At 40.7% G+C, this 144179-nt stretch overlaps 1 non-coding gene across 1 annotated transcript; it reads left to right on the top strand.

Annotated features, from left to right (window-relative positions):
• The first annotated feature begins 124312 nt into the window (after positions 1 to 124312).
• On the top strand, positions 124313 to 124384 carry TRNAA-UGC (transfer RNA alanine (anticodon UGC)). The gene has a single exon. It is a non-coding gene; the product is annotated as a tRNA-Ala (tRNA).
• The last annotated feature ends 19795 nt before the right edge of the window (positions 124385 to 144179 follow it).

Raw genomic sequence — 144179 nt, 5'->3', positions numbered from 1 at the left:
TGACTCAGCGGTAAAGAATCTGACTGCAATGCAGGAGACCCAGGAGACACAGGTTCGATCCCTGGATGAGGAAGATCCCCTGGAGGAGGACACGGCAACCTACTCCATAGTCTTCTCTGCAGAATCCCATGGACAGGGGAGCCTAGTGAGCTACAGTCCACAGGGCTGCATAGTCAGACATGACTGAAGTGTTTGAGCATGCTTGCACACACAATAAATTGCACATATTGAAGTGTATAATTTATTTAGTTCACATATGTGCATGAATTGCTCACCACGATCATAATAATGAAGTATTTATGCCTTCCAGCTTCCTTTTGCTCCTCTGTAATTCTTTTTTCCAATACCTTCCCTACTATGCTTTCTGTCCCATAGTTAGGTAGCCATTAATCTGCTTTCTTTCCCTATATACTAATTTGTATTCCCTAGAATTATATATAAATATAATTATTTGGTATGTATTATTTTGCTGTGTACTTTCTACTTTCACACAATGTATTTATTTTGAAATGTATCCCTATTTTAGAGTATAGCAATAGTTCATCACTTTTTATTATTGTGTATAATTCCATTGTATAAATATACTAGTCTCTTGATGGACTTCTGGGCTGTTTCTAGTTTTTAACTATTACAAATATAGCTGCCTTGGACATTCTTGTACACGTGTTTATGCAGACATATAGTTTCATTTCTTTTGCCTAAATATCTAGTAGGAGAGTGACTACATCAAATGATAATGCAAATTTAACTGTTTAAGAAACTGGCAAACTATTTCCAAAGTGGTTGCACAGTTTTTTGCATTTCTATCAGTTCTATGTGAGAGTTCCAAGTCAACACAGGATTATCAGTCTTTCAATTTTTTAAATTGTGAAATGTAAATAGTGATATATACCTAATAGCAGCTTTATGGGCTTTGCTCTAGGGGCTACTCATACTGAGCATCTCTTTATATGTTTATGTGCTCTGCCTATATCTTCTTTGGTAATATATCTGTCAAATCTTTTGTCAATTTTTAAAACTTGTTTTATTTGTTTTAATATTACTGAGTATTAAAAGTTCTTTGTGTACACAAGACACAAGTTTTTATCAGAAATTTGCTTTGCAAATATTTTTCCCAGTCTGTGGCTTGCCTTATTCCCTTACCAGCATCTTTTAAAGAGAAGATGATACTTTTGGTTAATTCCAGTTAATCAAATTGTTGTTTTTTGGAATTCGGTCATTCTTCTGATCAGCAGGAGATTGATTCCAGGGCTTACAGCTGATATAAAAAAATCGATGGTCCTTTCTCCTAGTCTGCTCTCCTGGTCTGAGGATTCTGCAACTTGAGATACTGAAAGCTGACTGTGTATTTATTGAAAAACATCGGTGTATTAGCGGACCCATGCAGTTTGAACCTGTGTTGTTCAAAGGCAGGTGGTGTAATTTTAACAAAGTATATGAGGAAGTGGAGAAGGTAATGGCACCCCACTACAGTACTCTTTCCTAGAAAATCCCATGAATGGAGGAGCCTGGTAGGCTGCAGTCCATGGGGTCCTTAAGAGTCGGACACGACTGAGCGACTTCACTTTCACTTTTCACTTTCATGCATTGGAGAAGGAAATGGCAACCCACTCCAGTGTTCTTGCCTGGAGAATCCCAGGGATGGGGGAGCCTGGTGGGCTGCCGTCTATGGGGTCACACAGAGTTGGACACGACTGAAGTGACTTAGCAGCAGCATATGAGGAAGTCTCTGCATAACCTAAAGTTATAAAGAATTTATTGCATCCTTTCTTTTAGAAATTTTATGGGCATGAGTTTTATGTTTAGATAAACCTGATTTAATTTTGCATATGTTATAAGTACTGATTGAAGATCTTTTTTGTTTGTTTACATGTATTTAAATTTTCCAGTACTATTTGTTGAAAACTCTCTCTCCATTGAACTGCTTTGGCAACTTTATATATATATATATATATATATAGAGAGAGAGAGAGAGAGAGAGAAGTTAATTGCACCCTACTCCAGTACTCTTGCCTGGAAAATCCCATGGATGGAGGAGCCTGGTAGGCTGCAGTCCATGAGGTTGCTGGGAGTCGGACACGACTGAGCGACTTCACTTTCACTTTTCACTTTCATGCATTGGAGAAGGAAATGGCAACGCACTCCAGTGTTCTTGCCTGGAGAATCCCAGGGACAGAGGAGCCTGGTGGGCTGCCGTCTATGGGGTTGCACAGAGTCGGACACGACTGAAGCAACTTAGCAGCATATATATATATATATATATATATATATATATATATATATATAAAATGTATGTGTAGATCTATTTCTGAATGATTTACTCTGTTCTACCCATATATTTGTCAAACTTGATACCACATCCACACTTGTTTAATACTTTAGCTTTACATTAGGAATGAATAAATTCTGAAATAAAATATTGCCTGTCTTCCAACTTTGTTCTTGTTTTTCAAAACTATTTTGCTACTTTAGTTTGTTTTCATTTCTGTATAAATTTTGGAATCTGTCAATTTCTACAAAAAATAAAGCCAGTTGGGATGTTGATTAGGATTGCAATAAATCCATGGGACAATTTATAATAATATGAATTTCCTTACATATAAACATGGCTTATCTCATCATTTAGTTAGCTCTTTAATTTTGTACAGCCATATTTTGTAGCTTTCAGTGTACACATCTGCATTATTCTTTGCAAGAATAAAAAAATACAATTAATTTATATAAGCTGGTCTTGTGTCCTGAAACATTGCAAAACTCATTTATTAATTTTGGTAGATTTTCAAAATAGATACATTGGAATTTCTACATATATAATCATCTCATCAGCAAATTAAAGACATTACCTTTTTCTCAATGTAAATCCTTTATTTCTTTATGTAGTAGCAAGGGTTAAAACATTTATTTAGTACAATGTTGAATAGAAATGATAATATTGGGCAAGAGAATGAGATCCCCCAACTGTAGGGAGAAAAAGACATTCAGGCTTTCACCATTAAGCATGATGCGAGGTAAAGGGTTTTTGAAGATGCTTTTTTTTTTTTTTTTAATCAGGTTAAGGTCAATTCCTTCACATAGATGCAGATTTTCATCATCTTTCTACATAAAAAATTTTACCATTTCTTGTAGACTAGATCTCTTGGTGAGAAATTCTTTCAGATTTTGTATATCTGTAAAAGTGTTTCTTTTACCTTCTTTTTGAAAGGTATTTTGGCTTTTACATAGAATTCTAGGTTGAGAGTTTTATTTATTTGCTTCCTTTGTCAATATTTCAAAAACATTACTTAACTCCTTCCCACACACGTTGTTTTCAATGAGAAATCTGCTGTCACCCTTAACTTCATTCCTCTATATATAATGTGTCTTTTTTCTCTGTCTGCTCTTAAATAATTTTCCTTTATCACTGATTTTGAGCAATTTAGATATGTACCTTGGTATAGTTTTTCTCCTGTAATTGAGATCTAATCTTACTGCATTGTGGTCAGAAAAGATGCTTGGAATGATTTCAATTTTTTTGAATTTACCAAGGCTAGCTTTATGGCCCAGGATGTGATCTATCCTGGAGAAGGTTCCATGTGCGCTTGAGAAGAAGGTGAAATTCATTGTTTTGGGATGAAATGTCCTATAGATATCAATTAGGTCTAACTGGTCTATTGTATCGTTTAAAGTTTGTGTTTCCTTGTTAATTTTCTGTTTAGTTGATCTATCCATAGGTGTGAGTGGGGTATTAAAGTCTCCCACTATTATTGTGTTATTGTTAATTTCTCCTTTCCTACTTGTTAGCATTTGTCTTACATACTGCGGTGCTCCCGTGTTGGGTGCATATATATATATAATTGTTATATCTTCTTCTTGGATTGATCCTTTGATCATTATGTAGTGACCATCTTTGTCTCTTTTCACAGTCTTTGTTTTAAAGTCTATTTTATCTGATATGAGTATTGCTACTCCTGCTTTCTTTTGGTCCCTATTCGCATGGAAAATCTTTTTCCAGCCCTTCACTTTCAGTCTGTATGTGTCCCCTGTTTTGAGGTGGGTCTCTTGTAGACAACATATGCAGGGGTCTTGTTTTTGTATCCATTCAGCCAGTCTTTGTCTTTTGGTTGGGGCATTCAACCCATTTACGTTTAAGGTAATTACTGATAAGTATGACCCCGTTGCCATTTACTTTATTGTTTTGGGTTCGACTTTATACACCATTTTTGTGTTTCCTGTCTAGAGAATATCCTTTAGTATTTGCTGGAGAGCTGGTTTGGTGGTGCAGAATTCTCTCAGCTTTTGCTTGTCTGAAAAGCTTTTGATTTCTCCTTCATACTTGAATGAGATCCTTGCTGGGTACAATAATCTGGGCTGTAGGTTATTTTCTTTCATCATTTTAAGTATGTCTTGCCATTCCCTCCTGGCTTGAAGAGTTTCTATTGAAAGATCAGCTGTTATCCTTATGGGAATTCCCTTGTGTGTTATTTGTTGTTTTTCCCTTGCTGCTTTTAATATTTGTTCTTTGTGTTTGATCTTTGTTAATTTGATTACTATGTGTCTTGGGGTGTTTCGCCTTGGGTTTATCCTGTTTGGGACTCTCTGGGTTTCTTGGACTTGGGTGATTATTTCCTTCCCCATTTTAGGGAAGTTTTCAACTATTATCTCCTCAAGTATTTTCTCATGGTCTTTCTTTTTGTCTTCTTCTTCTGGGATCCCTATGATTCGAATGTTGTAGCGTTTAATATTGTCCTGGAGGTCTCTGAGATTGTCCTCATTTCTTTTAATTCGTTTTTCTTTTATCCTCTCTGATTCATTTATTTCTACCATTCTATCTTCTAATTCACTAATCCTATCTTCTGCCTCTGTTATTCTACTATTTGTTGCCTCCAGAGTGTTTTTAATTTCACTTATTGCATTATTCATTATATATTGACTCTTTTTTATTTCTTCTAAGTCCTTGTTAAACCTTTCTTGCATCTTCTCAATCCTTGCCTCCAGGCTATTTATCTGTGATTCCATTTTAATTTCAAGATTTTGGATCAATTTCACTATCATTATTCGGAATTCTTTATCAGGTAGATTCCCTATCTCTTCCTCTTTTGTTTGGTTTGGTGGGCATTTATCCTGTTCCTTTATCTGCTGGGTATTCCTCTGTCTCTTCATCTTGTTTAAGTTGCTGAGTTTGGGGTGTCCTTTCTGTATTCTGGCAGTTTGTGGAGTTCTCTTTATTGTGGCGTTTCCTCGCTGTGTGTGGGTTTGTACAGGTGGCTTGTCAAGGTTTCCTGGTTAGGGAAGCTTGTGTCGATGTTCTGGTGGATGGAGCTGTATTTCTTCTCTCTGGAGTGTAATGAAATGTCCAGTAATGAGTTATGAGATGTCTATGGTTTTGGGGTGACTTTGGGCAGCCTGTATCTTGAAGCTCAGGGCTGTGTTCCTTTGTTGCTGGAGAATTTGCTTGTTATGTCTTTCCCTGGAACTTGTTGGCCCTTGTGTGGTGCTTGGTTTCAGTGTCGGTATGGAGGCGTTTGATGAGCTCCTGTCAATTAATGTTCCTTGGAATCAGGAGTTCCCTGGAGTCAGGGTTTGGACTTAAGCCTCCTACTTCCAGTTATCGGTCTTAATTTTACAGTAGTTTCAAAACTTCTCCTTCTATACAGCACCACTGATAAAACATCTACGTTAAAGATGAAAAGTTTCTCTACTGTGAGGGTCACTCAGAGAGGTTCACAGCGTTACATGGAGAAGAGAAGACGGAGGAGGGAGTTAGAGGTGACCCAAATGAGATGAGGTGGAATCAACAGTGGAGAGAGTGGGCTAGCCAGTAGTCACTTCCTTATGTGCACTCCACAACTGGACCGCTCAGAGATGTTCACGGAGTTATACAGGGAAGAGAAGAAGGAGGAAGGAGACAGAGGTGGCCAGAAGGATAAAAGGGGGAAATGAAAAGGAGGGAGACAGATCCAGCCAGTAATCAGTTCCTTAAGTGTTCTCCACCGTCTGGAACACACAGAAATTCACAGAGTTGGGTAGAGTAGAGAGGGGTTAGGGAGGAGATACAGGTGACCTGGTGGAGAAAATGGAGAGTCCAAAGGGAGAGAGAGCAGTCAAGCCAGTAATCTCGTACACTAGTGAAAAATGGGTCCTGAAGATTGGGTTCTTAAAGGTATAAAATTGGTAACAAATACATAAAAACAAAAATTAGAAATCTAGAGTAGAGTTTGGAATTTCAAAAATGCGATGTTAATGAAAAGAAGAAGGAAAAGAAAGAGAGAAAAAACGAACAAAGAAAAACAAACAAGGTCGTGAAAGTAATAAAGAAACTACAGGTACAAAATTGATAACTAATACCAAAAAGCAAAAATTAAAAATCTAGAGTAGAGTTTGGAATTTCAAAAATACAACGTTAAAAAAAAAAAAAAAAAAGAAGAAGAAGAAGAAGAAAAATAAAGAGATAGCTTTCCTTATGTTACTCATGTTTCAAATTCATTGCATTTCTTGAATCCATGTGTTTATAGCATTCATCAAAATAGGAAAAAAATGGCTATTCTCTCAAATACACACACACACATATAAACACACACTCTTTGAAGACTCTAATGTGACACACATGAGGCCAGTAAATGCTCTCAACAGCTCACTCACTGAAGTTTTGATCATTGTTTTTAATTCTATTTTTCTCTCTACGCTTTATTTTGGTAGCATTTACTTCTATATCTTCAATTATACTCCTTTTTAAATGTAGTAATTAATTTTCTTTTATTCTTATTCATTGAATTTTTATATCTAGGAATTGATTTGCCTCTTTTATATGGCTTCTATGTCTCCAAGTTATCTTTCTGTGCAGTTATCTCCCATCTTGTCAACTCTTAATTCTTTGGTCTCCCTCAACTGTCATCTCTGTCTCTTCCACTCATGAAGTCCATTGGGTTCTGCCTCAATTTCTACTCCCTACACCATGTCTTGGAAATTTTCTCCAGGAAGTAAGTTGGGACAATATCAGAGCTGTCTTTGTTTGCTTTTTGTCATTCAGTGACATTCTTTTTTGTTGCTTTTCAAAATCTTGTAAAGAATTATTTCATACATTCTGTCCATTTTATTGACTGTTTCAAGTATTGTGCTGTGCTTAGTTGCTCAGACTTTTTACAACCTCATGGACTGTAGCCCACCAGGCTCCTCTGACCACAGGGATTCTCCAGGCAAGAATACTGGAGTGGGGTGCCATGCTCTCCTCCAGGGGATCTTTCCAACCAAGGGATTGAGCCCAGGTCTCCCACATTGCACACTAATTCTACACCATCTGAACAAGAAGGGAAGCCCCTTAGTCCACTCTTTTTTTTTTTTTTTGGCTGTTTCAAGCAGGACCTAGCTTATTTCCATTTATAATCATATTCACTAAGTTACCCATTCTTTCTATCCTTTGCCCATACCATGCTCCTTCACATGTCAAGTCTCTAAAACTTGCTGACCTCTTTTTTTTCTCTGCTTGGAATTCTTTCCCCAAGATCTCTACAAGTTGACAGATTCTAATTATTTAGGTATTAGCTCTAATGCCAACTCCTTATGGAAACTTTTTTTGGTCATACTAATGAAGTAGACCATTCCCATCTCTAAGTTATCTCTATTTAAAGTCATGCTTTATTTGTTCATAGCAATAGTCATCATCTACATGTATCAAATTGGCTTATTTATAATAAATATATGTTGAATGAAGTCATGTCAAATATTAAAAGAATAATTGAAAGTAGGTTTATAATACATGCATGTAGAAGATTAGACCATCTAGAAATGACTTAGAAGGAAACTTGTTTATTTCACATAAAAAAATGATCCAAGGTAGGACAGTTTCAGGGCTTCCCAGATGGCTCAGTGGTAAAAAAAAAAATTCACCTGTCAATGCAGGAGACTCAGGAGACATGGGTCCAATCCCTGGGTCTGGAAGATCTCTTGGAGAAGGAAATGGAAACCCACTCCAGTATTCTTGCCTGGAAAATTCCTTGGACCAAGGAGCCTGGTGGTATATAGTCCATGGGGTCGTAAAGAGTAAGACAAATGAATGCGAACGCGAGGGTAGTTCCCAGAGAAGTTAATTCAGTGGCAAAAATCTGTGACATCATCAAGGGTCTGATTTCTTTCTGCTTGTCACCTGTAATGTATTAGATTGTCATCTTTGCCCAGCTTCACCTTATTTTCCCAAGATGGCTACCACAGTTTCAAGTAGTACTTGAAATTAGATTTTAGATTGTAGAGGAAAAGTATTTTTCTTCATCTTGTTCTATAGGTAGGAAAAAATTTCCCAGAATCTTTCCAACAACCTCTGTTTACATCTCCTTGGCCGGATGGTAGTGCCATTCCCAAATTGGTTGATGACAATGGGAAAGAAAATTATCAATACTGGCTCAAACTAATCAAGGAACATTTTCATCCCAGGCCTCTCCTACTCAGTCTTGGGTTTATGGAAATTTCTTTCCCCACCTCTGCCAGAAACTTGATGTTTGAATCTGTTAAGAATGGAGTTCTAGTAGAAAGAAAGATGGAAAATATTTACTTATGGAGGCTTCCAGAAATTATTTTATTAGGATAAGTGTATGCCATACAAGGGGGCTTCCCAGGGGCACTAATGGTAAAGAACCCATCTACCAAGGTAGGAGACGTGAGAAACACAAGTTCAATACCTGGGTCTGGAAGATTCCCTGGAGAAGGGCATGGCTACCCACTCCACTATTCATGCCTGGAGAATCCCATGGACAGAGGAGCCTGGAGGGCTACAGTTCATGGGGGGGACATGACTGAAGCAAATTTGTATGCACGCACATGCAATTCAAACATTTAAATTCTTTTCGTTCCCCTAGAGTATCTTTCAACAGATTCAAATATTTGTCAGAGTGTGAGACAAACCTTCTGATATCAACTGAGTTAAGCATAAGGTTTTAAGCTTGCATTTCTAATTTTTCGCTTTGTATAGCATCTCCAGTTCTCGGCCTTCCTTCCTGGTATCTTGCCCACTACACTGATGCACATCGTCAACTGAAAATACTGTTTCCACAAATTTCCAACAAGCTGGCAGTGGGATTTCTGCAGTAGAAACATATTTCATTTTTTTTCTGTTTAAAAATGGAAATTTAATCACAGTGCATTTCTTGTCATGATACACCCATTCAAAAATATTTACTGCTGATACTATTTACAGTGAATCCACAAGTCTCACCATACATTTTGATCAAAAGGATGGTGTTGTGCTTAATTCCTCTTTGGCACAACCTTCTACTCTCAGATAAAATTTTATTATTTTATTCTGGGAGTGAAACAAGGAGATTGCCTATTCATTCCTGGTATTGAAGGTATAGAAACTGAATGGGAGGAAATTGAGCTGTTACATCAGAGTAATACGTAGAATTGTGCTGGTGTCCACCTGTATGTGCTTGTATCAGCTTATGAGGCCTAAATATAAGACTGGATACTATAAAACTCATAGAGGAAGACCTAAGCAGGACACTCTGCCATAAATTGCATCACTGTCTTTTTCGATCTGTCTCCATAAGGGAAACAAAAACAAAAATAAACAAATGGGACCTAATTAAACTCAAGAGCTTTGGCATAGCAAAGGAAACTATAAAGAAAATGGAAATACAACTCACAGATGGGAGACAATATTTGCAAATGATGCAACTAACAAGGAGTTAGTCTCCAAAATTTATAAACTGCTCAATATCTAAAATACAAACAACCCAATCAAAAAATGAGCAGACCTAAACAGACATTTCTCCAAAGAAGATATATAGATGGCCAAGAGTCACATAGAAAAAGATGGTCAACATTGCTAATTATTAGAAAAAGACAAATCAAAACTAGAATGAGATATCGCCTCACAACAGAATGGCCATCATCAAAAGATCTGCAAACAATAATTGCTGGAGAGGGAATAATTACCTTCCCTCCTACCCTGTTAGAGGGAATGTAAATTGGTTCAGCCACTATGGAGAATAGTATAGAGGTTCCTTAAAAAGCTAAAAATAGAGCTACCATATGATCCAGAAGTCCCTCTCCTGGGCCTATATCCAGAGAAAAACATGGTTTGAAAGTATGCTTGCACCCTTACATTCATTGCAGAGCTATTTGCAATAGTGAAGACATGAAAGGAACATAAATTCTCATTGACAGATGAATGAATAAAGGAGATATGGTACATATATACAATGAAATATTACCCAGCCATCAAAAAGAATAAAATAATGTCATTTGCAGCAACAAGGATAGTAGTAAATCAGGCAGAGAAAGACAAATACCATGGTATAACTTATATTCTGAATCTAAAACAATGATACAAATGAAATTATTTACAATACAAAAATAGATTCACAGACTCAGAGGATTTACGTATGATAACTAGATAGGGGAGGGATAGATTGGGAGTTTGGGATTGACATGTACACACTGCTATATTTAAACTAGATAACCAACAAGGATACACTGTAATAAATAAAAAGTCAATAGAACCATCTTCTTGGTCAAGACTGAATCCTGCTGCTGTGGGTATGTTACAGGGATCTTACTTTGTCTCAACTTCCATAGTAAGAGAAGGGAAATTACCTCCCACAAATATAATTCCCAGTGACAAACTCATCCCAAAATATGAATGGAATTTGGTAGCCTGGTGACACAACTGAAAGGAAATGCAAACAAATGTTCCTTGACATTGTCATTGTTAAAAACTGGGGTGGATAGAGACAAACCATGGTGCCCTTACTATGTGCTGATATGAGAATGGAAGAAAGTCATAGAGCATAGAGAAATGTAAATGAGAAGTGTGGTCACCATGGAGCCTCTCGAGATGGCATGGTGAATTTACTGTGGCTTGGAGATGTAGTTTTAATCCTAAAAAGGCAGACTCAGAAAGTGAAATTTCTCAAATTTATGTGGAGAGGGACATTGCCTAGCTATAAAATTAAAATGGTGAGTGTGGGAAGGAGGTCTGAGAGAGAGGGAATATATGTATACTTATAATTGATTTTACAGCAGAAACTAACCCAACATTGTAAGCCAATTATACTCCAATAATTTTTTAAAGTGAATTTCTGAATAATGAAAAATGGTTTGACTAGTTGATAGAAGTCAGGAAGGAGAAAAATTTATTTATTTATTTATTTTTTTGTAATCTAGAACTATCTTCTTTTTTTTTTTTTCTTTTTCTTTTTTTTAAATTTTATTTTATTTTTAAACTTTACATAGCTGTATTAGTTTTGCCAAATATCAAAATGAATCCGCCACAAGTATACATGTGTTCCCCATCCTGAACCCTCCTCCCTCCTCCCTCCCCATTCCATCCCTCTGGGTCGTCCCAGTGCACCAGCCCCAAGCATCCAGTATCGTGCATCGAACCTGGACTGGCAACTCGTTTCATACATGATATTTTACATGTTTCAATGCCATTCTCCCAAATCTTCCCACCCTCTCCCTCTCTCACAGAGTCCATAAGACTGTTCTATACATCAGTGTCTCTTTTGCTGTCTTGTACACAGGGTTATTGTTACCATCTTTCTAAATTCTATATATATGCGTTAGTATACTGTATTGGTGTTTTTCTTTCTGGCTTACTTCACTCTGTATAATAGGCTCCAGTTTCATCCACCTCATTAGAACTGATTCAAATGTATTCTTTTTAATGGCTGAATAATACTCCATTGTGTCAGGAAGGAGAAAAATTTAGAATCATAACAAGGGATTCTAGAGAAGACCCATGTAGATGGGCACATGGAAGTGGGAACATAGGGTATGGATGTTTGTGTCTCATGATAATGCCCACCAGAAAAAATCCACATCAGAAGAACCACTGAATAACCAGTTAAGTATAAGGATTCATCCACTGCATTGCAACCATCCCCTGTGTCCTCAGATATCCAGTGTTTGGATAATGGACCCATGATTAGAATAGTCATGATGGTAGGGGTTCAGGCTACTATTGGTGAGCCTAATAGTATAGATTCTTATCCAAACTTAACATAGTCTCTTCTGCTACTATATACCCAAACTTTTAGCAGTACAGATGAACTCCAAACCAAATCCTCAATATGACTCTATCCCTGGAGGAGAATAGCCTGCTACTTGGTTATATTGGGGCAGTCATTGATAGGACCGCAATTTGCAATAAATGGAACAGCAAATGGCTATGTATTTGCCTTTCCCAACTTCTGTATCTCTGCCAGAAGCAGTTTTCAAAGATGTGACTTGATTAATAAACATGCAATCCTGCATTACTTTGTCTCACATCATGGGATTCATTTTACTGAAAACAAGTACAACAATAGATTGATGCTGAAGTGGAAGCTCCAATACTTTGGCCACCTGATACGAAGAGCAGACTCATTGGAAAAGACCCTAAGGCTGGGAAAGATGGAAGGAGAAGGGGAGAAGAACGAGGAGAAGGGGATGACAGAGAATGAGATGGTTGGATGACATCACTTTCTCAATGGACATGAGTTTAAGCAAACTCTGAGAGATGGTGAAGGGCAGGGAAGCCCGGTGTGGTGCAGTCCATGGGGTCCAAAGAGTTGGACACAACTGAGTGACTGAACAACAACAACAATTGACACACATAAAAGGCATCTACTGGCCCCACCACAGTCTTCATCACCTAGAAGCAACAGCCTGATGGAATGTTGAAATGGTCTTAAAAACCTAAGCTAAAGCTTTGCTGCTGCTGCTAAGTCACTTCAGTCGTGTCCGACTCTGTGCGACCCCATAGGCGGCAGCCCACCAGGCTCTGCCGTCCCTGGGATTCTCCAGGCAAGAACACTGGAGTGGTTTGCCATTTCCTTCTCCAATGCATTAAAGTAAAAAGTAAAAGTGAAGTCACTCAGTCGTGTCCGACTCGCACTATTTGAGAACAAATGCCTTGCATGTCAGAGTGCCTTCCTTCAGGATGTGATGCATGCTTGGAAGCAATGATTGATATATGGTTGTTTATTCTTAACAAACAGAATTCACAGGTTCATGTTGTAAGGGAAAAATAGGACTGACTGCTCCCATTATCCCTAATGACATTGTGCTTCCTCTCACAACCAGGAACCCATTAAGAATGCTCCCAAACCTGCAGTTGAGACTGCTATACCCTCACTTTGGAATCCTCATGCTGCTGGATCATCAATAAAAAATGTTATCATACAGATTGCTCAACCATATCTTTCATGGGGAAGTTATACAATGAATGTAGAGAGGTTAACTCAGAATTCACAGAATCATATTTTGGTGCTTCTGTGCCTGGTGATCACAGAGATGATTGGGTTGCAGCAAACTTGCCCAATAATGGAAGGTCTGATAATGTCCTGGATCACACCAACATGAAAATATTATAGATTATCTGAAGTACTGCTGGTTGAGGGTGAGGAAAATATCAGTTGAACAATGGAAGAGAGCGATGATGAATCTCAATTGCAGCCTCAGGAGTCCCTGCAGTGATGGGTACCATGGGTTATCCCACTGACCCTCATGACAGTTTTTAGAGATTATTCTTCAGAGACTATTTCTAGCCACCAGCTTGCAGAGTCAGGGACAAAATGAACTTCCTGAAGGCATGATTAGAAATGAGCATGTAAGAGGTAGCAGACAATTGTGATGCTCTATGTCCTATGGGACCCTAGGATGTTCCAAGTACAATGACTATGTCTCACGTATGCAGAAGCTTCAGCCTCTCTTGCTTTTCTGCCCTCGGGTTTTTCTGATGCCATTTTAGCCCTCATGAAGGAAAATCTGAAAGTATGAAAATACATTGCTCTCATGGAATCTTTTAACCATTGGAGCTTGAGAGTTGATAGATAAATTGTGCAGACTCCTATCCTAGAAGGGACAATTCTGAGAGGGTTCTATGTTACCTACAGTACAACTGAAGATCAGTTCTGATTCTGGTAGCCAATTCAATCATACACACTCTATTCACTTTAATAATTTCACTCTCAGCATTTCCTCACTTGTAAATCCTAGAATCACTTCTCCAAAGAAACACTTTGCACCAAATCCTTGTCTCAGGCTCTGTTTCAAGGGAAACTCAAACTAAGAGAGTATAAAGGCTGAGATAATTATTTTATTGCTGTTTGGTGAGTACAAAGCAAGATCACATGCCTATTTACAGCCCAGATTATCTCCCTGCTGTATGAATTCATGAGAATCCCACATTTCAACTCTTCCTCTCAGACTATACTTAGGTACAACTTCGTATAATCAACATATCCCAAATTTAAGTTGTAGGACTTCCTGATGGCTCAGTGGTAAAGAATCTGCCTTCCAATGCAGGAGGTACAGGAGATGCAGGATCGACCCCTGGTTTGGGAGAATCCCTTGGAGATGGAAATGGCAACCCATTCCAGTATTCTTGCCAGGGAAATCCCATGGAGAGAGGAGCCTGGTGGGTTACAGTACATGAGGTCCCAAAAGAGTTGGACATGACCGCGAACTAAAATAGCAACAACAACCTTAAGTTTTAAGTAGCTGCTGCTTGTACTTGTAAGTCACTTCAGTCGTGTCCGACTCTGTGCGACCCCATAGACGGCAGCCCACCAGGCTCCCCCATCCCTGGGATTCCCCAGGCAAGAACACTGGAGTGGGTTGCCATTTCCTTCTCCAATGCATGAAAGGGAAAAGTGAAAGTGAAGTTGCTCAGTCGTGTCTGACTCTTAGCGACCCCATGCACTGCAGCTGACCAGGCTCCGCCATCCATGGGATCTTCCAGGCAAGAGTACTGGAGTGGGGTGCCATTGCCTTCTCTCTCTTTAAGTAGCTCAATTTATGTAAATCATGTAACTCTGTGCCTGTACTAAGTCACTTCAGTCGTGTCCGACTCTTCACAATCCTATGGACTGTAGCCCTCCAGGCTCCTCTGTCCATGGGATTCTCCAAGCAACAATATTGCCTAGTACAATTTAAACATTCATTGCATGCTACATGCAATGATGGTTACTATCATCATTATTATTTCATTAACTTATCTATTGTTTATTCTGTTTAGTTTAAAATTACTGTTCTCTTCCATTGTTTCCAGTTAGTTTATTTCTCTCTTATTTCAAAGAGCTTTTGAGAAAAAAGAAATTGCTATCAATTAATGCTTAAAATTCTCACTTTCAAGGTTATTTTGAAATTAATATAAGAATGATTAAAACAGGGTCTAACATATAGTATATTTCCTGTAATGCTTATTTTACCTTCTATTGCTGTCATCTATTATGGTTACTATTACCAATAATATGATTGCTGAGGAAGCATTGCTATGAACAAAGCTAGTGGAGGTGATGGAATTCCAGTTGAGCTATTTCAAATCCTAAAATATGATGCTGTGAAAGGGCTGCACTCAGTATGCTAGGAAAATTGAAAACTCAGCAGTGGCCACAGGACTGGAAAATGTCAGTTTTCACTCCAATTCCAAAGAAAGGCAATGCAAAGAATGTTCAAACTACAAACACAATTGCACTCATCTCACACTCTAGCAAAGTAAGGCTCAAATTTCTCCAAGCCAGGCTTCAACAGTATATGAATCATGAACTTCCAGATGTTAAAGCTGGCTTTAGAAAAGGCAGAGGAACCTGAGATCAAATTGCCAACATCTGTTGGATCATCAAAAAAGCAAGAGAGTTCCAAACAAACATTTACTTCTGCTTTGTTGACTACAACAAAGCCTTGACTGTGTGGATCACAACAAGCTGTGGAAAATTCTTCAAGAGATAGGAATACCAGACCTCCTTACTTGTCTCCTGAGAAATCTGTATGCAGGTCAAGATGCAACAGTTAGAATTGGACATGGAACAATAGACTGGTTCCAAATTGGGAAAGGAGTATGTCAAGGCTATATATTGTCATCCTGCTTATTTGACTTCTATGAAGAGTACATCATGGGAAATGCTGGAATGGATGAAGCATAAGCTGGAATCGAGATTGCTGGGAGAAATATCAGTAACCTCAGATATGCAGATGACAGCACCCTTATGGCAGAAAGCGAAGAAGAACTAAAGAGCCTCTTGATGAAATTGAAACAGGAGAGTAAAAATGTTGGCTTAAAGATCAACATTCAAAAAACAAAGATCGTGGCTGCTGGTCCCATCACTTCACAGCAAATAGATGGGAAAACAATGGAAAAAGTGACAGACTTTATTTTTGGGGGCCCCAAAATCACTGCAGATGGTGACTGCAGCCATGAAATTAAAAGACGCTTACTCCTTAGAAGAAAACCTATGACCAACTAGACAGCATATTAAAAAGCAGAGACATTACTTTGCCAACAAAGTTCTATCTAATCAAAGTTATGGTTTTTCCTGTAGTCATGTATGGATATGAGAGTTGGACTATAAAGAAAACTGAGAGCAAAAGAATTGATGCTTTTGAACTGTGGGGCTGGAAAAGACCCTTGAGAGTCCCTTGGACTGCAAGGAGATCAAACCAGTTAATCCTAAAGGAAATCAGTACTGAATATTTATTGGAAGGACTGATGCTGAAACTGAAAGTCCAATACTTTGGCCACCTGATGTGAAGAACTGACTCATTTGAAAAGACCCTGATACTGAGAAAGATTGAAGGCAGGTGGAGAAGGGGATGACAGAGGATAAGATGGTTGGATAGCATCACTGACTCCATGGACATGAGTTTGAGCAGCATCTGGGAGGGTGGGAAGCCTGGTGTGCTGCAGTCCATGAGGTCCCAAAGAGTTAGATACGACTGAGTGACTGAACTGAACTGATCAGTACTGTGTCCATGGAATCTGAAATACTAATTCAAGGACAGAGAGCTCACTTTTCTTTATGTTAAATATCATGACCCAATTAAATTTGGGAGTTTCATTTTCATTAACTTTGGCCAGCTTAATAATTCATTTTTACCAAACATGGCAAACCTGACCCAACTGACAAAGGGAAGATGGCATTTTCAATTTGTGTGTTCTTTGATGAGGGTCACCAGTAAAAAGTGCTTTCTAGGATTTATCAGCTCTACAGTTGGGACTCATCCATAATATAATACAGCACACAGAGGAAAGTCACTGACTGAGCGCCGGCTCTGCACCATGTGCTGTGCTGGCATTATCTCATTACTGCCCAGAACCACCCCTCTGACTTCTCATCATTGATCCTAATTCACAGGTGAGGCCCTAAGGCACACAGAGCTTGAATCACTTGCACAAGGTCATGCCTTCAGTACATGACAGAAAGATTATCTCCCTCAAATCAAATTGATAGATGCTATTTACTATGTTTTATTCTTAACAAAGGGACCATATGCAAGTCTTAGAACAAGAAAGACATCTGCACTCTGAACTCTGATCAAGAATAGGGACACCTGAAAGTAACATTCAGACCTGGAGTCTTATCAGAATTTCACTGTCTGCCATATATCCCAGTTAGTCACTGCTCTCACTGTGTCTTTCAGAATAGCCTATTTTGGTCCCTAAGCCATCACATAACTTGAAATAACTGAACCATGTAGCAAGAGCTTATAAAAAAGAAAAAAAAAAAAAAAAAGAAAGAAACACTTTCAGAGACAGGTACCCTCCTTGTGATTGTAGGACTTACAAAACCCGGAATTCCAAAGGGGGAAATTCCACAGGGGTCCCTCAGCATCTGAGACTGGTGGAGGGGACATCGGGAACTCAGGTCAGTTTCTCTTCCTGCTTCTGCCTTGATCTTTTGTGACTCATCCTGGAATATGAGTCAAATAAACTCACCAAGGGTTTATTTTTACAGTTTGTTTTTGGCTTGGTTACAGTAGATCCTTTTAGCTCAGATACACACATTAATAAAAGGCCAAATTTAAGGTCCATTTTGGAAAAAAACATGATGTCTTGCAAAATATGAATTTGGGAGTCAAATTTGTTGTTCAGTCACTCAATTGTGTCTGACTCTTGTCACCCCATGGACTGCAGCACGCCAGGCTTCCCTGTCCTTCACCATCTCCCAGAGTTTCCTCAAATTCATGTCCATTGAGTCAGTGGTGCCATCCACCATCTCCCAATTCCCACACTGCCACTTAGTGTCTGTGTGACCTGAAACCCATTCCCTAACCTCTTTGAACCTCAACTTTGGCCTAGGTTAAAGGGGATAAAGTCCATTTTGCATGGTTTTCATGACAGCTTAATGAAAATAAAAAATCTCATTGGAGTTCCTGAATCTCAGTGTGAGAGAAAATGAATATTGATTCGCCTTATTTATTCCCTGCCCTTTCTCAGTTTAACCATAACTTGATGGGCTTTATTTTGGAAAAGGTGATGAACTTAGAGGCAGAAAATCTGAGCTCCCTATCCAAGTTTCTGGCCACATGTTATTAGCATGATACAACATGGTACAAGGCACTTAAAAGAACAAAGGAAAATTATTTCAATCTCTTAGAATTTTGGCCCCCCCTCTTCATCTACTCATGTCCCACTTGTGTGGAGAATAAGGAATCATCATGCCATCTGGTATGCAACAAGAAAGCTTAGGTCTGGCTTCCAAAGTCAACTCAGACACTCAATTTTCTTGTGACCTTGGACAAAAGTGTGACATCGCTGAGTATTGCATAATTACTTATAAAATGGGGTTCATAATAGTACCTATGTCAGAGACAATGGTGAGTACTAAGTGACATAGGATTAAAAGAGCAGAGTTTGGTAGATAAGTTCATTTGTGTCATATTTTAGAGTCCACACATCAGTTCAGTTCAGTTCAGTCCCTCAGTCGTATCCGACTCTTTGCAACCCCATGAATCACAGCACACCAGGCCTCCCTCTCCATCACCAACTCCTAGTGTTCACTCAAACTCATGTCCATCGAGTCGGTGATGCCATCTAGCCATCTCATCTTCTGTTGTCCCTTTCTCCTCCTGCCCCCAATCCCTCCCAGCATCAGAGCCTTTTCCAATGAGTCAACTCTTCACATGCCAAAGTATTGGAGTTTCAGCTTTAGCATCATCCTTCCAATGAACACCCAGGACTGATCTCCTTTAGAATAGACTGGTTGGCTCTCCTTGCAGTCCAAGGGACTCTCAAGAGTCTTCTCCAACACCACAGTTCAAAAGCATCAATTCTTTGGCGCACGGCTTTCTTCACAGTCCAACTCTCGCATCCATACATGACCACTGGAAAAACCATAGCCTTGACCAGACAGACCTTTGTTGTCAAAGTAATGTCTCTGCTTTTTAATATGCTATCTAGGTTGGTCATGTAAGTGCTATCATATGATATTTGTGGGGGAGGGACGGATTGGGAGTTTTGAATTAGCAGATGCAAACTATAGAATAGATAAACAAGGTCTTACTATATAGCATGAGGAATCACATTCAATATCCTGTGATAAAACATAACTTTAAAGAATATGAAAAAGGATATATATATATATATGAATGACTTTGATGTACAGGAGAAATTAACACAATATTGTAAATCAACTGTATTTCATTAAAATACATTTTAAAAATAGTGTCTGAAATATGCACTCTGTATGCTAATGACTGCAGTGAAAAATTTGCTTTATTTAAGGAAAATTTCAGATCTAAATTTCAGGCTTCACCAACTCGATGGACATAAGTATGAGTAAGCTCTGGGAGTTGATGATGGACAGGGAAGCCTGGCGTGCTGCAGTCCCTGGGGTTGCAAAGAGTCAGATACAGCTGAGTGACTGAACTTTCTCTTTCAGTTCTAAGCTGCTATTTACCTGTTAATTCACATGTCGGTAAATTTACTGTTGACTTGAGCATTTATTAAAGAAGTATTTCTGGAGTGACTGCTGCATGTCAGAGAGTTTAGAGAATACATGACTTCTGTCCTTAAGGAGCTCACATCGTGCTAAAGTGTGGGACAGACACACCATCAGTTGCAAGCCAATGGTAGATCCTGAAGATAGGAATGCATACAAAGTGCAAGGAAAGCACCTGACTTCAGAGGGAGGATAAAAAGAAACACGAGCCTCCATTTCTCACTGATACCCAGTTACCACACTGAGTGATATTTTAGAAGAGGCTGAAGATGAGCTCAAGTGTCAGGTCTTTTCATGATGAAAATGGCTACAATTTATATTTCATGGTAGTTTCCAGTAAGACAATGTGCCAGTTCAACTAACTGTTAATTATTGGATGTTTCACTTTTCTTATTTTCCATCGTTTCAGTGAAATTCTTATACTATGAAGGCTCTTTCGCATTTTGTCTGCGTGGGAACACTCCTAGGGTCACTTCTCTGGAAGAAATGTCACATCTGCAGTCAGGACGAAGCACTTGGGTGTCATCAAATATCATTTTGGAAGGAATCAAAAGGAAGAATAAGATCATTAACAGAGACATTTTCTTTGGGAAAATTTAGGGGGAAAATGGATAAGATTATTTTTAGAAAGGGTAAAATAATTAGAAGTGAGTTTATAATGTTTTAATCATGTGTGAAGGTGTTTATTCTTTCCTTTTGCTAACCCTGGAACAAAAGGAGCACCAGGCAGAGAGTCAGGTTTGAATCTGAACTTAATCTTTAATAAATGATGTGCTCTTGAGCAAGTCAGAATCATTCTCAGTCTCCTCACTTGTAAAAAAAAAAGATAATTATGGAATAATTATTGCTTAGAAAAAAAAACTGCAGTGTCAATGACCAATAAAGAAACTTTAGTAAATAATATCCATAATGATAATGATGATGATGATAAGTAATAATTTTAAAAATATAATCTGCTCATTTTAAATGAAGCTTGTCAAGAAATCTCATTGCAAGCTACACTGGCATGTGATTATGAATTGGATTAAGAGATGAGGAATCTAGAATAAGTGTATGAGATAATGGCCCAAGAGAAAACCACAGAGTGAGCCTTTAATACTTTCATTAGGAACAGTAGTAACTAGAGCATGTAAATACATCCATGGACCTTAGGAAGCCCTTGTGGAACTGAGAAGAGTTACAGAAAAGTGTGGAACTTTACAAGCCGACTTGTGTCTTCCTAGAGTTTGTGAACAGGTTCCATCTACAACTGTTTTGAGCAGTGGTATCTTGGGATTCCTCAGACAGCCAAGGACATTTCATGGATAGCCTCTACTGAATTAGTGCGGGCAACTGGGCTTCCCTGGTGGCTCAGATGATAGAGAATATGCTTGCAATTCAGGAGACCCAGGTTGGATCCCTGGATTGGGAAGATCCCCTGGAGAAGGAAAGAACTACCCACTCCAGTATTCTTGCCTAGAGAATTCCATAGACAGAGGGGTCTGGTGGGCTACAGTCCATGGGATCACAAAGAGTTGGACACAACTGAGTGACTTTCACTTTTCTGGGACAGTAACTCTCATCTGACATAATATAAACCTTACCCAAGAGATTTCACTCAATATGCATCTGTGTGCAAAAATTAAATGTAGTTAAAGTAGTGCATAGTAATTTTAGGATGATACCCACCAGGCAGAACATAGAGCTGAGCTGGTTAAATAATATAAAGAAGTATGGGTTCAACATGCTTCAAGTAAGAGGTGGAAAGTAAAGCATGATGAATAGCTAGCACTGGGCAGTGCAAGGGCTTCACTGAACAAGTAAATGAGGATGAAGTCAGAACAGTGTGAAGATTTCATTTCTGACAGCACTCAGTGGTTGCATAAACTAAACAAGAGTCAGGTGCTCACCACTAGAGGTGGTTCTCCAACGATTGATAATTTTTGAGTGTTTTCATATCTTCACATTCAGCAACAAAAAGTCTAGCAGCTGATAGCACTCCACTTTCCTCACAAAGGTTGAGAACTATTGAAGTTGGGAGCACAGAGAGAGCCCTCCATCATGGCTTGCTCCTGGACATCTTTGAACTATTAGCTACCTATTATGCATAACAAATGGCTCTAATATGTACTAGCTTCAAATGGCACACATTTATTATCTCACAGTTTCTATGGGACAGGAATCTAAGCATGGTTTAGCTACGTCCTTTACTTCTGGGTCTTATAGGCTGCAATCAAGGTGTTGCCTGAGGGTGTAACCCTGTCCGAAGGCTCACCTGAGAATGAAGCTTCCAAGCTCACTCCAGGGTGGCCGGCAACATCCAATTCCTCACCAGCAGTTGGTCAACAATATCCCTCAATTCCTTGCCTCATGGCCCCATCCATACAGCATTTTGAGACATGGTGACTCGTTTCATTAAAATCAGTAAGTGAGAGGGTAAGAGAGAGATTTAGCAAAGGAGAGAGAATATCAGTAAAATAGAAGTCCTTAGGACCTAATCATTGCAGCACCATTTATCACTTTTGTCAGATTCTACTTGTCAGAAAAAAAAGTCAATAGATCCATCCCACACTCAGCTGAAGAAGGATGTATTTGAGATTGAATTCCAGGGGATGAGTCACTGGGAATCATCTGAGTAGGGTTCCTGTGGCAGTTGATATGGGAAAGCTCAAATGTTAAAGATCTCAGTCTCCTCTCTTATCTTCTACTTCCTGCTTTTTTCTGTCCACGTCATGATTCTGATTCTGACAATTTTCCTGGCCAATATCTTTCCCCCTATGCCTCCTTCCCTTTTTTTCATTTTTAAAACATTTTGTTTTTTTGTTTTATGGTTTTGAAAGACTCTCATATAGTGAAAAAACAATGTCAATTGGAGTTCCCAAAGTTAGTCCTAACTCTAACTATTCACACTGTGGATGAACTAAGGAAAAAGCATTTCACTTGTTAATCCTTAGTGTTTTATAGTGCTAAATGGAGCTAAAAGGTAATGTAATGTTGTGATTATTATAATTGGATTTGGAGTCAGACATTTTGCAGTCAAATGCTCTACCCCTGAGTTATACCCCCTCCCTTTGGAGTCAGACATTCTGAATTGGATATTGAGTCTCTGATTTTTTAGTATTATTTCATGGTGCCAAAAAAAATCTGTATTATTTGTTTCTTTTAGTACTATAATACTGTGAGTTAGAATCTATCTCCACTTTATACACAAGGAAAATGAGACTTAAAGAAGTTAAAATCTTAGCGAAATCTTTCATTATGAAGTGTTAATGAAAATGTGAAACAGCAAGAGGTCTTACATACCCCACGCTTGGAGGGAACAGGCTTTTTTTTTTTTTTTTCCTTTTTCTGGTCTTTGGTACACAATTGGGCATTGACTTAAATTTCCAATTACACCACAGTCTACAAGCCAGAAGCTTAACTAGTAGGAGTATTTCCCAGAGAACACCTGCATCCTGATATATAGAGACACCATTCATAGCAATATTAATGCCAATACTGATACTAATATTAATAACTGCAGCTAACCTTCATGGTGGGGCTTTCATGGTGGCCTGGTGGTAAAAAATCCACCTGCCAATGTGGGAGATGCAGTTTTGGTTTCTGGGTGTGGAAGGTCCCCTGGAGAAGGAAATGGCAATCCACTCTGGTATTCTTGCCTAGGAAATCCTTTGGCTAGAGGAGACTGGCAGGCTACAATCCATGGGCTCACAAAGAGTCAGACACGACTTAGTGACTAAACAACAAAAATAACTTGTGTGATTCAGTGGTTTTAAAATTTTAGATGCAGGCAGAGTCACTTGGAGAACTTGTTAAAATAGCCTCTGGGCCCCATTCCCATGGTTTCTGATTTTGTAGGTCTGGGGTGGGGCCAAAGAATATGCTTTTCTAATGAGTTCTCAAGGGATATGATGCTGCTGATCCTGGGACCCTCCTCTGAGCACCATTGATGTACTGTCTATCTCTTAAGTGATTTGGGCAGATTTAGTCTATAACTTGGAGAAGGCAATGGCACCCCACTCCAGTGTTCTTGCCTGGAAAATCCCATGGATGGAGGAGCCTAGTAAGCTGCAGTCCATGGGGTCGCTAAGAGTCAGACATGACTGAGCGACTTCACTTTCACTTTTCACTTTCATGCATTGGAGAAGGAAATGGCAACCCACTCCAGTGTTCTTGCCTGGAGAATCCCAGGGACGGGGGAGCCTGGTGGGCTGCCGTCTATGGGGTCGCACAGGGTCGGACACGACTGAAGTGACTTAGCAGAAGCAATCTATAACTCCTCACAAGGATCCTAGAGAAAAAGCACATTATTATTTCCTGTTGACTGATAGAAGGAAAAACTGAAGCATGAAAAGTAACATGAGCTGTCCAAGCTGGGAAACAGGCTGACTGGCCCTCGGTCTGCAGGATTAACCAAAACGTTTAGTGCACTCCTGACAGGCAGGTGCAGAAAAGCATTTCAAGCTCAGAAAAAGATTGGCATTTTGGGCTATTCTGATACAGTTGGGGACTAGAAGGGAGTCCAAGTGGCTCTAATATTTGACACATGTGAGGCAGGGATAAAGCCTGGAAGGCACCAGAAGGAGGAAGCAGGGGTTATAGTATCAAGACTTTGCTTTCCAGGTGAGACTGCACTTTGTCCTGGGGAATACAGAGCCCAGAAGGGCTCAGACAGGGAGGGACAGGGTGAGATTTGTGCTTTTAAACACGGGGCTTCCCTCGTGGCTCAGTGGTAAAGAATCCACCTGCCAATGCAGGAGACATGTGTTTGATCGCTGGGTCAGGAAGATCCCCTGGAGAAGGAAATGGAAACCCACTCCAGTATTCTTGCCTGGGAAATCCCATGGACAGAGGAGCCTGGCAGGCTACAGACCATAGGGTCGCAAAGAGTAGTGCATGACTTAGTGACTAAACAACAAGAAATAATACACAGGGCTTGTGGGATAGCTTGGAGAGAGAGAGAGAGATTAGAAAGGCAGAAAATGGTTTGGAAGTTATTTTGGTGGTCCTGATAAGAAGTGATGGCAGTGGGCCACATTAAGTGGGAACAGGACAGGGAGATGAAGTATGAGAGATGTTCAGGTCCTGAGTCATCAGGACCTGAAGTTAAGGGGAGACCAAGGAGGTTAACCATATGGGCTTAAGGGGATACCATATGGGCTTCCCTGATAGCTCAGTTGATAAAGAATCCACCTGCAATGCAGGAGACCTCAGTTCAATTCCTGGGTTGGGAAGATGCCCTGGAGAAGGGGAAGGCTACCCACTCCAGTATTTTGGCATGGAGAATTCCATGGACTGTATCAGATCAGATCAGTCGCTCAGTCGTGTCCGACTCTTTGCGACCCCATGAATCGCAGCACACCAGGTCTCCCTGTCCATTACCAACTCCCGGAGTTCACTCAGACTCAGATCCATCGAGTCAGTGATGCCATCCAGACATCTCATCCTCTGTCGTCCCCTTCTCCTCCTGCCCCCAATCCCTCCCAGCATCAGGGTCTTTTCCATTGAGTCAACTCTTCGCATGAGGTAGCCAAAGTACTGGAGTTTCAGCTTTAGCATCATTCCTTCCAAAGAAATCCCAGGGCTGATCTCCTTCAGAATGGACTGGTTGGATCTCCTTGCAGTCCAAGGGACTCTCAAGAGTCTTCTCCAACACCACAGTTCAAAAGCATCAATTCTTCGGCGCTCAGCCTTCTTCACAGTCCAACTCTCACATCCATACATGACCACTGGGAAAACCATAGCCTTGACTAGACGAACCTTTGTCAGCAAAGTAATGTCTCTGCTTTTGCATATGCTGTCTAGATTGGTCATAACTTTCCTTCCAAGGAGTAAGCGTCTTTTAATTTCATGGCTGCAGTCACCATCTGCAGTGATTTTGGAGCCCCAAAAAATAAAGTCTGACACTGTTTCCACTGTTTCCCCATCTATTTCCCATGAAGTGATGGGACCAGATGCCATGATCTTCGTTTTCTGAATGTTGAGCTTTAAGCCAACTTTTTCACTCTCCACTTTCACTTTCATCAAGAGGCTTTTTAGTTCCTCTTCACTTTCTGCCATAAGGGTGATGTCATCTGCATATCTGAGGTGATTGATATTTCTCCTGGCAATCTTGATTCCAGCTTGTGTTTCTTCCAGTCCAGCGTTTCTCAAGATGTATTCTGCATATAAGTTAAATAAACAGGGTGACAATATACAGCCTTGATAAACTGTATAGTCCATGGGATTGCAAAGAGTTGGACATGACTGAGCAGCTTTCACTTTCAAGGGGGTTAAGGCTAATTCCCAGCTTCCTGGCTGGTAATGGTGATATCATTCTCTTGAGGGAAGGAGGTTATTGGAGCAAACATGCTCTGTTCATGGCTGTCTGAAGTCTCTGTTGAGAGTTTTGACAACGTTGCCCTTAAAAGCAAGGACATTTTGCAACAGTGTCTGACACAAGGAGTCTAGTAAACCTGGTTTGAATCCCCGTTTCAACATGTATCACCTGTATAATCTTTGACATTTGTCCTTTCTAAGGCTCAGAACCACCCCCAACATCTTAATATTGTTAAAAGAAGTCTATATTGGGGTTGGCACAGAAGTGCATCAAACAGATACTGAGTCACCTCCAATGGGATGCTATTCCAGGTGGCACTAGTGCTAAAGAACCTGCCTGCATTTATGCAGGAGACACAAATGATGTGTTTGATCCCTGCATCAGGAAGATTTGGAGAAGAAAATGGTTACCCACTCCAGTATTCTTGCCTGGAGAATCCTATGGACAGGGGAGCCTGGTGGGTTAAGGTCCACAATGCAGCAAAGAGTCAGACACAACTGAAGCGAATTAGCACACCCATAAGTGGGATGCTGATGGAAGCATACAAAATCCTTGTTCTCATGGAAGCTTCTACTCTAGAGAGCTCCTGCTGCTGCTGCTAAGTCGCTTTGGTCGTGTCCGACTCTGTGAGACCCCATAGATGGCAGCCCACCAGGCTCCCCCATCCCTGGGATTCTTCAGGCAAGAACACTAGAGTGGGTTGCCATTTCCTTCTCCAATGCAGGAAAGTGAAAAGTGAAAGTGAAGCCGCTCAGTTGTGTCTGACTCTTGGCAACCCCATGGACTGCAGCCTACCAGGCTCCTCCATCCATGGGATTTTCCAGGCAAGAGTACTGGAGTGGGGTGCCATTGCCTTCTCCAACTCTAGAGAGCAAACACTTACAAAAGAAAATTAGGGTGTGCCTTGTAGCCACCTGCTCAGCCATGAGTCCCTGAAAAAAAAAAAAACAAAAAAAAAAAACAAAAAAAAAACATGGAGTTCAAGCAATCAGAAGAGCTGTTAATTGAAAGGATCTGCTCTCCAGACCTCCGACTCCAGCAGTTACAATCCTCATTGGCAGTGCTGTGCTGTGCTTTATCACTCAGTCATGGCTGACTCTGCAACCCCATGGACTGTAGCCAACAGGCTCCTCTGTCCATGGAATTCTCCAGGCAAGAATACTGGAGTGGGTTGTCATGCCCTCCTCCAGCGGATCTTCGCAACCCAGGGATCAAACCCAGGTCTCCCACATTGCAGAGGGCTTCTTTACCATCTGAGCCATCAGGGAAGACCAAGAATACTGGAGTGGGTAGCCTATCCCTTCTCCAGGGGATCTTCCCAACCTAGGGGTTGAACTGGGGTCTCCTGCATTGCAGGTGAATTCTTTACCAGCTGAGCTACAAGGGAAGCCTGTAGACAGAGAAAAGCTTTATTAACACCTGTATCCTCCTGGACCACAATACCGCCTGGTGCATCACCAGTGTTCAATGAAGGTGTGTTGAATGAAGGAAAAAAAAGTGTGTTCAGCGGTTTTCACCAGTGAAAAATGCTGAATCTGGAAAGAGGTCTGTGCTGGTGGCAGGAACAGCTCATAGGATCTTATCATAGAGCTGGGATGAGTTTGTGCTGCTCTCATGCTCATTGACAAAATTGCAATGACCTACTTAGCTTCCCAGGTTAGAACAAAGAAGTTGTTCTGTAAACAGCAACATTCTGTGCTTAAAATAGGAAATTTCCCCTTTAATCTATTAGCCACAGCACCTGAAAAATCACAACATCCCTGCAATTTGTGGAGCAAATGATTCTTTGGAGCTGAATAATTTATTCACACATTTGCTGACAGTGCACATTTCTGACATCCCATTATTTTCAATCCTGCATCACTTCCTGATGCAATGTGGTCAGTATTCTGCCATATCACATCAGAAATCTGCTTAATTTTACACTCCCTAAAATTACAAGACAGGCCACCCAAGGATGCCGCTTTTCCTTCCTGCAGTAACTAAATTTTGAATAGTGGTAAAGGTTTATTTTTTTTAGTCTTTACTAAAAGGGGCAATAGATGTGTCTTAGCAACCAACGGGTGGGCTTTCTAAGGGTGTAGAAGTCTTATCTGTGTGTCAAACCTTGGTGGACAGTGAGGACATTGCAAAAACCAGAAGCTCCCTCTCTGTCTTGAACTTGGACATTTTATTTTTGCAACCAGCCCAGCACGCAGGAACTATTATTATCTACACAGAGGAGGAAACAGAGGTGTGTGTGGGGTTAAGAATGAAAGAAGAAGGACCTAGATCGTGAGAATACAGCTTTAAACACTTGGTTTTGATTTTACTGCAGTAGGAGAATTTTTACCTTCATAGCTTCATTTGGCATTTACTCAGACTGAAGTAGTTTCCTGCTTATTTTTAGACTGTTATTTTATATTTTTTAGTGACTAGAAGAGTTGAGTATATGTACAATAAAGAGAGATCTGTACTGGATAACTGTTAACTGTCTTGCGTGTGAAGCTGCTTCAGTCGTGTCCAACTTTTGTGACTCTATGGACTATATAGCCCACCAGGCTCCTCTCTCCATGGGATTCTTCAGGCAAGAACTCTGGAGTGAGTTGCCATGCCCTTCTTCAGGGGATCTTCCCCACCCAGGGATCTAACTCGTGTCTCTTACATCTCCTGCATTGGCAGGCTGGTTCTTTACCACTAGTGCCACTTGAGAAGCCCAAGTAACCATCTTACACTTTTAAATTGTTTTGATTCTATACACAAGTCCTAGAAGGGAAATGACATGATGATATTTGCCCTTCCAGTTTGAGGATGAAGAAATAGAAGCTCAAAATGACCAATGATTATTCAGTGACTGGATCCAGTCTTAAAACCCTTAAGTGGCTGATACAGGACTTTGAACTCTTGTGTTTGATTCTAAGCATCACTTTCTTCATATTAGGAAAAGGTGCCCAGTGGGTGAAGAACCTCACAGCTCCTCAAGATACTGTAACTTAGGCTGAGGCAAACCAGCAAACTAATAGCCGTGTTCTTAGACAGCACTATTGTGCTGCTCCTGCTGCTGCTAAGTTGCATCAGTTGTGTCCGACTCTGTGAGACCCCATAGTTGGCAGCCCACCAGGCTCCTCCATCCCTGGGATTCTCCAGGCAAGAATAGTGGAGTGGGCTGCCATTTCCTTCTCCAGCACTATCATGGCCCCTCTCTAATTACACGTATGCTTGGATTCTGCTGTGCTTTACCCAATATGCCATTAAAAAATGTGGCATTGTATGTATTATTGAGTGGTTGTCCTCATTGTTACAGTGCATGAGAGAAATTCCCTTCAGATCCCACTCCTCGAAAAAATACATTCACACCACTTCTAGGTTTTTTTAATATAATTCTATATATATTACTTTATTATTTTATTCATTAACTGTGCTGAGTGTTTATTGCCACGAGGGCTTTTCTCTAGTTGTGGTGAGGGGGGCTACTCTTTGCCTCTTTGCTGTGGTGTGCGGGCTTCTCATTGCGGTGGTTTCTCTTGTTGTGGAGCATGGGCTCTAGGGCACAGGGGCTCAGTCACTGGGCTCTGGGCTCTAGAGCACAGGCTTAGTGGTTGCAGTGCCTGGGCTTGTTGCATCAAGGCGTGTGGGATCTTCACAGCTCATGGATTGAACATGTGTCTCCTATATTGATAAACGGATTCTTAACCACTGAGCGACCAGGGAAGCCCCCAGGTTTTTAACTTTATTGCCTTTCCCACTTTCCTCAATCTACTTAGAAATCCAAAACCAAGGGTGCAGCCTGCCACTAGCAACTGTACAGAACGTGAAGAAGAACAACCATTTGCTAATTGTGGGAACTATCTTGGTCATCAGCTATTCTCCTATCTTAATTTGTCTTTTACTACCATTTTCTCATTAACAATACTACTAAGTGAAATTCTATATGAAGAACTATGGATGGAGGATCCTGGCATTGTACAGGAGGCAGTGATCAAGACCATCCCCAAGAAAAATAAATTCAAAAAGGCAAAATGATTGTCTGAGGAGGGCTTACAAATAGCTGTAAAAAGAAGAGAGGCCAAAGGCAAAGGAGAAAAGGAAAGATATACATATTTGAATGCCGAGTTCCAAAGAATAGCAAGGAGAAATAAGAAAGCCTTCCTCCGTGATCAGTGCAAAGAAATAGAGGAAAACAATAGAATGGGAAAGTCTAGAGATCTCTTCAAGAAAATTAGAGATACCAAAGGAACATTTCATGCAAAGATGGGCACAATAAAGGACAGAAATGGTATGGATCTAACAGAAGCAGAAGATATTAAGAAGAGGTGGCAAGAATAAACAAAAGAACAATACAAAAAACATCTTCATGACCCAGATGGCCATGATGCTGTGATCACTCACCTAGAGCCAGATATCCTGGAATGTGCAGTCAAGTGTATCTTAGGAATCATCACTACGAACAAAGCTAGTGGAGGTGACAGAATTCTAGTTGAGCTATTTCAAATCCTAAAAGATAATGCTGTGAAAGTGCTGCACTCAATATGTCACCAAATTTGGAAAACTCAGCAGTGGCCACAGGACTGAAAAAGGTCAGTTTTCATTCCTATCCCAAAGAAAGACTATGCCAAAGAATGCTAAAAGTAATGCACAATTGTACTCATCTCACAGGCTAGCAAATTCTCCAAGCAAAGCTTCAACAGTATATGGACTTTGAACTTCCAGATGTTCAAGCTGGTTTTGGAAAAGGCAGAGGAACCAGAGATCAAATTGCCGACATCCGTTGCATCATCAAAACAGCAAGAGAGTTCCAGAAAAACACCTACTTCTGTTTTATTGACTATGCCAAAGCCTTTGTGTGGATCACAACAAACTCTGGAAAATACTTAAAGAGATGGGAATAGCGGACCACCTGACCTGCCTCCTGAGAAATCTGTATGCAGGTCAAGAAGCAACAGTTAGGACTGCACATGGAACAATGGACTGGTTTCAAATTAGGAAAGGAGTATGCCAAGGCTGTATATTTTCACCCTGCTTATTTAACTTATATGCAGAGTACATCATGAGAAGCGCTGGAATGGATGAAGATAAGCTGGAATCAAGACTGTAGGGAGAAATATGAATAACCTCAGATATGCAGATGACACCATCCTTATGGCAGAAAGCAAAGAAGAACTAAAGAGCCTCTTGATGAAAGTGAAAGAGGAGAGTGAAAAAGTTGGCTTAAAGCTCAACATTCAGACAACTAAGATCATGGCATCTGGTCCCATCATTCATAGCAAATGGATAGGGAAACAATGGAAACTGTGAGAGACTTTATTTTAGGGGGCTCCAAAATCACTGCAGATGGTGACTGCAGCCATGAAATTAAAAGACGCTTACTCCTTGGGAGAAAAGCTATGACCAGCCTAGACAGCATATTAAAAAGCAGAGACATTACTTTGCCAACAAATGTCCATCTAGTCAAAGCTTTGGTTTTTCCAGTAGTTATGCATGGATATGAGACTTGGACTATAAAGAAAGCTGAAGAATTGATGCTTTTGAACTGTAATGTTGGAGAAGACTCTTCAGAGTCCCTGGACAGCCAGGAAATCCAACCAGTCCATCCTAGAGGAAATCAGTCCTGAATATTCATTAGAAGGACTGAAACTCCAATACTTTGGCCACCTGATGCAAAGAACTGACTAATTTGAAAAGACCGTAATGCTGGGAAAGATTGAAGGCAGGAGGAGAAGGGGATGACAGAGGATGATGGTTGGATGGCATCACCAACTCAGTGGACATGAGTTTGAGTAAACGCTGGGAGTTGGTGATAGACAGGGAAGCCTGGCATGTTGCTGTCCATTGGGTTGCAAAGAGTTGGACACAACTGAGCAACCGAATTGAACTGAACTGAACTGATTTGAAATTCTATAAACTACTGCAATATCCTTTTGGCATTTGGCCAAGTTACATTCGTAAATGAGCAATGTTTTCCAATGAAACAAGCCTCCCCAAGAAGCAAATGAGAAAGGGGGAGATTATTCCTAGGAAGTAACCCAAGAGATAACCTATAAGACCTGATGAAAATAATAAACTTGATTAATAATTAATAAGTGCTGATATCCTGTGTGCTTATGATGTTCCCTCTGTGTCAAATGCTTCCTCCCTGTTTAATCCTCATAATAAACTTGGAGGTAGAGATCATCATCCCTTTTACCAGATGAAGTTGCACATTAGTGAAATCCATGCTTCCCAGGTGGCGCAGTGGTAAAGAATCCACCTGCCAGTGCTATGCGAAAACCTAGAGGGACTGGGTGGGGAGGGAAGCGAGAGGGGGATTCAGGATGGAAGAGTACATGTATTCCCATGGCTAATTCATACTGATGAATGGCAAAAAAAAAAAAAAAAAAAAATCACAATATTGTAAAGTAATTATCCTTCAATTAAAACAAGTAAACAAATAATAATAATAATAAAAGAATCCACTTGCCAATGCAGGAGGCACGGGAGATGTGGGTTCGATTCTTGGGTCAGGATGATCCCCTGGAGGAGGAAATTGGCAACCCACTCCCAGTATTCTTGCCTGGAGAATTCCATGGGCAGAGGAACCTTGTGGACTACAGCCCATAGAGTAGCAGAGTCAGGCATGACTGAGAGACTGAGCATGCACGAGATCCAAGAATACCCAACTGGGGAAGGGACACCGACTGGAGAGGGTTGGAGTCAGGGATCCAGCTCCAGTCTGCCTGCCCCCAGATTCTACACACTTCTGCACTAGAGGAAATTGCCTTCTGGGAGAAATAGTTTCAATTCCTAAAAGCAGCTGAGTGAGGCAAGTGACTGGTAATGAAACAGGGAGTTAGTTCACTGCCATGGAGAAAGTTCCATTCACTTTCTTGCTTTCAGTTCTGTTGCTTTCAACCCCCTGAGATGAATGACATGACCTGGTGATGTGTATTGTATTCTCCATCCTGCAAGACTGTTAATTTCAAAAGGCAAGGAATTTATGAGTTTTGCATGGCCCTGTTTCTTGCTACTATGTGGAGGTCTCCCTGGGGAGGCAGCCCCGGGAGCTCTGCCTTTTCTAGGGGTCAGCACTCTTTTAACTGAATTGGCCCTACAGAGGAATGAATAAAGCCTGGCTGAAATGGCATTGAAGGCAATTGTCACCAGTACCCAGGAGACAAGGGAAAAATTGGTAACAGCGAGAAATGGAGCTCAAGTGGGGTTTCTCAAGCATTTCCACTGTCTGCCCTGCCAGATGGGGGCAATTCACTTCCTCTTTCTCTATTTAACTTGTCCTGCAGCTTCAAAACAATGTACATTTCATTGCAAAGAAATTTAGAATATACAGAGACACAAACATGCATTGAAGTTTTCATTATCTCATCCTCCAAGATGATCTGTTATCAGATCACATCCTTCTCGATCTTTTTCTATGTAAATAAAATTACAAAAAGAAAAAAAAAGGCTTACTGTCTCTGCTATTTTAAGAGCAGCTATTTTTCTGTAAAAATGCATTATTAAGCATTCACTCATGCCAATAAGTTTTCCTCTGCAGCAGAGGTTAGAGACTGGTGACTCAGATTTCCCACCTCCCTTCCACATATATCTTAGCAGGCTCAATAACTAGACAGTAGGCAGTAGATTTGATATTTTTCCATTTACTGTTCTACCTTAGAGCTAGCAACTTACACGCAACTGCCCAGATGCTGTCAGCATCTGAGCCTCAGTTTCCTGCTCTAGCGTGGGAAACATTTGACTGCTGTATGCATTTCCAATTGCTGCTGCAACAAAAGACCACAAACAGCGGCTTGAGCCAAGATTCATTTATGATCTTACAGTCCTGAGTCAGGTGCCTGATATGGGTCTCACTGGCCCCAAATTAAGGTGTCAGCAAGACTGCACTGCTTCCAGAGGCCCTAGAGGAGAGGAGAATCTGTCTCCTTGCATTTTTCAGCTCCAAATGGTGGCTATATTCTTTGGCTCAAGGTCTTTTCCTCCATCTTCAGGGTCAGCAAGGTAGCATCTCTCTGATCTTTCCTCCATCACCTCCTTTCTCTGATCACAGACCAGATCTCTTCATTTAAAGATTTATGTAACCCAGTTGGTTCTACCTAAATGAAAATTGTTAGTGGCTCAGTTGTGTCCAACTCTTTTTGACTCGTGGACTATAGTCCACCAGGCTCCTTTGTACATGGAATTCTCCAGGCAAGAATGTGAGAGTGGGTTGCTATTCCCTTCTCCAGAGGATCTTACCAACCCAGGGACTGAATCTGGGTCTCCTGGATTGCAGGCAGATTCTTGACCATCTGAGCCACGAGGGAATCCCAAAAGTTACATATATCACCTAGGACTTCATCTTTGGGTGCATTCTAGGTCACTTCAATCATGTCCAACTCTACATAACCATATGGACTGTAGTCTCCCAGGTTCCTCTGTCTATGGGATTCTCCAGGCAAAAATACTGGCGTGGGTTGCCATGCCCTCCTCCAGGGGATCTTCCCAACCCAGGGATTGAACCTATGGTTTCTGGGCTTCTGTGTTGCAAGCAAATTCTTTATTGCTAAGCTACTGGGGAAGGCCATCTACCTGAATAACAGGATAATTTTTCCATGTAAGGCCTTTAACTGTAGTCACACCTGTAAGTCACAGATTCTAGAGATCTGAACATGGACAACTTTGCAGCCCTTTAGTCTCTCTTCCTCAAGTGGTGTACCATCTGATAGTTGGAGGGTCAGCGTGCATTTAACCAGTCCCTGTTAACTTATATTTAAGTTGCTGCCAATTTTTTTGCTTTCTAAACAATTATTCAATAAGAAATTATGTAGCTATATCTTTTCTTAGCTTTAATAGGTTTCTTAAAGGAAATTACTAAAAGCAGGATTTCTAGATTAAAACATAAGCCCATTCAGAAGGATTTCACGCATTCAACACTCGATAAATTCTTGAGCACCTACTTTGTACCAGACATTGTTCTGAGCTGTAGGGATTCATTAGTGAAAATGAAACAGATCAAATATCCCTATCTAAGTAGAGTTTCCATTCTGCAGAATACTGATGGCTAATCACCTTTTGGCAATAGTTAAACTGATTTTTTTAATTGCCTTTTAAAATTGCTTTTCTTCAATTCTCCTCTCTTTCATAGGAATCCAGTTTGATTCCTTTTTTTTGAAATCAGTCTTTTAAATACAGAAATATATATATATGTATATAAACATAAACATTTATTTTTTGGCTGTGCTGGGTCTTCGTGTGGCAGTTGGGATCTTTGCTGCATTGTGGGACCTTTCACTGCAGTGCGTGGACTCTCTAGTTACGGTTCTTCTAGCCGGTTCAGTAGTTGCAGCATGAGGTCTTAGTTGTTCTGAATCATGTGGGATCATAGTTCCTGACCAGGGATAGAACCCACATCCTCTGCATTACAAGGCGAATTTCACTGGACCATCAGGGAAGTACCCAGACACTTAACATACAGTAGCCAATCAATTAAATCGGTATGTAGAGAAAAACACATTTCTCTTACATTCAGAAATCCAAGGCTCAAGATCCAGTTTTGCTATTTACTATGTAAACTTGGACTGGCCTCTCATTATTATAGACCCGTGTGATAAAAATAGAACATTTGTTAGTCAACTTTTAAGTCATTTTACCTACCTTATCTAAGTTAGTTCTCCTAAAACCTCTGTGAGTTAAATACTCTCAAAAATGCCATGTTATGGATATGGAAATTGAAGCACAGAGAGGTTAAATAATCTGCCAAAGGTCACACAGCTAACAAGCATTGGAATCAGGATTTGAACAAGCTGGACTGATTCAACAGCCTATATTTATAGCTATCTTGATTCTTGTTATGGGCTTCTCTGGTGGCTCAGACAGTAAAGAATCTGTCTGCTGTAATTCTTGTTATGGGTAGAATTCTGTATACCGAGCATATGTGTGAAGCTCTAACCCCTGGTACCTTAGAACGTGACTTATTTGGATGTAAAGCTGTTGCAAATCTAATTAGTTAAGAAGAGCTCATACCGAAATTGGGTGGGCTCTTCATCTAATATGGGGCTTCCTTGGTGGCTCAGACAGTAAAGAATATGCCTGCAACATAAGAGATCTGGGTTCTATCCCTGGGTCAGGAAGACTCGCTAGAGCAGGGAATGGCCATCCACTCTAGTATTCTTGCCTGGAGAATTCCATGGACAAAGAAGCCTAGTGGGCTACAGTCTATGGGCTTGCAAAGAGTTGGACATGACTGAGCCTCTAACATATAGTAGGTGTCTTCATAAAGAGGAGAAGTTTGGACACAGAGAGAGACACACGGATAGGGAGAATGCCTTGTGAACACGGAAACAGAGATGAGGGTCATGTTTCCACAAGACAAGGAAAGCCAAAGCTTGCAAAACTGCCAGAAGCTATAAAGAGACAAAGCAGGATTCCCTTCTCCAGGTTTCAGAAGGAGCATGGCTCTGACAATGCCTTTATTTCACATTTTACCTTCCAGGATTTCTGTCGTGTTAAGCCACTCAGTTTCTGGCATTTATTAATGTCAGCTCTAAAAGACTAACGTGGTCCTCCTCTACATTGTGGAGATACATTAATTTGCTTTTAGCTTATAGATAATGTGACTCGCGTCACTGACCATGTGTGTTTCTTTCTTTGATTGACAGGACATTCAGAGCAGGGGAATAACTGCAGAACCAAAGCTACTTCACCTCTGTCATCTGAATATTCCCATCTGGATCCCATCAGTTGCATTTTACCTTGACTCCAATATCCTTATTTGTAGGAAATCTTACTGTATTGCATGGAGTTCTATAACCTACATTCAAACCATATCCCATCTGATTGTTAAAATGTATAAAAACACAGTTTGAGAAGAAATTCTAGAGAAAGGTATGACTTGTTTAAAGTACAAGTCATTTGCAGCAGGTGCAAGCCTAGAACCTGATCAGGTTGTACACCTGCTGCTGCTGCTGTACAAGTCTGTGCGACTCTGTGCCGACTCTGTGCGACCCCGGAGACGGCAGCCCACCAGGCTCCCCCGTCCCTGGGATTCTCCAGGCAAGAACACTGGAGTGGGTTGCCATTTCCTTCTCCAATGCATGAAAGTGAAAAGTGAAAGTGAAGTCGCTCAGTTGTGTCTGACCCTCAGCGACCCCATGGACTGCAGCCTTCCAGGCTCCTCCGCCTATGGGATTTTCCAGGCAAGAGTACTGGAGTGGAGTGCCATTGCCTTCTCCAGGTTGTACACCTAGTTCAGTTTAACTCCTTGACCAGGGTACCTTCAAACAGTGGAGGACTCATCTGAACACTTACGTCTCCTTTCCTCTGTCCCCTTCCCTGGGTCCCACAACTTACCGATCCCAACCCAACCTTGACTCTAGTTCTTAATCTAACCTTGCCTGAGGCAGCTTCTATCGCTTCCATAGTATAGAGACCTGAAACTCTCTCCCTTCATAACCCAGGATCCTTTCATTCTGTCCAAACTGGTTTCTAATAACAACTGGTCCCCTCAAGGAATTTCCCATTTGGCAAAGTTATGAGGGTGATGGGAAGAAAAAGTCGAATAATGAAGAGACAATATGTAGGATTCAGTCCTCTTTCTCCACCCAGCTGGGTGATCTTGGTCACAATACTTGGCCTCTCGGCACTTACTTGGACCTTTGTTTGTGAAATGGGTAGAGTTTCCATGGCTGGGAGATTGGGTCTCACCAGTTTTGGCTCACAGTAAATGATCCCCTCTTCTTAATGCCCTCACTTCTATTGTCCAGTTAATTACACAGCCTCTACTGCTACTGTGGACCCACAAGAAGAGCTCTGTGCACACAGTGAATTCAAGTTTAGCTTTTCTCACTCTCTATCACTTTCCATCCTGGCGGCATGAATGACAGCTTCAGGAACAAGAAGACAAAGGCTGCCCTTGGGTAAGAGAGAGCAGAGCAGGAAGAAGAGATGATTCCTCCGCTCTCAAATCAGCTCTGTCATCATCCCAGCCTGTCTTCTTTGATGGAAGAGACTTGGGGAGTCCTGGAAGCACAAGCCATCCACCTGGCTGGTGTAATGAGTTCGTCTCTTCCTAACTTGTTCTGTCTTTGCTGCTGTGAGGACAGGATGTGTAAAATCTGAATAGCCTCCACTATCGGGGCTCAGCAGTTTATCAAACAAATGCTGACATTTCATTCAGAGCATTTTATTTCTCTCCAGAGCACTGTTACAAAAAAAGCTCAGACAGATTGTTGCAGTGGTCCGTGTTGAGACGAGTCTTTAGGCTTTGCTATCAGAGAAGTGATGCTGGGAGCTGGAGTATCCCTAGCCTGAGAGAGAAGATGAGGCAGCTGACATCTCCTGAGGACCTGTGTGTGTCATAGCTGGGCACGCCTGCATCTTCCATCCTCACCATGCTTCTGTGTGCCGGATATGGTGATCTTCACTGCACAGGGGAGGAGACTGAGCCTCCTACATGTCATTCATATAGATTCAGCATGCTCACTACTGGGCTGAGAGTGTACCCCGTATGACCCCTCATTGGGTAGGGAGAGGCCACATGGATTCCTGCACTCTGCCTGTCTTAATTTCCCTTATGCTCCAGCTGTGTATCCTTACTATGTCACTGTAATCAACTGAAGCTGTGAGTTTAACTGTATGCTTACTCCCAGTGAATTCCCAAAGGTAGATGTGTCCCAAAGGTTGATGTTTACAGGAACAGGGTTTGATACCCAAGGCATTGGTTTCCTCTACAAGAAGCTCTCCTGGCATGCAAACAAAAGAGCATGGGTTCTAATGAGTCTGGGCAAGTCATGTAAGACTCTGTCTGTTCAGTTTCTTAACTTTAAATATTTATCTTAGCCCTGATGGCTTCTGGAGTTTCTGTGCAACTCAGTCAAGTTATATAGTGAATAGAACAACTGTATCATCTATCACAATGCCCTTGCATGCCAGGAATCCCCAAGTTACACCTACCTTTGGAAATTCACCGGGATTAAGCTTATAGTTAAACTTACAGCTTCAGCTGATCCATGTGGTCTCTCCCTACCTGATGAGGGGGTCATACAGAGGACAATCTCAGCCCAGCAGTGAACATGCAGAATCTATGGGCCATGGCCCTGCCCAGAGAAATCCACTAAACGGTTGGCACTCAAGGTTGTATCATGGACTGGTCACATAGGCACCCTCAGCCTAGCACACCTCAAATTTCAGACTTCTAGAAAGAAGGCAACACAAACCACACTGTCTCCATGGTGCACATGTAGTGAGCCACATTCATTATTAGGGGAAGTTTTACATTAGCTTAAGGAGCCATATACCAGCCCAGTGACCAGAAACAGCCAAGGGCCAACCTTGCAAGAAGGGCTTTCTAAGGATAGCAGGCTCTGATCTGCTATATTAACTCTTTTCTGGACTCTAATACATCAATGAGAGTGAAAAAAGAGCTTACAGGATGGCACTCCAGGACAACAGGCATGAACCAGGAAAGTCCCAGCTAAATCAAGGCACAGGCATCCAGAGTTCTGACTACAAAGCTGTGCAGTGCAACATGGCCTTGCCTGACCAGATCAATGCTAATGGTCCAATCTAACTGATACTCTCTCAGTTCAGTTCAGTTCAGTTCAGTAGAGTCGCTCAGTCTTGTCTGACTCTTTGTGACCCCATGAATCACAGCACACCAGGCCTCCCTGTCCATCATCAACTCCCGGAGTTTACTCAAACTAGTGTCCATCGAGTCAGTGATGCCATCCAGCCATCTCATCCTCTGTTATCCCCTTCTCCTTCTGCCCCCAATCCCTACCAGCATCAGGGTCTTTTCCAATGAGTCAACTCTTCCCATGAGGTGGCCAAAGTATTGGAGTTTCAGCTTCAGCATCAGTCCTTCCAATGAATATTCAGGACTTATCTTTAGGATGGACTGGTTGGATCTCCTTGCAGTCCAAGGACTCTCAAGAGTCCTCTCCAACACCACAGTTTAAAAGCATCAATTCTTTGGCGCTCAGCTTTCTTCACAGTCCAATTCTCACATCCATACATGACCACTGGAAAAACCATAGCTTTGACTAGATGGATCTTTGGTGGCAAAGTAATGTCTCTGCTTTTTAATATGCTATCAAGATTTGTCATGACTTTCCTTCCAAGGAGTAAGCGTCTTTTAATTTCATGGCTGCAGTCACCATCTGCCATGATTTTGGAGCCCCAAAAATAAAGTCTGCCCCTGTTTCTACTGTTTCCCCATCTATTTCCCATGAAGTGATGGGACCAAATGCCATGATCTTCACTTCCTGAATGTTGAGCTTTAAGCCCACTTTTTTTTCGATGATCCAGCGGATGTTGGAAATTTGATCCCTGGTTCCTCTGCCTTTTCTAAAACCAGCTTGAACATCTGGAAGTTCACGGTTCATGCACTGCTGAAGCCTGGCTTGGAGAATTTTGAGCATTACTTTACTAGTGTGTGAGATGAGTGCAATCGTGCAGTAGTTTGAGCATCCTTTGTCATCGCCTTTCTTTGGGATTGGAATGAAAACTGACCTTTTCCAGTCCTGTGGCCACTGCTGAGCTTTCCAAATTTGCTGGCATACTGAGTGCAGCACTTTCACAGCATTATCTTTCAGGATTTGAAATAACTCAACTGGAATTCCATCACTTCCACTAACTTTGTTCGTAGTGATGCTTTCTAAGGCCCACTTGACTTCACATTCCAGGATGTCTGGCTCTAGGCGAGTGATCACACCATTGTGATTATCTGGATCTTGAAGATCTTTTTTGTACAGTTCTTCTGTGTATTCTTGCCACCTCTTCTTAATATATTCTGCTTCTGTTAGGTCCATACCATTTCTGTCCTTTATCAAACCCATCTTTGCATGAAATATTCCCGTGGTATCTATAATTTTCTTGAAGAGATCTCTAGTCTTTCCCATTCTGTTGTTTTCCTCTATTTCCTTGTATTGATCGCTGAGGAAGGTGTTCTTATCTCTCCTTTCTCTTCTTTGAACTCTGCATTCAGATGCTTATATCTTTCCTTTTCTCCTTTGGTGTTCGCTTCTCTTCTTTTCACAGCTATTTGTAAGGCCTCCCCAGACAGCCATTTTCCTTTTTTGCATTTCTTTTTCTTGGGTATGATCTTGATTCCTGTCTCCTGTACAATGTCACAAACCTCCGTCCATAGTTCATCAGGCCCTCTACCAGATCTAGTTCCTTAAATCTATTTCTCACTTTCACTGTATAATCATAAAGGATTTGATTTAGGTTATACCTGAATGGTCTAGTGGTTTTCCATACTTTCTTCAATTTAAGTCTGAATTTGGCAATAAGGAGTTCATGATCTGAGCCACAGTCAGCCCCCGGTCTTTTTGCTGACTGTATAGAGCTTCTCCATCTTTGGCTGCAAAGAATATAATCAATCTGATTTTGGTGTTGACCATCTGGTGATGTCCATGTGTAGAGTCTTCTCTTGTGTTGTTGGAAGAGGGTGTTTGCTATGACCAGTGCGTTCTCTTGGCAAAACTCTATTAGCCTTTGCCCTGCCTCATTCCATTTTCCAAGGCCAAATTTGCCTGGTACCCCAGGTGTTTCTTGACTTCCTACTTTTGCATTCCAGTCCCCTAAAATGAAAAGGACATCTTTAGGGGGTGTTAGTTCTAAAAGGTCTTGTAGGTCTTCATAGAACCGTTCAACTTCGGCTTCTTCAGCGTTACTAGTTGGGGCCTAGGCTTGGATTACCATGATCTTGAATGGTTTGCCTTGAATAGATACCCCACATCCAAGGTAAGAGAAACCCAAGTAAGACGGTAGGTGTTGCAAGAGGGCATCAGAGGGCAGACACACTGAAACCATAATCATAGAAAATTAGCCAATCTGATCACACAGACCACAGCCTTGTCTAACTCAATGAAACCAAGCCATGCCGTGTGGGGCCACCCAATATGGACAGGTCATGGTGGAGAGGTCTGACAGAATGTGGTCCACTGGAAAAGGGAATGGCGAACCACTTCAGTATTCTTGCTTTGAGAACCCCATGAACAGTATGAAAAGGCAAAATGATAGGATACTGAAAGAGGAACTCCCCAGGTCAGTAGGTGCCCAATATGCTACTGGAGATCAGTGGAGAAATAACCTCAGAAAGAATGAAGGGATGGATCCAAAGCAAAAACAATACCCAGTTGTGGATGTGATTGGTGATAGAAGCAAGGTCCGATGCTGTAAAGAACAATATTGCATAGGAACCTGGAATGTCAGGTCCATGAATCAAGGCAAATTGGAAGTGGTCAAACAGGAGATGGTAAGAGTGAACAGTGACATTCTAGGAATCAGCAAACTAAAATGAATTGGAATGGGTGAATTTAACTCAGTTGTGTCTGACTCTTTGCGACCCTGTGGACTGTATCCCCCCAGGCTCCTCTGCCCATGGGATTCTCCAGGCAAGAATACTGGAGTGGGTTACCATCTCCTTCTCCAGGGGATCTTCCCAACCCAGGGATCTAACCCGGGTCTCCTGTATTTCAGGCAGACGCTTTATCCTCTGAGCCACCAGGGAAGCCCCTGAATTTAACTCAGATGACCATTATATCTACTACTGTGGGCAGGAATCCCTTAGAAGAAATGATATGGTCAACAAAAGAGTCTGAAATGCAGTACTTGGATGCAATCTCAAAAACTGATACTCTCTAGAAAGGCAATTTTCAAAATTACATTCTGATTCCACATGTGTGATGTGTGTGCCTTAGTCCCTAAGTTGTGTCCAACTCTTGGTCATTTCATGATTGCAGCATGCCAGGCTCCTCTTCCCAAGGAATTCTCAAGGCAAGAATACTGGAGTGGGTTGTCATTCCCTTCTCCAGGGGATTTCCTGATGCAGGGATCGAACCCAGGGTCTCCTACATTATAGGCAGGCTGTTTACCATCTGAGACACCAGGGAAACCTGGTGATATCCAAAAAGAATGTGTGTGTGTGTGTGTGTGAGATATCCAAAAGGAAATTCCTGTATCTGGAGTTAGGCAGAAGTGAGGCATTGATTTTAGGAAAATAATGAATGAATTAGTGAAAAATAGATTCACATTGTTCTATGCTTTGTATTGGGTTGCATCCCTTTGACTCTATGTATGCACATCATCACAGCTGAGCTTTAATACTGCAAACAGCCCAGCAAAGAGAGTATTAATTAGGATGTCTAGCTATCTGCAACCCATTAAATCTGTTGCCTATTAAAGGCAATATAGTTTCAAGTTCAAATGGCTTAAAATACTGAGCAGAATTCCTTTGCCATTCATTAACACAGTTGTCAGTATCCCTGGACAGGTGGCAATACAGCGAGTTTTACCAACCACAGATGCAGCTGCCAAGATCAGGGAAGAACCTTTCCGGGTCTCTCCTCCACCTTATACATTCTTGTCACACTTCTCAGCAATGTGTTCTGTGATTCTCTGATCTTTTGACATTGTCATTCCCTGGTAAAAGAAATTTAATCAAAATATGTACGCTGGGATTTTACTTAAGCAGAAATAATGACACTCATAAGTTCAGGTTTCCATGTGAGCATTTTTATTAGAAATGTGCATCATCTCAAGCCCAGCCTCTCTGTGGAGGCAAGTCATCTCCAGGGGAGCCAGGCGGGCAAGTCTCTGTCTTCTTCCCCATGCAGGGCAGCCCTGCAGGTCTGCACCTGGAACCTGGGGAGGGGAAGCAGCAGTGAGAGGATCCATCTGAATGCACACTCCATTTCTGCTGAAGCATTTTTGCCTCATGTGTCTCTGCCAGCTCATCAGTATTTATTTTTGTGATGATTAAATAAAATTATATATGTACACACACACGCACACACACACACATGTGTGCTGTCTCTTCAGTCCTGTCTGACTCTTTGTGACCTGTGGACTGTACCCCCCCAGGCTCCTCTGTCCATGGGATTCTCCAGGCAAAAATATTGGGGTGGGTTGCCATGCCCTCCTCCTGGGGATCTTCCTGACCCAGGGATTGAACCCATGTATGGCTCCTGCACACTCACATATACCATACAAATACTTAGGAGATGATTATGAGCTTTTGTAAGGATTAAATACATTTAAATATATATATATATATATATATATATATATATATATATATGTAGCCCAAGGAAAATATATATACAAATGTGGATGTGTATCTTTACAGATATATATACACACACACATATATACATATATATACATATATATATATATACACACACACATCTCAAGACCATGGAGCTTGAAATGATGCACAGTTCTAATAAAAATGCTCACATGGAAACCTGAACTTATGAGTGTCTTATTTCTGCCTAAGTAAAATTCCTGTGTACATATTTTGATTACATTTCTTTCCCGGTGTCACTAATGGTAAAGAACCCACTTGCCCATGCAGGTAGATTAAGAGATGCGGGTTCAGTCCCTGGGCCAGGAAGATCCCCTGGAGGAGAGCATGGCAACCCACTCCTGTATTCCTCCTGGAGAATCCCATGGGCAGAGGAGCCTAGAGGACTGCAGTCCATTGCATTGCAAAGAGTTGAGCATGACTGAAGCAACTTAGTACACATATGTGTGTGTGCATACACACATACACACACACGCACACACACACACACACATATACATACCTAGGAGATGACTGTGGATTCAGTTCCAGACCGCTGTAATAAAGCAAATACTGCAATAAGGTGAACATGTGAGCTTTTTGTTTCCAAATGCAGATAAAAGTTGTGTTTACATTATACTGTATTCTATTAAAGTGTGGATAGCATTATGTATAAAAAAATGTACATACCTTAATTAAAAAATCCTTTATTGCTAAAAAAAAATGTTACCCGGCATCTGAGCCTTCAGGGAGTTATAATCTCCTTGTAGTAGTAAACATCAACTATCACTGATCACAGATAAAAACCATAGAATAACAATGAAAAAGCATGAAATATTGTGAGAATTAGCAAAATGTGACACAGAAACATGAAGTGAGCGAATGTTGATGGAAAAATGACACTGACCAACTTGCTCAACAGAGCTGCCACCAGCCTTCAGTTTGTAAACAACACAATATCAGTTAAGCACAATGAAGTGAAGCACAATAAAATTGTGTAATGCACAATAAAACGATGTGTGCCTGTACCCACACACACCAAGAGAGAAACTACATATACAAGGAGTGAATTGAATTGTACACCCATCTCTGTCTTCAAGCTCACCCCAGAATCTATGAAAATGTGCACCTATTTAGAAAAACAAAAACAAAAAAGGTCTGTCTTTGCAGATATAATTACATTAAGAATCTCAAGATGTGATCACCCTGGATTATCCAATTGTGCCACAAACCCAACAATAAGTGTCATAAGAGAAAGACAGAGGGAGATCCGAGACAGAGAAGAAGAGCCATGTGAAGACAGAGGCACGACCTGAGTGAGATCTGAGTGATGCAGCCACAAGCCAAGTAATTCCAGGAGCCACCAGAAGCTGCAAGATGCAGGAAGGAATTTCCCCAGAGCCTTTTGAGGGAACTTGTTTCTTGATTCTAACTTTTGGGCTCCACAGCCACAAGAGAATAAATTCCTATTGTTTTAAGCCACAAGTTTGAGGCAATACTTTTTTTTATAGCCCAAGGAAGATACAGATACAAATGTGGATGTGGATACAGATGTAGATGTACATGTAGATATAAATACAGATATAACCTGTAACTAGTTCAGGCTTGGCACTCATTTTATATTTAGTTAATGTTCTTAACTATTCTGCACTCTGTCCTGACCTGTGTCCATTCCCTGGAGGGACAGTGACTCTGAAAAGTAAGCACCCTCCTATACCAATATCCCTTATCTAACTTCTGATTTGCACCAAAAAACTTCCCTTCAAAATTCTCTTCTCCTTGACCTCATCTATTAAGAGCTGAATCATGTCCCCCCGCATCCCAAAATTCATATACTGAACCTATAACTCCCAGCATCTCAGGATGTGACTATATTTGAAGATGGGCCTTTAAATACATAATTAAGATACAATGAGGTCATATTGGTGGGGACCCTAATACATTGGGGCTGATGCCCTTGTAGGAAGAAGGGATTTGAACACAGACACACATGGGGGTCTTCCCTGGTGGCTCAGGTGGTAAAGAATCTGCCTGCAGTGCAGGAGATCTGGGTTTGATCCCTGGGTTGGGAGATCCCTAGAGAAGGAAATGGCAACCCACACCATTATTCTTGCCTGGAGAATCCCATGAACAGAGGAACCTGGCAGGCTACAGTTCATTGGGTCACAAAGAGTACAACAGAGTGACTAACACACACACACACACACGGGAGGCGAGGGGAGAATAAGTAAAGACACACCAAGAAGATGACCATCTACAAGTCGAGGAGAAAGGTCTCAGAATGAACCCAGTCTGCTGACACCTTAATTTTGGACTTCCAGCCTCCACAACTGCTGCTACTGCTAAGTCACTTCAGTCGTGTCCGACTCTGTGCGACCCCATAGACGGCAGCCTCCACAACTAAGAGATAGTAAATGTTGTTTAAGCACCTAGTCTGTGATACTTCGTTATGCAGTCCAGCAGAGTCATGTGTCATCTTTGCACAATCAATACACTTGTAACTTTCTGAATCAGGATTTGGGGAGTGTCACTCAGGCCCCCCACCAAAGTCCCACACTGGCTATCACTATGCAGAAAGTGCTCTGAAATTTTCATCAATGGTCCATAATGACCAAAAGATGAAGAACCTAGTGAGAAAAAAATAGTCCTCAGGGAGTTCATTGCCTTGGTTTCCTGGAATGGGATATGCTGTTACAATAATGGCCTTTGGGTCAAGCCCTTTTCATATGAAAACTCATTGAATGCTCACACGATGTCTTCAAATGAGTTGCCATTGTTTTCTCATCCTATGAGATAACCAAGAGGTCACCGAGTTTGTGTGTAGAGTTGCCGGGGATGTAAACCCAGGCCGCCTACCTCCCTAGTCTGCTATGCAAACCTGCAGGATTCTGTGAATAAGAGAAGCCTCAGTGTCTTCCACCTCTTTCTTTCTCCTAAACGTTTCCTGATGACTTATTTGTTGTTATTTCTTCTCCTTTTAATCACCCAGGATCTGCTACTTGGAAACTGGTTTAAAAACAACAGACTTTTTTTTGGCATCAACTGCTGAAAAGACATCAAATGGAAGAGAATATATTGGTAATAATGTACCCTGTGGGGAACTCTAAAGATTTGTGAAATATAATGCAATCTTTTACAATGACCTTTTCCAAAGCCCTGCAAAAAAAAAAAAAAAAAAAATTAAAGAGGAGAAAACGGGGACAGAACTCTTTTAGCATATTAGATTTTTATTGACTTGGTGTCAGGGGGGTTATTGAGGGCCTCCTGTCTGGTGGGCTTGGTAAAGAATCACTGTCAAAGATTTATCATGCATCTTATGTATGTCTTTATTCCTTCCAACAGGCACCAGGATCATAGGCGCACAGGCCGGATACCCTGTTTCATTTGTGGTTCCATGAAGAGGGACACTTCACCTACGCATTTTCGGCTCTTTCTCTGCCCATTTTACTTTCTCTTCCCTGAGGAGGTGGTGTAACTTACCAGGCTGATAAATTTGGGAAAAATCAACTGGGCTCACCCACTGCAGCCCAGTCTCTCTTTTGTGCGGTCCTGGCTGCCCGCAAAAGGTAATCCTGGCTCCTCCAAGCTCTAGCCTCATCTACCAATAGCCTGTATAAAGGTGCCTGGTGTGGCAGGAGTTTTCTGTGCTCTCTATCACATCTTTTTGGTCCATCTTTGGTTGCAGCCACATCTGCAGAAATTCAAGTTTATACTCAGGTAGCAGAGACATCTCCTGCCCCGCCCCTGCTCCCCCCACCTCCATCCAGGGCATGTCACAAGTCTTTCCACTTCCTGACTTCTCTGGGGCTGTGAGAAGCTGCTTGACCCTCAAAATCTGCCAGTGGAAGTATCAGGGAGCTACATCCCTGGAGACACCACTAGACCAATCAGGAGAGAAGCCAAGGATGCTTACTCCCGACTCCCATCCTTTGAACTCTCATTTCCACTTCCTGGAATCACCTTCCAAATAATCTACCTATACCCAAGCCCTCATCAGGAAACAACCCAAATGAAGACACTGCTCGATGCTGTATTCTGTGAACTGAGCTGTTTTCTTTGGCATAAAGTGAAGTCCTAAAGCCTCTATCCCCAATAAAGTTTCTGTTTTACCTCTATATTAACCAAGCTTTATTTCTGAAATTGCTCAGACCTGGCAGGAGATTTATGCTGTTTGTTCAGGGGTTACACAGAGACCCCAGCCTGCAGAAATGTTGAATGCATGCAAATTATTTTGTAGTTTTCAAAATATCTTGCCTCTGTACTTTCAATAATGTTAGGGAAACACACCACAAAATGATTTCACAAGTTCATTTTTATCTATGCATCCTCTGGCATATCACAAATACATCTGAGCAAACATTAAGTAAGTAAAGTGTATCTCAGAAACAATGTTGCCTCAAAATGCACACTTTAAACTAGAAGGCAGGAATAGGAGGGTGTAAAATATTAGAGTTTGGCAGGATAAGTTGTATGCCCTTTAAGCTCCCAATACGAGATACCAGTTGAGCACTGGAGGGGATGTACCATGCTCTGGGCCTTGCTTGGAGCCACTGTGGATCCTGACTCTAACACTTAGTAGCTGTGTAATCTTGGCTAGGTGGCTTAACACCTCTAGGTCTTGGTATCCACATCTGGAAAATGGGTCTAAATAAAGAGAAATTATTTTCTGGAGTAAAGATGGATACAGTGAAGTAGGCAGGGCAGTCAGCAAAGCCTTTGACACGTAATCAACACTAGACCATTGTATCCATTATCTAGTGCTGTGTACACATCACCACAACACGAAGGGTGTCAAAGCATGATACACATTTATTACATCATATAGCTTCCGATGGTCAGGAACCTAGAGATACTTAGCTGGGTGGTTCTGGCTCAGCGTGCCCCATGAAGATCCAGTTGGATGTCAGCTAGAGCTGCAGTCATCCAAATTCTTGGCTGGGCTTGGAGGATATGATTCTAAAATGGCTGCGAAGTTTCATGCTAGCAAAGTTAACAAAGGACCCAGCTCCTCCCTGCAGGGAACTCTTTAGAGGGTGACCGAGTGTCTGAACGACATGATAGCTGGCTTCCTATTTGCATATGTGCATGTAGACATAGAATCTATGTCCATATCTATCTATTTTTATACCAATAGAGTTTAAGGTAAATTTTAAAGTGACTTGTCCTAAATGTAAGAGCAGGAGGAGAGAAGATCCCATGATCTTTCAAAAGGAATATATTGTATTTGGATCAGAGGAGAGACAGCAGCAACACACACAAAGGCATGGAGCAAAGAGTGACATGTATTTGAAAGACAGATGGAAAGACCAGTTGCATAAAAGCAGTAGGTAGCAAAAGACTCAGGCAGGAAAGAACACAGGAAGAAGTTTAAAAAAAAAGGAATAAAGATGAGAGGTACAGAAGTGAACATCAAGGTCAATAACACATGACTAGGAGCATCTGAGCCACGAAGTAGCTTGACTGAAGCAGGAGTGACCTTGATGGGCTTGGACATAGTGGAGTTGGGCAGCCTGAAAAATCTTGAAGGCAGAAGACTCCCTAGCATTTCATTATTCATTTATTGTGAGCAAAATGGATGTCCTCACAGGGTAATGAGGACTAATTTACTTAAAGAGCCCCTGAGAGAACATAGTATACTCTGCCTTCCACGCACGTTGAAATTAAGATACCATGGCCCTTGGAGATGACAGCCTATGAGATCATCCTGGGGTTTGGTAATTATAGCCAAGGCTGGGCACATTTTAGGGAAGCCTTGAGGTGGCAGACACTGCCAACTTTTCTGGAATCGTGTCATCAGTATCATTGGAGGAACTTGCATTTACACTGCTGTGTACAGGGGTTTCCATTGATTCCTCACAGCCCACCCGATGGTAACTGAATATCATTTTCTACTAACTTAGTCCCACCTCCCAATTCTCAGAGTGGGAGGCAGCATGTTAAAGGGGGCAGGACTTAAGTTACTGAGTCAGGCTGGTAGCAGCTAGTCAGCTAGCTCAAAACTCCTGTTACTTAATACATGGTTTTCATGAACTACTGCTAATTTGTTTTAAAATATATGTAATATATGGGCTTCCCAGATGGTGCTAGTAAAGAATCTGCCTGCCAATGCAGGAGACGCAAGAGATACAACCCCTGGTTTGGTAAGACCCCCTAGAGGAGGAAATGGTACTCCACTCCAGTATTCCTACCTGGAAAATTCCATGGACAGAGGAGCCTAGTGGGCTATGGTCCATGGGGTTGCAGAGTCCAGCATGACTGAGCTACTGAGCACATACACGCATATATAATATATGTACATGTACATAATATATGTATATAAATACAGATGATTACCTGGAAAGATTGTAGTGAGAATTAAATGAAATTTACATGGGAAATTTATCTAACATATAGAAAATAATAGATTCCTTCCCTTTTGCTTGTCTTCTCAATTCACATAACAGAGAACATAAACACTGAAAGGAATCAGACTTTTTTCTCTGAGGGCGGTGACCTTTAAGCAGTAGCGACACCCTGACTGGCAGGCCTTAACCCAGAAGAATACTATGGTCAAGTGAGACTTCCAGAACCCAGCAGATTTCAGAGACTCTCCAGTTTTTCTGACATGGTTTCTTTTTCACCCACTCATTGATGACCGTAGAATATATGCCTCACCCCTTGGATCCTGGTTATAATATCCTAAGCACATTAACTTATATCTAACTCTACTTTAAATGACAAACTTTTAATCTATCTTTGGTGTTTAATCTGTGTCCTCCCCAGAGTCCAACATTATCTGGTTTTCTTCTTCCAGGTAGACAATTAAGAATCTATTCTCTGGTATAAGCCAAACAAATCATCCAGTTCAAATATTCCTTATGACATGCGAATCAAGCCCACAAGCTACTCTTGGAAAACATTGGATGAGAAAAAATTAAGCACTTATTCATTCGAAGGACTGTTTCTGAAGCTGAAGCTCCAATACTTTGGCCACTTGATGCAAAAAGCCAACTCATTGAAAAAGACCCTGATGCTGGGAAAGATTGAAGGCAAAAGGAGAAGGGAGAGGCAGAGGGTGAGATGATTAGAAAGCATCACTGACTCAATGGACATGAATTAGAGCAAACTCCAGAAATAGTGGAGGACAGGAAAGCCTGGTGTGCTGCAGTCCATGGGGTTGCAGAGTTGGACACAACTTAGTAACTGAACAATAATAACAAATTGAAGCCTCTAAGCAGCTGGGATTGTTTGCTATTTTACAGTAAAATTTTGTCTATTCTAACTAAAGTCATCAGAAGGTATGGGTTTTAATCCTTCATTACAACCGGCAAATAATTAAGTCCTGATCCCAGGGCCAGAATAAACAGTCGCTCCAGCTGTTCCCAAATCTCACCCAGGTTTGTGGCCAGGCAGGGATGACGGTTTGCCTTAGCTCCATGACCTTTTGATGAGAACCTTCCACTCCAGCAAGGATTCTCCATTCTCCAATTCACACAGCTGGGTGTGTGATAATAAGATCCAGGTTTCAAAACTAACTAGGATAAGTTTTACTTGATGAAAGCTGAGGGGTTTGGAACCATAATTCGTATAAGTAGGAATCAATACTTTGGCCATCTGATGCAAAGAACTGACTCATTTTAAAAAAGCCTGATGCTGGGAAAGATTGAAGATGGGAGGAGAAGGAGACGACAGAGGATGAGATAGTTGGATGGCATCACCAACTTAATGGACATGAGTTAATGGACACGGGAAATGGTGATGGACAGGAAAACCTGGTGTGCTGCAGTCCATGGGGTCGCAAAAAGTCGAACATGACTGAGCAACTGAACTGAACTGAGGAATCAATTTGGACCAAGGAAAATGGTATTCAGTGTTTAGTCTGAAAATATAAAGTACCAAAACTAAGATAATAGCTGAAAAACTAATATTTGATGAGATGAGATCAAGTGCATCCAGGGTGGTATGGCCGTAGACTGAAAAATTAATATTTGAGGGTCACAGGTAACAGGAAGATAGCCAGGTCAAGGGTTAGCCCATGGATGGTCTGGAGCTAAGGCATTGTGTCCGGTGCTGGGGTCTTCTTTCGTTTGGTACCCTGGGTGTACGGCAGCGGTTAGGCATGGTAAGCCATTTCTTCTCTGCACCATGGTTTCTTCTTGTAAAATGGGGTTCATCACATCTGTCTCATATTTTGTACTGAACCACATATGGGGGAAAATTAGAAGGCGACACAGTGCAAATATGCAAGAATTGCTTACAAGACAAACGTTGGTTGAAGTTTACTCTTAAACAGATGGTGCTCTCTTCCTGGCCTTCTGCAGGCCATGCTTCTTGCCCTGAAAGCAAACTTACAAGTCGCTCCAGCTGTTCCCAAATCTCACCCAGGTTTGTGGCCAGGCAGGGATGACGGTTTGCCTTAGCTCCATGACCTTTTGATGAGAACCTTCCACTCCAGCAAGGATTCTCCATTCTCCAAGGGCTCACCAGAGAGGCCAGGAACAAAAGATGGTTTGTGATTGGATGTAAGACAGCGTGTGTTTTTGCTTTTGTTTGTTATAGGGCTTTTCATTTTTCTTGTTAATTCAGGTGATAGCAGGTGGTTGTCTGCAAAGCACCGGCCTAGGACACCTGTTCTCACCTCCATGCTTTTCACCCCTCTTGTCTCAGAAGGGAGAGGCACTTTGGCTTCCTCTTGTTTATATGGTATAATAAGCAAGTATAGCAGGCTTCCCTGGTGGCTCAGAGGTTAAAGTGTCTGCCTGCAATGTGGGAGACCTGGGTTCGATCCCTGGGTCAGGAAGATCCCCTGGAGAAGGAAATGGCAACCCACTCCAGTATTCTTGCCTGGAGAATCCCATGGACGGAGGAGCCTGGTAGGTTGCAGTCCATGGGGCCGCAAAGAGTCGGACACGACTGAGCATCTTCACTTTCTTTCTTTCTTTCTTTTTCTTTCTATGAAACTATAATTATATACATATATATATATATATATAAAACATGGTGTGTATATATAAAACATTGTATGTCCATCTTTTAATTTTATTTTTTATTGAGTAAAACTGATTTACAATGTTGTATTATTTTCAGGTGCGCAGAAAAGTGATTTGGTTATACATATATATGTGTATATACACACACACATATATATATATATAGGCTTCCCTGGTGGCTCAGTGGGTAAACAATTTACCTGCAATGCAGAAGGTGCATGCAGGAGATATGGGTTTAATCCCTGGGTTAGGAAGATCCCCTGGAGCAGGAAATGGCAACCCGCTCCAACAGTCTTGCCTAGAAAATCCCATGGACAGAGGAGCCTGGCAAGCTTCAATCTGTTGGGTTGCAAGAGTATATATTATACATATATATTTTATACATATATATTATATACATATATATACATATATTATTCTTCAGGTGCTCTTCCTTCAGATTATTCTGCAGTTTATTTTAATATATTGAATATACTTCCTTGTGCTATACAATAGGTCCTTTTCTATTCTACATATGGTAGTGTGTATCTACGTATATATGTATATATAATAAGTGAAAGTCACTCAGTCATGTCTGACTCTTTGCAACCCCATGGACTATATAGTCCATGGAATTCTCCAGTCCAGAATACTGGAGTGGTAGCATTTCCCTTCTCCAGAGGATCTTCCCAACCCAGGGATTGAACCCATGTCTCCCACATTGCAGGCAGATTCTGTACCAGCTGAGCCACAAGGGAAGCCCAAAAATACTGGAGTGGGTACCCTATCCCTTCTCCAGTGGATCTTCCCAATCCAGGATTTGAACCGGGGTCTCTGTTGCAGGAGAATTTTTTACCAACTGAGCTATCAGGGAAGCCCTTATGTGTATATAATAGTTATATACTATTGTAATAAACTCATGTTTATTAGGGACTTGCAATGGGCCAAGTGTTATTCAAAACACTTTCAACATTCAGTTCTCTCAACAACCCATCTTATGAGGGAAATGCCAGTACCCAAATATAAAGATGAAGATGTCGAAGCACAGGAAGGTACCCGGGTGATGCACCTGGTCAGGGTGAACAGAATTTGAACCCAAGTAGTTGGCTCCAGAGCCAGCGCTCCTATCGTTTAGATCCTCCCTTGCCTCTGCCTCTGTGTGTGTGTTGGAGAACTAGCATGGATGTAACAATTTGAGGAGCAACAGATTTGACAGTAAGTATAATACAGTGCTTTCATCTGACCTCTCTCTATGGAAAGCACATCTCTCAAATCTCAGCATTGCATTGCCTCCTTTACAGGTGATGTCATCTATCTGGTGATAGATGCCATCTATTTGGTGATACCCCCAAACCTCACCTTATGTCTTCCCTTCATATGCCATAAACGTGTCACCTGCATTCTTTGGACTTCTTTATTTCTGCATTGAACTGTTTGATAATTGAATGCATGAATATATGGGATACTACAATTTAATAGATTTATCTACTTCATCTTTTCATGTTAACTACACTTCTAAATAGAGCTTTGATATGAAACCCACTCTTAAATCTGAAAAAACCCACTCTTAAATCTGAAACTGCTGCTTATCCTATAATATGGTGAATCATTAATTAAAAAGAGACTTTTTCCTTAGTTAATTTTTAAAATATATTTAGATAAAGTAGTTTAATATATGGCACTTTAGGCCCAATTTTCCTAAATCATTTCAATATACTGACATTTAACATAGTTTAAGTCATTTGGCCTAATGACTCAAGGATTGAGCATACAGTTGTCGTAAATGTCTAAATAACAAAGCCAGTTTCACACAGGCAATGCTTTTTGCCCATGAATGCGACCCTCAGCCCCTTATTCATCTGTCCTTGATTGTTACTACATCTGAGAGTGTGAGACAGGTTTCCAAAATCAATAGAAAAAAAAAATCTAGACTTTCTTCATTAAAACTCCAGTCCAGCAGACAAGGGTCTAAGGGAAGTCTTCAAATATGTTTGGTCCATAGTCTTTTCTGGACATCAAAATGAAATCAGGACATTTAGTGTTGCTCTTAAGGGGAAAAATGTTTTTTCTCGTGGGACTTTTATGTACTTAGTTTTATTCCCTCAGGGGAAATGTACACAATGACCACTTAATGTGCACTGAACAAGTTGTAAACTTTAAACCAGAATATCTTTCACTTCTTCCTGGCTTCCTGACCCTGAACTACTATGATTCCAATTTTTGTTTGTTTATAGCTTACCCAATGCCTGGAAGCCCATAAATAGGATTTCTTATAGTCACAAACCTCTATCTTATAAATTAGGAAACTGAGCAATCATTTCTGTAACTATTTCAATAATAGTATCAGTCAGAGCTCAAGTCTGGAAAGACCACAAGTGGCCTGGGATCTCTTGGGAACAAACTATTTGAACATCTGGGCTGGATTTACCTGACTAGGGCAGACCCACCAGTGGTAATCATCTCCTTTTTGATGAATTTTTAAACCAACTGATGAGGAATTGTAACACCCGTGAGGAATTCCTTTATATTGGCACCTAAGTTAGTGTTCGTTTGACTCCCTTGAGATTGTAACAGAGTGGGCACATGGAAAAGTCATCAGAGTAACGGAGTTGGCTCTTACAGCAGTAAAATAAGGACACGTTCTATCGCAACATATTGTCTCGTGCAAAGTGGTCTCTAGCTTTTGTTCTCCGGAGGAAACAGTGAAAAACAAAATGTGCTATCTTTTCACCAACAGATTATCCACTGTAGGGAATGCATGCATGCATGCTCACTCATATCTAACTTTCTGTGACCCTAGGGGCTGTAGCCACCAGGCTCCTCTGTCCATGGGATTTCCTAGGCAATAATATTGGAGTGGGTTGCCATTTCCTTCTCCAGGGAATCTTCCTGAGCCAGCAACCAACTTGGCCAGTTTGAACTGCATTGCTGGTAGATTCTTTACGCCAAGCCACTCCTACAAGGTGATAAAAAAGTTTTTAGTAAGTTGAGAAAACTCTTTTCATCTGAGGATAGCACCATGTCTCCAATTTTTTTAGTAAGAGAGAAGCACAGAGCCTCTGGAAATTCAGTGTGATGTGGTCTTAGAAGAGACTCAGCCATTTCACTAGTAATGAGCAAAATGGTGTGGAACTACTTCTAATGGGGTTCTTCGTTCCTATAGTGTTTAACTTCTACATCTACTAAGGCAAATAATTACATCTTGTTTTGTATTTTACATAATATTTTATCAATCATCACGCTGATCATAAAGTCCCTTGGGGGCCTGTGCATCCTGTGCTCCCCACAAGCTATGCACATATGTTCTGAATTCAAACCTCCTTGAGTATGTGTTTTCCTAGAGTTGTTGTGGTTCCGTTGCTAAGTCATGTCTGACTCTTTGCGGCCCCAGGGACTGCGGCACACCGGGATTCTCTGTCTTTCCATATATTCCAGCGTTGGCTCAAACTTATAAACAATGCATGAAAATGTCAAAGGGTAGTGAAGATAGCACACTAGGGTAGAAAAGATAGCACACCACCCCAAAAGTTAGGAAGGTGATAGAAAACTGATAATAAGAGACAATAACTTCTGACATTAGCAACAATAGTAATATTAAAACCATCAATAATCTGGTGTTATTTAAGACAAGACCCGGCACTCTGCACTCCATAATTATAACCAGCATCACCCTACATTCTAAAGCAGCAATCATTAACTTTGGGGAGGACTACCAGACAATTAAGGAAGGTGAATGTATGTCCAGGAGTACATGTTTAAATGAACTTAGGTGTCTGGAAAGTTTTTCTGTAGAAATTGTTTCAGCAGCTGAAATTTCCTTGTCTGAGCAGAAGTCACATCATTTTTACAAGGATGCCAAATAAATAGCACTGTTCACATATTTATGGCCCTTTTCATACCAGCCTTTGGGATTGGAATATATCCACTCAGAACTGCTGGCAAGATCAATATCTAGTATTCAGGTAAGACTACAAATAAGAAATGAAGTAAGATGCAGGAAGGTATCCCTCTGTCTAAGGCTGGGAAGGGTCACATCACAAGAGTTGGAACAGCAGGTAACAGCATGGGGCAGAGTCTTTGGCGCTAACGGCCCTGAGTTCAAATCCTTATTCCAACAGTTATGTAAAGTTTAAAAATAAAATAAAATTAAAAAAAAAAAAAAGCAGTTCTGTAACTTTATGAAAGTTGTATGCTTTCTATATGTTTTATATTTCTCACTTTAAAAATGGGCTAATAGATAGATGGAGAGCTTGGGATTGACACACACACACTGCTGTATTTGAAACAGATAGCCAACCAGGACCTACTGTATGGCACAGAGAACTCTACTCAAGACTCTGTGACAATCTAAATGGAAAAAGAATTTGTAAAATTCTTTTACAAATATGCATAACTAAATCAGTTTGTTGACTACCAGAAACTAACAACATTGTGAATCAACTACACTCCAATATAAAATTAAAATTTTTCACAATAAAAGGGGGGGCTAATAGCCCCTACCCACAGAATTATGTTAATTATTTGAAATACATCAAGTACTAGTCACAGTGGCAATGCAATATATGGGTTCTATCAACATTTGCAGTGATTATTTCCCCAATAAAGGTAGCAGAGGAATCTAGGAACCAGCTCAGAAGGCGCAGAGCAGAAGCTGAGATTTCTTCTACGAGTGGCTTGCAGTAATGGTCGGTGTGTAGGTACATGCTTAGAAGCCATACCTACTTTAGCATCTGATTCCCTGAAGCAAAATGAAGTTCTAGCCAGGAGATAAGCTTCCTTCAGGACACAGACAGAAGGGTTGCAGTGCCAGGGAAGCCTGTGTATCAGGAACATATGAATCTGCTCATTGAAATAGATGTGGGGTTTTGTAAAACAAAAAATGGGATCTCTCTCTGAACCCTGCTTTCCTTCCATAGGAGAGTGTACACCTATACTCGCCCTGCTTAATGTCATCAAAGGGTGCTTAACAGTCGTTCCTGGTAGGCTTGGGCAGTTCAGGAATTCATTAGGTGGTACCATCAGTAACATGCCATGTCCTGTTTTATTGATTTTCTCCTGTGAAAGGAGAAAATAGTGGGCAACTGCAGAAGTGAATGGAGCCCAGAGATCCCCCCTGTGAATAGATATTGGCTCTGGTCACATCCAAGAACTTCAATGATGAAAAGCCCATTCATTTATCACACGTGGTTTTTGCTGTCAGGAGCAGGGGACAGGATGGCACTGCAGGTGGGCAGAAAAGACAGGACCAAAACAACCAAACTGAAAGAATAGTATGATGTAGCTTCTTCACCTGCCTCCAGTTTGTGTTGTTTGGCTTCCAGAGACCTTTGCTCTAGCTTCTCTTTCTGTTTCTAAACTAAACCCAGCTTTGTTTTTCAAAGCAAAAGCAACAACAAACCATTCTGTGTTTATATGAGACAGTAGCACAAAGCAGGCCTGACCCTTTCCTTTGTGAGCTAGTGAACAAAACAGATCCTATAAACACAGGGTGGCAAGACTGGCTAAGAAATAGATACACAAAACACGGATAAGAGAGATGCATAAATATATATGAGGATGTTGAGAAATCATCACACTTTGGGACAGAGAGGCATTCTTTTAGATGTTTAAGCATTCTTGCACACTTGAACTCCTCTATAATGCACCTGTCAAGAAATTTTCCTGGAATTATAAATTATGTTCAGGGAAAGAGAGTTTGTGTACATCCGCTCAGTTGTGCCCAACTCTTTGCAACCTCATGCCTGTAGCCTGCCAGGCTCCTCTGTCCATGGGATTTTTCAGGTGAGAATTCTGGAGCGGGTTGCCATTTCCTCCTCCAGGGCATCTTCCTGACCCAGAGATTGAACCCATGTCTCCTGGGTCTCCTGCATTGTAGGTGGATTCTTTACCTGCTGAGCCATCATCGTCACAGAATCTATGAATCCCAAGGCTAACTTCAGTCTGGAAGCTTCCTTTGAGTGAAACCAAAATCTTAATCCATGATGTTTGCAATCCTGGGTTCATGTTCTGTCTCTTCGTTTAGCTCCATGTGGAACAAGAATGAGCTTTCTTAGCTGGATGTGAGTCAGCAAGTTCATATCACCTTCCTGTGTCTCGGGCTTTTCTTCTGTAAAGAGAGGGTAACAAAGGTGTTTACTTCACAGGGTTGTTGTAACGACTGAATGAGATAATCCAGGTAAAAGACTTATCATCTGATTTGAAGCAGATAAGTATTCTTATTCACTAAATATTAGGAATTTCTATGAGTATTAAGTTCCATGTGACACTTTTTGAAACACTTTAAGATGTTTATGATCTAGATTATCATCGGGGAATGCAATCTTAGATGTGAAGAAATTCAATTCTCTAGATCCACCTCACCAAGCCTTTAGGAAGAACCTTCTACTGGCCAGAGAATGGAGCACAAAAATGAACAAAACATAAGCTCTGTAAGAATAAGTGAGCAGGTGGCAATAGTGGCAAAGAACCCACCTGCCAGTGCAGGTGATGTAAGAGGTGTGGGTTCAATCCCTGGGTCATAAAGATCCCTTGGAGAAGGAAACGGCAACCCACTCCAGTATTCTTGCCTGGAGAATCCCATGGACATAGGAGACTAATGGGCCACAGCCCATGGGGTCGCAAAGAGTTGGCCATGACTGAAGCGATTTAGCACACAGCACACACTGGTAATCTATAATACAGAGTGGATGTGGAAAAGGAGACCCGGCCGTATTGGATAAGACAGTAGTGGATTATGCCCTTGCTGGCAGCATTTGAACAGTCTTGAATAAAGAACTTTGACAATTCCCAGTGGGGAAGTGGTTTTCCATTCTCCACTGTGTGGTCTCACTAAGCAGAAGATAACCAACAGAACTTCACACCAGGAACATCAGTTATTATATATGTTCTGGAGAGAACCGGCAAACTTGGAGTGTAGTCTGAAATCTGCAATTAAGTAGGTATCTGTGTGCAATGAATTGGATGTTTATGTCTCTCTAAAATTCATACATTGAAACCCTAACACCCAATGACGTTAGGAGGTGGGACCTTTGGGACATAATTAGGTCATGGAGGTGAAACTCTCATGAATGGATTCATGCCTTTATGAAAGGCCCCCAGAGGGCTTTCTTGCTTGTTTTTCACCATGAGGATGCAGAGAGATGTCATGCAGTCTGCAATTCGAAAGCAGGCTTTAACCTGAGCCCAAACCAATTGGCACTCTGATATCTGAGTGTTAGCCTCCAGGATTTTGAGAAATCCACTGTGTTGCTTACAAGCTTCCAAGTCTCTGGCATTTTGCTACAGCAGCCTAAATGGATGAAGATACCCTGTGATCCTGGGTACGTGGGCAAGAGTCTGCATTTCCTGTAAGTTGAGCATGCGCATCAGATGTCCTCTAGACCCTTTCAACTTTATTGCCACAAAACAAGCCTGTCTGGTTCCTGGGGGTGGGGAGCAAGGGGAGTTCCCAGTTGGCTCAGAGTCGACCATAGAAGACACTGGAGGTGTTGGAGTAGAGGGTGAAGTGAAGTCAAAGAGTGGAGAAAGCACATGTAGTGACTAGGAATCTTCCAGCACAACTACTTAAAAGAAGTTGGAATAGCTTCTTCAAATCAATTGAAACCTGACCATTCAAGCCTCTAGGTCTTGGTACAGGGGGTGATTTTCAGTCTATCCTTACTGAGGATTCTTTATGCTCCCAAGGCCAAAGGGAAGATTTATACTTTTGTTTTTGTTCAAAGGCTGAAGCTTGAAAAGGAGGTTAATTTTAGACAATTCTGCTTTTAGTCTGACAGCACTACACACACAAAATCTAAAAAAGAGTGGCCCACGGGCTTCAATCAAGGTGAGAAAAACATAGCAACAGCAAAGAGCAAAATACAAGTTAATGTTCTGATACAAATAAACATCAATTATAATCTAATTGGGTAGGAGAGCAGCTGGAATTCTAGGAAGTTATTCTTTGTGGGTCTCAATGGGTTTCTGCAAGGGTGTTGGGCCCTGGGGCTTCACTGGTGGCTCCAATGGTTAAGAATCTGACTGCAGTGAGGAAGAAAGTGAAAGTGAAGTCGCTCAATCGTGTTGGACTCTTTGTGATCCCATGGACTGTAGCCTGCCAGGCTCCTCCCTCCATGGGATTCTCTAGGCAAGAGTACTGGAGTGGGGTGCCATTTCCTTCTCCAGGGGATCTTCCCGACCCAGGGATCGAACCCTGGTCTCCTGTGTGCCAGGCAGATGCTTTAACCTCTGAGTCACCAGGGAAGAAGTGAGGAAGACCTGGGTTCAATCCCTGAGTTGGGACAATGCCCTGGAGAAGGGAATGGTAATCCATGCCAGTATTCATTTGTGGAGAATTCCATGGACAGAGAAGCCTAGCAGGCTACAGTCCATGGGGTCGCACAGTTGGACACAACTGAGTGACTAACACTTAGGGCCCTGGGGTTTTTTACACACTGATAGTCTACCTCCCTCTCTCTTCTGATTCAGTCTTCCTCTTCTTTCAGTGTTGGGAAAAGCCCAATTTGGCCTACACCTTACTTTTTGTGTGTGTTGTACATGAGCCCTTCCTATGAAAATCATGCACATTTAATAAATGCAAGTGATTCAAAGAGGTGTCAAAGTCTATTCAGTTCTATAAGAGTCTATATCCGAGACTGACCTTTTCTCCTGATTAATACTATTGAATCCCATTGGCTCCATTTATTTGCACCCCATTTACTCCATTTATTTACAATCCTCAGGAACTTCTTTCTTCTCCAACATCCATTTTTATTTCCATTTCAATCAGGAGAATTTTTTATGCCTTTCTCTTGTCCTTGAAACCTTGTGAGTAACACCTGCATTTCACTGGTTTTAAATTAGAGGTTCTTCCCCCTTTACTGACAGAAGGTCCTTTATTGCCATGAACTTAAGGGTTCAAGGATGTATCAGAGAGGACAATTTCAGTAAGACTGAAGATGTGTGGATAAATACAAGGCTTTCTATCTAAGTGAAATGGAGTGTACAGAAACTGAATATCACAAGCTTGGGGATTAATCATAGGTGCTGATGATCACTAAGAAAAGTTTGGAAGAAGTAAATAATTTAGTAATACTGTTATATATTCTACCAAATAAAACTCTTTTGCTAAAAGTCCAAATAAAGGGCCAATTTAAGTAGACACACAAAGCAATTCCAACCAGAATAATTACTGTGTGATCTCTGCAAATTGCCAACATTCACTGGATCGTCAAAAGAGCAAGAGAGTTCCAGAAGACATCTATTTCTGCTTTATTGACTATGCCAATTCCTTTGACTCCGTGGATCACCATACACTGTGGAAAATTCTAAAAGAGATGGGAATACCAGACCACCTGATCTGCCTCTTGAGAAAACTGTATGCAGGTCAGGAAGCAATAGTTAGAACTGGACATGGAGCAACAGACTGGTTCCAAATAGGAAGAGGAGTACGTCAAGGCTGTATATTGTCACCCTGCTTATTTAACTTATATGCAGAGTACATCATGAGAAACACTGGGCTGGAAGAAGCACAGGCTCGAATCAAGATTCCCGGGAGAAATACCAATAACCTCAGATATGTAGATGACACCACTGTTATGGCAGAAAGTGAAGAAGAACTAAGGACCCTCTTGATGAAAGTGAAAGAGAAGAGTGAAAAAGTTGACTTAAAGCTGAACATTCAGAAAACGAAGATCATGGCATCTGGTCCCATCACTTGATGGGAAATAGATGGGGAAACAGTGGAAACAGTGTCAGACTTTATTTTGGGGGGGTTTCAAAATCACTGCAGATGGTGACTGTAGCCATGAAATTAAAAGACACTTACTTCTTGGAAGGAAAGTTATGACCAACCTAGATAACATATTCAAAAGCAGAGACATTTTGATATTTGGCAAATCTAATACAGTTATGTAAAGTTTAAAAATAAAATAAAATTAAAAAAAAAAAAAGCAGAGACATTACTTTGCCAACAAAGGTCCGTCTAGTCAAGGCTATGGTTTTTCCAGTAGTCATGTATGGATGGGAGAGTTGGACTATAAAGAAAGCTGAGCACCAAAGAATTGATGCTTTTGAACTGTGGTGTTGGGGAAGACTCTTGAGAGTCCCTCAGACTGCAAGGAGATACAACCAGTCCATCCTAAAGGAAATCAGTCCTGAATGTTCATTGGAAGGACTGATGCTGAATCTGACACTCCAATAATTTAGCCACCTGATGTGAAGAACTGACTCATTGGAAAAGACCCTGATGCTGGGAAAGATTGAAGGTGAGAGGAGAAGGGGACAACAGAGGATGAGATGGTTGGATAGCATCACTGACTCAATGGACATGAGTTTAAGTAATCTCTGGGATTTGGTGATGGACAGGAAGGCCTGGGGAGCTGCAGTCCATGGGATCACAAAGAGTCAGACATGACTCAGTGACTGAACTGAACTGAACTGAACTGATCTCTGCAGGGGAGTATGAAATTCTATGGGAGCCATATACTGGTCAGCTGTCTTTGAAATTTCAGTCAAGTTCCATCAGAAGGAAAGGAAAATCCAGAATTCTCTGGATATATTGGAAAATTAAATAGATATAATATACTATATTATGAGAGACATCTTAACCACCACATGCAATACAGCTATTCTGGAAGTATTTATTAAGTTGGTCATGGAGACCCTGAATGAGTTACAGGAGTTTAATAGTTTTAAGGGGCTTATCTGGTAGCTCAGATGGTAAAGAATCTGCCTGCATTGCAGGAGACCTAGGTTTGATCCCTGGGTAGGGAAGATTCCCTGGAGAAGGAAGTGGCTACCCATTCCAGTATTTTCACCTGGAAAATTTAATGGATGAGATGGTTGGATGGCATCACCGACTCAATGGAGATGAGTTTGAGTAAACTCTGGGAGATGATGAAGGACAGGGAAGCCTGGCGTGCTGTAGTTCACAGGATCGCAAATAATTGGACATGACTAAATGACTGAACAACAACAAATAATTTTAAGAAATAATAAGAGCATTAATTTTATAATAATTTTTAAAGAGTTTGAATCAAGTTAATTCAGAAAAGCGAAGATGAAGCCATGTGACCTTGAGCATATACTTGCTCCTTATTTGGCCTCATTTTCCTTATTAGTCAACAAGGGAGTCTGAACTAGAGGAGACCTGAGGTCTCTTCCAGGTTCAATATCCGCAGGATAGAGACAGCCATGATTTCCCTTGTATGAATGAAATTCTTTATAGGAAATAGAGCACGTGGTATTTATTTGTTTATTTACGCTTTCTAACTTTAAAAGCAATTATTGACATGCAGTTGAATTGTAATGTTAATTTCTGATGGACAGCAGAAAGTGACTCAGTCATACATGTATACATTTTTCATATTCTTTTCCTTTGTGGTTTATCATAGCATATTGAATATAGTTCTCTGTGTGATAAGGGAGGACCTTGTTCCATTCTGTATATACAATTTTACATCTGCTAATCCCAAACTTCCAACCCTTTGCTTTCCCTCCCTACACTTTGGCAAACACAAGTCTGGCCTCTATACCTGTGAATCTTTTTCTGTTTCATAGATAAGTTCTTTTGTGTTGTATTTTAGATTCCATGATAGCCTATGATATTATATTTGTCTTTCTCTGTCTTACTTACTTCGTTTAGTATGATAATCTCTAGATCTATTCATGTGGCTGTAAATGGCATTATTTCTTTCTGTTTTTATGTCTGAGCAATATTCCATTATGAATATGTACCACATCTTCATCCATTCGTCTGTTAATGGATGTTTAGGTTGGTTTCATGTCTTGGCTATTTTAAATAGTATTGCTAAGAACATAGAGGTGCCTGTATCTTTTTCAATTGCAGTTTTGTCTAGGTGTATGACTGGGAGTGGAATTGCTGGATACTATGGCCACTCTATTTTTAACTGAGGAACCTGCATACCATTTTCCATAGTGGCTGCCCTAATTTACATTCTCACCAACAGGGTATGAGCACTGCCTTTTCTCTACAACCTCTACAACATTTAATATTTTTTAAAAAGTCATTTTTAATATAAATTTATTTATTTTAATTGGAAGCTAATTACTTTACAATATTGTCATGGTTTTGCCATAAATTGACATGAATCCATCGTGGGTGTACATGTGTTTTTTAATCATGGACATTACAACTGGTGTGAGGCAGTACTTTCTTATAGTTTTGAATTACATTTATCTAATAATTAGTGATGACGAACATCTTTTCATGTGCCTGTTTGCTCTCTGCAGAGCATGAGGTCTTTAATAAATCACTTCATCTCACCCAAACCAGGGCTGAGAGTCAGAAGCTGTACTTGGAAAACTTTATAAGAGATGTATCTGCAGCCATTCTCTCTAAGTTTGGTTCAGTTCAGTTCTGTTGAACTGAACTGTCTGGCTCTTTGTGATCCCATGGACTGCAGCATTCCAGGCCTCTCTGTCCATTACCAACTCCTGGAGATTACTCAAAATCATGCCCACTGAGTCAGTGATGCCATCCAACCATCTCATCCTCTGTCATCCCCTTCTACTCCCGCCATCAATCTTTCCCAGCATCAAGGTCTTTTCCAGTGAGTCACTCCTTCACATCAGGTGCCCAGCATATTGGAGTTTCCAGCTTCAGCATCAGTCCTTCCAATGAACATTCAGGACTGATTTCCTTTAGGATGGACTGGTTGGATCTCCTTGCAATGCAAGGGACTCTCAAGAGTCTTCTCCAACACCACCATTCAAAAGCATCAATTCTTTGGCATCAGCTTTCTTTGTGGTCCAACTCTCACATGCATACATGACTACCAGAAAAATATAACTTTGACTAGATGGACCTTTGTCAGCAAAGTAACGTCTCTGCTTTTTACTATGCTGTCTAGGTTGGTCATAACTTTTCTTCCAAGGAGAGGACTCCTTTAATTTCATGGCTGCAGTCACTATCTGCAGTGATTTTGTAGTCCCCAAATAAAAATCTGTCACTGTTTCCATTGTTTCCCCATCTATTTGCCATGAAATGATGGGACCAGAGGCCATGATCTTAGTTTTCTGAAAGTTGAGTTTTAAGCCAACTTTTTTACTAAGTACTAACTTTTTCTCTAAGTTCTCTTGACACTAAATAATTACTTCTAACTTTTCAGAATGATGTTTAAATTTGATTGGATCTCCAATCAGTTCAGTTCAGTTCAGTCGTTCAGTCGTGTCTGAGTCTTTGAGACCCCATGAGTTGCAGCACACCAGGTGTCCCTGTCCATCATTAACTCTCAAAGTTTACCCAAACTCATGTCCATTGAGTCGGTGATGCCATCCAGCCATCTCATCCTCTGTTGTCCCCTTCTCCTCCTGCCCCCAATCCCTCCCAGCATCAGAGTCTTTTCCAATGAGTCAACTCTTCGCATGAGGTGGTCAAAGTGTTGGAGTTTCAGCTTCAGCATCAGTCCTTCCAATGAACACCCAGGACTGATCTCCTTTAGGATGGATTAGTTGGATCTTCTTGCAGTCCAAGGGACTCTCGAGAGTCTTCTCCAACACCGCAGTTCAAAAGCATCAATTCTTCAGTGCTCTACTTTCTTCACAGTCCAACTTTCACATCCATGCATGACCAATGGAAAAATCATAGCCTTGACTAGATGGACCTTTGTTGGCAAAGTAGTGTCTCTGCTTTTTAATATGCTATCTAGGTTGGTCATAACTTTCCTTCCAAGGAGTAAGCTCCAATAGCCTAGTGCAAAGGTTCCTACCTTGCACTTCTGGAATGCCTTGAATATGCTTCAGGCTTATGAAATTCCCTAAATCTGTAGGTAAATGTCATGCCCACCAGTATGCATATATGTGTATGTGCCTGGGATTATACATGTATTCCATATTCCTTCCTGTTCTTGGGAAAATGATCCATGGATTTTATCGGATTCCTTAAAGCACTCAATACATTCAAAATGCTTAGGAAGAACTACTCTTCTTATGCAAAGTACATGCTATAGACTAAATTGTGTCCCATCATATCCATAGGGTGAAACTGTAGCTCCCAAAGCGATGGTATTTGGAGGGGGGACTTTGAGCGTTTAACCTAACATGACAAAATTGCCATTTATTTTTGCCAGCAAAAAGGATTTACTTGGGAGCAACTTAGAATTGCAATCTAGACATGAAATATGATAAACCACAGGCAAGTCTAGTAAAGCAAAAGAAAGGGAACTTTTTTTATAGAAGGGAAAGGAAGTTGGGAGGGGTTGTTATAAACAAAACGTCCATTGGAGGAAGCTGAGAGTTCAGTGTAGAGTGGCTTTTCATTGACTGAATTGGGACAGTCTCTCATTGACTGAGTTGTTGCCAGCAAAAAAGATAAATATTTCTTTCTCCTGTTGGAGTTACTAAAGTAGTGTTACTTCCTTCCAGAGGAGGAGGTTACCACTCTTCCTTCTGTGATCTTTATTGATGTTGAGTGGTAGCTGCCCTTCTGGCCCTTCACTCCACTTTAGTGAGGTTTCTCTTTATTAATGTTTGCAGGAGATGATTAGGTTGAGATTGAGGCCTGGAAGGTGAAGCCCTATTTAGTGCCTTTATAGGGAAACTCCAGAGAGCTTCGTTCCTTTCTCTCTCTGTCTCTCTCCCATGGTTATAGAAGACAGCTATGTATGAGCCAGGAAGAACCTCAAAGAAGAATCAAATTTGCCAATACTTTGATCTCAGACTTCCCAGCTCCCAAACTGTGAGAAAATGAATGTCTATGCTGAAAATCACCCCGTCTATGGCATTTATAATGACATCCCAAGTAGATTAATACAGCATAAAACATTGAATTCATGAGACTGACATTCTAGGGCAATTTTTCTCAATTACAGAATGTACAGAACACATCTGGAATCTTGAATATAAAAACATGATTTCTTCTGAGAGATGGAAACCGTATGATTTTTTAAGGTCTAAATTCTACTTATATTTTCCACATCACTTTGAAATTGAATGGCATAAATAAATAGTTTTTCTCCCTTTTACTTAATAGATAAAGAAACTGAAAGTCCTTTAGCTAGCTGAAGAAGGACTAACTGCTGAGTATAAATGCCCACCCCACTAGACTGTATGCTACTTAAAAGCAAAGAGCTAAGAGTTTATGGTCTACATATTTAACACTGACATAGCCTGGAAGCATGCCCTATAATTTCCTGGTTAGTGGAATAAAGCATGAACCAATCAAATAAAGCCTATTTCACATAAGAACAAATTATTATTCATAATTGACTGGATTTTCTACTTAAGAAAATCAAAATAATTAATGTATTAGTTCCTTTTTGTAAGTCTTAAATAACTGATGGAGTATAAAATATAATTCCTAATAACTATTTTAAATTGCTTCCTTTTGATTGTCCTATTCATGTTTTTCATTTTCTCCAGTTACTGCCAATTATGTGTGTATAAAAAAGTTTTTCATAGGTATTTATTGAATGCCCTCTGTGGGCTGGAATAAAGTATGTTTTCATTTTCATTTTGTTTTGCTTGGTACTGAAGGTACAATGACAGAAACTGAATATAGAATCTCTACCTTCAAATTGTTAATACAATAGAAGAGGGGCAAATAGACCAGCAATTATAATATAGAGTTTGGCAAAGAAAAGTACATTTGGGTTTTTTCATTACATCTTATGGAAAAACCTGAACTAACTTTTTGGCCATCACAATGCAATGTATTATGTTCACCATATTTTTTGGTGAACTTAGCTTATATTTTCTTATTAGAATAAGTCACACATTTGTTGTATTACTCTTCTAACCTCTAATTTGTGTGTAGTTTTAAAAATTTTATTTCCCTGATTACATTTGCCAAATATTTACTTTTTCACTTAAAGATCCAACTCCTGAAGTTCTTTTGCAAGTCTATGGATTTTCAAGTGTTTAATGTGTTTTGCATTTTATCTCTATGTCTTTACTTAGGGTTTGAGTTGTTATTGTTTTGCTTTTTAGCATGCTTTCTTTCCATTATTTTCAGTCAATGTGTTTCATTTTTTATAAATCTTTGGTTGGTGCTGATTGAAGAAAGCCTCGAATGCTGATGTATGGCAAAACCAATACAATATTGTAAAGTAAAAAAAAAAATAATAAAATAAATTAAAAAAAAAGAAAACAAAGAATAAATCATCTTCAGGCCCAAGGAAAATGACATATGGAAATGACAAGGAAAATGACAGAAAGCAGGAGACCGGGCACTTCTGCCTGTTAATAATCATTTGTGTCTCCTCCTGAATTCCTTTAGATGATACTCTCACAGCTGGCATTTGGGCCCTGAAGTTCTCTTCTGGCTGGGATCTAGAAACCAAGCATCCATTTAGGCATCTGTCAAGTGTGTTGGGTTCTAACCCTGATTCTGCTATATAAGAGAGGAATATTTTTGCCTAATTGCCTAATGTCCTTCAGCTTTGATTTTCTGCTTTAGTGAAAACTGAAGTTCATAACACCAGCCTCCAAAGAATGGCGTAATGTATATGGAAGGTGATAAAAATTTTGTCCACAAGCTCGGACATAGTAATTCTATTTTCTTTAAGTCAAAATAAATAGGACTCCTTTATCCCAGCTTGGTAGGAAATTTGAGCTCAGTGAATATTGGACCACAGCATCTGTCAAGTGTGTCCCCAGCCTGGAGGTTTAATTGGCACTTAGACAAAGGAGCCATGGCCTCTGGCCTTCAGGCCCTTCTGGTGGCTATAACATCCCCATTGTCTTCACTTCCTGCGGCTCCGGGAAGTCTGATGGCTTTGCTGGAAATCCTGCCAGTGTTTAGCTGATGGATATGCTGACCATTGTCTGATGGGGACTGCTGCAGAGTAGAGCTGACCACAGTGTGGGGGACATGGTGGTCTCCATCTCCAGGGCAGTTTCCTCCTTACCAGACTCACACAACCACTTCTCTCTCTTCCTTTTTCTCTCTTTCTCTTCCCCACTTTCCCTGCTTACTCAAAATTCCACCCATATTTCCCTTTCTCTTCCACTGACAGCTCTCAATGAGTGTAGACCTTTACAGAGAACAAAAAGGGACATTAATTTCTGGGAACTTATGTTTTTACATTGGAAAAACGGGTTGCTGGCCTGTCCACAATTTGAATTGGGGTCAGTGGAAAGGTAGGAAGCAGAAACATCAATGAAAATACTTGGGTCATTTACTTTGGCACAAACATAAAGTGCTGACAGCTCAGAAATGTATGAGTAACCCCTTCCTTTAAAAAAAAAAGGTAATTATTTGATAGATACAGAATTTCAGTTTGGGATGATAAACTGTTACAGAGATAAATAATGAGGATGGTTACACAGCGATGTAAATTCACTTAATGCTATTGAACGGAACACTTAAAATTTAATACCAAACTTTATGTTTTATGTATTTCACCAAATTTAAAAAACATGCAGCGACTTCTTGTTATTGTTCAGTTGCTCAATTATGTCTGACTATTTGCAACCCCATGGACTATACCATGCCAGGCTTCCCTGTCCTTCACCATCTCCCAGAGTTTGTTCAAACTCATGTCCATTGAGTCAGCGATGCCATCCAACCATCTCATCCTCTGTCGTCCCCTTCTCCTTCCTTCAATCTTGCTCAGCATCAGTCTTTTCCAATAAGTCAGCCCTTCGCATCAGGTGGCCAAAGTAGTGGAGCTTCAGCTTCAGCTTCAGCATAAGTCCTTCCAATGAATATTCAGGATTGATTTCTTTTAGGATTGACTAGCTTGATCTCCTCGCTGTCCATGGGACTCTCAGGAGTCTTCTCCAGCACCACAGTTCAAAAGCATCAATTTTTCAGTACTCAGCTATCTTTATAGTCCAACTCTCACACACATACATGACTACTGGAAAAACCATAGCTTTGACTAAACTGACCTTTGTCAGCAAAGTGATGTCTTAGACACAATAAGAAAGAGTTCTTTATATGATCACAAAGGTCCTTGCTTTTCCAAACATCCCTCCTTATGCCCGTTATGCCCTCCAGTTTTTGCTGTAATGGTGTTGTGTAAGAAACAACTTCAATATTTAAATGACTTACAATTAATATTTACTTCTCACACATATAAGATGCTAGGATTCTGTTCTAAACTATCAATTAGTTCAGGAAGCCTGAACTGTCTTCTCATTCCAGAACTCAAAAACAGAGAGTCATCTTGAATATTATTTTCTTATGGTGGAGGGCAGGAGTACAAGAGAGTTTGTAAATCTGGAGGAAATTCCCAGTGATTATTATTTTATGCTTGGAAATGGCACATCAATTCTTCCTTTATTTCCATGGACCAAAACATTGGGTCCATGCCCAAACCTAGCAACCACTGGACAGGCAAAGTTACCTCTCCCACAGAACTAGGAAAGGCAAAGTTATTATTTGCTTTACAATAAGAAAATATACTGTAGTCTATACTTCTGGTCACAAATATTCACTCTCTTTCCATGAAAACAGAAACAAAAACTTCCTATAAAAATGGCATCAAACTCAAGATCCAGGATCTCATGATATTTTCCACATCAGATTCAAAGGCAGTTCCTCTGATTCAGAGAACTATAAGCTAAAAAGACCGGTGATTTTCTCCCACATATCCAAAATATATTGGGTAAAACAGGGGCATGTCAACTTAAGAAATATTCACAACCTAAAAATTAAGAGCTATGTTTTCTTTGGCGGAGTTTTTTTTAAAACTTCAAGCCTAGGAAGCAGCATCTCGGGTAACCCTGAGAGAACTGCTCCAAGGAGGCAAGGTGGGGGAGCATGTTATATAGAAATTTTGTAGCAAGGGGCAGGTAGTATGAACATCAAAAGAGTATTGCTAATTAAAGAAGAGGTCGTATAGTCAAAGCTATGGTTTTTCCAGTGGTCACGTACAGATGTGAGAGTTGAACCATAAAAAGGCTGACTGCAAAAGAATTGATGCTTGTGGTGCTGGAGAAGACTCTTGAGAGTCTTTTGGACTGCAAGGAAATAAACCAGTCAATCCTAAAAGAAATCATCCTTGAATATTCATTGGAAGGACTGATGCTGAAGCTGAAGCTCCAATACTTTGGCCACCTGATGCATAGAGCCAACTCATTGGAAAAGACTCTGCTGGCGGGAAAGACTAAAGGCAGGAGGAGAAGTGGGTGACAGAGGATGAAGTGATTGGATGGCCTCACTGATTCAATGGACGTGAATCTGAGCAAAGTTTGGGATATAGTGAAGAACAAGGAAGCCTGGTGTGCTGCAGTCTATGGGGTCACAAAGAGTCAGACACAACCTAGTGAGTGAACAACAACAATGAAAGGAAAACCAGGTATCTCAAGTTAAGGGGTTTAGCTCTTTTCTATGTATGGGAAGATGCAAGAATCTTGGCTTACTGAAATCATTCCCTTGGTATGCACATCAGCTATCTGGGACCAGTATCCTGTGTTTCTACATCCTGAGTTTTGTCAGGGTTAACAGTAAGTAGGGAGGGGCTGACGGAGAAGGCAATGGCACCCCACTCCAATACTCTTGCCTGGAAAATCCCATGGAGGGAGGAGTCTGGTAGGCTGCAGTCCATGAGGTCACTAAGAGTCAGACACAACTGAGCAACTTCACTTTCACTTTTCACTTTCATGCATTGGAGAAGGAAATGGCAACCCACTCCAGGGTTCTTGCCTGGAGAATCCCAGAGATGGATGAGCCTGGTGGGCTGCCGTCTATGGGGTAACACAGAGTAGGACGTAACTGAAGAGACTTAGCCCCAGCAGGGAGGGACTGAAAGGAGGGGCTGCAGTCAGTCTATTCTAAAGGAGATCAGTCCTGGGTGTTCATTGGAAGGACTGATGCTAAAGCTGAAACTCCAATACTTTGGCCAATTCATGCGAAGAGTTGACTCATTGGAAAAGACTGTGATGCTGAGAGGGATTGGAGGAAGGAGGAGAAGGGGACAACAGAGGATGAGTTGGCTGAGTGGCATCACCAACTCAATGGACATGAATTTGAGTAAACTCTGGGAGTTGGTGATGGACAGGGAGACCTGGCATGCTGTGATGCATGGGGTTGCAAAGAGTCGACACGACTGAGTGACTGAACTGAACTGAACTGAGATAGCAGACATTCTTTCCTTCCCAAGTTCCCTCAGGGCTCACTGGCTCATGTTGAAGGGCCGCAGCCACTGATGACTGTGACATCCTTTGTTTACTGATAGAGCAGCAAATATTCCATTTCTCAGACAGGATAACCAAAATGAACACCCTCGTGTGTAAGGGGAAGATTAACAGTACATAATACTAGACAGTAGAATTTGTGCATTTTCCTAGGTTCTTATTGTCAGTGAGTGTCCACTGTCTCAAGCTAAGAAATATGCTTTGATCATCCTCTGGTTCCTCTCTCCGGGAGCAGCTTCCCAGCATTGCCCTCTGGCTCTTAAATCCAAACTTAGAGAAGGCTTTCTCTTTCCATTGTCCTCTTTGACCATATCTAAAGAGAATAATAGAGATAACACCCTTCTTGAGGCTTACACAGCTTTCTAAGCATGTTTTCTGACCATCAATATTTGGGGGTTCTATGCTAGCAACCCTTTCAGATGTCCCCTGCTAATTCCCTATGATATTTATGTCTTTGTATAGTTTCCCTCCACATTGTAACAGGGTATCTCTGTATGACCAACAGCACACTTTGGGAGCCATGGCAATGTCACTTTCAAGACTAGGTCCTAAGAGCTAGAGTAGCATTTGCCTTGTCTTCTTGTATCACTCACTCTGGAGGAACCAGTTCCCAGGCTGTGAAGATCCAATAAGCAGCTCTACAGAGAAGCCCATATGACAGGAAACTGAATCCTCCTGCCAACAACGATGTGAGCAATCCATCCTGGAAGTAGATCAATCCAGCACACATTAAGCATTCAAATGGCTGCAATCAGTTTCCAAATTAATCAATTTTTACTGTCATCACCCCTCCTAAGCATTATCAAGCATTTAGTGAGTTTCCATAGCAAGTGTCTATTTCTTGTGGCTCTGTGTCTTGTGGCTCTGTGTCAGGGCAGGCTTAAATCCATCCAATGAATCTTCTTCATTGAAAAGGGAACTTTTCAATGAGAGTAGTATAATAGGAATTATGTGCCCATCTTTACTGTTTTAACAGCATAACTATAGCTAAGTGAAGCTACAATATACTCTTTGTTTGTTTTTACAGCAGAATTCATTGATCCCTCATGAAAAGGCTAACCATATCTTTGGGTGTTGGCTTATTTCCTTTGTGATTTATGTCCAAAAAATGTGTGTGTGTGTGTGTGTGTGTGTGTGGGTGGGTGGGTGCGTGTGTGCTCAGAAAAATGCATAATAAATTCAATTAACCTTTCTGATATGAAGAGAATGTGCCCTACCAGAGGCAGAACCCATTAGTCCTGAACCCTGAGTTCTAGTCTGAGAACCACCATAGGTCTGCCACCTTGGCAAAGAAACTCACCAGTCTAAGCCTCCTCTTCCTTATCTATCAAGTGAGCCAATCCTGGTTTGTCCACAGGTCATCTTTAAAAAGAAGGAAAAAAAAGAAAACTGTAATGGAATACAGAATTTTTACCTGCACTATGGGATACTGTTCAGCCATTAAAAGTAACATTTTTAAACTATTTAATAGCATGAAAAATGTTTCTGATAAATCTCTGGGTGCAGACAACAAAACAGTAGATACTATTGATGTATGTTAAAAAGAATTATCTCTTGATTGTGAATTAGGCTTAATTATTTCTTTTGAATGGCTATCTTACCACAAAAGTTATTTATTTATTTATTTTATTTTCTTTAATTAAATTTAATTTTTTTAATTTCATTTTTTAACTTTACAATATTGTATTGTTTTTGCCATATATCAACATGAATCCGCCACAGGTATCTTACCACAAAAGTTATTTATTTAGAATAACACACTCCTGAGTAATGAAGTAAAAGAAAATGGGATATACTTTTTTCAGCCATACAATACAACTCTGTTCTACATTGAAAATAGTACTTAAAAGCTATTTGAAGAAATGACAATATGTTTGCAAATTATTTGAGATGATAAAAAAGCAAGCTGTTGTTCCGTCACTAAATCATGTCCAACTACTTCTGTCCTCATGGACTATAGCACACCAGGCTTCCCTGTCCTTCACAACTTCCCGGAAACTGCTCAGATTCATGTCCATTGAGTTGGTAACGTTAGCTAACCATCTTGAAAGTGAAAGTGAAGTCGCTCAGTCGTGTCCGACTCTGTGTGAACCCATAGACGGCCTCTCAACCTGGCTCTCCCTTCCCTGGGATTCTCCAGGCAAGAACACTGGAGTGGGTTGCCATTTCCTTCTCCAATCCATGAAAGTGAAAAGTGAAAGTGAAGTCGCTCAGTTGTGTCTGACTCTTAGCGACCTCATGGACTGCAGCCTACCAGGCTCCTCCGTCCATGGGATTTTCCAGGCAAGAGTACTGGAGTGGGGTGCCATTGCCTTCTCCAGCTAACTGTCTTATCCTTTGCCAATTTCTTTTCTTTTCCTTCATTCTTTCCCAGCACCAGAGTCTTTTCCAATGAGTTGCCTCTTCACATCAGGTAGCCAAAGTATTGGAGCTTCAGCAAAAGTCCTTCCAACGAATATTCAGAGTTGATTTTCTTTAGAATTGACTGGCTTGATCTCCTTGCAGTTCACGGGACTCTCAAGAGTCTTCTCCAGTACCACAGTTTGAAAGCATCAATTCTTTGGCACTCAGCCTTCTTTATGGTCCAACTCTCACATTCTTACATGACTACTGGAAAAAAATAGCTTTGACTAAATAGACCTTTGTTGACAAAGTGATATCTATCCCTGCTTTTTAACACACTGTCTAGGTTTGTTATAGCTTTTCTTCCAAGGAGCCACCCAATAATCACAAGTGGTTCTGGGCCAGTAGAGCTGCCTTTTCCCCACAGAGCAGAAAAGCTGCTGCTGCCAGGAAGAACAAGGAGATAGAATTCTCCCTACTGGTACTAATCCTGTGAGGGAGGGAGAGAGAGAGAGAGGTGGAGACCTGCAGGCCAATCCAGGAAGGACCAGACTCCAGTTTCTAAGTTTCCTCAATGGAAGTCAACCAGGCACTGAGCAGGCCAGTGCTGGGGTGCCTGCAACTTACTTCTTGCTCTCAACTTCTAAACTCAGTAATGAAATTAAGTCATTCCACTTCCCCAGGAGAGAACATCAGACTCGTGGCACTTCCTGCCTGTGGCCTACAGCGTCTCGTTTGGGAGGAAGTATGGTCATCCCCCAGCATTAAGGATGAGCCAAACACTTTCTCAAGTGAAAGCACATGGGGCTGGAAGCCACAGTTCTCATATACGACTGGGCCTCAGCTTCCTTATCTGTTGTTTGTTCCCACATTTATGGTATTGCTCTTGGGCCAGCCACTGTATTAAACAGAACTGAATTCAAAAGCAGGATTTAGTCCAGCCCTTCACTTTGAGGCACTGGAGAGGAGATGAACCTGTAAACACAGGTTTCTAACATCTCTCTAGACTCTGCAATTCTGAGTTTGATACAGCAGCAACATGATATAGCATGACAGCTCTGAGTCAAGGAAAAGGTGGACATGATCTTAAAACCACTTACTGAAGAGAAAGGTTCTTAGCCTGTGGTAGAAGCTTCAGTCTTAGATACAGAACTCTCAGATGAGTCCTCTTGAAGGCAGAAGCAGTGTCAAGGGTATGGAGAGATGGGAGCTGTTCACAAAACTGAAAAATCTAGACAAAGAGAAGAGGTGTCGGGTTTGGGGTAGGGAAAAAGATAAAGGAATAGGAGTAGGAACTTTGTTTCTGAGAAGGTCATTGTTCCTGACTCAGGGACATTTTAGCATTCGAGTTGCCAAATGAACCCATGTATGATTCATGAGACCAATCATAAAAAAATACTTTGTATAAAATCCTTTAGAGGACCCCTTCTGATCTCAAAATCTAAGATAAGGTGGCTGGCAAGATGTGTACAATGTGACTCTCATCCCTCTCGAAGATTCTCCCCTTGAATTCTATGATATAATGAGCTAAGTCTATTTCCCTTGCCCGAACAGCCTGCTGTCTTTCTTCTGTATGTGACAAGCTTGCCTCTACCTGGAGCCCTGAAGCTGAATCCCAGCTCTGTACCCCAACATAAAATTAATTCTTAGAGACAGAGTTTTTGGTGAGGTGGAAAAGAATAACTTTATAAAGAAAGCTGAGTGCCGAAGAATTGATGCTTTTGAACTGTGGTGTTGGAGAAGACTCTTGAGAGTCCCTTGGGCTACAAGGAGATCCAACCAGTCCATCCTAAAGAAGATCAGTCCTGGGTGTTCATTGGAAGGACTGATGCTGAAGCTGAAGTTCCAATACTTTTGCTATGTGATGTGAAGAACTGACTCATTGGAAAAGACCCTGATGCTGGGAAAGATTGAAGGCATGAGAAGGGGATGACAGAGGATGAGACGGTTGGATGGCATCACTGACTCAGTGGATGAGTTTGAGTAAGCCCCTGGGAGTTGGTGATGGACAGGGAAGGCTGGCTTACCTTCTGCAGTCCATGAGATCACAAAGAGTCAGATACGACTGAGCACCTGAACTGAACTGAAGTCTGATGCTACTGCTAGGCTCCTTCCTCCTGGTTCAGGTCCTCACATGGTTCTTCCCTCCCCTCTTTCCTCTTTTCCTCACTAACTAGTTAGCCCTGTGAGGATGGGGCCTTGCCTGTACAAAGAAATGAATTGACACCTATTTAGTGTAAGCATTTTACTTCACCCTTAAGATAGGGCTGGAATTGAAGGGGATGGAAAGAGTTATCATTATCTATATTTCACAAGCAAGGAAACTGAGAATGAGCGTGTAAATGGCAGATGTGAGTTCATAGTTCACTGACAGATAAAGCCAGAACTGTAACATGATTTTCTGTGATTTCTGGTTATTTATAGTAGGACTGTGAAGAAGGCTGAACGCTGAAGAATTGATGCTTTTGAACTGTGGTGTTGGAGAAGACCCTTGAGAGTCCTTTGGACTGCAAGGAGATCCAACCAGTCCATTCTGAAGAAGATCAGCCCTGGGATTTCTTTGGAAGGAATGATGCTAAAGCTGAAACTCCAGTACTTTGGCCACCTCATGCGAAGAGTTTACTCATTGGAAAAGACTCTGATGCTGGGAGGGATTGGAGGCAGGAGGAGAAGGGGACGACAGAGAATGAGATGGCTGGATGGCATCACTGACTCAATGGACGTGAGTTTGAGTGAACTCCGGGAGTTGGTGATGGACAGGGAGGCCTGGTGTGCTGTGATTCATGGGGTCGCAAAGAGTCGGACATGACTGAGCAACTGAACTGAACTGAACTGACTGATGGTATCATCTTTTGGAGAAGAAAGAAAGAAATCGTGTTCAATCGTCTCATGGTCATCTCATGTGTGTGTCTGCTCAGTCATCTCCGACTCTTTGCAACCCCATGGACTGCAGCCCATAGGTTCCTCTGTCCATGGAATTTTCCAGGCAAGAACACTGCAGTGAATTGCCATTTTCTTCTCCAGGGTAACTTTCCAACCCAGGGATGGAACCCAAGTCTCTTGCATCTCCTGCATTGGCAGATGGATTTTTTACCACTGCACCCCTGGTCATCTTACATGACGTGAAAATACAAAATCACTCAGATTCTAACTTTCTTTGTAGTAATCAGTTTTATATTTAATGAGTTCAGTTAAACATGAAACTAATTACATATATGTGTTTACATATATGTTTATATATAACATATATGTATCACTGGGAGCTTTTCCAATGGATAAAGTACTATAGCCCCTTGAGAAACTGTGTTCTTTTTGATCCCACCATCCTACTGAGACCTCTCACCAGTGCACTACACAGAGTAACACACTTGCCAGATGCACTTTTAAGTGCTTCCTATGGATTTTTTTAATGTGTTGTTTATTGGCAGCATACACTTAAATCCTTTTAAATGAACAACTTCTTATCACTTGATAATGTAAAAGTAGCACTCAAAGCTGTATTTTGGAATACTTCTTTATCATAAATTTCATTACTTCCATTGGCTAAGAAGTATTGATGGCATATACATGCTATTTGAGAGTTTGTAGGGACTTCCCAGGTGGCTCAGTGGTAAAGAATCTGCCTGCAATGCAGGAAACAAAGACTCAAGTTTGATCCCCGGGTTGAGAAGAAGTCCTTGAAAAGGAAATGGCAACCCATTCCAGCATTCTTACCTGCAGAATCCCATGGACACTGCAGACTGATTACAGTTCATGGGGTTGCAAAGAGTCGGACATGACTTAACAGCTAAACAACAGCACTGTGCCAAGTACTATACCATAGTCTTAAGGTACATAATTAAACCTGGACTTCACCAACTGCCTTTATGTTGAGGATTATTATCACTATTTTACAAAAAAGAAATTAAGAATATGAATTTAAACTTGCCCCAGGTTTTTAGACAGTATTTGACAGAATGAACACTAAGTTCTGAATTGTCCAACTCCCCAAATCTAAGTTCTTTTCATTTCTAGAATTGAGCATGCAAACTTGATTATATTTCTTCCATGATTCAGAACATCTTCAGTATTTAGATTCACCAGGAGGAAAAATAATATGAAAAGAAAATTATTCAGAAACTATCAAGCATAAGGTTTGACTGTTCTAACTGGGTTACCTTGAAGTAGCTAAGAAATCTCATGTGCAGTGAGGTTATTAGATGAGAACGCTTCTTAAATCAAAATTGATTTGGGTGATCACTTGTGTTCTAAACCATGTGACCTTATAACTCACTTCAGTGCTCTGGGTTTTTGTGTCCACAGTACAAAAATCAAAACAAAACAAAGCAAAAAACATGGAACCCAGTAATCTCTGGACTAACTTTCTGCTACAAAACTCAGTAAATCCAGTGTGTGCTGTGCTACGTCACTTCAGTTGTGTCCAGCTCTTTGCGATCCCATGGACTATAGCCTGCCAGGCTCCTCTGTCCATGGGATTCTCCAGGCAAGAATATGGAGTGGGTTGTCATTTCCTACTCCAGGGGGTCTTCCTGACCCAGGGATCAAACCTGAGTCTCTCACGTCTCCTGCTTCGGCAGGTAGATTCTTTGCAATTAGTCCCACCAGGGATATAAGTTCTAGCCCACAACCATCCTTTTCTTGTTCTTGTTCATTCTCTTCCTCTTCTTCCTCTTTAATATAATAATAGCTATTATTAATTTGCTTCTAACCACTGAGCTTAAGTTTTTACTTTGCTTCATATATCTCTTTCATATATCTTCCAATCCGCCAATTAATGAAGTGTTTGTTCTTTTCCTATCCTTTAAAATAAACACAAACATGCTTTGTTTGCAGATTCTCAATGTGGTGTGCTGCAGCACTCTTGAAAAAATAAGCTCCTGTGTGCTTCTGAACACAAGCGTATACAGATGCGACTTTCTCAAGAAGCCGGAGGCAAGGTTCACAGTCAGCCTGTTTCTGTAGCTGTCACCAGGATGGCCTGTAAGCAACAGACGGGCTGATGGAGAGTACAGAAAGTAATGCTTTATTTTTTACTTTTTTTCTTTTTCATTTTTCTTTTTTTTAGTTAAAGAGGAAAAGCATCATTTAGGCCATCCTGTTCAGCTATAGATTTTCTTAAGGTTGGTTTTCCAATTGTAGCAAATATTGATGCTAGAGAGAGGAAGAGTGCACGTGCCTTAGAGGTATTGCAAAGTTTTAGTGTCGTCCTCAATATTTGGGGGCTTCCCAAGTGGCTCAGTGGTAAAGAATCTTCCTGCCAATGCAAGAGACACAGGTTCTATCCCTGGGTTGGGAAGAGTCCTTGGAGGAGGAAACGGCAACCCACTCCAGTATTCTTGCCTGAAAAATCCCATGGACAAAGGAGCCTTGCAGGCTACAGTCCATGGAGCCACGAAGAGTCAGACAGGACAGAGACTGGGTGTGAGTCTCAACATTTTAATTGGAAATTACTTTTTCCCAGGTGATCAAACCCAAGAAGATTAATATTTTCTAACCAACACACAAGATATTGGTATATAAAAATTACTTTGTTTATATATGTATTGACACATAGATGTGCTATGGATTCTAGTAGATTGTGGAAATACAGTGATAAACAAGATGCAGTCTTCTAATTCAAGAAGTTTACAGGCTCACAAGGGGCTCAGAAAAGTGAATAGAAATGCCAGATGCTATGCAATACTTGCGCAAACGCCTAGAAACAAGCTTGAAATTGCTGCAAGGAGTTCATTATTGCTAGACCCTAGGATACAAATTTAAAGAACAGAATAATGCTGAAGAAACTAAAAATTCCTCTAAAACATGGTCAAGATTTTGAATAGGTTAACACAGTCAGATGCTTTTTTTAGAAAGATTTTTCTGATTACTGCCTGGAAACCGAAGAAGATGGACATACAAAAAAAAAAAAAAAGAAAAGAAAAGAGAGAGCAATCCAGGTGTTATAAAGGTGAGCCATGTGAGCAATGATCCCAGTAGCTAGGATAGGGAAAAAGGAATACATAATTACAAGGTAGAATTAATGACATAACCGAACATTTTCTTACTTGTAGAGAGAGCTTCAGAGCAGGGAAGGTATCAGAGACTACTCATGTTTGAGGCTGGAATACATGAAAGGAATTTTGTGCAATTTAGTAAAATAAAGAATACAAAAGAGGAACTGGTACTATGAAGATTTCTCTTCCAAATTACTGGTATTCCCATGTTTACTAATTAATCATGTATTCACACATCCATAATTACTATGTATAATAATAACACATCCATGATTATTTTTTGAAAACCTATTACCTTAAAGAAAATAGCAGGGGGGAATAGAGCCCTTGCTTTGTAGTGCTTGTATTCTAGTGGTCAAGGCATATACGAATCACAAATAAAAACAAATCTTATACTAGAAATGTTTAAATGTGGTGAAGAAAAGTTAAGCATCACAGAAGAGAAGAATGACGTGGTACAATGAAGCTGGGAGTACATTAGATACAGCGGACTCTGAGGGGCTGACATGGAGCAGAACTTTGCTTTTCCTGAAATCAGTGCTCCCTGGGGAAGCTTGGTTAGTAAGTAGAATGGGAGCAGACGGATAAGGAAGCAAAGATGTGTTTTGGCGGTGGAGAATTTGGATAAACCATTTTTACCTTCTTTCTTGGAAGTCCTTCCTTGATGACCAGAAATTTCACCTCCTCCAGATCCAGAGCTTCCCATTTGTTGGCTGAAATGGATACATGGAAAAAAGGGCTTATTTATAGAAAACCCTTTGGCAGGATTCTATGAAGACTAACCTTCATGCTTCCATCACACTGAGTGATAATAGCCAAGGGTATTGAAACCTTACACTTTGCTAGCCTTGAGTAAGGCTTTATGTCTGCTTGCTCTTCACTACTATACCTATCCAGGGAGGTCAATTTGGGGCAAGTTACTCAAGCTGTCCAAGTTGTCCAAGCTTTAGTGTGATGCAAAGATGGCAAATAATCAGTAAATAAACAAGCAAGAAACTGAAGTTAGATGTCTCTTATTCTGATACCTGTGTTATTTAATGTATGTGAGCCAGTATGAGAGACTGGAGTGTACCAGAAGTTTAATTTTATTTCTTCTAGATCTTTTTTTCACTTCTCCATAGACTGAGCTCTTTCTCTTCTTGGACACCAGGTGAATTGCATATGAACATTGAAATTCAGCTCAAACATCACTACCTCTGGAAGACTTGTGTGATCTCTACAGAATAAAATTCTGTTGTCTGCAACCTCAGGTATCATGAATATGTGTATAAGAACAGCCATCGGGAAGTCAATAGACAGGATCCTATTTACTTCTGTGTCGCCATCTTCTATCAAGTGTCCAACAAAGATGGGCTCAATGAACTAAGTCCATGAATGACTAAGTTATGTCCAAGTTGTGCCTTCCTAAGACCACCCCCCACTCTTCCTGTGAATGTACTCATTACTCTCCTTTTCTCAGTAAATCTTTTGAGGACATCCATGGCTGGTTAAATACTGTGCACCAGCGTAGTGCTATCTAGAATCTTATTGTCATGCCAATCTAAACATCTCATTCTCTACTGCACCCTTCTCCTCCTGTCCTCAATGTTTTCCAGCATAAGGGTCTTTTCCAATGAGTCAGCTCTTTGCATCAGGTGGCCAAAGTATTGAAGCTTCAGCTTCAGCATCAGTCCTTCCAGTGAATATTCAGGGTTGATGTCCCTTAGGAGCTACAGAGAATGAGATGGTTGGATAGCATCACTGAATCAATGGATGCGAGTTTGGGCAAACTCCAGGAGATAGTGGACAGGGAAGCCTAGTGTCCTGCAGTCCATGGAGACTCAAAGAGTTGAACATTACTTAGCATTTGAACAACAACAACAAATCTAAACATATAGAAACTAAAATTAATGTGTGTATCTGTGCGCCGGAGGCCCTCACAGTGTGCTTTTAGTCTTTCTTCTTTTACTTTTTCTTCTTTGAGTGCATGTGTTTGAGGCTTTATCCATTCCTTTATGTTAAAAAATATACCAGCTTTTATCCTATGTTGTTTTTCTGATTGAAAAATCTGTATTTGAAGATCAAGCCTCTCCCTCTGCTCCAAAGAACAAATGTGGTGACTTTTTGTGTTGTTGTTGGCTTTGGAGTGTAGGCTTCTCCCTCATCTCCTGAAAAATCTCCAGTTTTGTTTCCTTTCTTCAGTGGATGAGGTGAGAGATTCCTATAGATGATCCCTGTGGATATCTAGAGGAGGCCAGCCTCTACAAAGAGGTTCAGAACTCTTTGTGTTTAAAAAAAGAAACATGGCAAGGCGATTTCATGTTTTCCACTCCTGGTTTGTGTGCTGGACATTGTGTTATGTTAAACATTGGAAGATGAATCCACCCCTGAATTCTATAACATTTATCCCTGCAGTTGCTGAGGTTGAGGAAGGCTTAGGTAAGAAGTCCAAGGTCACCCAGAAGGCAGGGAATGGAATGGGGGTTATGTTGGGTACTTCTTAGACATCTCTTCAGATCCTCTTTTATTTCTGCCACAGCCTCAGTTCTGCACAGAAGCAGACCAGCTTCAAGGTGGCACAGACTAAGGGCACCTCCATTCGATTTTGACCTGAGCATTTTCCCTTCAGCCTACAGATCTCTGTGTTCTTAAACTGTCCTTCCTGTGCAGCTTGGACATGAGGCTGTGGCTAATCTTTGACCAAGAGGTATGGAACCAGTGCATAAATGGATCTCCCCATGCAGACAGTCCCAAAGTTCATTCCATGTGGCCTCTTGGATTGTGTACCCGGTCATCATGGCAGAGGCTAAATCCGTGAGCAGCCTTGCACTGGTTTTTCTTCCTTTCTTGCCTCCTCTCTCCTCCTATTTTTGTTGCCTGATCCCTGGAACCACATATCCCAATAAAATCCTCACACACTTAAACTTCTGTCTTACTCTCAGCTTTTTAGAGAAACCAGACTGTATCAGAATTCCGATACAAGCTCAGAATCCATGTTCTTTTCAATATTCTGGTGGCTCTTAAGCTTTTTAGATCCCTTTTAGATCCCTGAAGATATTTAAATCATACAGATTCTTGGACCTTTCCTCCAGACCTGGTGATTTGCATATACAGAGGAGTGCTAAAAATATACACTTTCTTTTTTTGTTTGTTTTCTGTTTCTTAGTTTCTGACTCACACACTTAATCATTCAGTCATGCCCAACTCTTTGCGACCCCATAGACTGTAGTTTACCAGGCTCCTCTGTCCATGGGATTTTGCAGGCAAGAATATTGGAGTGGGTTGTCATTTCCTTCTTCAGAGAATCTTCCCAATATAGGGGTCAAATTCGTGTCTCCTTTGTCTTCTGCATTGCAGGCAGATTCTTTGCCAGCTAAGTCATTAATTTTCCCATAAACATCAGAGGTGATTCTTATGGAGAGTCAAGGCTCCTCACTTAGTCTCTCATGTAGCAAACTTATCTGATTTTTAGTTTGCTTATTTATCAAGTAAGGATTGAAATAATTCATCAAGTTATTGTAAGAATGGCCTAAGGTAATATATTCAAAAATTCTTTTTTTAATATAAATTTATTTATTTTAATTGGAGGCTAATTACTTTACAATATTGTATTGGTTTTGCCATACATCAACATGAATCTGCCATGGGTGTACACATGTTCCCCATCTCTAAATGGATATATGTATGCAAGGATTGGGGCTTCCCTGGTGGCTCAGTGCAAAGAATCTGCCTGCAATGTGGGAAATGCAGATTCAATCTCTGGGTTGGGAAGATCCACTGGAGAAGGAAATGACAACCCACTGCAATAGTCTTACCTGGGAAATCCCACGGACAGAGAAGCCTGGGGGCTACAACCACTGGGGTCACAAAGAGTCAGACAGGACAGAGAGACTGAACGACAGCAACAACAGTGTAAGGATTCGACAAGAGTTAAGAGCCTGTGAAACAGGTATTCCATCTGGCCAACTGAGTAATGTTGTTCTTTCAGAAAATTCTGAAAAATCCAACTGACATTTTTCGAGCACCATGTTGCTTAATGTGGGGCAAAAATCAGACATTGCATTTTCACCACTTCTTTAGTGACTTTGAGATGAAGACGTGCCACACTTCACCATCTGATTACTGTGCAATCTCACAGGGTGAAATGATTGGAAATCTGTACCTAGAATTCACACGGACCATTCAGTGATCATCTTTAGAAATATATTTTACAATTTTCTCATATGGGTGTTCCTTAAAATGATTGCAATTTTACTGAACACAGAGTGATTGGGGAAATGAAAATTATTTGTTTGGGAACCTTGGCAGTGCAATCATTGTGTGTTAGGAAATGGTAGGTCTGCAGTCTGCAGTGTATATTTGCTTCAAACGTGTCCTTCTGTCATCTGTAGTAGGCACTGCAACTTTGAGTCAATACTCAGGTTGTTTTCCCTTTCCTTTTTTAATATACAAATGCTAACAATTTTAGTGCCTTGATTCAGAAACAATACTTGTGGATTTCTTTCGTCGATAAAAATGTAGAATTTAAACAAGGCGGTTTGATTTAATATGATTCAATTTGATAAGCATTTACTGAACCACTTTCATGCACAAAGATCTGAGATGCAATAGCTGGAAGAATCACTACTACAGCATTACATGGAAACAACAGTATAAAATCTAGTTGCCTGCAAACGCATCATCTAATTTAACCCAGACAACCGCCTTGAGAGTTAAACAATCCAAGTGTTATGTACACACATTGTAGAGAGTGAAAAATTGATGTGTAGGGTAGACAGAATTAAAACTGATGGATCAAACATGAGATCTCAAAAGCTGAACTAGGCATTGAAAATGTTTAATTACTCCAACCAACCTGCCATCTAGTTATTTTTACTGTTTCCAATTTTGTGAAGAGAAAATGGAGTCTCGGTGAATGTAAAGGATCAGTCCAAGATCCTGCAACTGGAAGCTCCCAGACTGTCTCATTCCAGCTGTAGGTGACTATTTGTGCCAATGGAAGTCAACAGTGTGATGAATCAAATTTGAAACTAAAAGACTATCAACTCCAGTATTCTGGCCTGGAGAATTCCACGGACTACCATCCATGGGATTGCAAAGAGTCAGACGTTACTGAGTGACTTTCACTTCACTTCACTTCCTCAGCAACTGAGCTCACCCCAATGTTACTCAGAAACTGAGCTGCTTCAAAAACAAAGGCAATTAGACTCCTGCCCCAGTATTAGTCTCTCCTCCTGTGATGAAGTGACTGTGGGTTCTCAGGTTCTCATTGTACTGTTTGGCATATTAAAACCATGCTCATTTACATCGCTGGAATCTGGCAGGGGTTCATTCATCACTCAATATCAATTCTGTCCTTTTCTAAACAGCACAGAAGCATTTTTAATATGAAAATATTCTATAATTCATAGCACTTGAAAGGAGGTATCATCCTTTGCAGAACAATTTGCCTCTGTCTACTCTGTAAGGACAGAGAGATGATATGAAGGTCAAAAGACCTCATGTCTGATGTCTGTGGCTGAACCACTCAGCCTCTGTGAGCTCCAGTTTCCTTGCAGAACTGTGAAGATGCAGGACATTAAGCTGATCCCTCAGAAATGCTGCTTTTCTTCTCAGAGCTACAATTCCCACCCTGCAAAATGTAGGTGGGAACATTGACTGAACCAGATCATGAAAATATTGCCCCAAGGTAAAAGGGGAAAGAGTGCTGCTAGAGAAAGTGGAGGGAGTAGTGCCATGTGCTGTTGCTCAGTTGTGTCCGACTCTTTGTAATCCCTGGACTGTAGCCTACCAGGCACCTGTCCATGAGATTTTTCAGGCAAGAATACTGGAGTAGGTTGCCATTTTCTACTCCAGGGGATCTTCTCAACCCAGGAATCAAACCCGCCTCTCTTGTTTCTCCTGCATTGGCAAGAGGATTCTTTTATCACTGCACCACCTGGGAAGCCCTGGGAAGGAGATGGGGATACTCAAAAATTCATGCCAGGTTACTTCTTAGTTTGACCCAGCTGTCTCCTGCACACCAATCTGTCTGATTACGTACAGGCTCCAGAGCTGAGACTGTAACTGTGTCCCAGGAGTCAGGGAGAAAGGAGTATGTGATATTCCACCTCAGTAACCCACTCCAGTACTCTTGCCTGGAAAATCCCATGGATGGAGGAGCCTGGTATGCTGCAGTCCATGGGGTCGCTAAGAGTTGGACACGACTGAGCGACTTCACTTTCACTTTTCAGCTTCATGCATCAGAGAGGGAAATGGCAACCCACTCCAGCATTCTTGCCTGGAGAATCCCAGGGATGGGGGAGCCTGGTGGGCTGCTGTCTATGGGGTCGCTAAGAGTTGGACACGACTGAGCGACTTCACTTTCACTTTTCAGCTTCATGCATCAGAGAGGGAAATGGCAACCCACTCCAGCATTCTTGCCTGGAGAATCCCAGGGATGGGGGAGCCTGGTGGGCTGCTGTATATGGGGCCGCACAGAGTCGGACACGACTGAAGTGACTTAGCAGAATGATACTGTATTAGTTTGCTAGGGCTGTAATAACAAGTTATCATAGACTGGATGGTTTAAATTATAAAAGCTTATTTTCTCACAGTTCTTCAGGCTAGAATTGTGAGATCAAGAAGCCTTGAAGCCTTGTTCTTCTGAATTCTCTCTGTTTGGCTTGTACATGACCCTCTTTTCTCTGTGTTGCTACGTTGTCTTCCCTCTGTGTCTGTCTGTGTTCAAATCTCTTCTTACAAGATCAGCCCACCCTATTGGATTGGAGCCCACCCTAATGACTCCCTTATCTCTTTAAAGACTTTATTTTCCAATCCAGTCACATTCTGAGGTGCTGAGGTTAGAACCTTAACATCTGATTTGGGGGCCAGGTACACAATTCAGCCTAGAGCACATGCTTCTCTGTGCAACCTTGGAGGATTAACTCGCTATGTCTTCATTTCCACATCTGGAAATGATAATATTCATCCTCAGATTAAAGGTGTATCAGGAAGATTAAAAATCACATATTCAAAGATCAAATAGTGACTTCTTTCTATTACTCAGGGTAGGCTAACCAGTAGAACAATGTGTAGGTTCAGTGGCTTAATATATTAAAATTTTATTTCTCACTCATTTTTCAGGTTAGCAGGTTCCCCTTCTTCAGTGACTGTAGGAATGGAGACTTTTTCCACGTCTTGCGAGAACTCTGCCTCAAGCATCAGCCTCCAAAATTGACTCAGAAACAGATCAGAGTGCAGGACCGCACCACAAAGCATTCCTCATGGCATCTTGCCCGCTATTGGCCCCAACTGGTCACGTGACCCACACTGGGGCAAAGGGTCTGGTAAGGCAATCCCTTGGCAGAGAGCCCCCTTCCCAGCGACAATTCTGCATGGTGGGAAAGAAGAACAGACCCTTGGCAAAGTGGGTTGTTATCTGCATCAGTCAGGGCCAGCCTAGGCAGTGACAGATGGCACAAAGTGGGTTGTGTGCAGAGTGTTAATAAAAGAACAAGTTACAAAGGAACAGGCAGGTTTTGAGGAAAGTGCAAGGTCATGAACAGTGGAAAGGGCAATTGTCACTCCCGGCTTGTAGTTGCCAGAGGAGGAAGAAAATCCCAGAACCTAGAGGGAGGAGAAGTGAGTGGAGGGGGCTGCCTGCCAGGAATAGTAGTCCTTGGTCCAGAGACTCAGCCATGAGAAAGACGCCAAGTAAAAAACCCTCAACCTAGTCCTTGACTCTATCCAGACTTGAACCTCACTGCCTGGTGACTGGGCTGCCCAGAAGGTGGAACAAAGAGGCTCATGGATGTAGAGTATGCAATGCGGCCTCAGGATCCTGGGCAGATTAAACAAATATAGAGAGAGTGGAGGGGGGAATAGAAGAAATACAGCACAGCACAAATGGCTATATTCTTCAATAGAAAATGACATTATATAATGAAAGTTGTTGGAGTTCTTCTGAGGTGGCTCCATTACTGTCTTTTATCCCCTATCACTGGCTCAAAGTGAAAATCACTCAGTCATGTCCAGCTCTTTGTGACCCCATGGACTATATAGTCCATGGAATTCTCCAGGCCAGAAAACTGGAGTGGGTAACCTTTCCCTTCTCCAGAGGATCTTCTCAACCCAGGGATCGAACCCTGGTCTCCTGCATTGCACATGGATTCTTTACTAACTGAGCTATCAGGGAAGCCCCCATCACTGGCTCAATGGACATGAATTTGAGCAAATTCCAGGAGACAGTGAAGGACAGAGAAGCCTGGCATGGTGCAGTCCATGGAACTGCATGGGGTCGCAAAATCCATGGGGTCACAAAGAGTTGGACAAGACTGAGTGACTGAACAACAGCAACAATTCCCTATGCTCTCTTTTCTGGAAAGAATGGGCGGCAAACAGGTGACAATAGTGTTAAAGCCCACCAGCTGTGTAACTGGCACCAAATGTGTGTTGACTGAGGTATGTATTAAGGGACTCCAGGGGGTAACATGCTTCCCCATTTCTCACACAAGATTATAAGAGAAGCATTGTTACCTCCACTCAAAAGGATCTCGAATTCTCAGTTCCCTGTCCCTCTCTCTCAGTTCCCATCTGGTCCCACCAGAACTTCAGCATCCAAAGTGCTTCCCAAGCAATGGGAGCATGCAAGCCCAAACAAGAGCAAGGAAAAGGAGTCCTGCAAATCTGCAGATCCATAAAGATTCCCAAAGCCTATAGCCATAAGGGTTCAACAAAATTTATAAGATAGAAGGCATACTGTCAAATGGAATGGATGAGGCACACTCCTCAAACACTTGTTACATAAATCTCTTTTCACCTCACAAATACTGTTTTCAAATAAGGAAACAGAGGATGTGAGACGTTAAATCATTCTTTTTCAGCTTTCTGGATTAGTTGGTGACAGAGCTGGTGTATGGAGGCAAGATCCTTGTCTTTTTCTTACAGGCACACATGCCTCCAGCTATACGAGCATTGCAATCACTTCCTGCTTCCAACCAAAGCCTCTTCTTTGCTCTAGGGTGAGATGTAAGGATGGACCAGCTATACAGAGGGCTTTCTCTGTCTTTGTCTCTCCTTGCCTCTGTCTCTCTCTGTCTCTTTCTTCTTTTCTCTTGCCCCCGTCTAATCTTACCGGATGTAATCTAGGAAATAGTAAAAGCAAATGCAGGTAAAGAAGAAACAACACAAAGGAAGCCTGTGTCATTTTCTGAAAACTTTGCAATTCATGGGGGATGTCAATCTGCATTTAAAGTCATCCCAGTTGGGCTACTCCCAGACTTGTGATGTCACTGAGTCCATCTTAAAGGCAAGGAACCTACAGGCCAGAAAACTTAAGTAACTTGTTCAAGGTCCCATTACAAGGACACACTGCAAACCTAGAGATTGAACTGAGTTTCTGGTGTCTGATTCAGCTTCTCTTTCTACCGCACAATAATAGTGTCCTCACAAGAAATAATCCCCAATGAGAAAGGAATAAAAGGGGTTCACCTATTGAAAGGCAAATATAAGGACCCCATCTAAAACTCCACTTCCTTAAAATCAAATTGCCATTTTTTTTTGCATGAAGAATTGACCTAACAAAAATGTATGTGGACACTTTTGCTGCTATTGCAGGAAAAAGAAATTATAATAATTAAGGTGTCATGAATCAAATTTGACAGGAGTGGTGACAAGAGTTACTTTTAGCCTCAAATGAGGAACACATGTAATTAGAAGTAAAGTAAGATCTATAAAGGTTACACAAACCTCAGCTGTAGAAGAGGCTCTGGTATTTAAAAAAAGCAATTAGTAAATGAGCAAGCATATTAATAAAGTAAATACTTATTTTTAGGAAATCTTGGGATTGCTACACTCCAAAGTCAAAAGGATCAGTAGTTGAAGACGAAATAAAACTGTGGACAAACACATTCAAGGAAACAGCGGATATCTTCCATTCAGTACAGTTCAGTCTCTCAGTCGTGTCCGACTCTTTGCAACCCCATGAACCGCAGCACACCAGGCCTCCCTGTCCATCACCAACTCCCAGAGTCCACCAAAACCCATGTCCATCAAGTCGGTGATGCCATCCAACCATCTCATCCTCTCATCATCCCCTTGTCCTCCTGCCCTCAATATTTCCCAGCATCAGAGTCTTTTCAAATGAGTCAGCTCTTCACATCAGGTGGCCAAAGTATTGGAGTTTCAGCTTCAACATCAGTCCTTCCAATGAACACCCAGGACTGATCTCTTTTATGATGGATTGGTTGGATCTCCTTGCAGTCCAAGGGACTCTCAAGAATCTTCTCTAACACCACAGTTCAAAAGCATCAATTCTTCAGTGCTCAGCTTTCTTTATAGTCCAACTCTCACAACCATACATGACCACTGGAAAAACCATAGCCTTGACTAGACGGACCTTTGTTGACAAAGTAATTTCTCTGCTTTTCAATATGCTGTCTGGGTTGGTTATAACTTTCCTTCCAAGGAGTAAGTGTCTTTTAATTTCATTGCTGCAATCACCATCTGCAGTGATTTTGGAGCCCAGAAAAATAAAATCAGCCACTAAAGTCCAGATCTAATGGTGCACAAATTGATTCAAACACAATGAAAAATGCAGTAATAATGATGATAGGATCACTAATATCCACATATTTCCTTGTAATGTGCAAAGTACTTTTGCAAAAGGTAGATCCAACTCCATCTTTAATATCCCCCCTTCCTCCTTCTCTTCCTTCCTCCCTTCCTTCCTTCCTTTCATCCTTTCTTCCTTCCCTCATACCTGGCTTTCTTCCCCACTCCCCCTTTTTTACCAATCAGTAAATATTTAGTTTATTTGCACTTTATGCCAAGCATGCTCGATGAACAAGACACATGTGATACTTGCCTTCACAACTAGAGCATTCTAATTTAAAGAGGTGGACTTGGCACAGACAGACAAGGTTTTTTGTTTTTTTTTTTTCCCCGGAAATTTGATAAAGAAGGAAATGATCTGGTGAAATGATTCCCAGTAATGAGACAGGTGACGTTCAGGTAAAGCATCTTTGAAGGGATCACAATACAGCACAGAGTTGCGAAAAGGCCACGTGTGTATGTGTTTCCTAGGGCTGCTGTAGAAAAGAACCACAGACCATGATGACTTAAACAATAGGTGTTAAGTGTTTTGCAGCTCTCAAGACTAGAAGCCCAAACAAGCTATTGGCAGATGTTATGATCTGAATGCTTGTGTTTCTCCAAAATTCCTTTGTTGACATCCCACATCCCAATGTGATGGCATTAGGAAGTAAGGTTTTTTGAGAGGTAACTCAGTCATGAGGATAGAACCCCATGAATGGGATTAGTGATATATTATAAAAGGGACCCCCAGAGAGTTTTCTTGTTCTTTTCCACCATGTGACGTCACAGACAGAAGTCAGACATCTGAAAGAGGGATTTCACCAGAACCTGACCACCTTGGCACTCTGCTCTCAGACATCTTGAACTGTGAGAAATAAATTTTTCTTGTAAATAAGCCACATAGGCCATTGTTGTTGTTGCTCAGTCAGTAAGTCATATCCAACTCTTTGCAACGGACTGCAGTGTGCCAGGCATCCCTGTCCTTCACTATCTTTGGAGTTTGCTCAAACTTATGTCCATTGAGTCAGTGATGCCATCCACCCATCTCATCGTCTGTCGACTCCTTCTCCTCCTGCCCTTCTCCTTTCCTCAGTCTTCAGTATCAGTGTCTTATCCAATGAGTCACTCTCTGCACCAGGTGGCCAAAGTATTGGAGTTTCAGCTGCAGCATCAGTCCTTCCATGGTGATTTATTATAACAGTCTGAGCTAAGACTGCAGGGTTGGTTCCTTCTGAGATCTGTAAAAGAGAATCTACTCCTCCTTTTTCCTAGCCTCTGGAAGCCTCAAGTGCTCCTGAATTTGTAGATGGCCATCTTTTGTCTGTTTTTACATTATCTGTCCTTTGTATGTGTCTGTCTCTTTGTCCAAATTTCCCCTTTTTGTAAGAACATCAGTCACGCTGGATTAAAAGCTTCCAACCTAATGACCTCATCTTGACTTGCTCACCTGCAAAGATCCTATTTCCAAATAAGATCACATTCACACCTACTGGGGATTAGGACTTCACCATCTCTTGGTGAGAAATCATTTAACTTATAAGAATGGGTATTATTTACTGTTGAAGTAGAAGAAATAACAAGTGCAAAAAACCTGTGTAGAGACATACAGTTCTTTCAAATGATAATCCAGACAACAATGTTCATTCAAGTGTACATGGGCTTTACAAACAGGCCTAAAAATGCCAAGGAAGATTGGCAGGTTTTAATTCAGAGACCTTGTTTCAAGACCTCATACTCTATGACAATGGATAAGTCTCTCTGCCACTCTGAACTTCCTCTCACTTTCCTGGAAAGAAAATTAATGATAGTTCCCTTGTAGTGATTGAATGTGTGAATGCATATGAAAGTGCTTGTTAAACGGCTCGGTGCTATAAAATGTTAAAGACTATAACTTTTTAAAACTCTATTTGGATAGAAATTAATTCCAAGCCTGTCAAGAAACAAGTTCGTATTAGATTGGGGATAATAGAGTTTGTTTTATGCAAATTCCATTATAGAATTCAACTCTGCTGTCTACAGAGTCACCCCCTGGTTGTGTCTAGAAATTCTTGCCTCCTGAGCACTTTGCTTTGCTGTTGTTTCATTGCTGTTATTGTTTATAATTTGGGGTCTCAAAGCTCTGTTAGGGATACAGCATGATAGAAAGATAAGAACATGGATTCTGGTGCTGGATGGCCAGGGTTTGAATGCTCACTCTACCACTTACTCACTGGGTGACCCTGGATGAGTCATTCACTTCTCTTTCTCACAGCACCCTTATCTCTAATAGCACCAGGAGATGATAGTATACCCACCTCATAGAGTTGTTAGGTAAATTAAATTTGTGCTGCAAGGCACATAGAATTGTGCCTGTAACAAAGCACAGACAATAACGTCATGGGTAAAAAAAAGCTGGATAGAGTTTTCATCATTATACATCTGAGGCCACTGAGACTCAGAGATCCCCTGATGTGCTCACAGTCACACACTTAGCCAGGGCAAGAGCTGGATTCTCCAAAGCCAATCCTCTCAAAAGCCCGTATAGTCAAAACTATAGTTTTTCCAGTAGTCATGTATGGATATGAGAATTGGACAAAAAGAAAGCTGAGCACTGCAAAACTGATGCTTTAGAATTGTGGTGCTGGAGAACACTCTTTAAACCCCTTGGACAGCAAGGAGATCATATCAGTCAGTCCTAAGGGAAATTAACCCTGGATATTCATTGGAAGGACTGATGCTGAAGCTGAAGCTCCAATACTTTGGCCACCTGATGCAAAGAACTTACTCTGTGAAGAAAAGACCCTAATGCTGGGAAAGATTGAAGGTAGGAGAAGGGGGCGACAGAGGATGAGATGGTTGAATGGCATCACTGACTCAATGGACATAAGTTTGAGCAAGCTCTGGGAGATGGTGAAGGACAGGGAAGAGTGGTGTGCTAAAGTCCATGGGGTCAGGAAGACTCAGAGACAACTGAGCAACTGAGCAACAATGACAAGAACTGAGGTGTTCAGCAGAGGTGTTCACTAGACACAGATGGCCACTGAACACTCAAATGTGGCTGGTTTGAACTGAGATGCGCTGTTCAGTATAAAATGTCAGATTTTGAAAATGTATTCAATCTTAATAAAAAATAATGTAAAACATCTCATGAATAACTTTTATATTTATTACATGATGAAGTAACAATACTTTGGATATTTAAAATATATTATTAAGTTATCTTCACCCATTTTCTCATGCACATAGCAGAAAATTTAGAGTCACAAATGTGTGGCTCGTGTGTAGCTTGCATTGTGATTCTACTGGGCAGCCCTGTTTGGAGAGAACTACATTCTCCTTTCTGGATCATTGCAGGAGGTGGAAGGGAGGCTCAAGAGGGAGAGGGTATATGTAAACTTATGACTGATTCATACTGTTGTGCAACAGAAACCAACACAACAGTGTAAAGCATTTATCCTACAATTTAAAGAGGAAAAGAAATGGAACCATAAAAGAGTACAATTTCACACACAATCCATTCGCCAGTCCTCCTGTCCATTCTGCTCCCCATTTATGCTCTGTAAAGCTACTCCAGTCATGTGTCACCACTTACTTGGCCAGTAGAAGCTGTGTAATAGAAAAAGAGCTCTCTATTTCATTTGTACTGTTTCTGTAGTTCTACTAATGAACATCTTCGACTTTTCTGCACTCAAGCAAACCTCATTGTATAGAATGGTCCCCTTCCATGAAGCTCTCTGCTTGTCTCTCCAATATAATCTTCTCCAACCAAAGAACTTGACCTATGCTTCTCTCATCACAGATCCTTTTTACATCATGGCTCCTGTCTCTGTTACCCATTACTCCAATATTACAGGCAACTGGAATGCAGAAGGCATTTATTCAACTACTATTTCTTGAGTGTTGAGTATGTCATGGGCATAAGTTAGCTTTTGGATTATAGCAAAAAAATTTAAGAATGAGTACACTTAATTTCTTTTATTCTAGCCTTCTCTCTGATGAAAGATGAGATTAAAAGTACATGAGGTTTACTGGGAGATGGCTCAAAAATTATAAAAATGAACTTACAAAACAGAAACAGAGTCATAGACTTCAAAAAGCATGGTTCCCAGAGGGGAAAGATCAGGCGGAAGGATAATTGGGAGTCTGGGCTTGATATGTCCACACTATTGTATATAAAATGGACTTCCCAGATGGTGCAGTGGTAAAGAATCTGTCTGCCAATACAGGGGATGCAAGAGATGCAGGTTCAATCCTTGGGTAGGGAAGATCTGGAGTAGGAAATGGAAACCTACTCCAGTATTCTTGCCTGGAAAATTCCATGGACAGAGGACCCTGGTAGACTAGAGTCCATGGGGTCATGGAGAGTCAGACACAACTGAACACGCACACAGCATACATAAAATAAATAATCAACAAAAACCTACTGTATAGCCCAGGGAACTCTACTCAATATTCTGTAATATGGGAAAAGAATCTGAAAAAGAATGGATATATGTATATGTATAACTGAATGACTTTGCTGTACACCTGAAATTAACACAACATTGCAATAGGCTGATGCCAAATAAAATTAAATTAAAAAAAATCATAGTGGGAAAAATAAGTGCCTGTGAAAACTAAAGAAGGAGGGATGAGAAGTAGATACGGAGAGTCTTAGACCAAGTCTGATATCTGTGAAAGGAGAGAGGGATAGAAGAGTTGAATAGAAAGAGCCTCAGACCACTCTGAAATTTGGAGAAAGTCCTTAGTTAGGCCAAAGTGACTCTAGGTCAAAGTGATCCTTTGGAAGAATTTCCCTTCAAGGAGTAGGAGTGGGCCTGCTTGATAACCACCCCCTTACTCAGTCATTGGCCACAAGAAGCCTGGGGAAATCATGACTTTGGCATTCTTGCCCCCATGTGTGTTGGGTATGAAGATGTACCATCTTGGGCTGAAGGTATTTATGCTTCCTGCATCAATTCTGGGAAAGTGATTCTGAGCAGAGCATCTCCACATCACCCCCACACACACCCCCACCATGGTATACAGTCCACATTTTTTTTTTAATTTATTTACTTTTTACTGTCCTGGGTCTTTGTTGCTGCAAGACCTTTTCTCTGTGGTGATCAGGGGCTACACTCCAGCTGTGGTGTGTAGACTTCTCACTGCAGTGGTTTTTCTTGATGCAGAGCACGGGATCTAGCTATAGAGGTTCAGCTGTTGTGGCACATGGCCTCAACAGTTGCCACCCCCAGGCTCTAGAGCACAGGCTCAATAGTTGCCGTACATGGGCTTTGTTTTTCTGCTACATGTGGGATCTTCCCAGGCCAGCAATTGAACCCACATCTCCTGCATTGGTAGGCTGATTCTTTGCCACTGAGCCACCAGGGAAAGCCCAGTCCACCTCTTTTTACAAGATATTTAAAATGGCCCCAACTATGGCAAGAAGATTTTATCATTGAGGTTAACCCCAGGCTTTGGAGTCATACAGACACAAGTTTGAATCCCCAGCATCTCATCGGTTAGTTGTATGATCTTGAGAAAGGAATCCCATTTCTCTAAAACAGCTTGACTGTTGTTTGTTTAGTCAATCACATCATTGAGTTGTTGCATAAAATAATAAAATGCATGTAAATCATGGAACCTAAGACATGATGTGTTTTTATTAATATTGGCAAAAAAAAAGTTGCTATTGTTGGTGACGGGTGTCATTGTTTTATGGTGGTTGGTACTGTGAAATATCAGAATGTGAATAAATAAAATACATCAAAGAGAATGGGAACCAATTGCAAACACAATAATAATATGGATAAGCCTAATGTTTCCCAGAAGCCCTGCTTGAAAGGGAAATATAAGCTGTTATTTAGTTCTGAATTTCCAAAAAGGAAGCATGTCTTTCCACATTGAAAATGAAGTGCTTCTTTGCACTAAAATTTACATGATATTTTTCACAAGAGAGTTTAGGGGAACAGGATCTTATTCATCTTGCATTTCCTTGGACCAAACTAATGCATTCCCTGGAGTATGTGCTCAGGGGGGCTGTTTAAGCTGATCTGAGAAATAAGAATGCATTTCTGTTTAAGTCTCAGTACCAACACTTTTTTGGACAGAAAAAGCAACTTAGAAGAGTTAAGATTTTTATCTACAGTATCATGAGTTATCTTGAGGTTTTCTAGAGACTTGCTGGAAATTACTAAAGACCATGACAGAGGCAAGAGGAAGGAATATAAAGATGCTGACTCACATAGATCCATGTTCTCATCAAAGGCCTCTGGTTTTTTTTTCCCCCCTCTTTACAAATTGTTGGGAATATTTATGGCCTCTCTGTCAGTTTATATGTAGAATGTAGACGTTAATAATTCCACACTGGCAGAAGTGTGTTAAAGAATTAGTCATTTATAAAAACAATAAAGGTCCATTTAGTCAAGGCTATGGTTTTTCCAGTAGTCATGTATGGATGTGAGAGTTGGACTATAAAGAAAGCTGAGTGCCAAAGAAGTGATGCTTTTGAACTGTGATGTTGGAGAAGACTCTTGAGAGTCCCTTGGACTGCAAGGAGATCCAACCAGTCCATCCTAAAGGAAATCAGTCCTGAATATTCATTGGAAGGACTGATGTTGAAGCTGAAACTCTAATACTTTGGCCACCTACATGAAGAGCTGACTCATTTGAAAAGACCCTAATGCTGGGAAAGACTGAGGGCAGGAGAAGGGGATGACAGAGAATGAGATGGTTGGATGGCATCACCAACTCAATGGACATGAGTTTGAGTAAACTCCGGGAGTTGGTGATGGAGAGGGAGGCCTGGCGTCCTGCAGTCCATGGGGTCGCAAAGAGTCAGACACAACTGAGCGACAGAACTGAGCTGAACTGAACTGAAAAACATTAAAAAAGTAAAACCATAGCAAAATAGTTTGAGTTCCCTCAGAAGCAATAGATAGGGATTTGAGAACAAGAAGTATATTTAGAAGATGAAGCAGGAAATATACATGACAGGGTGTTATAGGTTGAACTGCATCCCTTCCCCACCCCAAATTCATATGTTAAAATCCTAACTCCCAGGGCTACAGATAGGATTATATTTGAAAACAGGGTCTTTAAAGAGGTAATTATGGTAAAATGAGGTCTTTAAGGTAGGTCCTAATCTGATATGACTGCTGTCCTTCTAAGAAAAGCAAACTGGCATACAAGAACACAGAGAGAAGGCACAAGGCAAAGACAGCTTTCTACAGGACAAGCATAGAGGCCACAGAAGAAACCAACCCTGCAGACACCTGAATCTCTGACTTCAGTCTCCAGAAATGAGAAACATATATATTTGTTGTTTGAGCCACCCGGTGTGTGGTCCCTTGTTATGGCAGCCCTAGATGACTAGTACAGAGGGTGAGGAAGTAAAACAGGGAAGGGAAGGAGGTCACTCAGGGGCACTCGTGGACAGGTGACCCATGAGATCCTCTGGGGATCAGTGGATTTGAGGTCCCTGGGAATCATTTCGCCCCAAAGTTTTGGAAGTTCAGTGGTTCCTCCACCAGGTCCTATTCTCTTTTTGGCTGAGGGCTGAAGGAAAATCAGTGATATTGGATCTTAATCCTTCAACTGCAGTAGTTAAGCTTATCTTCCTTTCCGCGATGTCTCATTATTCAGCACAAAGTCATCATGTATTCAGTGCTAAGTAAATAGAAAGTTTCACATGATAAATAGTGTTCTTCAAGGTAATATGATGTAATAGAAAGAGAATAGGACTTGGAGGTAGATGCCCCTGGTTTTTAATTATTTGACTTACTTCTCATGGGCTTCCCTTGTGGCTCAGCAGGTAAAGAATGCGCCTACAATGCAGGAGATCTAGTTTCAAACCTTGGGTTGGGAAGATCTCCTGCAGGAGGGAAAGGCTACCAGCTCCAGTATTCTGGCTTGGAAAATTCCATGAACTGTATGGTTCATGGAGCCACAAAGAGCTGGACACGACTGAATGACTTTCACTTCACTTTGCTTCACTCATGTGACTTAGGGCTGTAGCATGACCACTCTGATCCTCAGTTTTCCTCTCTGTCAAAATATGTTGGCTGTAAATATGAAATGGAGGGACATGTAATGTAAGACACAGCATGGATACTCCACAAATACTCTTTCTCACAGCCTCCCTCCTCCCATTCACTCCAGTTGTTCAAACACAATTAAGTCACTCTACACCCATTTCTAATTTGGAGTAAATTGAGCATCTGCTTTCATTATTTTTCTAGGCTGATATTAGTCCCAATCCCTTAGTCATTTCATTTTCATAAGAATTTGTTTATAGAAATTGAAATTAGAAAGGGAATGCAGGTTTTTATTCCTGATACTTATTTTTTTTAGCAGTTTAAACATCCTTATCAATAAGTTCATGGCAATCCTGGAGTGAGTTGCCATTTCCTTTTCCATGAAGGAAGACAAACCTGAACAAATAGAGAAGATTGTGTCATGAAAAATGATGCTTCACAAATGGGAAAAACAAACCATTTTAGAAGAGGTCTCTCTCTTTTTTTTAATCCCTAAAGTTTTATTCTCCCATTTGTCAGACCAGTGAGCTAGCTAATGGAAAACTAAAGAAAAGAGAATTTAAATGAGTGTAATGAAATCTTCTACTTCGTTCTGCATCATCATAGTAATGATAACTGTTAGGTCCAGTCCTGCTCAGCACTCTGTCCACACAGGGGGCTTCGTTTTGTTTAATTCCTGCACTAGCTTCACAAAATAGTTACATTTATGCTTCTTGTTTTACACATGGGAAAATTAATGCTCAGGGACAGTTACTCATCTGAAGCCACGGAGAAAGAGCCAGAAGAAAACATACCACATATTTGCACATCAATTCATATAGTATTCATTAAAAATGCATATAGACTGCTTGAAAGCATTTGCTTTTTAGTCTCAGTTTTTCAAAAAAGGAAACAAAGACTTATATGACATCATCATTTCAAAGTAATGCCAGTCTTAAGAGGGAGTCATGTGGGTGGGTTTCTGATACAGAAATAGAAAATCTGGGGAGAATTGGACAACGATGGCCAAAAGGTACAGATTTCTAATTATAAGTATTAGGAATGTAATGTACAATATGATGGATACAGCTCACATTGCTGTATAGTAGAGTTGAAAAATTCTGAGAGTATATCGTGAAATATATCAAGAGGAAAAAAACATTTTTGTTTTTTGTATCTATATGATATGATGGATATTAACCAAACTTATGTGATAATCACTTCATAGTATATATGTCAAATCACTAGCTGTACTCCTTAAACTTACATAACACTGTATGAAAAGTATATCTCAACAAAACTGAGAAATAAGAAGAAAAGAAAATAAGAAAGAAAATCTGGGTCTGAGGCCAGCTTTGTTTTGGGGAAAGTATTTGACATTTCTGGCTTTAAATTCTGTGTATGTAAAAAGGATGCTAATTACAGATGTGGACATGATTCAACACTTCACATGGATTATCTCTTTTGAACCTCACAACTTGCTAAGATGATTGTGGCAAGGACTAGTAACTGCAACCCTCATGCTTGTTTCTTCTACAGATTTTGATTTCTTTAAGTCTATGGACTGTCTATTATTTTTCATTATATAATCTTGGTCCAGTCAGTCACCGACACCTACTAAGTTCTCTATAAATGTCTGTGGGCTAAAAGACTATCCAATAAACATTTGGAAAAGAATGCCTCCCTGTCCGTAGCACATGAGTTATTATAGAAATTTAGGATCATTTTTCTAGTTGGTTTTAATCAGTCAAATAAATGGCTGCCAGTTGCATAGAATGCCAATAAAACTATTTAAATCAAAATCACTCCTGAACTTTATTTCACATTTAATGCAGAAGGAAGGATTAGTAACATACACATAGACAATGATGATTTGTTGATAGCAATCTATGGCAGGCACTGTCTTCATAGGGTCTCTAGATATAAAACCCTGTGGTTTGAAATTCACTTCTTGCTTTGAACTGACCCCTGTATTGACCTTTAAACTCATACAGCCAACTTCTTATATCATATTTCCATCTGGTTGTCTATCAGACATTTCTAATTTAACACATCCAAAATTCAGATTCTGATCTTTCCCTTGAAACCTTCTCCTGCCTAGGTGACCTCATTTCGTAAATGACAACTCCATTCGTTAAGTTGCTCAGGTCAAGAACCTGGAAATTATCTATAACTGAGCTCTTTTTTGATCAATACTACCCACATCCAATTCATCTGTTATTCCTTTGGGCTCTATTTTGAAAATCACCTAGAACCTGATCATTTCTCTTGTCCTGCCTTACTACCATTAGCTCAAGTCATCACCATCTCTCTCCTGCACTGTATAAAAAGCCTTATTGTTCCCTCTGTCGTGACCCTTGCTTCCCGATAGTTTAAATTTTATTTTATTTTTTTGCCTCTCTTCTAACTTGTCTTATTTCAAAGCCTTACCCTTAATCTGCTCCCCTGTCAGCAGGCTCCGTTGCATTCCTCAGGCACAATGCTTTCTCAGGGCTTCTGTATTTACTGTTTTCCCAGACCTAGAGCTGGTCTGTGTTGCTCTTGCTGAAGTTCTAGCGTCTAAAATAGTGTCCCGTATGTAAAAGGAACTCAGTAAACACATGTTGAGTAAATGAAGTACATATTGAATCAACTGAGTCTGAAAATGTAATTGATGGCCATTCTTTTGTTTATTCATTCAACAAAGTATTTGGGAGTTACCCTGTGTCAGATATTGGAAATCAATTGTTAATATGAAGGCTAGGATCTTATACTCTTGACACTTTTTATTTTTCACAGAGATAGGCTTTAACCATACACATAAATGAACTAGTAGATTATTAAATAAGGGGACATTCTGTGTAATATTGAGGTAGAAATAAAGAAGATGCATTGAGACAGGGAATCAGGGTAGGGGAGAGGCTCCAAAACAATATTTCAGCATTGAAACAGAAAACTTAATTAGGAGAAATAAACAGCCATGTAAAGAGCTGGCATAGGGACTTCCCTGGTGATCCAGTGATTACGAATCTGCCTGCCAACCTAGGGGACAATGTTCCGTCAATGGTCCGAGAAGATCCCACACGCTGAAGAGAAAATAAGCCTGAGCACCACTGTGTTGAGTCCATGCTCTAGAGCCCTTGAGCCGCAACGACTGATGCCACCACACCCAGAGCCCGTGCTCCACAACAAAAGGAGCCACCACAATCAGAAACCTGTCACACCAAAACGAAGAGTAACACTCACCCGCCGCAACGAGAAAAGGCCCAGGCAGCAGTGAAGACCCAACACAGCCCAAAATAAAAATAAGTATATAAATAACTATTTTAAAAAAGAGCTGTCATAAATGTCTCAGGCAGAAGAAACAACACATGCAAAGGCCCTGAATCAGGAATTAATTTTGTAATACTCTAAGGAGTCAGACACGACTGAACGACTTCACTTTCTCTTTTCACTTTCTCTTTTCACTTTCATGCATTGGAGAAGGAAATGGCAACCAGTGTTCTTGCCTGGAGAATCCCAGGGATGGGGGAGCCTGGTGGGCTGCTGTCTCTGGGGTCGCACAGAGTCAGACACGACTGAAGCGACTTAGCAGCAGCAGAAGCAGCAAGGAGTGATTGAACATAAATATGACTGACTGTGGTAAGTGAAGGAGAGAATGTTATGAGATGATGTTGAAACATAAGGTGGGGTCAACATTGGACTTCTCATAAACTCTGAATTAACATTGTGGCTCAGATAGTAAAGAATTTGCCTGCAAGGCAGGAGACCTGGATTCATTCCCTGGGTCAAGAGGATCTCCTGGAGATGAGAATGGCAACCCACTCCAGTATTCTTGCCTGGAGATTTCCATGGATAAGAAATCGATGCATGATACTGGATGCTTGGGGCTGGTGCACTGGGACGACCCAGAGGGATGGTATGGGGAGGGTGGAGGGAGGGGGTTCAGGATAGGGAACATGTGTATACCTGTGGCGGATTCATATTGATGTATGGCAAAACCAATACAATATTGTAAAGTAATTAACCTCCAATTAAAATAAATAAATTTATATTAAAAAAAAAAGAAACTTGATGGGCTACAGTCCATGGGGTCATAAAGAGTTGGACACAACTGAACAACTAACACTTTACACTTTCACTTTCATAAACTATGACACTGAATCAGGCTTTATTCTAAACACAATGAGAAGGCACCTGTACAGGGAGTGACATGACTGGAATTACTTTCCTTTTTTACCATCATTTTTCTCTGTAAGGGAATAGCCTGGAAACAGACAAAGCTGAAACAATTAAGAGCAAGAATATAGGTAAGGTGATATGTTTGTTTCCAAGGGCTGCTGTAACAAAATACCACAAACTCATTTGTTTAAACAGCAAAAATGGATTGTCTCCCAGTTCTAGAGGCTGGAAGTCTGAGGTCCTGGTGTTGGGAGGGTTGGCATCTTCTGGGCCCTCCGAGGAATAGTCTGTTCCAGGCCTGTCCCCTAGCTACTAGTTGTTTGTTGAACGTCTTTGGCATTTCTTGGCTTATAGAAGCATCACTAGGTCTCTGTCTTCATCTTCTGCACTCTCCTTTGTGTGTTTTATTCCAAGTGCCTTTTTTTTTTATAAGGAAATGTCCATATTGGACTGGGGTTCACCCTTATGAACTCACTGTAGCTTAATTACCTCTGTAAAAGCTTTATCTTCTTAGAGGACACCTTTGAGGTTCTGAGGGTTAGGACTTAAACATAAAATTCTGGAGGGACACAAGTCAACCTATAACAGAAGGTATGATGGCTTGGATGAGTAAAGATGGAGAAATACCAGTATATGTTTGGAGGATGACATTCAGGGCTTGGGGGGTCACTTCAATGTGAGTAATGAGGAATAAGGCAGAGTTAACACAAATCTGATATTTAATAATTGGCTTGAAAATGGTGTGGTCCCTGGGAAGGAAAAGTCTAAGGTAGAAGCAGACCTGTGTGTATAGATTTTAGTTTTAGATTTGGGGTTTCTTTGAGCAAGTGTGGTTTGAAATGACTTTGAGATGTTTAAGTAAATGTGTAGGCAGTTGGACACATGCATCTAGAGTTTAAAGAGGTGAACATCTTTAAATTTTTTTTTAAAAAATGGGGTGAAATCTAAATTTGCATTCACCAAATATGGACAGAAAGCAAAGCCTCAGCATTTTGATGATACCTGGGGGTGGAAGGTCAATAAGGAAAGTAGCCCAAGACTGTGGCTGGAAGCACTACAGAATTCATGAGTTGGAAGATAAAAGGAGTCTGCATAGAAGACCCATAAGGAATAGCTGTTAAAGTGGGAAGAAAACTAGTTTCCTTGCTCATATTATGAGTAGAGAGAGAAGACAGCTTCCTGAAGAATAGAATGATGGCCTGTGTCAAATACCACTGGGAAGTAAGAAAAGATGAGATAAGAAAATGTCCATCTAGGTCGATCACATGAAGGTTGCAGAGTCTCTGACATAATGATGGGACAAAAGGCAGACTGGGGGAAACCAACTGAAAGATAAGAAAGTGAAGCTCTTTGAAGTTGTTCCATGGGGTAGAAAGCAGTAAGAGAGGAAATCACTGGAAGGGAAACTGAGGTCAAGGGTGGATTTAAAAAAAAAGAATCTTATATTCTGATGTACATAATACTACAGAAGGAAAGCACAAAGATGGAAGAGAGAGTGAGTCTTTGAAACATTTATTACCATACCCTAATACAGATGAGGACAAGAAGGCTCTAAGATGCTAAGAATATCCTTAGGGTTCATACAACCAATAAGTGATAAAAAGCATATTTCAAACCAGGCCCTGCCTTACTTGAAAACTACCATTGTTTTCTTAATAATGTGCAGTCTCTGAAGTGACGTGATGCCTATATAATGTCATTTTTATATTTCATTTTCTGCAAGAAAATTTGTCACCCTATTTTTTTTTTGCAGGTGATATTTTGAGTTTTGGAAATGCCAGAATTCATAAATGTAAACAACTCTAAACAAATATACTCTGTTATATATGTTTGCTTTGAATGTTACAAGTAAAAATAAATGAAAAAGTTTGGACTCTATAAAATAAATATTAGAACCTAGAGTGGGTTGTGGTTCCCTTCTCTAGCGGATCTTTCCAACCCAGGGCTAAAACCCAGGTCTCATTCATTGCAGGCAGATTCTTTACCATCTGAGCCATCAGGGAAGCCCTAGAAACTGAACCAAACTTTAGTGAAAAGAGTTAGAACCTTCAAGTGAGATCTATGTGCGCCTATTTGCAGAGAGTATGTATGAACCTCTTTCTATGAGGGGGAAAAAGAATCTTGGCACAAAAATAAATACTTTGGAGAAGATAAATTAAACATAATTAATGGTCACAGATTAAGAATCAGAGTTTGAAAGGAAAACTAATGTTTCCTGATTTTTTTTTTCTTTCTCAAATTATACCCAATGTTTGTATGGCTTTGAGGAAATTCAGAATCAAGAAAAAAATTATATCTTTTCTCTAGTTAGAAATAAATGCTTAGATGACAACTGCTGATAACATTTATTAGGGACAGATTAAATTAATTTGTATTTGCATTAAAGAGTATGTACTACTTTAACCTTTGCTTTAGCAGAGTTTCATAGGTGAAACTCTAATACTTTGGCCACCTGATGTGAAGAGCTGACTCATTTGAAAAGACCCTGATGCTGGGAAACATTGAAGGCAGGAGGAGAAGGGGATGATAGAGGATAAGATACTTGGATGGCATCACCGACTCAATGGACATGAGTTTGAGTAAACTCCAGGAGTTGGTGATGGACAGGAAGGCCTGGCGTGCTGCAGTCTACTGGGTCACAAAGAGTTGGACATGACTGAGTGACTGAACTGAACTGAACTGATAAGCACAATTGTCTTTCCAGTCCAGATCTTTTGATTTTTCTTCTTTTGTAGAATGCTCCCAAATCTTATCTAAGCTTAATAGCAACTACATTTTCTTGAAAAAAGCTAAAAAAAAAAATGCTAGCCCTAAATCTAACTTCGACTTGTCATTTTAATAACAAAAATTTTACAAAGGGTCAATATAAAATTCTCATAAATAAATTCTTTCAAGAAATGCCTATTATTAGTTAACTTAGAAAATGGTATTTCAGTTCAGTTCAGTTCAGTTCAGTCGCTCAGTCGTGTCTGACTCTTTGCGACCCAGTGGACTGCAGCATGCCAGGCCTCTCCTGCATCAAAAGGTGAATTCTTTACCACTGAGCCAGCTGGGATACCTAAGATCAAGTAAATGAGAGCTTTTTTCAGAAAACCATTTTCAGCACTCTCCTGGAGTCCTCAGGTCTGAAAACCAAGGCAATCAAAAGCCCAAGTATCAGAAGATTTGTCCTCTGGTTACCAAGAACTAGTTTCAGAAAATCATTTGTAGCTATGATCACTTTCCAAAAGGCTTCAAATGATACTCATCCCTTCTTGGGGTCAAGAAATGAGCAGACTACCTCCCTGAGCCAAGTTTAAATTTTCCCTGCCTGGATGTGAAGCTGTGGGTCAGTTATAGTGACAAGACTTCAATTTGTTTTTTTCCATAATACAGTTGTCAGCTAAGGCCACCCTATCCTTAAAGTATAAATAAAATCCATATGGAAGTCTCACATTGTGTGGGACTTCTATCTTAGTCCATGCACCTCCTCATTCCCCGCCTCCCCAGTACTATCATATTGTTTCAGGGAGAAGTCAATTCTGACTCCTTATTGGAACTGTGTCTCTAACTTGCTTTTTGTTGTGTTTGTTATTATAATCATACAGAATGGCCTGGGTCAGAGAACCCTGCCCCTCGGCATGACTGTTAAACTAAAGTGTCTTTGTTCAGAACCCTGTTCATCTGTAGATGGCAGGAAGGAAAAAAATTAAAACACCCCCTGACTGAGATTTGTCATTCTAGGAGATATTTGCAAAATTAGTGGCCTTTTTATTTTGCTTCTTCATTGCCCCCATCTCTGATCTATAAAAGAACCTGGCATCCAGATCTCAATAAGATGGTTATTTTGAGACATTAGTCTGTCATCTTCTCAATTGGCTGGCTCTCCAAAATTCGTATTACTTGCCTCAACACATCTCCAAATTATTGGCCTGTGGTGTGATAAGCAGAATGAGCTTGGACCCGTAATGACATTATGCATTCTAGTTTCAACTTAGGAATCTCAGGGGAAATATTCAAACCAAGTCATTTGGGGTGACTTCCAGTGCTCACCCCAAATGTCCCACAGGCTGTTTACTTTTGCAGTTCCTTATGCATTTCTGTTCTTGTTCTGCTGGACATGTGCTCTCCCCCTTTGAATAACCACTTAAAACTCTTTATTCTATTCTGAAAGTTACAAGCTTGGGAAATCATCCCCTTTGCTTTGAATTGAAAAAGCAAAAATCATACCCAGCATTGTAACACTGTGTTCTTCAGTAAGCTTGGCAGAAAAAAGGCTTTCAATTTATTATAAAACAGTCCACTTTTGCAAAATTCTCTCATCCATGCCATGTGGTTAAGCCCCGTCTGTCCCTGAAGGTTGTCCCACTTAGATTTCCTAGATTTATTATTCAGAATAATTTTGTTCTGCATTGACCATTGTATGTCCTGTAACTCACCCCTGTGCTTTGTTAAAACCGAGCATCCCCAAATCTCCCCAGATCTCGGTTAAAGCCAAGAATCCCCAAATCCCCAAAAATGTGTCTCACATTTTTGAATTTTTTAAAATTTTATTTCTTTGTGTAACAACACATCATGAAATATAACATCTTTAAAGGGTGAAACACATTATGGTTGACCATAAGTAACAAGTTGTACAGAAGATCACTAGATCTCACTTCACTGAAACTTTATGCCTGTTGATTAGTAATTCCCCAGTTACCCCTCCTCCCAGGTCTTTCCAGGGGGTGCTACTGGTAAAGAACCCTGCTGACAATGCAGGGATGTAAGAGACATGGGTTTGATCCCTGGGTCAGGAAGATCCCCTGGAGGAAGGTATGGCAACCTACTCCAGTATTCTTGCCTGGAAAATTCCATAGACAGGGAAGCTTGGAGGGCTATGGTTCATAGGGTCATAAAGAGTCAGACGCAGACTGAAGTAATTTAGCACAAGCACACACCCATCCCCTCCCCTAACTCCTGATGACTGCCATTCCATTCTTTGAGTTTATGAATTTGACTATTTTGGATACTTCGTATAAATGGAATAGTGCAGTACTTACTTTTCTGTGGCTTATTTCACTTAACACCATATCCTCCAGCTTTGCCCATGCTACTGTGTCCTACATCTTATCCTCAGTGGCCTAGAAGGGTTGGCTGGTTCTCTGACATGACAGTTTTTCCTTTCCCCTTCCTTTCTAGGTCCTGTAAGTGGAGGAGAACAATATGAAGACTCATTTCCTTTCTCAAATAAATTATCACAGCCTTCTATTTCCTTTTTCAGAGAAAAAATGACTTTAATTGATTTTAATTAATAGTTTTTATTTTATAATTTTATTTCAGGTTTATAAAAGAATCACAAAGATTATACAGAGTTTCTCTACACTCCCCACTCAATTTCTCCTGTTATTAACAGCTGACATGAGTACAGTACATTTGTCAAAACCAATGAATTGGTATCCAAGTTCCCTTAGTTTTTACTTGATATGCTTTTCTATTTTAGGGTCCTATCTAAGGTATCTTATTCTTCCAATAAGTTTTTTCATAAACACACCAACAAAAATGCTGATATGTTTCACATCATGTTTTCTGGTTATCTATTTTTCTAGTGATAACACAGGGGCCCAAACTAGAGTCTTGTTCACATGTTATTGCAGATTGATGATGGAGTTGCATCCATCATTAGGTGGTTATCTTTGAGCACTTTCCATTTATTCTGGTAATTTCCAACTTTAAAAGTCTAGTTATCTTATAGAAAAAGACAGAAAATCTCTATCATAACTCTTTGCAGCTAGGGTTCAAACATGTGACCTGGTTTCTTTAGACTGAACTTGGGTTTGGAAATGAACAGAGTGAGGACACAATTGGTCTGGAGACAGAGTCAGCTGTTCCTTCAGGCAAGGGGACATTGGGACTTCTGACATCCACCCATTCATAGGTACCAAGTAGGGTTTTTCCTAGAGAAGCCCTTATGTGATTATATACTGACTGTCCAGCATCAAAGATCCACTTTCCCACCGTCTTGGGATACTTGGTATTATCTGGTGGTGGTTTAGTTGCTAAGTCATGTCTGACTCTTGCAACCCCATTGACTATAGTCCACCAGGCTCCTCTGTCCATGTGATTTCCCAGGCAAGAATACTGGAGTGGAGTGCCATTTCCTTCTCCAGGGGATGGTTTCAATCCAGGGATCAAATGGAATTTTCTGCATAATGGGTGGTCTCCTGCATTGCAGGCATATTCTTTATTGATTGAGACACTAGAGTATCCTTTAATAAAGATATTTTCAATTTAAATAGTGAAGGGATTCTAGCATTTGTATGTAAGAATTATGACCAATAAAACTAGAATTCCCAGAAAATCATCCCATGATTAATTTTATCTATTTCTACCACATAATTGGTGTTTGTAAAGTTTGATTAGTAGCAAAATGGTGATAATTTTGAGTAGGAATCCTTCCTTTGACTTCACTTAGCCTTTAAAAAGTGTAGAAAGGAGGAAAAGTATGTAGGCACCTACATTTGCTTGTTAGGGCTGCTGTAACAAAATATCATAAACTGAGTAGCTTAACAACAGAAATTCATTATCTCAGATTTCAGGAGCTTAGATGTCTAAAATCAAAACGCTGGCAAATTTGATTCCTTCTCTTGGCTTTAAGGGAGAATTTATTCCTTGCCTACATCTTAGTTTCTGATGATTTTCTACTGATCGTTAGTGTCCCTTTGTAGAACCATCACCCTCATCTCTGTTTTCATCTTCACACAACATTTACCCCGTGTTTGTGTATCTATGTCCAAATCCTCTTTTAATAAGGATGCCGGTCATATTGCATTAGGGCACAGGCTGAAGACTTCATTAACCTGATTACTCTGTAAAGACACTATTTCCATATAAGGTCACATTCTAAAGTAATGGAGGTTAAGACTTCAACTTGGGATGACAATTTGCCCATCCTCAATCTATAAATTCAATTCACTTCCAATTAAAGGTCCAATTTTTTTTTTTTAACTAACATAATTCAACCTGTAAGAGCACCTCTAAGTAGAGGCTGATCTTCTAGAAACCCAGCTCTTGTAGGGTCATCAGCTCCACGGGGACAGTGGTACTCTGAAGGGACTGAGATCCGAAGAATCAGGTGGTGTTACCTTTCTAATTCAACCCATTAAGCTGAAGAGTTATAAACAGAAATCAGTTGAGGTCCAGAGATGCTGATTGACACTACATATAAGATATGAGCCCATTGTCACAAATCCAGATTTTCAAGCAAGTCTTAATTGGAAATGTCTTGAAGATCTAGAATTTAAGTAGGTGAGTCATTTGGCTCAAGCGAAAATAAGTTAAAACAAGGAGCTATGAATTTGTAATTGAGAAAAAGTTTATTTCAAATTGGGGTGCTTTGTGAACATCCTGTCAAGGAACTAGAGTCTGGATCAGGCTTTGGAAAAGGCAAAGGGATTTACCTGCAGGTGATAATGACCTCAGTGTGCCTTCATTGTATTCCAAGAGTAAAAAAACAGTCACTTTTTTTTTTTCACTACTTCTTCCCTCCTTTCACACTATTTTGCATCCAATCAATCACCAACCCTGTCAATACCACCACCTCTTAATTGCCTCCCCTCCCCCACCAGCCTGGCCTTCCTTTCTTTTCACATCCCTACTGCTATTCCTTATTTCAAGCACTCATTTGATATTTAAACCATGACAGTGACCTTGTTTTATTTAAGCATCCATATGGAATTTTTGTTTTGCCTGTTTTCACATTTAAATCTTTGCTCATTTGGAACTCATTTTGGTGTAAAAAAGTGAACAAGCGATCTCAACATTTTTCTTTTAGTGGCTTGCCAATCCTCCTAATACAATTTATTGAATAATCCATGCTTTTCCACTGATTTCAATACTCTCTTGGCCATAGACTAACTTCCTATGCATATTTGGCTCTAACTCGTATTTCGCTCATTCATCATTTTGCCAATTTCTGTAGTGATTTCTGTTTTAATTGGAATTGAGATTTAAAACATATTTTAATTTATAATATTAAAGCTGTCTTTGCATTACTTCTCCATTTCAAAGTTGTCTTTCTCATTGTTGCATATGTATTTTTCAAGATGAACCTTAGAATAATTGAATGAATTTTAAAAATCATTGGATCTTTAATTAGAAGTACACTGAATTTATAGATTGAGGTTGGGCAAATTGCCATCTTCACATTATGAGTCTTCCCTCACCTCAACTAGGTAAGTTTCCTTATTTGCTTATTTTTCATGTTAGTCTGGAGAAGGCAATGGCACCCCACTCCAGTATTTTTGCCTAGAAAATCCCATGGACGGAGGAGCCTGGTAGGCTGCAGTCCATGGGGTCGCTAAGAGTAGGACACAACTGAACGACTTCACTTTCACTTTTCACTTTCATGCATTGGAGAAGGAAATGGCAACCCACTCCAGTGTTCTTGCCTGGAAAATCCCAGGGACAGGAAGCCTGGTGAGCTGCCGTTTATGGGGTCGCACAGAGTCGGATAGGACTAAAGCAACGCAGCAGCAGCAGCAGCAGCATGTTAATCTAAGTTGGTTCTTTCAGGTTTATTATTTAGAAAGCTATATCTTTTATTAAGGTTACTTATATTTGTTTAATGTTACTGCCATTATGACTGGGATTTTTTGGTTCTATTTTCCTTTTATTTTTATTACAAGAAAGCTATTGACTTTTGCATTTTTAAATAACAGTTAAACTTACTTATTATGTTCATCAATGAGTCAATAGATCTTGTGAGGTTTTCCAAAAATGCAACTGTATCATTTTCTTTTCTTTTTTTTTTTAATTTTATTTTATTTTTAAACTTTACATAATTGTATTAGTTTTGCCAAATATCAAAATGAATCCGCCACAGGTATACATGTGTTCCCCATCCTGAACCCTCCTCCCTCCTCCCTCCCCATACCATCCCTCTGGGTTATCCCTGTGCACCAGCCCCAAGCATCCAGTATCGTGCATCGAACCTGGACTGGCAACTCGTTTCATACATGATATTTTACATGTTTCAATGCCATTCTCCCAAATCTTCCCACCCTCTCCCTCTCCCACTGAGTCCATAAGACTGTTCTATACATCAGTGTCTCTTTTGCTGTCTCGTACACAGGGAGGGCATCTTCCCAACCCAGAGAATCAAACCGACATCTCTTGTGTCTCCTGCATTGCAGGTGGAATCTTTGGGTTTATTCAACCATAGCAATTTGATTACAAGGACTCGTACACAGAGTTATTGTTACCATCTTTCTAAATTCCATATATATGCGTTAGTATACTGTATTGGTGTTTTTCTTTCTGGCTTACTTCACTCTGTATAATAGGCTCCAGTTTCATCCACCTCATTAGAACTGATTCAAATGTATTCTTTTTAATGGCTGAGTAATACTCCATTGTGTATATGTACCACTGCTTTCTTATCCATTCATCTGCTGATGGACATCTAGGTTGCTTCCATGTCCTGGCTATTATAAACAGTGCTGCGATGAACATTGGGGTACACGTGTCTCTTTCCCTTCTGGTTTCCTCAGTGTGTATGCCCAGCAGTGGGATTGCTGGATCATAAGGCAGTTCTATTTCCAGTTTTTTAAGGAATCTCCACACTGTTCTCCATAGTGGCTGTACTAGTTTGCATTCCCACCAACAGTGGAGGAGGGTTCCCTTTTCTCCACACCCTCTCCAGCATTTATTACTTGTAGACTTTTGGATCGCAGCCATTCTGACTGGTGTGAAATGGTACCTCATAGTGGTTTTGATTTGCATTTCTCTGATAATGAGTGATGTTGAGCATCTTTTCATGTGTTTGTTAGCCATCTGTATGTCTTCTTTGGAGAAATGTCTATTTAGTACTTTGGCCCATTTTTTTCCTCTAAAGTCAGGAACAAGACAAGGGTGCCCACTTTCACCATTACTATTCAACATAGTTTTGGAAGTTTTGGCCACAGCAATCAGAGCAGAAAAAGAAATAAAAGGAATCCAAATTGGAAAAGAAGAAGTAAAGCTCTCACTGTTTGCAGATGACATGATCCTCTACATAGAAAACCCTAAAGACTCCACCAGAAAATTACTAGAACTAATCAATGACTATAGTAAAGTTGCAGGATATAAAATCAACACACAGAAATCCCTTGCATTCCTATACACTAATAATGAGAAAACAGAAAGAGAAATTAAGGAAACAATTCCATTCACCATTGAAACAGAAAGAATAAAATACTTAGGAATATATCTACCTAAAGAAACTAAAGACCTATATATAGAAAACTATAAAACACTAGTGAAAGAAATCAAAGAGGACACTAACAGATGGAGAAATATACCATGTTCATGGATTGGAAGAATCAATATAGTGAAAATGAGTATACTACCCAAAGCAGTTTATAGATTCAGTGCAATCCCTATCAAGCTACCAACGGCATTCTTCACAGAGCTAGAACAAATAATTTCACAATTTGTATGGAAATACAAAAAACCTTGAATAGCCAAAGCGATCTTGAGAAAGAAGAATGGAACTGGAGGAATCAACCTACCTGACTTCAGGCTCTACTACAAAGCCACAGTTATCAAGACAGTATGGTACTGGCACAAAGACAGAAATATAGATCAATGGAACAAAATAGAAAGCCCAGAGATAAATCCACGCACATATGGACACCTTATCTTTGACAAAGGAGGCAAGAATATACAATGGATTAAAGACAATCTCTTTAACAAGTGGTGCTGGGAAATCTGGTCAACCACTTGTAAAAGAATGAAACTAGAACACTTTCTAACACCATACACAAAAATAAACTCAAAATGGATTAAAGATCTAAATGTAAGACCAGAAACGATAAAACTCCTAGAGGAGAACATAGGCAAAACACTCTCTGACATACATCACAGCAGGATCCTCTATGACCCACCTCCCAGAATATTGGAAATAAAAGCAAAAATAAACAAATGGGACCTAATTAACCTTAAAAGCTTCTGCACATCAAAGGAAACTATTAGCAAGGTGAAAAGACAGCCTTCAGAATGGGAGAAGATAATAGCAAATGAAGCAACTGACAAACAACTAATCTCGAGAATATACAAGCAACTCCTACAGCTCAACTCCAGAAAAATAAATGACCCAATCAAACCTGTATAATTTTCATAACATTACTATTTCCAACCTCTGTCAAAAATATAAAACATAAAGAAAATACTGGTGAGTTTAACCACATAAAAACAAAAATTGAAATATGAAATTTAATAAATAGCTTTATTAGCTTTATGCCAAGAGGTTTGACAGAGAAATAAGAAAAAAAGACAACTACATCAATGGAAAAAGGAACAAAAAACACAAATACCTAACCCCAAAAGGGACCCATATGACAAGACATTCAAGCCCACAGAAAACAGAAAGGAGATGATATATTTTCATAGAAATGAAATGATATGCTTTGTTATCCTATAATACTGGAAAAGGTTAAAAATAGCAACATTAGTGATTATGGGGTGAAAGGAAATGGGTACTCTCATTCAATGCTATAGAAAGTAAATATTGGTATAACATTTTGTGAAGAATGTAGCAACATGATACAGAATTTATAGTGTGTATCCCTATAACACAGACTTCCTTTTCAGTTAATTTTTCTCTATACCTATTCAAGAAAGTGCATAATAACATGTGGTCAGTGGATAGTTAACATGGAAAATGTTATAATAGCAAAAAATAAATGTCCATCCATAAGAAATTGGTTAAATTAATAATAGTACATGCATATAACAGAATACTCTCTAGCCATTTAAATAATAATGTAGAGATATATTTTTTCACATATAAAAGCATTCAGAAATTTTATGCAGCAATAAAGTAGCATGTTTATTATAATCCTATTTCTTTAAAGTTATTTTTATATTTATATACTGTCTTAGTCCGTTTGGGCTGCTGTAATAGAATAGCATAAATTGAGTGGCTTGTAAGCAGCAAACATTTATTTCTCATGGTTCTGGATGCTAAAAAGCCTCTTGATGAAAGTGAAAGAGGAGAGTGAAAAAGTTGGCTTACAGCTCAACATTCAGAAAATGAAGATCATGGCATCCGGTCCCATCACTTCATGGGAAATAGACGGGGAAACAGTGGAAACAGTGTCAGACTTTATTTTTCTGGGCTCCAAAATCACTGCAGATAGTGACTGCAGCCATGAAATTAAAAGATGCTTACTCCTTGGAAGGAAAGTTATGACCAACCGAGAAAAGCAGAGACATTACTTTGCCAACAAAGGTTTGTCTAGTCAAGGCTATGGTTTTTCCTGTGGTCATGTATGAATGTGAGAGTTGGACTGTGAAGAAAGCTGAGTGCCAAAGAATTGATACTTTTGAACTGTGGTATTGGAGAAGACTCTTGAGAGTCCCTTGGACTGCAAGGAGATCCAACCAGTCCATTCTAAAGGAGATCAGCCCTGGGTATTCTTTGGAAGAACTGATGCTAAAGCTGAAACTGCAATACTTTGGCCACCTCATGCAAAGAGTTGACTCACTGGAAAAGACCCTGATGCTGGGAGGGATTGGGGGCAGGAGGAGAAGGGGTCGACAGAGGATGAGATGGCTAGATGGCATCACTGACTCGATGGACGTGAGTCTGAGTGAACTCTAGGAGTTGGTGATGGACAGGGAGGCCTGGCGTGCTGCGATTCATGGGGTCACAAAGAGTCGAACAGGACTGAGAGACTGAACTGAACTGAACTGACTAAACTCTGAACTTCCACTCACAGTTCATCTTTGATGGAGTGCCCTCCTCTATCTTCTTGCTTGATGAGCTTTCATTTTAGTTATCTCAATAAGGTAGCCTTGGGTCCCCTAAAGAATGAATGCCTGGTGATTTGCATAGTCAATTTCACTACTAGGATGTGAACTACTAAAGATCAGGGACGTTATCTTGTTCTAGATCATGGCATACAGTAGGAAGTTTGTTTTTTAACTGACTGAATTGTAAGTAAATTTAACAAAGAGAATGTTCTAGTTATTATTTTTGTAATGCATGCTAAATTGATTCAGTTTAGTTCAGTCACTCAGTCCTGTCTGACTCTTCGTGACCCCATGAATCGCAGCATGCCAGGCCTCCCTGTCCATCACCAACTCCCGGAGTTCACTCAGACTCACGTCCATCGAGTCAGTGATGCCATCCAGCCATCTCATCCTCTGATGTCCCCTTCTCCTCCTGCCCCCAATCCCTCCCAGCATCAGAGTCTATTCCAATGAGTCAGCTCTTCGCATGAGGTGGCCAAAGTACTGGAGTTTCAGCTTTAGCATCAGTCCTTCCAAAGAAATCCCAGGGCTGATCTCCTTCAGAATGGACTGGTTGGATCTCCTTGCAGTCCAAGGGACTCTCAAGAGTCTTCTCCAACACCACAGTTCAAAAACATCAATTCTTTGGCGCTCAGCCTTCTTCACAGTCCAAATCTCACATCCATACATGACCACAGGAAAAACCATAGCCTTGACTAGACAAACCTTTGTTGGCAAAGTAATGTCTCTGCTTTTGAATATGCTATCTAGGTTGGTCATAACTTTCCTTCCAAGGAGTAAGCGTCTTTTAATTTTATGGCTACAGTCACCATCTGCAGTGATTTTGGAGCCCCAAAAAATAAAGTCTCTCACTGTTTCCACTATTTCCCCATCTATTTCCCATGAAGTGATGGGACCGGATGCCATGATCTTTGTTTTCTGAACGTTGAGCTTTAAGCCAACTTTTTCACTCTCCACTTTCATTTTCATCAAGAGGTTTTTGAGTTCCTCTTCACTTTCTGCCATAAGGGTGGTGTCATCTGCATATCTAAGGTTGTTGATATTTCCCCCGGCAATCTTGATTCCAGCTTGTGTTTCTTCCAGTCTAGCATTTCTTATGATGTACTCTGCATAGAAGTTAAATAAACAGGGTGATAATATACAGCCTTGACATACTCCTTTTCCTATTTGGAACCAGTCTGTGGTTCCATGTCCAGTTCTAATTGTTGCTTCCTGAACCTGCATACAGATTTCTCAAGAGGCAGGTCAGGTGGTCTGGTATTCCCATCTCTTTCAGAATTTCCCACAATTTTTTGTGATCCACACAGTCAAAGGCTTTGGCATAGTCAATAAAGCAGAAATAGATGTTTTTCTGGATCTCTCTTGCTTTTTCCATGATCCAGCAGATGTTGGCAATTTGATCTCTGGTCCTCTGCCTTTTCTAAAACCAGCTTGAACATCTGGAAGTTCACAGTTCATGTATTGCTGAAGCCTGGCTTGGAGAATTTTCAGCATTACTTTACTAGCATGTGAGATGAGTAGAATTGTGCGGTAGTCTGAGCATTCTTTGGCATTGCCTTTCTTTGGGGTTGGAATGAAAACTGACCTTTTCCAGTCCTGTGGCCACTGCTGAGTTTTCCAAATTTGCTGGCATATTGAGTGCAACACTTTCACAGCATCATCTTTCACGATTTGGAATAGCTCAACTGGAATTCTATCACCTCCACCAGCTTTGTTCGTAGTGAAGCTTTCAAAGGCCCACTTGACTTCACATTCCAGGATGTCTGGCTCTAGGTCAATGATCACACTATCATGATTATCTGGGTCATGAAGATCTTTTTTGTACAGTTCTTCTGTGTATTCTTGCCACCTCTTCTTAATATCTTCTGCTTCTGTTAGGTCCATACCATTTCTGTCCTTCATTGAGCCCATCTTTGCATGAAATGTCCCCTGGGTATCTCTGATTTTCTTGAAGAGATCTCTAGTCTTTCCCATTCTGTTGTTTTCCTGTTTTCTTTGCATTGATCACTGAAGAAGGCTTTCTTATCTCTTCTTGCTATTCTTTGGAACTCTACATTCAGATGTTTATATCTTTCCTTTTCTCCTTTGCTTTTCACTTCTCTTCTTTTCACAGCTATTTGTAAGGCCTACCCAGACAGCCATTTTGCTTTTTTGCATTTCTTGTCCATGGGGATGGTCTTGATCCCTGTCTCCTGTACAATGTCACAAACCTCATTCCATAGTTCATCAGGCACTCTATCAGGTCTAGGCCCTTAAATCTATTTCTCACTTCCACTGTATCATCATAAGGGATTTGATTTAGGTCATACCTGAATGGTATAGTGGTTTTCCCTACTTTCTTTAATTTAAGTCTGAATTTCGTAATAAAGAGTTCATGATCTGAGCCACAGTCAGCTCCTGGTCTTGTTTTTGTTGACTGTATAGAGCTTCTCCATCTTTGGCTGCAAAGAATATAATCAATCTGATTTCGATGTTGACCATCTGGTGATGTCCATGTGTAGAGTCTTCTCTTGTGTTGTTGGAAGAGGGTGTTTGCTATGACTAGTGCCTTTTGTTGGCACAACTCTATTAGTCTTTGCCCTGCTTCATTCTATATTCCAAGGCCAAATTTGCCTGTTACTCCAGGTGTTTCTTGACTTCCTACTTTTGTATTCCAGTCCCCTATAATGAAAAGGACATGTTTTTTGGGTGTTAGTTCTATAAGGTCCTGTAGGTCTTCATAGAACCATTCAACTTCAGCTTCTTCAGCGTTACTGGTTGGGGCATAGACTTGATTTACTGTGATCTTGAATGGTTTGCCTTGGAAACGAACAGAGATCATTCTGTCGTTTTTTGATTGATTCAGTCATATCCAACTCTTTGTGACCCTATGGACAAGCTCCTCTGTCCATGGGATTCTCCAGGCAAGAATACTGGAGTGGTTTGCCATGCCCTTCTCCAGGGGACCTTCCTAACTCAGGGATCAAACCCATGTCTTTTAGTCTCGTGCATTGGCAGACAGTTATTTATTTTATTTATTTATTTATTATTTTTACCACTAGTGCCACCTGGGAAGTCTCTATTTTTAAAATAATTAGCCCCAAATCAGTGAATTAAAGCAATGCCAATAATTTGATTATCATTCACTGTTTGTCTCGGTTGGGAATTTGGGAGGGGCTCAGCTAAAGGATTTTGGGGTATTGTCCATTGTAGTGCATTATACTCATTGGGCCTCCCCATGCCATCTCCCCACATGGATAATAGCATACAGTAGTTACATGCCCATGTACCAGTAATGTAGTATCTTTGCCATTAGCTTGGGTTTCTTCAAGGCATAGCCGTTTCAAAGCAGAACAGCTGATTACATACCAGCTCAGTTCTCCAAAGGAACACATCCTAGCTAACACAGTGGATGCCTCTGCCCTTTCTATGACCCCACCTCAGAAGAGGCAGGTCATATCTGCTGAATTCTATGGTTAAGAATGAGGCACTAAATCCAGACAAAATTCTGGAAAAATGGCTATACATCCCACCTATCAACAGAAGACTATCAAAGAATTTGTGAAGATTTTTAAAGTCACCACAGAAAATCTTATAACTGGCACCCACACCCCCTGCAAAACCCTTTACACACAAGCAAGCATCAAAGGACCTGAGTATTTCACACGCTGAAATTACTGTTAATGTAAGAACTGTTATTAGCTTAAACTGAATGCATTCTCTTTGCAAACACTTTCTTGGCCTGTTTAGAAAAAAAGAAACCAAAAAAAAAAAAAACACGAAAAAACACTGGAAATGATAAAAACACAGCTTTGATGTAGATAATTTACAGCTGATGTAAACTTTGCTAATTTCTGCTTTTATCAATAGTTGTGCTCCCATTTTTAGACACATAGAAATCAAAGAATTCTGCTGGTGAAGGAATCCCTCCTTTGATCTGGAAGATGCAACTGAGGTACATGTGTTGAGGCTTAGTTCATAGATCTTACAAGCAGGCATCTTAGAGCTCTCAGAGCCCAAATGCATCCATAGGCTCATTTCTCTATTCCTTGTACCAGAGACAGACCTCAAACAGACAGATGGAAAGAAATCCTGGACTGTTTCCTGTGAGAAATCAAAGATCTCACCTTAACCTAAAGATTCAGCCATTTTTGGAGGTTCTGAATGGAAAAGGGGACTGAGAGTTCAGAGATGTTGAGGGGCATAGGATTTTGCTAGGGGATGACTCAAGGGATGGAAAATGCTAGATTGGAAGTTTGGATTGACACCTACACACTGTCATATATAACATAGATAACCAACAAGAATCTACTGCATAGCACAAGGAACACTGCTCAACACCCTACAATAATCAAAATGGGAAAAGAATTTGAAAAAGAAACAGATATATGTTTAACTGCACCACATTGCTATACATCTGAAACTAACAATATTGTTAATCAACTCTACTCCATTATAAAATCAAAACTTTTTTTTTTTTAAAGACCTGGACCCGGAGAGGGTTACGCCAGGTGTGTCTCAGCACACTACCACCCAGATTCCCTGCCTCTCTCCAACTCAAAACATTTTTTAAAAAAAGATTAAAAAATGACAATAGATTTATGACTTTGATTGTTTGGAGGTCTGTCTTTTGGAAGCGGGATTTAACAACCAAACAGTTGTTGTTCAGTCACTAAGTTGTGTCCAGCTCCTTGTGAGTGCATGAGCTGTAGCACACTAGGCTCCTCTGTCTTCCACTATCTTCCAGAGTTTACTCAAGCTAATGACCATTGAGTTGGTGATACTATCTAACCATCTCATCCTCTGCTGCCCCCTTCCCCTTTTGCCTTCAATCCCCAGCATGAGGGTCTTTTCCAGTGAGTCGACTCTTCACATCACTTTCTGACCATTTATTTGTGAAAAGCTCTCAACTTGACTCAGATTGTACAAAGAGCACAAAGCATCTGGCTGGCTGAAGACACAGTCCTGCTTTTCTTGGAGCAAGGTTGAACATCACGGCTGGGAACTCAGAAGAAACCTTGAGAATGTAGAGTTTATCTTGGAGATTTTGGACCAGGCAGAGCCCATTGTCCCAGGCATTAATACACACACACAGGAATGCTGGTCTCATGCTGAGAAGGGCCATGGAGATATAGCTGCACAACAGGAAAGAGAGTTTTTCCATGTGAAATTGTCAACCTCTCTGGTAGCTCAGATGGTAAAGAATCTGCCTACAATGCAGGAGACCCTGGTTTGATCCCTGGGTTGGGAAGATTCCCTGAAGAAGGAAATGGTTACCCACTTGTATTTTTGCCTGGAAAATTCCCTTGACAGAGGAGCCTTTTGCCTACAGTCCATGGGGCTGCAAGGAGTCAAACACAACTGAGCATGCACACATATTTAGTGTCTGGTTTATCTGTAGGAATCAGGGTAGTAAATATCAGTACTGTTGTTCCAGACACTGTACACAATGATATCATTTTATGAATCTTCAGAAGAGTTGTTTGTTGGAGGTGTTATTTTTCTAGTTTTATGTTGAGAAAACTGACCTTGGGAGATGAGTCAATTTCCCAGAGGTAATATGGAATGGATAGTATGTCTGTGAGCCAAGCATGGACCTGTTTTGACTGCCATGTGCCTGTTATTTCCAATTATAAATATTCACCATTTCTAGCTTTTAGCATCTAAGAGAAAAGTTTAGTTCAATTGATATGCCTAAAGAATATAAATAAGTGGATGTTTTTGGTTTTTTTCTTCTTTTTTTTTTTTTCTTAATCAATAGCATTATAGAGTGGATTGAACACGTCAGTTTGAGTTCTGGCTGCCCTATTCATTGATACTAAGTCCTTAGATAAGTCATTTACTTTCCCTTGTTGAGCCTGCTTTTTATCTTTGAAATGTAAATAATAACTCGTTCTACTTACGCTTTTGGAGTATTATAAGAATAAAACAAAACATTATCTAAGAAAACATTGATGCAAACAATTGACATCTTGATTGAGATTCTTCCCTAGTAGTCATCTGAATGTATATTATTTCTATTTCTGGTCCATAGACATTTTCAAGGGCTTGGCTTTCAAGAGATGCATTGTTCATTGTAGATAGAAAGGGGTGTGAAGAGACATTATGTATTGCCATTCCTACAATCATGAACCATTATAAAAGCTAACAGCTTCTCTTTAGGTCTTTCACAACATAGAAAAAATTTTGAGACCCATGAAGGGTGCCTTGCTAAATACAATGGGGACCCTTTATCCCTTTTTCTTGAATCCAAGCTGTGGTCTGTAGATTCAAATATGCTGAACCTACCAAGATAGATAACATTATGTGTTCACTCTTGGCTCTCTTGACTGGTAACTTGAATCTATCCATTCAATATTCAACCTACTCCAGTATTCTTGCCTGGAAAATCTTAGGATAGAGGAGCCTGGAGGGTTACAGTTCATGGGGCTGCAGAGTCAGAAACAACTTAACGATTAAAACCAAAGCAAAGCAATTCAATGTTTACATCTTTGTTCATTTACATGGTTAACACTTATTGAGCACCTGTGAACTGGGTATGAAGTGTAGAGATTAAAGGACAAAGAGTCAGGAGTGAAGATAAACAAAGTTCCCTCTTCAGTTGGGGTACAGTCCACAGCATAGTGCAAGAGATAAACACATAAGCAAGGGATTATAAAACCAGGGTTACTGTGATAGGCCCTTTTGGAACTAACGCACTGTCTCACGAAGGCTGAGGTGGACCAGGCTGGGTCTTAGTGGCTAAAGAGAGCTCATCCTAGAGGCGGGAAGTAATACAAATCCAAGCATACTTCTTGAGTATCATCTACAGTAAAAGATGGGAAACTGATATTAGGCCTTAAGTGTAAATGAAATAAATAAGCCATAAACATGTAAACACAGAGACAAAAGATTCAAAGAGGAGAACTGGTCTTTGCTGTGAATGTACCTAAAGCTTTGGTGGCCAGGGACTGAATTGTGCTAACTGAAAGATTTGGAGCCAGTACATACAAACTGCTGCTCTGGGTTTTTGAAGAATGTGGGGGAAATGTTGATTATATAAGGTAACTGGGAATAAATCAGAATACAAAGCTGTATATCCAATTAACTCTATAAGAAAAACTGGGAAACAGTAACCCTGCATGGAAAAGTTATCTCTGATAGTATAAATATATATTTAAAAGTATTGATAATGAGCTTATATAACTTTTATAATCACACATTTAAATAATATATAATTTAATTGGATCCTCATAAAGGAATGGATTCCTGGATCATTATGCCTTTGTCTGCTTTCTTCCATATAATCTGCTGTCACTTTTCCTGTGAAAATAATTTGTAAATTGTGGATTTACTGCCTCTATGGAAGATAAAATATTAAGTCTCTTTTAAAGCCAGAGTTGAGCTACTAACTGTGATATTCTTCAATTTCCGTTATCAAAATTACATCCACATGACATAATACTGATTTTTTTTACTAACGTAAAATAGTTTGGTTCAGGCAAGTTTCTTTGATTAAACATTGGCAAAACGTATTTAAAAGCATTGCATGAACATGGGGATGTAGCTCAGTGGTAGAGCGCATGCTTTGCATGTATGAGGTCCTGGGTTCAATCCCCAGCGTCTCCACTTCCTTCTTGTTTAATTCTTGGAGAATATAGCTAGTGCACGTATAGATTTGAATTTTAAAAAATTACATCAAGATAAATATAATTAACACTGCTTTATGTTATATATGAGGTTAAGAGAGTAAATCCAAGAAAAAAATACTTGTTTTTTTCTATTTATTTAATGTCTATAAAGAAGGCTAAACATCAAACAACTGATGCTTTCTAATTGCAGTGCTAGAGAAGACTCTTGAGAGTACCTTGGACTGCAAGGAGATCCAACCAGTCCATCCTAAAGGAAATCAACCCTGGATATTCATTGGAAGGACTGATGGTGAAGCAGAAGCTTCAATACCTTGGTCACGTGATGTGAACAAGTGGCTCATTTGAAAAGACCCTAATGCTAGGAATGATTGAAGGCAGGAGGAGAAGGGGACAACAGAGGATGAGCTGATTGAATGGCATCACCGAATCAATGGACATGAGTTTGAGTAGACTCCGGGAGTTGGTGTTGGACAGGGAAGCCTAGCGTACTGCATTTCATGGGGTTTCAGAGTCAGACATGACTGAGCAACTGAACAACAATATCTATATAAGATGATGGATATTCACTTATTGTGATCATCATTTTATGATGTATGCATGTCAAACCATTGTGCTGTACACCTTAAACTTATACAGTGCTGTAGTCAGTTATCACAATAAACTGGAAGAAAAATAGTTTTTGATCATCAAAAAAAGAAAGAAAAACTGCTGTGGGAGCCAAACAAGAAACAGCATTTGTGCTGGATTTTGGTAGCTCTTATAGTAGCTCGTGACTGCCACTAGGTGATGGAGATCATACATGGGAGCTTTCTTAATATGAACCTGAAATCCCAAACAAGAGACCAACATACCACAGAAAATAAGTGATTTAACTGAAAGTTAAATAGCTGTGTCCTTGTGTATTCATTGGCTTGATTCTGTTTCTGAGACTATCTGGTTATTAAATAATATCAAAGAGAAAGAGTCACAAACAATGGCATAAATTCCACCTCTCCTTCTATTCCAAAAGCTTCACTGTGAATGGAAAGTTCTCCTTTGAGTCACAAATCTTGAAGATAAGAGATGGGACAGGTAAGCACCTTGAACTGCAAGCACCTTATTTCAGCTTGTCTGGATTGGTGGTCAGAGGAGGCTGGTGGGCTACAGTCCATGGGGTTGCAGAGTTTGACATGACTGATCACTAGTCAGCAGCAGCATGACGGGTGGGATTATAAAGATGAGGGGACCAGGGTTTACTAGGACCTAGATGTTAAAAACACAGATGTACCCAGGTAGTACTTAGAACAACTTGTGATTCATCCTGTATAGAACAGAGTCATTCACTTTGCTTCTAGCATTTCTGAGATGGTGGCCCAGATCCTGCTCTTCTACTCTTCAGCCTTAAGTAGGTCAGTTAGCATCTACCATCCTTGAGTTCCCAATGGCTCAAGTGGGTAAAGAATGTACCTATAATGCAGAAGATCCTGGAATTGTGGGTTTGATCCCTGGGTCAGGAAGATTCCCCCAGAGGTGGGGGTGGGGACTGGTGACCCCTTCCAATATTTTTGCTGGAAAACATGACTGAGTGACTAAGCACACACACAGCCTTCAAATTTGCAAAATGAAGAACTATGTTCTGTTTCTTGCATGAATGTGAAGTAAATTAAAGAAGGTATGTGAAAAAAAAAATTATCTGGTAAATTGTAGGTTTGTGAAAATGACTGAGGTTTTCCTTTCCCTTTTGTTACCTCTTTCTGTAACATCATGCGAAATGAAAGCCTGAAGCAGTAGAGGAATACATTTCTGAGAATCCAGGTCTATGTTTTTCCGGAAACTGAGTGCAACCACAGATTCATAATAGATGATTCATTCAGTTCGGGTTTTCCTAAATGGAGCATCTCTGGACCAGAATCTAACTATACCTGGAATTCTCCATTGCCCAGAGGGTGATTTCACATGGGCACTGGATTTGGGCAACTCTTTGATGCTCTACATATAAATATAATGATTTGTATAAATATTTTTTCTATCATATTACAAGACTGTGGGATTTCATTTACATCCCCCAGCTGATCTCATTATACAATATTTTATCTCCCACTTTCTATCTGTCCCCAGTTAATTGGGTCCTGTGGTATTACTCTGTCTGAAAAGGCAATTTCTGCTTCAGAATTTCAGATTTTGGCTTATAAGTGCATTGGTGTTGATAAAGTGAGGTTATATGTAGATAGGAAGCACAGGAGGCTTCCTGGAGGCCTTATCTCCTTCCTTAATGTCTATTAAGTCAATGTTTGGGGGTTTTATCTGCCTATGCCCAGCATTCTGATAGGCAATATACCCAAAGCCACCTCCTCTCCTCATTAAGTTGATTCAGTTTCAACTTTCCCATCAAGATGCTCTGCCCCAGTGAACATTTGGCCTCATGTCTGTTTTTATTATTTCCAGCTGTCAGTTTGAAAAACGGTGACTGCCTATCTTCCTTTCCTATTTTGCATCATCAGCAGAATTAGCCGGGTGCTTCCTGTTTGTAGAAGGCTCACCGTCACCTTCCACCAGAGGCGCTGAGTCTGCACAGCTGGCCAAGATCAGTAGATGACTGGCAGGGGACTCAGCCCGGGATTGCGCTAGTTGAAAAGACATGGGCATGGAATGTGTGCTCTGGGCACCAGCAGCAGTGAGTGAGTTTCCACTTGGACAAAGCAGCTGAGGAGGGGAGACCACGTAGAAGGTGAGAGGAGGAACCTGGGGTGGAAAAAAGAGGCAGGAGGGCCATGCTGAGTCTCTCTAAGGCTCCCCCTTTATTAGACTAAAGAAAAATATGTCAATTTCCAATTCTAGAAGCAGTTCCATGGACTATGAAACTTGCTGTCAAAGAGCTTGTGGAAATCCAGATATATCTGGCTCCCTCTCTTAAGTTCCCTTCCTTTTCCCTTCGCTACACTCAGTTCTACGTGTCTGACAACACTCAACTCAGAGGTCATCTTCCTTTTCCATCCCTACATCCTCAGCATGGTGGATTCACCCTTTATCTGTGCTCTCACACACACCTACTCTCAGCCCTATCTTCACACATACCACATTGAGTTGTAACCATTGACACACCTGCCTTTTCTACCCAACATCAGAGGATCCAGTTGATTCATCTCTGCACCCAAGAGGTAAGGCTTTGGTGAGAAAAGGAGAGATGCATTGAGGTAATTACCAGCACTACAAGGACCATGTATCTGCAGATTGTGTGAGGACAGCCTCTAGCAGGGTCATACAGGTGGAATGAAGGGTAATTTGAATCATGGTATCACGACACTGAGCCTGGCGCCATTTCTGACAGGTGGTAGATTTCAAATAAAGTCTTCACTCTATGAACAAATATTTGAACAAATAGATGGATGAAGGAACAGGTGAATAAATGAAGGAAGGAATGGTTTTCACTCAGTCTTCTGCTTTACCATGAAGACTGTCAAAACAGGAGATAAGACATTCATTTAGATAAAGCACTGTTTGGAAAACACTGGCATAGGTTAGTAAAAATCAATGAATCTGAGTTCCTCAGAATAACATGAATAAAATAGAAAAAAGAAAAATCTATATGTTTGGGTTAGGTAGTTTCTATGAAATACCCAATGTGTGAGTAGAAATGCCCTTTCTATTCTTTAAAGATAACCATTTGGTATTTGAACTTCTCTTTACAGAGTAATCAGTGACCCTCCCATTGATGGGTTATATGAACATTTCAGTTAATATATAGGATTTGTGCTGAATATGGACAGTGTTTCAAAATAACATGTGTGGTGGTAGAAACAAGCAATTTGGTTCATGCTACATTAAAAATAATCATAAAAATAAAAGAAACAATGATGAGTTTAAATTCCATCTCAAAGATATTTGCACGTAGCTTTACAAAGATTGGTACCCATACAACCCTGAAGGGCACATCACTCCAATCATTAAAGGTTTCTATTTTTCTCAAAGCAATTAAGAAAAGAAAAAAAGTACCACACTAAACTAATGCTTCAGTGGGCTAAAACTCTCTCCATTTGAACCACTTGTTTTTTTTCTTTCTTTTTCTTTTTTTTTAATAACCGTTCACTCATCAGCTCAAGGGAAAAAAAAAAAAAAAAGCATCTATAAAATTGGCAAACATCATGGAAATGAACCTCCCTTCCAAAACCTGCTTACTGAAAGGAGAGCAAGAGAACATAATTGTCTGGCTAAAAGGACCCCCATAACAAAGATGATTAGAAAGCTTTTATATATTTCCTAAACCACTTCTCCTTCAGCTGGTTTTTGGCCAAGCTTGGATCTATAAAAGCCAACTACTGGCTTTTTAATCATTTTAGGACTCAGGGTTGCAGTAAACATATTTTTTGTGTGTCATCTTTATATTTGTTCATTTTTTCATTGACTAAGAAAATGTTGTTTTGTGATTTTTCTGTGTTCCAGTCACTCTGCTAGACACCTAATATGCCATGGTGCCTGAAGTTGATGTGTTTCTAGGTATAATGAAGGTTATAATGGGGGGGAAGGGGAGCATAATATAAAATATAATCAGACATTAAATATATAATTGTGCAGTTGACTAACCATTGTATTCCTATCAATTGAATAACCGTCTTGATAGGCTGTAGAGTTTGACATCAAAGTATAACAAGGGGGCTTGGCTAATTGGCCAACCTGGGATCACTCCTTTGAGAGGTAATATATTTGCTGAGATCTAAAGGATTAATAGTTTTAATAGGCAGCAATGTTGAAAGAGTGTTATAGGTGGGGAGGGTGGGAGCAGTATTATGTGAATGCCCCTGGAGGAGGATTTTGATAGTATTATTTCATCTGTGTCTATGTGCATCAAATGTTTTTTGGCCATCATGTATTTTCTCGGCTCAGTTCTGTTCCAGTTTTCAGGGACCATAGACCAGTGGGGCCAACAGAGGAGCCAGGACCTGTCTCAGCTCTAAGGAGCTTCACAGTCTCGGGGAAGAAACCATGGGACAAGACAGAGTTCCAGCCTTAATCACACTTTTTCTGTCCTTTAAGAATTTAATGGATAGTGAAAGATGTAAACAGAAGCTATAAAAGTCTAATAGTTTAATAAGATGTCCCTGGACTTGGTGACAGAATGCCAGCCAGTTCTCACTTGCCAGGGGAGTCAACCTCAGCAGTATCCCTGCTCCATGGAGGAACTGCTGGGGGTTCCTACTGAGCAGACTCGAAGCTACCTCTAACATCTTCCTGTGCAGACACTTAGTGAAACTCCCAGCTACATAAACACAAGGTGTCCTGAAGCAGAGAATGAGATTATCCCAGCTTGCCCACCCTCATTTATGTGCAAAGAAGCCCCAAAGATCTGGGAATAACAGAAGTCTCTGCCAAGAGACTCTAAGAGTATCAACTTGGTCCCTTGCTACAGTGAGGCATTCCTAGATTATGTTTGAGGCATTCAATCTTGGAAAAACACCAACTTTCAAGAGCGGACCTTGGTCTTCATGTTTTCCCTCCTATCCATTGAGATATTCAAAAAAATTAGAGTAACAATGCATGTGCTTGCTAAGTCATGTCCAACCCTTTGTGACCCTATGGACTGTAGACCACCAGGCTCCTCTGTTTATGGGATTTCCTTTATTTAACCTATATTCAGAGCACATTATGAGAAATGCTGGGCTGGAGGAAGCACAAGCTGGAATCAAGATTGCTGGGAGAAATATCAATAACCTCAGATATGCAAATGACACCACCCTTATGGCAGAAAGTGAAGAGGAACTAAAAAGCCTCTTGAGGAAAGTGAAAAAGGAGAGTGAAAAAGTTGGCTTAAAGCTCAACATTCAGAAAACTAAGATCATGGCATCCAGACCGATCACTTCATGGCAAATAGATGGGGAAACAGTGGAAACAGTAAGCTGACTTTATTTTTCTGGGCTCCACAATACAGATGGTGATTGCAGCCATGAAATTAAAAGACGTTTACTCCTTGGAAGGAAAGTTATAACCAACCTGCTGCTGCTGCTGCTAAGTCACTTCAGTCGTGTCCGACTCTAACCAACCTAGATAGCATATTAAAAAGCAGAGATATTACTTTGCCAACAAAGGTCCATCTAGTCAAGGCTATGGTTTTTCCAGTGGTCATGTATGGATGTGAGAGTTGGACTATAAAGAAAGCTGAGTGCTGAAGAATCGATGCTTTTGAACTGTGGTATTGGAGGAGATTCTTGAGAGTCCCTTGGACTGCAAGGAGATCCAACCAGTCCATCCTCAAGGAGATCAGTCCTGGGTGTTCATTGGAAGGACTAATATTGAAGCTGAAACTCCAATACTTTGGCCACCTGATGTGAAGAGCTGACTCATTTGAAAAGACCCTGATGCTGGGAAAGATTGAGGGCAGGAGGAGAAGGGGATGACAGAGGATGAGATGGCTGGATGGCATCACTGACTCTATCGACATGGGTTTGGGTGGACTCTGGGAGTTGGTGATGGACAGGGAGACCTGGCATGCTGCAGTTCATGGGGTCGCAAAGAGTCGGACACAACTGAACGACTGAACTGAACTGAACTGAACTGGTAAGAAGACTAGAATGAGTTGCTATTTCCTGCTCCAGGGGATCTTGCCGACGCACAGATTGAACCCATGTCTCATATGTCTCCTGCATTAACAGGCAGGTTCTTTACCACTCGTATCACCTGGGAAGCCCCATTGCAGTAAGGTAGGTATCATTATCCCCACTTTAAAGATAAGAAAATTGAGGCACAAGGAAGTTAAGGTAACTTGCTGAAGTCACACAGTAAAAAGTAGGTGAGCTGGAAATTAAACCCAAGTGGTCTGACTCCACAGTCTGCCTTCTTCATGTCCTGACCATGCTGCCTGGCAGAACACCAACCAGCATTTATGATGAAGCCCGAAGCTCTGGATTAGCTGAGGTCAGGTTACAGATTTAAGGAGTGATTTAGTTGGGGCTCTTTGGCTGGCAAGAAACAAAGACGCACTCAAGTGGGTTTAAGGAAGAAGAGATGGGATAGTTTAAGGACACACATGAGTTGACAGAAAGGACAGAATCTCACAGGTATCATGAAAAGTAGTTTTTGATCTCACCACACTGGCATGGCAGATGGATTCTGTATGTGGGCCCCTGGGGGCTCCAGTCACCTTGGCAGGGAAATTTGTAGATCTGTGCTAACTGCTTAGGTCTTCTAGTCTAACTCATATTTTCTCTGTGCCTACTGCCCTCTTGCCTCCTAGCATCATGCCTTGTGTTCTCCATTCTGTACCCATTGCTTCTTGTTCATATCTCCTGATCCTTCTCGGCCTGGGATACACATTGCAGCAGACACAAACTGACAATATCTCACCCACACTCCCTGGCCCACACCCAGCTCACCTACAGCCCAAGTGGACAGGTTCTTTTGAAGGCTGACAGCATCCTTCTTCAAGCATCTGCATTTCTCTGCTAGTTCACCTGAGGCTGTCTCCAGATGGGTGCTCACTGAGCCCACCTGCAGAGCACACCACAGGGGCACCCCCACCCAATGAGGGTTGGGAGTTAAAAGATAAGCATCTCAGCTCCTCACAGGTGGATCTGTTACCATCACCTCAGAGGGTAGCCAAGGGAGGGTGGACGGGTGGTAGCATATCAGGAAAAGACAGCATGGATCTAGAAGCAAATAGAAAAGAAACCAAAGTTAATGACACACTTAGGTTGGACTGGGACTTTAACAGAGGCATTGTTGATGTCTTTATACAAATTTATGCAGATTAGAAAACAAAGGTTCAGGGCTGGTGCCTAAAGGACCTCAGATATAGTTCACTACAGTCATTTTTTCCCCCAAGGGATGGATTAAGCCAACATGTCAAGGACTCAGTGGTTGTAGGTATTGACTAGATTGAAATGAATACATCCAGCTGAAAACATGTGGGTGAGTGAACTGATCAGCAAGGGCCTGTTCCACAACCTGGCGAAAGGCATGAGCCTCCTGTGCTACATTCTCTTAGAAAACACAGCACAAATCTCTTTGCCACAGAATCAGCACAGCCCTACCCTAGATCTGCCATTAAACTGCGATTTGATGCCAAGAAAATGGCCTCACACTGAAAATTTCTGCTTGATGAGCATTTATGACTTTCAAAAAAGAACAAAAATAATGCTTATTATTCACCTAAAGTCTGTAAATTTAAACTCTGAATAAAATAGCTACAAAAATGAGGCAAAGGCCGGCGTGGGGAGAACAGTCTCTGTACCTTCCTTCCCATCCCATCCCAGAGCCTTTAGACCTGAGATCTGAGACAAAATCAGCTTCTCAGAATGCCTCCCCCACATCCTCCCCACCCAAACTGCATCTCTAGCCAGGTAATTTATAAATATATTCACTAAAATACCCATGTCTCACTTCCCAATCTTCCCTGGTAATCTGAACTTTATTAGAAAATCCGCTATTAGGACTCAGTTTTCTCCTTTCCCCGAGACAAGGTGTATTAGTTACAGGCACTATTCACATTTACATCAACATTCTGCACACCATGTTCTAATACTATTTGTTCTCCTTGGATCCATTTAATAAACCCATGAAATAGGGAGGGAAGATTTCTCTCTGTGTTTTACAAAAGAATCAAGAGACTTGAATGTTAGACAACCTACCTGGTTGGAATGGTATAGAAACAGAACACGGGTGCAGGGATTCTCTCTTTTTGCGGGGTTATCTTTTGTTCTCAACGAGCCAAAGAAATTATCTCTGGAAGGTGTTATCATCCTAATTTTCATGAGAGGTAAAAGAGCTCCAAGAAAATTAATAGAAAATCAAGAATATCTGCTTTATGAGGGTGTGAATATGGCTAGGTCAATTAAATTGGATTTTTTTCCCCTTTATTAGTGTTGCTGCCTGGAGCACAAGGGGAGTGGCTCGGATTAAACCATCTTTGGGGATTTAATCCAAAAGTAATATAAAGCATGATAAGTGATAGAAAAAACTGAGTTCCCTGAGTCCTATACCTACTGAGGGTTGGTGAAGCCTCCATGGGGTGGTCATAATGGCAGATAACTCATGACCTAAAGGATGAGAGTTGAGATGAGCAAATGGTAAAGCTCCAGGCAGAGGAAACAATTATACAAAGTCCTAAGGATGGGAAGGTAGATGGCTTTATAAACCATGTTAAGAAATCTGGAAGACAATATAGGAAAAGTGAGTATTATTGTCAAGGATAGAGAGTCAAGAAGTATCATCATCAAGTGGGAAGTTATAGAATTTCATTGTTGCATGAGGTTAGCCATTTGCCAAGAACCCAGAAATAACCTGCTTGAATTTAGGGCTCATAATTTTGGGGTCTACCAACTTCAAGGAGACCCCATGTAATGACGGATGGTAAAGGGTCTCTCTGCAGTATGGGAGACACAGGTTTGATCCCTGCGTTGGGAAGATCCCCTGGAGAGGGAACTGCCAATCCACTGTAGCATTCTTGCCTGGAGAATTCCATGGACAGAGGAGCCTGGTGGGTTAGAGGCCATGGGGTCACAAAGAGTCAGATGTGACTGAACGCCTTACACAGACATGTAATGACACGGCTATCTTGAGAAGTATTAATATGGCAATGCATTCATGTTTTGGAAAGTGATAGAGTATTGAAAAGAGGGAGTTAGTTACATGGAATCTTTGATTTCAGCACAGAAGATGCCCTGCCTGATTCAAGTAACTAGTCATAAGCTGGTTTATCTTGGTAACAACTGTTGCTGTTGAGTCAAGGGTCCTGTGAGCCAAGCTCCTCCAGAAACCATATTCTAAATATTCAAAAGTATAGATGCTATATACTCTATACTGTAGTCTGTCCAGATTCCTCACAACATACCCTCTTGGGAAAATACAGTTATTCCTGTTTCACAGATGAAGATAACATGGAGGTTTAGAAAAGTTAAGTAATTTTTTCAAGGTCACATAGGTGAAGATTGAAATGAAAATTAAAATTCCCGTCAGTCTGATTCCAAATGCCACGCTTCCGAGGGTGGAAAGAGGATGTCATTAATTAATGACATTTTCCTTTACTGGCTTCCAAGCAAGCTGCCAGCTCTCAGCTCAAGGTCCCAAAGAGGCTCTCCAACCTGGCCACGGGAAATATTGGCCACAAGCTTTCTCCAAGCGAATAAATACTTTACCATGGTAGTTTCCTGCTCAGCTGCTTCAGTGTGACTCTGTTCCCAGAGCTTGTTCTCTCTTGTGGGGATAACAGCATTCAAGGTCTGCCCAAAAAGTGGCCAGCAAGCTCTGCAGCATCACTCAAGCCTGAGTAAAACCCAGAAAGTAAAAGTGTTTGTGGCTCAGTTATGTCTAACTCTTTGCAACCTCCTTGACTGTAGCCCACCAGGCTCCTCTGTCCATGGAATTCTCTAAGCAAGAATACTGGAGGAAGTAGCCATGCCCTTCTGCAGGGGATCTTAGCGACCCAGTCTCCTGAATTGCAAGCAGACTCTTTACCATATGAGCCACCAGGAAAGCCCTGGGTGAAACCTGGGGTTCGACTAAAATCAAGTAGCCAGACCAAACTTGCCTTTGCAAAAGCTCAAGCAGCCAATGTCACCGAGGCTCCTTTGTTCCAATTATCACCAGCACGTATGCTATATGCTCCAGGGATGTGAAAAGAAGCAGCCCTGGGCACCTCTGTGGAAGATCTTATAATCCAGTTTGAGAAGTAATGCATACATTTGTAAATGTTAAGTTGCTTCAATCATGTCTGACTCTCTGTGACCCTATGGACTACAGATCACCAGGCCTCACTGTCCATAGGATTCTCCAGGCAAGAATACTGGTGTGGGCTGCCACTTCCTTTCTCCAGGGGATCCTTCTGACCCAGGGTTCAAACCTGTGTCTCTTAAGTCTCCTGCATTGACAGGTGGGTTCTTTATCACCTGGGAAGCAGATGTAGGTATGCACAAAATTGAGAGCATTTTGCCAGAATCCTATCCAATGTGCTCTAGGAGCATAGAGCAGGGTCTTGGAACTCATGTTGGAGAAGGTGGAGAAGATGGAGGCTGAGCTGAGACTTGGGCAATGAGGAGGAATTTCTCATCTAGCAAAGAGGAGCAGGAAGGAGTTCCAGGGAGATGGAATGACATGACCAAATCATGATGTAACCATGTCAATATTTTCACTGTTAAAAAAAGTAGTTAGCTATTGTAAGAGATGAGGCAAGTGGGGCCACCAAGCCAAATGGTGGACAAATGTGTGTACCAGGATCAGGTGCTTGGTTTTTTATGTTAAACATGACAAAGGGAAGAAAAAACCTAGCAAAGGAGATATACATCAAATTATCTGTTTAACCTAAGACAATTTCACTTGGTAATCTTCCTTAATTTTTTTTTTCTTTCTTTCTTTCTTACTTTGTGCATTCCTAGCTTCCCAAGTGGTAAAGAACCTGCCTGCTAATGCAGGAGACATAAGACACACAGGTTAGATCCCTGGGTCGGTAAGACACCCTGGAGGAGGAAATGGCAAACCACTCTAGTATTATTGCCTGGAGAATCCAGGAGCCTGGTGGGCTACAGTCCATAGGGTCACTGAGTCAGACACAAATGAGCATGCCACCATATGTGTGTTCCTAGCTTGGTGACTTTTATTAAGCCCAGATTAGAGGTTTCTTTGTTGTTCAGTTGCTAAGTCATGTCTGATTCTTTGTGACCCCATGGACTGCAGCATGCCTGGCTTTCCTGTCCTTTATCATCTCTCGGAGTTTGCTCATATTCATGTCCATTGAATCAGTGATGCCATCCAACTACTTAATCCTTTGTTGCCCACTTTTCCTCTTGCTCTCAATCTTTCTCAGCATCGGGGTCTTTTCCAATGAGTCAGCTGTTTGCATCAGGTGGCCAAAGTGTTGGAGCTTCAGCTTTAGCATCAGTCATTCCAATGAATATTCAGAATTGATTTCCTTTAAGATTAGCTGGTTTTACCTCCTTCCAGTCCAAGGGAGTCTCAAGAGTCTTCTCCAACACCACAGTTCAAAAGCATCAATTCTTTGGCGCTCAGCTTTCATTATGGTCCAAATCTTACATCCATACATGACTACTGGAAAAACCAGTAGTTTGACTATATGTACCTGTGTTGGCAAAGTGATGTCTCTGATTTTTAATATGCTATCTAGTTTTGTCATAGCTTAATGCTCTTTTCCTTAAATTTCCCATAACTTAGGTATGATTCTTCTTTTTTTAATTTAATTTTATTTTTTAAACTTTACATAATTGTATTAGTTTTGCCAAATATCAAAATGAATCCACCACAGGTATACATGTGTTCCCCATCCTGCACCCTCCTCCCTCCTCCCTCCCCATACCATCCCTCTGGGTCGTCCCAGTGCACCAGCCCCAAGCATCCAGTATCGTGCATCGAACCTGGACTGGCAACTCATTTCATACATGATATTTTACATGTTTCAATGCCATTCTCCCAAATCTTCCCACCCTCTCCCTCTCCCACAAAGTCCATAAGACTGTTCTATACATCAGTGTCTCTTTTGCTGTCTCGTACACAGGGTTATTGTTTCCATCTTTCTAAATTCCATATATATGCGTTAGTATACTGTATTGGTGTTTTTCTTTCTGGCTTACTTCACTCTGTATAATAGGCTCCAGTTTCATCCACCTCATTAGAACTGATTCAAATGTATTCTTTTTAATGGCTGAGTAATACTCCATTGTGTATATATACCATAGCTTTCTTATCCATTCATCTGCTGATGGACATCTAGGTTGCTTCCATGTCCTGGCTATTATAAACAGTGCTGCGATGAACATTGGGGTACACGTGTCTCTTGATTCTTTTCCTTTCTTTTACGCATAAACAAATTGGAGCTCAAGGATGACAAGAAACAATCCTAGAGGAATGAACACTGTGGGCATTCATTAATGTGTTGAAATATCAGTACATAGCCTGGGTGTGTGATGACAATGACTGTGTTTTTAAGCATTTTGCTGTATGTGTGACTTCAGGTTGAAATTCCTGGGCTCCGTATGATCCTGTACACGCTCATTGACAACCTTACTGAAGTGAGAAATCAGCCACAAATGAATCTTTGAAGGTGAAATAAATCAAAATAAAGTATGTGCAGCAGCCTATACTTTTCTCTAAGGAGAATCTCTCAGAACCGTTCTCCGGGACTGTGGAGATAGACAACTTTAGGTAAACAAGATGTCTGAGGCTTGACTACTGATGTATCTATTTCATCATTGCATGTTAAATAAAATAAACATAATTATATTTCCACCAATAAACACGCAGAGCTTTTTGTTCCAGGGAAATTTGTGTTCAATGCATTTAGCATGTTGGATACTTAACAACATGTCAGGGCTATCCTGGGTGTTGTGTCTCATTCAATTTGCTTAGTAAACTCATGTGAAGACTTTGTTGGGGTCCTATCCTGGGCAAGTGTGACCAGACAGAGGTCAATAAGACAAAGAACAGCCATACGTATGGAAAACTAATGATTTGTGGATTTTCTTTATCTTTTCAAGAAACCAACTGTTAGTTTTGTTGATTTTAAAATTGTTTTCCTGTTATCTATTTCACTTATTTCTGCTCTAATCTTTAGTATTTCATTTCTTCTACTATTTGGGGGCCTAATTTGTTTCTCTTTTTCTGCTTTCTTGAGGTGTAAAATTAGGTTGTTTATTTGAGATCTTTCTTGTTTTTAACTATAAGTGTTCATCTCTATCAACTATAAACTTCCCTCTTAATACTTTTTTCCCCTGGATCCCATAAGATGTGGGATGTTGTGATTTCATTTTTATTTGTCTTGAGATATTTCTTAAATTCCCTTTTACATTTTTTTTTCTCTTTGACCCAATGGTCGTTCAAGAATCTGTTGTGTAGTTTCCACATGCTAATGACTTCTTTTATTTTCTTACTGTTATTAATTTTTGGCTTCATTCAATTATTCTCAAAAAAGATAATTGGTGTAATTTTGTTCCTCTTAGGTTTGTTTAGACTTATTCTGTAGCTTAATATGTGATCTACTCTGGATAATATTCCATGATTTCTTAACAAGAATGTGTACAGGCACATCTCATTTTATTCCTCTTCACAGACACCATGGTTTTTTGTTTTGTTTTGTTTTGTTTTGTTTTTACAAATTGAGGGTTTGTGTCAACCCTGCATTGAGTAAGCCTATTGGCATCATTTTTCCAACAGCATTTGCTTACCGAGTGTCTCTGTCTTATTTTGATAATTCTCACAATATTTCCAACTTTTCATTTTTATTATATTTTTATAATAATCTGTAACCAGTCTTCTTAATGTTACCATTGTCACTGTTTTGAGATGCTACAAAATGTGCCCTTAGAAGACAACGAACTTAATGGACAAATGCTGTGTGTGTGTGCTGTCTGCTCATCGACTTGCTAGTCCTTGTCTCTTTCCTCCTTTGGGGACTCTCTATTCCCTGAGACACAGTAATAATGAAATTAGGCCAATTAATAACCCTACAATGGCCTTGAAGTGCTACAGTAAAAGGAAGAGTCAATTGATACAGTAAACTTTAATTTGTCTTAGTTCAAGAAATTGCCATAGTTACCCCAACCTTTAGTAACCACCACCCTGAGCACTCAGCAGTCATTGGCATCATGGCCTTCTGCCAGCAAAACTATTATGACGCACTAAAAGCTCAGATGGTGGTTAACATTTTTTATCACTAAAGTATTTTTAATTAAGGTATACACTTTATGTTTTAGACATAATGTATTACGTAACACTTATACACAGTATAGTAAAGATAATGTTTATATGTATTGGGAAGGAAAAATTCCTGTGACTCACTTTATTGCAATATTCACTTTATTGTGGTGGCCTGGAACAAAATCTTCCAGGGAGGCCTGGCATGCTGCAGTCCATGGGGTTGCAAAGAGTCAGACACAACTGGGTGAGTGAACAAGAGCATTATGCAACAACCTTCTTTGCAGAACTATCAATAACCACTATAATTATGAAAGGAAAGGACCTTGATTAGAGAATGAGGGAATGCTTCACAGAGAAGATAGCAAATACACTAGGATAGAGGAATGAATAGGAATTTGCCAGATCGGCATTAGAAAAGCAAGCCAGATTTCCCTTGGTTTTTTGAACCCTTAGAATTCTACCTACAGAATCTGTCAGCCCATTAATTAGTTTGAGTATCTGAGAACAGCTCAAATCCAACAAGTTTTTGAACATGTTTGTATCCCAGTGCATTAGAACTACAGCTTTCTTTGTGAGGATAACATAGGTTATGTAAGGGATGCTTGTTTTATCTATGCGTATGCATATATTTGGGTCGTGCATGCATGTTAAGTCACTTCAGTAGTGTCAGACTCTTTGCAACCCTATGAATTGTAGCCCAGCTCACTCCTCCATCCATGGGATTCTCCAGGCAAGAATTCTGGAGTGGGTTGCCATGCCCTCCTCCAGGGGATCTTCCCAACTGAGAGATCAAACCCACGTCTATTGTTTCCTACATTGGCAGGAGGGTTCTTTACCAATAGCACCACCTGGAAAGCCTATCTATTGGGGCCATCAAGAGTTTATTCTTTTCTTGTGATAAAAGGATCTTGATTTTGTTAGGGGTTCCATCTCCTGTCACTCTTCATTGGAGTGTTTTAGATAAATCCAACACTGTAGCCAAACCAGGGAATCAGGTGCAGCCAATCAGGCAACCTAATTTCTTTCATCACAATGATTGGCTCAGGGATGGGCAAGCCATTATCTAGAATGCAGCAGTATTCACTGAGATCTGTGCTAAGGCTCCTAGCAAATAGACTTTTGCTCTGATTCTATAGACTTGAAACCTGAAAGGGGGTGGGGACTGAAATGGCTGCTTCTATCTGATAGAGACTAAAATTTTACCAATAAGACAGAGCTAAAAGATAGAAGAGCTGAATCCTGATGGTGCTATTTGACCCAGGGATCAAACTCAGGTCTCCTGCATTGCAAGTGGAGTCTTTACTCTCTGAGCCACCAGGGAGGCCTCATTTGATCCTGACTAGAGACAAATGTGAAGTTTATTTACCCTACCGGGGTCTTCTATTACATTGAGGCAATACATTCCCTTTCCACTTGAAACAATAAATGCCCTGCCAGGCATTCTGTGTATTTTTGAAGAGCCATTGCTTCACATCACAAAAATAGATATTGGGTCAAGGGGGAAATCTTACAGACATGCTTTTTGCTTACAGCTTTCACAGTGATGTGATGAAATGTCCACTCTGAGTGAGGCAGGTTTTAGATTTATAGCCCCTCTGACTATAATATCTCCTGTTAAGATCCCAACTATGTCACCAATTACCTATGAATTTTCTAAGACAAACTATCCGCTGCCCACCATTTAGCCCCTAAACTTTCTGTTTCCACTACAAAGATGCAATTGTGTGCTTATATATTTTGACTTTTATGCTCTCAAAACGAAAAAGGTAAAAGACAGGCATGAGCTTGTTTCAGGAAATAATTTACTTTGTCACATACTACAATTAACTTATAAGAGGCATATTGGTTTTATATCTAATCTGCTGATGCTGGACTATTCAGGCTATAGATACATTGTGGTATAGTAAAAACAATGCTGGGGTTAGAAAGTTTGGGATGTAAGCCCAGACACCACCATTAATGTGTGTGAAATCTTAAACTGATCACTTAACCTCTTTGAACTTCGGTTTTCTCATCTGATAGTGGAACAATATTACTTCCTGTATAGTACTGTTGAAAGAATTCAATTCATACTAATTTTCAGACTGCCTGCAACCCTCATTTCTCTGCCAGTAGATATTATGGTGCTGTGAAAGCACTACACTCTGTGAAAGTGCTGGTAAATATGCCAGCAAATTTGGAAAACTACACAGTGGCCACAAAACTGGACAAAGTCAGTTTGCATTCCAATCCCAAAGAAATGCAATGCCAAAGAATATTCAAATGACTGCACAGTTGCATTCATCTCACATACTAGCAAAGAAGTGCTCAAAATTCTCCAAGCCAGGCTTCAACAGTATGTGAAACAGGAACTTCTAGATGTTCAAACTGGATTTAGAAACGGCAGAGGACCCAGAAGTCAAATTGCCAACATCCGCTGGAGCATCAAAAAAGCAAGAAAGTTCCAGAAAAACATCTACTTCTGCTTTATTGACTATGCCAAAGCCTTTGACTGTGTGGATCACAACAAACTGTGGAACATTCTTAAAGAGATGTGAATACCAGACCACCTGACCTGCCTCCTGAAACATCTGTATGCAGGTCAAGAAGCAACAGTTAGAACTGGACATGGAACGACAGACTGGTTCCAAATATGAAAAGGAGTACGTCAAGGCTGTATATTGTCACCCTGATTATTTAACTTATATGCAAAGTACATCATGTGAAATGCCAAGCTGGATGAAGCACAAGCTGGAATGAAGATTGGCAGGGAGAAATATCAATAACGTCAGATATGCAGATGACACTACCCTTATGGCAGAAAGTGAAGAAGAACAAAAGAGTTTCTTGATGAAGTCAAAGATGAGAGTGAAAAAGTTGGCTTAAAACTCAACATTTAGAAAACTAAGATCATGGCAGCTGGTCCTGTGACTTCATGACAAATAGATGGGGAAACAATGGAAACAGTGACAGACTTTATTTTGGGGGGCTCCAAAACCACTGCAGATGGTAATTGCAGCTATGAAATTAAAAGACACTTGCTCCACCGAAGAAAAGTTATGACCAACCTAGACAGCATATTAAAAAGTAGAGACATAAATTTGCCAACAAATGTCTGTCTAGTCAAAGCTATGGTTTTTCCAATAGTCACATATGGATGTGAGAGTTGGATAGTAAAGAAAGCTGAGCACTGAAGCATTGACGCTTTTGAACTGTGGTGCTGAAGAAGACTGTTGAGAGTCCCTTGGACTGCAAGGAGGTCAAACCGGTCCATCCTAAAGAAGATCAGTCCTGAATATTCATTAGAAGAACTGATGCTGAAGCTGAAACTCCAATACTTTGGCCACCTGACAAGAAGAACTGACTCATTTGAGAAGACCCTGATGCTGGGAAAGATTGAAGGTGCAAGAAGGGGATGACAGAGGATAAGATGGTTGGATGGCATCACCGACTCAGTGGACATGAGTTGAGTAAGCTCCAGGAGTTGGTGATGGACAGGGAGGCCTGGCGTGCTGCAGTCCACAGGGTCGCAAAGAGTCAGACATGACTGAGTGACTGAACTGAACTGAACTGAGATATTATTGGGGCTTCCCTGATAGCTCAGTTGGTAAAGAATCCACCTGCAATGCAGGAGACCCTGGTTCCATTTCTGGGTCTGGAAGATCTGCTGGAGAAAGGATAGGCTACCCACTTCAGAATTCTTGGGCTTCCCTTGTGGCTCAGCTGGTAAAGAATCTGCCTGCAATGCGGGAGACCTGGGTTTGATCCCTGAGTTGGGAAGATCCCTTGGAGAAGGGAAAGGCTACCCACTCCAATATTATGGCCTGGAGAATTCCATGGGTGCCAGCCACCTCATTTCTCTGCCAGTAGATGTTACTGAGGTCAGTCCTCTGTACCCTATGCGGCCAACCACAATGGATTGAACTGGGGTGGGAACATGTGCCTTACCCTGAAATAGCCAGTCTATAGGCTTATGATGATTGGAGGAAGAGTCTGGTCTAGGAAAGAGGATTTTGGAAAAATAAGCTTCTCTCTCAGAAGTTTACTTTGAAAAACTTGGTGAAAATGACGGAGGTAACAGTAAAATCTGAGACTAAAAAGTCACAGTAGAGTGAAAGCTGGGGAAAGACTGGAACAATGGTCTATCCATTTACTCATTTGGCTTTCTTTAAAAGCAAAGCCTGAGGTAAGTGTTTGATCCAGGTGGTTTCTTTGGGAGATGATTCCAGGGAGAATATAAAGGGAGAGAAGACAGTGAGAAAGGGAGAGAGGTAGAAAAAAAGAGTATTAATGAGTGGATAATTGCTGTGAGAAATTTATAAAGTCTTCTGTGGGTCCTCCCTACATTTCTCAAGTTTAGCTTAAGCATAACCCCACACACACATCCATGTCATCTTATAATTCTCAGACCATAACACTTTGTTGTTGTTCAGTCACTAAGTCGTGTCCAACTCTGAAACCCCACGGGTTGTAGCACACCAGGCTTTCCAGGCTCTTCACATCAGGTGGCCAAGGTATTGGAGCTTCAGCTTCAGCATCAATCCTTCCAATGGATACTCAGGACTGATTTTCTTTAGGATTGTCTGGTCGGATCTCCTTGCAGTCCAAGGGACTCTCAAGAGTCTTCTCCAGCACCACAGTTCAAAAGCATCAATTGTTCAGCACTCAGCTTTCTTCATACATGACTACTGGAAAAACCATAGCTTTGAATATATGGACCTTTGTTGGCAAAGTAATGTGGATCTTCACGACATGGCTCATAGCTTCATTGAGTTATGTAAGCCGCTTCGCCACAACAAGGCCGTGATCCATGAAGGGGACTATAATTCTTAGGACATTGTATTTTAGCTGCTTGTTTAAATAGGTCAGTTGGCTCTCATTAAATATTTACTGAAGGAATGAATAAAGAAAAAGTGGCTGAGAAAGGAGAATTGAGTAGGGAAAGAAAGAAAGAAGGAAGAAAGGAAGCAAGAAAGAAAGAGTTACCTTGAATGTATCCAAGTGAAGCTTTGGGGCCATTACAGGGAGCAATGCACAGCGGCTTCAGGAAGCTGACAGTTTGTTGGAAAAGAGAGACAAATATTATAAGGATCTGCTATGAAAGGGGAAGTGCACAAAGCTATGAGAACATAAATTGCAGTGATAGGAGCCAGTTGTGGACATCAGAGAGTCATGCTGAAGGA

The sequence above is a fragment of the Bubalus kerabau genome, chromosome 7, assembly GCF_029407905.1.
Source record: "Bubalus kerabau isolate K-KA32 ecotype Philippines breed swamp buffalo chromosome 7, PCC_UOA_SB_1v2, whole genome shotgun sequence".
Lineage (NCBI taxonomy): Eukaryota > Metazoa > Chordata > Mammalia > Artiodactyla > Bovidae > Bubalus > Bubalus kerabau.
This window is presented reverse-complemented; position numbering and strand designations above follow the sequence as displayed.